The sequence below is a fragment of the Cydia splendana genome, chromosome 2 (genome assembly GCF_910591565.1).
Source record: "Cydia splendana chromosome 2, ilCydSple1.2, whole genome shotgun sequence".
In the NCBI taxonomy this organism is placed as follows: Eukaryota; Metazoa; Arthropoda; class Insecta; order Lepidoptera; family Tortricidae; genus Cydia; species Cydia splendana.
In genome coordinates, this window is record NC_085961.1 from 148,400 (window position 1) to 265,293 (window position 116,894).

At 38.0% G+C, this 116,894-nt stretch overlaps 1 protein-coding gene across 1 annotated transcript; it reads right to left on the reverse strand.

The window, feature by feature from the left end:
- Nucleotides 1-20,427: 20,427 nt before the first annotated feature.
- On the reverse strand, nucleotides 20,428-89,532 carry LOC134801744 (retinal homeobox protein Rx3-like). The gene is made up of 4 exons (XM_063774344.1): nucleotides 88,938-89,532; nucleotides 63,818-64,047; nucleotides 21,151-21,316; nucleotides 20,428-20,622 (listed from the first exon to the last, which is right to left on the reverse strand). The coding sequence occupies exons 1-4, from the start codon at nucleotides 89,428-89,430 to the stop codon at nucleotides 20,462-20,464; spliced, it is 1,050 nt and encodes a 349-aa protein (XP_063630414.1). The 5' UTR covers nucleotides 89,431-89,532; the 3' UTR covers nucleotides 20,428-20,461.
- Nucleotides 89,533-116,894: the final 27,362 nt, after the last annotated feature.

The window sequence follows — 116,894 nt, forward strand, 5'->3', positions numbered from 1 at the left end:
ACCCCGGTCTTGTGGTATAAGTATTTAAAATAACGAAACATACATTTTTATGGTAGTTATAAGCCCTTTTCATTACGGATCATCCGGATCCAAAGGTGGGTGGAGGTTTGTATGGGGAATCAATAACCGCTGAACCGATTTAGATGAAATTTGGTACGGTCTGCATCTTTGACTCGGTTAAAAATGGTACCGAAGGTGACATAGAACCTACACTTAAGCACTTATTATTTATTAACGTCAGACGTCACCAAAGCTGAAACAAACCTCCCATCAAAAATCTGGATGGCCTCACTTCTTAAATATATCTTAGGAACTACTGGCTGATGGGACAGATGGGAAAAAAAAATGATCCACCCAGTGAATACCTACGTGCGCGATGCGAGAGTAGTACCTATCATATATTGAATATCAAATCAATAACAGATTTATAATTTGAATGCTCCCCGTGAGTTAATTGATAACGTTACAAAATGATCAACTCTCTACAGAACTCTTCACGCATACCTAACAGTCATAAGAACCACTACAAAACTAGTTTGAATTTAGACTTTAAAACCTGAGAATACGGTTGACAATAAAATGAGTTTTCATTTGTTGTTATGGTTTTTATGCATGTCGGAGCAGAGGCCCTTCCGCGTGTGTGGTTCCTTTCACGGGGATTCAAACGAAACATGAAATGACACGATTTCAATACAAAAGTCATTGAATTTGTGAAGCTTTTGAGAAACGATGGAAATTATTTAATTTATTACATTACTATCGAGTAAGGCTTACTCGTGTGAGTGATGTCGACGACTTTTTTTAATAAATGACAGTCGAATATAATAATCTTGTAATATTATATAATATTATGTACAAGGCATTTATTAGTGTGCTTGTAACACATACTCGTATGTATGCTTGGGTTATGGATTGAGGGGCATAGAAAATATTGAACTGATAAATAGGTATCTATGTAGTGTGCATTATTTTCGATTAGTTCCCGTAGTACATACATTCAGCATCAAATTGATGTTGACGGCCAAAGCGGCCAAATGTATATTTTATGTTACGATATATTTGGCTGTCACTATACATTTAATGCTGACTGTACACAACACAGTTTGGTTAGTTTGGTTGGAGGTAGGTCGATCTGTGTGAATACGTCAAGGTATAATATTATAGCAAACCGGTAAACAAATGGCAAATTTTTTAAATGACTTGCCTAGCTGTTGCGAACTGTACTAGTGTTAATGAGCGTAATATGGTAAATGCAATCCGGACACATGCCAAGTCCGGCCGCAATCCGGACAAAGGGTCAAATATCCGGACATGTCCGGATAAATCCGGACGTATGGCAACCCTATGCCTAGATTAGCTGTTGCGAACTGTATTAGTGTTCATAGGCGTAATATGGTAAATGGGTCGGTATTGTAACAAGTATGTCATTAAGGGAACGAGTGCCGGCGATATTAGACAAGTTGCGACCGCCAAACTATATTAATAATCATTACCCCCGGGAGGCGCCACCGCCACCGCCACCGACCTCACCAATATGGACTCAGTTTTAATACATATACAACCAGTAACCACTGCCGCGAACAACAATGTTCAATGGACATGAGAATTTTCTGTTTCTCAACGATAACTTTATATTATCTTCGAGTTGGGGTATGCTTGTTTCTTGAAGGTTATTCGGAAATGCGACAGTTCATTCCACAGTTTAGCTGTGCGCGGCAGGAAGTTTCTGGAGAAGCATATATGTACCTATTTTTGTATCCCAATTGAGAGTCCATACACCGCGTGTCTGGGCCTCCCCGCTTCAGTAAATAGTTGCTCTCCTCGTGCTCTCGATAAATTGCTAAATCATATTAATTAACTCTAACGAATGGTATTTGCTGACGGAATTCAATATCATTCATATCATCGTAATTTCAATTGAGCTTCGGTCACGTTTGACGCGCAATTACGGCCAAATAAAATAATAATAAATGTATTGATTTTCATTAAGAGAATCAGACATTACTTTGCAGAATTCCATATTAATTACAACCAAAAATATTATTTTCCTAATATTTATTGTTTTAGTTTATTTATTTTATTAGTTCTTTGTACAGGGATTATTGGGGGAGGCTTTTGGTGAGTTGAGAGCAGTAAACGGAAATAAAACAGTTGAGAGTAATATTCGATTGTTTAATTGGACACATTGGATTTATAAAAGTCTTAAAAATACCACTGGATTTAGACAAAACCTCGGGGTAGCATGATTACGTTCTTTCTCAATCGGGGTTATTGACGGTTATTCGGGAAAACAGCGAATGTGATATTAAACTTATCATTCAGTTCAACTCGCGTATTTTAAGTCACTCGCCACCTAGCCAGGCTGTCCTAGATACGCCGTATAGCTAAAAATACGTGAGTGAAACTGTAAAATTAAATAAAATGTTACTATAACTCACGACAGTTTAAATTAGAGCAAATGTGATTCTTAAATATTCTATGAGTAACATAATATATCATATCACTACATGTAAAAATTACAAACAGCAGCTTTAAACATTTTGCACAAAAACACACCCTTACACATATTGCTACTACAATACCCGGTTGAAGGTTGCTACGCTGCTACGCTTCGATTTCGCTACGAAGGAAAAATGCTGCTACGAGCTACTGCGTGCTACGCGGCGTAGCGCTAAACCTCAAAACCTCAAGGATCTCAGACACTATAAGATACACTAAAGATATTTTAAAAAGAAGAGGAATGTAGTTACTTACTTTTTTTTTATCTTTAACGTTGTTAGGGTTCCGTAGCCAAATGGCAAAAAACGGAACCCTTATGGATTCGTCATGTCTGTCTGTCTGTCTGTGTGTCTCTCCTTCCGTATGTCACAGACACTTTTTTCCGAAACTATAAGAACTATACTCTTGGAATTTGGTAAGTGGATGTATTCTGTAAACCGCATTAAGATTTTCACACAAAAATAGAAAAAAAAACAATAAATTTTGGGGGTTCCCCATACTTATTAGAACTGAAACTCAATTTTTTTTTCATTACCTAAACCCATACGTGTGGGGTATCTATGGATAGGTCTTCAAAAATGATATTGAGGTTTTTATCAAATATCATTTTTTCTACACTGAATAGCTTGCGCGACAGACACTTCCAAAGTGGTAAAATGTGTCCCCCCCCCCCCCCGTAACTTCTAAAATAAGAGACTGATAAAACTAAAAAAAATATATTATGATGTACATTACCATGCAAACTTCCACCGAAAATTGGTTTGAACGAGATCTAGTATAAGTAGTTTTTTTTTAATACGTCATAAATCGTAAACCGCAATTTTATTATGTTACTTGCTGCTACGGAACCCTTCATGGGCGAGTCCGACTCGAACTTGGCCGCTTTTCATAGAATGTTGTTGAATTCTCATTTTAAGTTAAAACATTGCATTAGGAGGTTCTTTCACACACGATCTTTTACACAAAGTTTTAATTAAGCTAAAAATAAATAACACTACCAAAACGACTTATGACTAACAATAATTATAGTATTATACTTTGGCTGCTATATTGTATTCGAAGTAAAGTTCACAGTGAAACTGCTTTTGTTATCTCTAATTTTAAAATAACGTTTCAGTTATTTATTATTTATTACTACGTTAAAAAAACGTAACACTAATTTTAATTTTTATCAAGCAGAAACGTCTGCGAACGATGCTATCAAGCTTAGAATCAATTTAAAAGTGGAAAAATTACTGTCTTGGGTGAGACTTGAACTCACTACACTCACTAGTATGGGTAGCACATCGTAACTGGTGAATTTCCAATATGACTTGGAACTCCGGTAGCCGTTTAAGAAGTGTAACACTCTTGCGGTAGATGTCGCTTATGGTCCCCTTGACCTATAATATGGTGGAAAGATTTGATGGCTATGGATGAGGTCTTGGTGGCTCAGATGGCAGAGCACTGGAGTATCGATCCAGGGGTCGTGAGTTCAAGTCTCACCCACGACAGTAATTTTTCCACTTTTAAATTTACGTAACACTAATTGCCTAATGGAAAATTGAATTATGCAATTAATCTTAAGAAGGTCTCAATTATTTTCATTTGAGCGCATAAAAATCAAGGATAGAAGGCCTGTAACCTTTACCGAATGATTGAGATTGGTTTCGCCGACAGAAACTTTTACCTTCGGATGAAGGTGGTGCCAATTACGCGAGTCTTTTGATCTCGCCGTTGAATGCCGATGCCAACAGGCGACAATACCTTCCTGCTATCACTTCGACGTTATAAGCCGATCTTTTCTGTTCGAGTGTCGTATATTACATTTGAATTTGAGTTTTGGCGGCCACCCACAGGCCAATTCGGACGTACACTGACATCAGAATGATATATCATTTAGTAATCGCGCGTTCCGCGCCATAGGACAAATGCGCTCGTATGGACCGAGTACGAGTGAAATAGGTACACGAAAACTAAATGACATCATTTAGGTATCATTCTGGTGTCAGTGTACGTTCGAATTGGCCTGTTTATCAGATTTATTCATTCAAGTACAGCAAAAAAAAATACCTATCTGTAGTATACCTAAACCAAATTCACTATACGTGTTCTATTTTACGAGCATAATAAAATCACGTAATTTACTTATCAAAAGTAATTTCTTTTACGTAGGTATATAGTTTTCAGATACAAAAGTTATGGATATGATATGATTATTGTACATATTTAAATAGTATTGAGATTGAGGTAATAATGATATTTGTTTTTTTTTGTGAAATTGCAGTCATAATTATAATTATGTAAGTATATGAAACATTTATTGTTTAAATATTAAAAACACATGAAATCCTTTCGATAAGAAATCAAATCACCTAAGCAGGCTTATGGAATAGATCTTTCCGCATGGACAAACAGCAACCAAATTAACTTCCAATAAAATCGGCAGTTAACCCTTGCTATGAATGGCACAGGGGGGGGGGGGGGGAGCAATCTGGACTAATACTTGTATTTGTTATGAATGCGCCCCGGGTGCGGGGTGCGGGGTGCGCCCCGGGTGCGGGGTGCGGGGGCGCGGGGGCGCGGGCAATTCTGAACTAATACCCGATATCAGCCGCTAGTCATAAGCGCAAACTGTCGGCGCAAACACCCCGTAATTGATTCTGCGCAGGTACAGGCCGGGAGCCAAACGGGGATCACCAGCTTCATCGAACAATAGATATACAAAAAACTACTCAAAACAAACGGTGGCGGCTTGAAGCTTGAGAAACTATCTCTCGGAGGAGCTCTCGATTAAATTTACATTATCGATTTTGCATTTATTTTTTCAAGCAACAGGCACTTTTTAGGGTTCCGTATAGCCAAATGGCAAAAAACGGAACCCTTATGGATTCGTCATGTCTGTCTGTCTGTCTGTCCGTTTATGTCACAGCCACTTTTTTCCGAAACTATAAGAACTATACTGTTGAAACATGGTAAGTAGATGTATTCTGTGAACCGCGTTAAGATTTTCACACAAAAAAAAAATACAATGAATTTTGGGGGTTCCCCATACTTAGATCTCAAACTCAAATTTTTTTTTTTCATCAAACCCATACGTGTGGGGTATCTATGGATAGGTCTTCAAAAATGATATAGAGGTTTCTAATATAATTTTTTCTAAACTAAATAGTTTGCACGAGAGACACTTCCAAAGTGGTAAAATGTGTGCCCCCCCCCCCCTGTAACTTCTAAAATAAGAGAATGATAAAAGTAAAAAAAATATATGATGTACATTACCATGCAAACTTCAACCGAAAATTAGGTTGAACGAGATCTAGTAAATAGTTTTTTTTTAATACGTCATAAATCGTTACCGCAATTTTATTATGTTACTTGCTGCTACGGAACCCTTCATGGGCGAGTCCGACTCGCACTTGGCCGCTTTTATTGAATACTTTACTTACAATCCTGACCAAGTATACTTATGCTTAATAATTATTGTTGCTTCGTCTTTCTTTTAAATTATTAAAAATAACTTCTCATTTGTTTTTTTGTTATAACGTAATATTGTTATGACCTTATGACCACCTGCTGTACTACTGTATTCATATTATAAATCATCAAGGACATTTTGTCACTGTGTCACAATGTACGAACCGGCACAGATATAAAATTCTTTGACTGTACCTCACATCTCTGTATTACCAAGGTGCAAGTCGCAATAAACTAATATTGTAGGAGTATCTTGTGAGTTGGCGGGCGCGGGCGCGGGCGCTCGCACTAGCGGGCAGATTTAATATAGCGCGGGTTAAGGCGACGGCAAACAGCGGCAAGGGGAAGGTTATTGTCCACGATTCGATTGACTGAGTGTTGCTGATTTGGGAATTATGTCGGTCGCTTATTGTGCTCTGAGAAAGCACTGGGCATAACTAATTATTAACTTCGTGTTATTTTATTCGGTTTCGAATCCTATTTGCTCTGTGCATGAATAAGGCACTACCCTGGCGGGTATGGGACACGTTAGTTATCTGACAGTTGATATAAACAGCTATCAACGAAACGCAAGTGGATAAAAATATAATACTTAAAACACTCAAATTAACCATTTAAAAATACATTACTTGAGTAGTAGAGTAGTGATAGCTTGGTATGGTGCCCAGAAAGCTTGCCGCATTGCCCCTCTGGATAGCATAATGCGCTAAGCGAAATATTGGTTACCCGAAGTTTTTATAAGGCGCTTTGCTAACCCCTTAGGCCCCCACGGCCCCAGGGTTTCAACCCGAACCGCAAATAATGTAGCTACTATCAAGCGTGGCATACTTGCGACGCTTGAGGCTTCCGGCCGAGGATGCGCCAACTTTGGTGCTATCAACTGTAATACAAAGATGTCGTCTCATGAAAGTTTACATTTCTTCCACGACGCGCAATCGTGCGTCGTCGTCGCACATGGGCGATCCACCATGGCTTCTGAAGGCGGCGTACAGCGTAACGTCAGATGCGGCGTCAAAATGTTTGTCTCCGGTTGAACCTAGCGTCAGCGCGTGTGCGTGTGCGTTGTTTAAGTACTGCCTTCCATTAGTTATTATGGAACATTAAGAGTGAGCTACATTACCCTTAAATATTTTAAGCACCAAGACATTTTGTGACAGTAAAAATGCACGTAACAGACAGGAAGATAGTTAGACACCAAGGCCGCAAGTTTATGCTATAAGTGTTTTCGTTTACCAATATCGGTACCTACTTAAACCTTATATACCTTCAATGTATGAAATTTCAACTTTCCTTACTTCACCACACACAGTATTCGTCGGCAAGACTTCGCCTTAAGCATGTGTCTGCGGATATTTTTACAAACGTTATTAGTGTCTGGCGGGGCAATGGGGGCACAAGGGGGGCACAGCGAGCTCCATGAGGTATGGTGTTTGAGGTTGAGGTTAGAATATGATATATAGAGACCTTCTGATCCCGCTCTGATCTGAGAATACCGTTATTATTTGATGCATGGAGCTGATGGAGCAGCAGAAAACTGGAAGCTAAATTTGCTTCGGCTTTTCTGAGAATAGGTACTGATGCGTTTCTACTTTGCGTTTCTAAGCGCTGGAAAGGGGCGACAGTTTATTTTACCCTACCTAATTGAATTCAGCAGAAATGAGCACTCACCAAACACCAGCTCGGGAAACTGTTTACCCGCAGAAATGCCAAATTTATTAGACGAAAGCAAAGGTTTTTCTTGCCCTGATTTATTTGCAGAGCCGTAATGAAAGATTTGGCTGCGCCGTGGGGGGGTTAACAAACGGATAAACAAACAGAAGGCTCTCATCTGCGCATATGCGCGCAAAAAGACGTCGCAGACCGCGGTTAATAGGGCTGGGGAGCTGAAGAGTCTTAACTCATAAATTATCTCAATACTGCTAGAACATTTTAGAGTTTTAATGCGATGCGCGCGCAAATAGAAGTCGCAGACCGCGAATGATTGGGGTTCTGTCGAGCTTTACCTCATAAATAACCTCAGTACTAATGTACAGAACATGGCATCACATATAGACGCAAAAAAATGTGGCTTATAGGACTGGGTACTGTTGAGCATTACCTCATAAATTACCTCAATACTATACGAAAGGATGTTATCACAAATTCACAAACACACACAAAGTGTCAACACACAAAGTATGGGGTATTGTCGAGTTTTACCTCATGAATTACCACAAAACAGAAGGACGTTCGCGCATATGCAAGCATCAAATCTTACATCATGATTGACCTGTATGATTGATCAAAAATTCTAAATTTTATTATGGTAGTTTTCAAAATGACGAGCGTTTTTCCGAGCGTTGAAGCTTATTGACAAACGGCAGTAGAAAAGTAAAAAAGGTATCTTGATGATAGATCGAGCGTGACACGTGCTCAATGGTCATTTCTAGTATTATCTGGTTCAAAAGTTTAGTCAATATGTGAGATATGCGATAACTAACAATCTCAGTGAGGTTAGCCAGGTGTATTATGCTCGATTATATTTCTGAATATTTTCCTGCGATGTGAAGTAGGTACTCAGCAGGAACTATAATTTCAAATTGCCAGATAACCTCAAGATATGCATTGAAGAGTGTTGTATCAGCCTCACCCTTAGTCCCCGTCAGTCGATGATTTTACCAAGTGATCGGGAACCTTATAAAGGATTCGATAAGCTCACCTCAAAACTGAGCTAAGCCCCTCCCTAGTCTCGAAAAGCCGCTGAATTTAATAAGTTGCCTGTAAACGGCCCGCGGCCCACGCTGATTGTAACTCACACGCAAGTCGAGATCTCAGACGGACCAGTATACCTCGACCCCAAGGTCTGTAGCAACAGGGAGTTGAAACATGTTATGTTTAATTTTATCAAATAATCTGGTTCAATGGATAAGAAATGAGCTGTATGTCCGATAAAGCAGAAATTAGAAAAAAAAAATACTTACCTTATGATGCTTTTCAAAATGAACCAAATTAGTGCTATTCGATTTCTTACATTTTATCGAATAATACATTCATCATTCATTGGCCACAGCATCTTGACAGATGTTGTTGCAGCAACAGTCATAATCATAATAATCATAATATAATCTTTATTGCTTGTGAGAAATGGGTTACATTGCCAGTAATTACTATTGTAACAATATTTCACGGACTCACCAAGACTCTACCTTCTACAGTTTATTAAGTCTAGGTCTCGTTCGTCAAGTAGGTCTACGTCAGGTAGGTAGGTACGCCTGTCAGCCTTTGACTCTCATTCCTGACTCTTGGTCTCATATGAAATATTGATCTTCACACAAAACCGGATCGATCGAAATTAATAATAACATGCACTAGCTCATTATACAAATGTAAAGAAAACTAGTGTGTTCGCGCGAACTGTACATTTTTCTCTCCTGTGGGCAATAGTTAACAGCTTGTGGGCATGTAAGTAATGATTTTATCATAGTTCTGTAAATAAAAGGAGGACCTTTTCACGTGGATTAGGGTTTAAATAAGAAAATTAACCTTTATAGCCCTTAACTCTTGTGTATGTCTACAGGAAAGACATAACACAGTGATATTTTTGACCCATTTATGCGTGATTCCAAACCGTACTTTTTATACTAGACGTTGAACGTTTTATTCGCCAGGGTTATGTAAGCATGTGTAACGCGAGGCTGTTTTTAATGCGGTGGCAATTGCGGTGCACTCCTTCCACTGCCAACTCAAATATGCCGCTTACAATCAGGAGATATAAAAAGTCATTTGGCATTCGGTCGGGGTATTTAAGATTAGTTGGGGGAAGGATTTCTGTAATTATCAGGGTTTTTGAGGTAGATATGTAGATTATGTAGTTTAGTATTTACCTAGTAGGTACGTGTGTGCGGTGTGTGAATGATGTTTTAAAACCTAGCTAAGCCTGTACCTAAATCGCTTCAAACACTAAACCCAATTACCTACTTATCTCTTTGCTCTTTGGTTCAAAGTGAACCTATAACTTCTTAGAAATCGGAAAAAAAAACCGGGCAAGTGCGAGTCGGACTCGCGCACGAAGGGTTCCGTACCATAATGCAAAAAAAAAAAAACAAAAAAAAAGCAAAAAAAAAACGGTCACCCATCCAAGTACTGACCACTCCCGACGTTGCTTAACTTTGGTCAAAAATCACGTTTGTTGTATGGGAGCCCCATTTAAATCTTTATTTTATTCTGTTTTTAGTATTTGTTGTTATAGCGGCAACAGAAATACATCATCTGTGAAAATTTCAACTGTCTAGCTATCACGGTTCGTGAGATACAGCCTGGTGACAGACGGACGGACGGACGGACGGACGGACGGACAGCGAAGTCTTAGTAATAGGGTCCCGTTTTACCCTTTGGGTACGGAACCCTAATATAGTTTAAACGTCATCCGCACCATAGCGACGAATGATTAACGGCATTCCCGAGAATCGACTCCGTACTATAGTAATGCTAAGCAAAAATAAAACAACATCGTTTGCTATTTTAATTCCTTTATATGTATAAAACAGAGTAAATTAGAATAGCCCTTATCACTACTTATATATCTGATGGCCGTTGCGCTATAATAAAATGCTAAAACAATTGGTAAATGTCTATCCATACTAAAAATCCAAATAAATTCGTGAGAAATGTTAAAATCTCAATTAGATTAAGACAACAAATTGATGTTAATTGTGTCAATAGTTCTAGAGCCCGATAATGATTTTATGTCTTGTCCTAAAACCGTCACTATGGTGTATCATGTCACTACGAGTATTGACAGCTGACAGATCAAACCCATAAGGGCCACTTGCACCATTCACTATACCGGGGTTAACCGTATAAACCTGGAGTTACCATGGTTATCAATACAATTTGACACTGGCTTAACGGTTTAACCGGTTAACCCTAGGTTAGTGGGATGGTGCAAGTGGCGCTAAGAGTTTCTTGTCTGACTTGTCACCTCTGAACAGACTAGAGAATAGAATAGAGTTATTCGACCAATCAAAAAACATTATTTTGTTTTCGAATTCTAAATTCAAAAAGATGATAACGCCATATGTTTTTTTTTTTTATAATCGCGGGAGGTTTGTAAACGACACAACTTTAAACTCGTACATACTACATATTACATACTACGCATACTACATTAGCTATAGTATATTGTTATAACAACTCTAACTAGAGAAGTCTGAAATATAATACTAGTAAATTGAGCATGTCATTTCTCTAAACAACTTCTGTGTCGAGCTATAAGCTTGTAATAGCTGTGGTAAGCGAAGTGTGGTCCAGAGTAGAGTGGGTGGTACCAGGCCCCGAACAAATCCACCAACGTAATGGATGGGCAGGTCAAAGCTGCAGTGGATGGGGTAGCACACGAATGTGCCAGGAAGGCAGCCGATAGAGAGGACGTGCTGTAAAGCTCGTCACCAACCGCTAGAGTGACCACGACCACTCCGTCAAGAGTGAAACGACAAGGAAGAAGAATGTCGCTTAGTCTTGAAACTCACTTCAAGTAAAATATGAAAGAGTCATTAAATACAAATATTTATCTTGTAACCTAACTGCGGATAAAAACAATATAATTGTAATATTTCATCGCTTGCATTGTCACCGCCATCTGTGGTCGGCATTCGAAACTAACTAGCGATCTCACTAACAGGGACAAGCTCCCACAGGAACTACACCGACTATTTCGCTGTCAGGGAGTATTCGTGTTGATTCTGCTACTCAACGCTAGGTGGCGCTTAAGGTCTGAATAAACTGAAGTATCTGCACTCTAGTACGCCGAGATTTATCAATTAATCTGATTTTTTATTCTTATAAAACTGTTAAGTTGTGAAATATTTTGTGACATGTAAATAATGAATGTGTATTGACGATTTCATTAGCTTATTAAAACCTCAAAATTTATGTATCAAGCATAGGTACATGTTTTCCTTCGTATTTTCTCGGAAACGTTTGTATTTTGTCATGGGCCATGGCACTCCAGTCAACCTCAGTACTTTTTTTACCGAGACTGCCTGAAATAGCAAGTCACATTCGTGCGTTTCCGTGAAAATACGAAGGAAAATAACACTACATGTAATAATAATATGCACTACATCAGATATGTAAAATAAATGTTAAATCCTAAAAAACAAGAAATTTATTTTATATCGTATTTTTTTATGATTCACCTTAATAACCTTTAAAATGTAAGGCAAACGTGAGTTGGTAGCTACTTAAATGATATTAATAATATTTTTCTAAAATCTACTCTTGCAACTGCTCATAATTGCACTACACTTTATCAATGAAAAATGCTAAGTTATAAATTAATTCTCAAGCTTAGTCGGCATTGTAGACTAGGTAATAGGGGACTTGATTGACATAAACAAACATCTTCCCCACATTGAGCTCCGCGCAAAAACGAATGTAACTAAAGCAATAAAGGTACAAACCGGTTTCCACTCGACGGAACCGGTTAACCGGTTAAATAAAAGTGGCAATAAGGCGGCGGGGCGTGGCGGCGCGGGGAGGGGGGAGGCTCATATCTCCAGCAATTACCTCTAAACAAATGAGAGCTAACGAAATTCAGGAGATCGGCGCAGGGGTGGCGTGGAGTCGACGCACAGGGGAAATCAGTTTGTAAGGCTCGCTTAAGCATGGCGATTGCGCAAAAATTTACGAATGGTAGCAAAATTAAGATAGAGGTGCGCTGGGGGCCAATTTTTAATTTCGAGCGCTCGATTTCGTGTGGTTCCCTTCAATATATCTCCACTACTAGGCATTTAAATTCGATCAATAGTGCTCGTATTTAAAAAATATCAATTCGCCGTTTTCCTCAGATTTTCGAGTGACGAAATCGAGCGCTCGATATTTACCAGCCGCTTTTAGGCGAAGAAAAACATCGTGGGAAACCGGAATAATGTATACCTAAAGCCTACTCCTTTTCTAAGTTTAGTTTAGTTTAGTTTAGTTTATTGATCTCCCAATACAATTTTCATAGTTAATGTAGATGAATACAGAAGCAATTACTTATCGTATAGCGATCGTCAGGATACAAAACAAAGCAAATCATTAAATTACAACTGATGTTATAGTTGAAAAGTAGTTATATACAATGGTATATAAATATATCACAAAATATTAGTAATGTCAAAATATTCAAATAGCAAATTATACAATATCAAAGATAATAAATGATAATAATAAATTAAAAAACAATTTTAATATAGTACTACAGAGTACCTATCAATAAATAATTTAAATTTTTAAACAATGTCAGACATGTCAAATGAGAAATAACAAAATAACAATTCACATTAGATACACGATTATAATTGGTCTATTCTATGTATTTGATAAATATTCCTTTACAGAGTATAGGGATTTCTTAAGTAAAAAGATTTTTAGTTTGCGTCTGAATGTCATATCACTAAGGATCATAACAGTCATTGGCAACGGTTTCTGGGATCATGACTGGATCTTCGGTCCATCTGATTGGAGAATGGAGGCTTTTACACTTCTCCTGTGTCTTTTGCCAATTCCTAATGAAAAATTGTATTCTTTAAGGAAGCTGGCTTTAAAGAATATAATTTTGCATCGGTAGAAAAACCGGTGAAGTGCGAATCGGACTCGCATTCCAAGGGTTCCGTACAATACCTACCCAATTTTTAACAATATATTTTTCTATGTGGAAAATGAATGAAATGTCTTTAAAAGTCCGACTCACGCTTGACTGCACATTTCTAATAGGTATTCCTGTCATCTATAGGTAAAGAACTGTTAAGTATTTTTTTTTTATTTTAGACCCAGTAGTTTCGGAAATAAAAATCGAGGGGGGGGGGGGGGAATGGTCGAACTGACAGACAGACGCACGAGTAACCTTATAAGGGTTCCGCTTTTTCCTTTTGAGGTACAGAACCCTAAAAACCAAAAAAAGTAGACGCGAAGTCTCGTTCTCCCATACAAATTTTGAATTTCGTCGCGTTTTCTACGGACAAAGTTGGCTTAGCTATAATATTGGTTGGTTGGTTGGTATAGCTATGTCGACAACCATTGTCCTACTGATTTGCAGTAAACATTCCACGTAGGTACTGCACTATTCCATGCAGGTAACTAAAATCTCACTTCGCGCCGACACAACTAATCAAATACAGAGCTCCCTCGCCTCTCCACGGCACCGGCGCGGCGGTGTTAGGTTTTTTCAGCTTTGACTTGCAAATGCACGCCGCCCGCCGAGTAATTAAAAATTCGCCGACGACAGCGCCCCCGGCGGCGAGTAGCGGAACTTACTTAGAAGTTGTTCCACTGACCGAGTGCGACCGAGAGCTCGTAAGACCAGAATTATTGTGTGACCCAGTTGTAAGTACTTACTACGGATTCCGAGGTCATGTTACATCGGTTTTGAGACTTTGTTCGCTGTTTGGAGAATAGAAACAGCCAGTGTCGCATTGATTTACTGAACAAATTGTAATTTGCGTTTTGGTTATTTACGAGACTTAACAATTCGAGTCTAAATTGAAGGAGACTTTGAGTTAAGTATTTCAGTTTTTTTTATCCATGTTATTTTGGGAATTCAAAAGTTCTATATCGAAAACATTAATTGAGGCTATGTGGAGGCAAGTAGAGTGTAAGGTAGTTATTATCTTGTTTCGTTTGGAATTAGATTTGCAATCTTTTACAGCTATTATTTTCCTCGTATTGGTGCGAGCGTATCGGTATTGAATGAAACCCTCGTAACGCTCAAGATTCCACTTTTAGAATTTAGAATCTTTCTCTGCTAGAACTCGCATTTTCTCCACACCTTATACACAAATAACTATTAAACCGTCGTTTCAGCTTCTGTCGTTCCATTACAATATTTTATGAACTCCCTCTAATTGCTAAACCACTAATGATAATTGCTGCGGAGACCGTAATTCTCTTCCTCAACCTACAACGACGTAAAACACCAACCATCTAACACGAGTTACAATATTTCGGGCCGCGGGAGTAATGAGTGCATAAGATTACGATTAATCTGGTCGCGTGTGCGGCGCGATTTGTTCATGTTTAACTGTTGTGCTTATTGCGCAGGCGGTTAACGAGCTTACATGCCTGATGGCCGATAAACATTAAGCGGTTAATTTTTTAATTTAATGTTTAGGCATTAAGGAAATAAGACCGATAACGTGACCACGTCTCGTTTCATAAATACCGAGCTCACAAGTAGCTCCCTAACAAGCCCTCACATTTTGTCAACTTTTTAACACAGGTTAAAACATAGGGGGTAAGGTGGTCGGCTCTTTATCATTTGTCACCATGCCTGTCACGTTCTAACAAATATGTAAGTGCGAAAGTGATGCATGGCATGACAGGTGATAAAAATTCGACCATGATACCACTTCTGGTCTATCGCGAATTTATTTTGTCATCTCCCTTTCTTTCCGACGCTTCGACGCAGGCGCAGAGGTTTCACTGGTCGTGGTCGCGGATAACTTTTTCTTCTTTATACTACTTTAGAAACCTCAAAAAGGTAATTTTATCAATACGTTTATATTAAATTTGACATTTCCTACAGTAATTAATGCAGTCGGCAGCATTTACGCATTAGTAATGCAGCAGCAATGCTGGACCAGTGTCGTCTGAATCTGCACGGTAGGTATGTACATTACCTACTGGTGCGCGCTAAATATAGGATAATGTCAATGTCGTATGTATATGTTTAAAATTACAAATAAAGGTAATATTTTTTAACTTCTAATAGGTCTTCTACTTACAACAAGCTTACCCTTGCTTTCTGTTTATCGTCCCCTTTATCGTCGACGACCGTTATTGGAGCGGTGAGCGCGCCTCGCTCTCGCTCGCGAGCCGTCATCGTGCTCTAATTAACTCACCACACTCATTAACGACGCTGTCATTAAATGTGCTATTAACTATTCAATTGCACGGAATGTAGGCAGGCCATCTTGCTCAAATCTACACCCGATGAATAAAGCCTTATTTGAGCTAAAGTAGCAATGTTTTATGTTATTTTTTGTGCTAATAAACAATTCTTATTCATTTAACTGACAACAAACGTGTTAAAAAAAATACCTACCTAACTGTCATTCGAGTTTAAAACCTTATTTTGATTTGACATAACTTGTATTTTTTTTTAGTTTTTGCAGTGAAATTGGTTTGTTGTTCATATGATAGGAACTAGATGAGCATCTGCAAAACGAACTTTAAGATACGTCAATTAATAGATCTAGAAACGATATGGATTAGATGTGTCAGTACTCAGTGTCAAATGTGACGTTTCTTCAAACAAAAACGTCCATATCCATATCGCTTCTAGATCTATTAACTGACGTATCTTAAAGTTGGAATCGGGCAGTGAGTCTGAATATTATTTATTCAAGTAGGCCTTTTAAATAGGTAGCCGTTTAACCGACCATCAGTGAGAAGCACTGCAAGTCGTATCATATCAAAAACAATTCAAGTAAAAATCGTATACTTGGAATAGGCTCCACGCGCCTTCATTGCTACGGCGTAGGCGTGCTACGACCTTCGCATCTACGGTTCGTAGCAACTCCACCAAATTTAATTAAACATTTCCAATTACGCTTCTTTGATTACGTAAGCCTCTCATTGGATATCAATCTAATTAATTTTAAAGTTAATTTATAGCTCAAACGTACAAATTTTGATGAATTTACAGCGAAGATATTTATATATGAAGTTGTTAGATATGGTGTTGTGATTAATTCTGAAAGTGTGTTGAAAGGAATATAACCTTGATACGACTTGCAGGATGTACGTCTAGAGTCATGGATCAATTAAGAACGAGCGATCCTATCTTGTATGGTATCATCAACTTCAAAACTAACTAATTTTTAAAGATTATGTATACTTGTACTTAGGTAGTGAAGAAAGGGAATAATAAATATAGTCATAGTTATAAGAACACATTTATTTATTAATCTCTCGTACTATATTTGATATTTTTCTTACGTTATTATTATTGTATTTATTCCTACATACACCAATATATACACATAAATAGTGATCTAATATTACATTACTTACCCTTCGATATTTACAAGGAGCCGTGAAGTGAAGTGAGCAAATAGTTCTTACTAAATATATATAATTAAATGTATACAGGATAGAAAAAAACTACCTTATATTAAAGACTGAAAAGTAGTAAAAAGAAAAACTCTTTAATAGTAAGAAAACTTGCATTTGTAACTAAAAGGTTCCACATAAATCACACTTCTATGTAAATAAGTCCCAGACCATGAGCCCGGTTCAGTTTTAGCAATTGTTACGCTTTTGATGTTATTTTGATACGACCTTGTAGATCGCTCACGCTGGTTGGTGCGTGCGAAATGAAGGGAGAGTGGTGCGCGAGATGCGCCATCACCATCATCGTGGTATCAGAACAATAACAAAGTCTTCCATTAGAATTCGACCTTTATAACTGCTATAAAACCCGTTGGAAATTGCCTTTGCATTCAGCGACGGGCGCGATTCGGGAAATGAATTAGAGATTAACTAGATACGATATAGTAAAGATGTGACGTCCCACGGGTAAAAGGTACCTTATGGCGGTTGGTGCTTACGCTATTATTAACGCCGCTCCAATATTATTGCGGCGCTATGCGACGTAAGCGCCAGCCGCCATAAGGTACCTTTTGCCGTGGAACGTCACATAACTTTACTATTTCATATCTAGTGCATCTCTAATTCATTTCCCGAATCGAGCCGAAAGAACATTCAAATTTAAGGTGTATTCGAATTATTCGGAAATATGTACTATAGAACGTCGGGTAATTCCACATATGTACATACAAGACAAGCTTCTCTACATACAAGATTGCCTGTTAAAATATATCAAAAGTGTGACCAAAATTGGAATGATGTCAGTGGAAGTATTGAATTCAGAAATAATAATAATGATATTTGCTTAAATTATAACAGTGTTGTAACAGTGTAATCCAAGATAACATAAACACCCACCGTATCTTCTGAATACAGCTTTTCGTATTTAAAAATCCTCTAATCTCACATTTTGGTGTATTCAATTGGCCGCTATTAGGTTCAAAAATGGTCACGTTTTTTTTTCATTACTAGTGTGACTTTTTCGCATTCAGGCAATGTTCATATACGATACGATACGTGATGGCTACCCTCATTAAGTATCATCAACAATATGTTAGCGTAAGCATTCTAAATGTGTGGCTGATTCCGAAATTCACCCATTATTCTATTATGTTGTATTAATAATTATGTTTATTCGAAATCACATGACATTCTGGAATACATATTTATAATTATTCGAATACATCTTACTCTAGAACGAAAAAAGGTTTTATATTAATCATAATCACAATTAAACTTCTAGCTCAGTATATCTTAAATAATATTTATATGCAATTTAAATAGGTGCCTACTCTTACAATAAATGTACAGTTTAATACAAACATTATTTACAATACATTCTATGAACTGACCGATACTAACCTAAAACCGGCCACAACTCATACAAAATATTCTAGCTTGTTATATTAGAAAAAAAAAACAGCCTCTAATGAGAAATAAAAATTACACACATGTCATTCGAGCACAGTTTCAGCAAGTCACACATTGATCGCGAGCGCGCTGCCGCGTGCCGTGCCGATCGGAGTTACTAATGGAACAAAAACTTCTTCAATTTCTTAATAAAAATACTCGAAATGCAACACGTCCAGACACAGCCGATCTGTAAAACGTAGCATATTGTAGCCAATCAATGTGTGAAATGCCTTAACCTTGGTTATTAGAAAAATATGGTGTAAAAATATCACAAAAAGTTTGAAAAATCCTACAGTATCTAGTTAGTAGTCATGTTTAAGTTGTGAAGGTCTTACATACTTAAACATGAAATATACATTAACTAAGGGAATAATATGATCGCCTTTACACCGAAGCGGAGATAAGAGGAGAACTGTGAGAATCAACCAATACTTAGTATTGGTTGTAATCCAGCGGAGCGAGAACAGATGTTGACTACAACCAATGCTATTGGTTGATTCCTTCACGTCTCCTCACATCTCCGCCTCAGTGTGAAGGCAGCCTATTTGGTAGACTCGTCTATTATGTACAGTGTCGGAGTCTTAAACATATAAAATAGTATTGCTTTCATCACGCAAGTCTTACCATTAACGAATACTGATGAAGAGATCTAAAGGAAGTGTGGAAACAATTAGGACACATTCAAAATTACTACAGAAAAGATAACAATAAATAGGTTATTTAAGGTGCGGCAAACTCTTTTAGGTTTTGGTAGGCTGTGGAGTATTTTATTAAATACATTAATAGACTAAAAGAAAAAAAGAATATATTTAATTTCTGGAAACTCAAAATCTGTATAAAAAAAAGTTATATTGGCAATATCACAACTTGTTTTAAAAACATGAATTGAGTCCACTGAAACAAATCACTCTGTACCTAATTAGATTTAGTTAGTGTTATCAAAAGGAACTCTTGACCTCATTAATCTCATTATCAAATAATTTAATAATTAACCAATTTAACCATCCAATTTAACCATCCAATATTATATTATTGAAGTCTACATAATTATAGATGTCAAGACCAGCCTTAATGTAATCCAACAATATAAATTCTTCAAGGGATTTGAGTCTTAATTACACAAACACTCAAATAAATAGATGTGCAGAGTCGAAGAAGAAATGCCGTATTAAATGATTGCAATAAAGGTTACAATCTGAATGCAGCGGTACTGCTGCAAGGTTGCAGCACTTGCAGCAGCGGAAAACTGACGATGTTATCGCTGATCTCCTTGTTACACCGAGTGACAGATTAAGCGCTCCAATCGCAACACCAATGCGGTAACAACAGGAACGTAATTTATCACAGAAATAGCGACTCGGATCGGTTCTTCCGTTTTGTTCGATTCTTTGGGCCCGATTCGGATTTTGAATTAGACATCTATTAGACATATTTTAGACATTACCAAGATACGATAACGATATGTTTAAGACCTGTCAAATTTGACATTTGAGCGATTCTGGAGATACTGTTGAACGATTTCCACAGGATATGACTTAGAGATTCAATTCACATCTAATAGATATGTCTTACTCTATCTAACGTAAAAGTGACATTGGTTGCCCGAATTGCGCTGCAAAAGAGAACTATAACGTATCTAGAATGGATCTAGTACGTGTAGTCTCTTGTGAATATCTTGAAGTTCGAATACGGCAGTTAGACTTCCCACATCTATTAGTTGAGTTGAAGCTTATTTAGACGGTGCAAGAATTCGCATGCAGGTTTCGTTACATTTTGTCTGGACGTTTATGATCGTTTAATGTTATACCTCAGAGGCCAGCAATCTAACTATGGGCCACCATCTGAGTTACGTAGCTAGAGGAAGATTAGACCGTCTACAGGCATTTGCTGAGGGATTTCCATACTCCTTGGTAATCATACGGAGCGCAACCTAAACTTGGTTGGAGTTCTCGCACCGTCCATCTGTGTTACGTAACTAGTGATACGATTAGACCATCTGTAGGCCTTTGCTGAGGGATTCCACGTGTTCCTTGGCCTTCATGCGCAGCGCCGCGATGGAGGAGGAGCGCGGGTCGGGCGGCGGCGCGGGCGCCGGGGCCGGCGGCGTCAGGTAGCTCGGGTAGCCGGAGGGCGGGTGGCTCAGGAAACCTGCAGGAAAAAACGTGTCAGGTATCGTGTTCTAAATTAAAAAAAAAAAACAGTTTTTTTTATGTAATAGTCAGCAAACGAGCAGACGAGCCGGCTGATGGGAAGCGGTCATCGTCGCCCATGGACATAAGCAACTTCACAGGAGCCACTTAAGCATTGCCGACCCTTGAGAACCCTAAATACCGGCTTCTTGAAGAATCCCATGTCGTAGTGCAAAGGAAATACCTCAGGAGGCTTTTATTTAAAAAAATATTTTTTCTTAGCTTTTATAGGCAACTAATATAGAGAAAATTTTAACAAGCCCAAACACATGTAGATAGCGTTGATTTTTCACAGAGTTTCTATGGTCACCTCCTGTGTAGCTTGATGGTACTATAATATTGCATTGTCATCCAACTTTCATATGTATGCGAAGTTTCAGCTCAATCAAATAATGGGTGTGTAATTTACCTTGCAAGAACCCTCATTAAATAAATCCTCATGCACCCTCAGTCATGAGAAAACATGGATGAAGAATGATATACTCACCGGGTAGTGCCGTGAGTAGGGGAGGCGCTAGCCAGGGGTCCACAGGCAGGCCCAGTCCACCTAACCTGGGGACTCCTCCGCCGCATCCATAGTCTGACAGGCCGAGCCGAGCCGCTTCCATCTTCTCCTGTCGTCGCCATTTTGCGCGCCGGTTCTGGAACCACACCTGGAAGTAATTGAAAATAACGCTATATAATGATACATATATTACATGATGTTTATTCTATAAGTAGCTGGAATCTCTCCGAGCGATTAATATATACTTAAATCAAACCTGGCATGAAACCAAACTACTTTTCTATGGAACCAACAAACCAAAAAAGGATCAGCGTTGTGCCAACATATTGAACCTAATGAAATGGCTGACGCAGCTTATGAGAGCTAGTACCTTTTACCACACGTGATAATTGTAAATCTTATTTTTATATATTTTGTAACTCTCACCGTATATTTGTATGGCAAAAAATGGTTTCTCATTCTTAAAATCAACATCACAATCTCATACATAGTTAAACTTGGAACATATATTACCAACAATATGTTTTATTGTACAAAAGAAACGAATACAAACAGTCATAACAAATAAACTGAACGGATATATTTGTTATTTTTATGAAAGCGTGCACATTCTTGTCAAGTCTCTTACTCATCATAACAGATATCATGTTTCCACGTTTGCTTATTGGCTCCAACGTTGGTACATACTAATACCGACACAATGTACCTAATTTAAAGTAGCACATCTTCAGTTTGAAATGGTAGTGCTAGTACACAGTAAGGTTGGATCGGTCGGAGTCCTTGGGAACCGAGGGATAAGGGCGGCACAGGATCATTGTGGCGAACGATGTAGGTACTTATGTTCACTTGTTCAGTACTCAGGGTCGGTCGAATTATTCTGCATGGCCTTTGTAATGACAAAGTGTGATAATGCAATTTTTTATGAAAACATGACGTTTATAAAAAAATCGGGCAAGTGCGAGTCGGGCTCGCGCACGAAGGGTTCCGTACCATATAAAAAAAAAAAAAAAAAGAAAAGCAAAAAAAAAACGGTCACCCATCCAAGTACTGACCACTCCCGACGTTGCTTAACTTTGGTCAAAAATCACGTTTGTTGTATGGGAGCCCCATTTAAATCTTTATTTTATTCTGTTTTTAGTATTTGTTGTTATAGCGGCAACAGAAATACATCATCTGTGAAAATTTCAACTGTCTAGCTATCACGGTTCGTGAGATACAGCCTGGTGACAGACGGACGGACGGACGGACGGACGGACGGACGGACGGACGGACGGACGGACGGACGGACGGACGGACGGACGGACGGACAGCGAAGTCTTAGTAATAGGGTCCCGTTTTACCCTTTGGGTACGGAACCCTAATAACTCCCTTACTTCGTTATAGGTAGGTACTCAAGTCCGGGTAAATGTTACTCTAATGGACTCTTATGGCTCGTACATGTAAACTAGCTACCGAACATGTGAATGTTACTGTCTTTAGTAACACTGTGCCATGTCCCCACCAACGTTGGCTGAACCCCACATGGCACGATGGCACGGACCGACACCATCGCTCACCCGCAGGGTTACCAACTTGCCTCAGATTTATACCGTTTAACTTTTTAACCCAATTAGTTCCTAATTGGCCTTTTGGTTCCGAGTCCAACACTTGCGATTTTAACTAACACGAGTCTGAGGAAGTTTAGCTTGCTAGTTAAATACTGGGCTAGATACACAAACAAATATATTACGTAGAACAAATATATTACAAGTCGACAAGTGCTGGGCATACCTACACACTTACTTAGGTTTATTAAGATGTACTTATAAAAATTCTACAATAATTTTATTATCTGGAACATTATTTTACACACATTAACATATGCAAAACTTCTTAGCCAGATATATTTTTTTCTTATATGAAAATAGGTTTATTAACCTATATCCTATATAGTGATGTGCCGTTACCGGTAAAATACCCAAGGTGGTAAAATACCCAGTAATGTTACCGGTAATATTACCCAGAATCAGTAATTTACGGTAATATTCAAATTAAGTAAATGTCAACATAAGTTGTTTTACATTAAATCATTACTTATCAACAAATGCATCATACGAAGTGTAAAAAATCAACATAGGTTTACTTTTCTAGTAAATTCCCAAAACTACTGGTAATTTTCCCAATGTTACTCGGTATTTTACCAATATTACTAGGAAGTATTCCCCTTGTCTGGGCAAGTGGGCATAGTCAAAACCAGTTTCAGTCAAAACCACTCAATGAATAATACTAGAATTTTAGTTAAACTAAAACGAAAATGTAAAAATCACATTGATTTAATAATAATCATCACATTTTTATGAGTGTAGTACAATGCCATTGTTTTTATACGTTAAGTGGTAATTTTTTATAGCTTAATTGATATAATTATATTCTTATTTTGAGCGTGTATATTTGTTTTTTTTTTATATATTTATTTTATTTATTTTATTTATTTTATTTATTTTATTTATTTTATTTATTTTATTTATTTTATTTATTTTATTTATTTTATTTATTTTATTTATTTTATTTATTTTATTTATTTTATTTATTTTATTTATTTTATTTATTTTATTTATTTTATTTATTTTATTTATTTTATTTATTTTATTTATTTTATTTATTTTATTTATTTTATTTATTTTATTTATTTTATTTATTTTATTTATTTTATTTATTTTATTTATTTTATTTATTTTATTTATTTTATTTATTTTATTTATTTTATTTATTTTATTTATTTTATTTATTTTATTTATTTTATTTATTTTATTTATTTTATTTATTTTATTTATTTTATTTATTTTATTTATTTTATTTATTTTATTTATTTTATTTATTTTATTTATTTTATTTATTTTATTTATTTTATTTATTTTATTTATTTTATTTATTTTATTTATTTTATTTATTTTATTTATTTTATTTATTTTATTTATTTTATTTATTTTATTTATTTTATTTATTTTATTTATTTTATTTATTTTATTTATTTTATTTATTTTATTTATTTTATTTATTTTATTTATTTTATTTATTTTATTTATTTTATTTATTTTATTTATTTTATTTATTTTATTTATTTTATTTATTTTATTTATTTTATTTATTTTATTTATTTTATTTATTTTATTTATTTTATTTATTTTATTTATTTTATTTATTTTATTTATTTTATTTATTTTATTTATTTTATTTATTTTATTTATTTTATTTATTTTATTTATTTTATTTATTTTATTTATTTTATTTATTTTATTTATTTTATTTATTTTATTTATTTTATTTATTTTATTTATTTTATTTATTTTATTTATTTTATTTATTTTATTTATTTTATTTATTTTATTTATTTTATTTATTTTATTTATTTTGTGGACGACGCACCTTTTTATACGTTTACTTTTTATAATTTTATTGTAATTTTGAATTCCTTTGTGCTTTTAATTTTATGTTCCTTTTGACACCATATTTTTGTTCAGTCTTCTCTCAGGTTTCATGAAATAAATTACTATACTGAACCAGTGCGCCTTTTATCATTAGCATTGTGATCCTTCGTGGATTTAAAAGTGATAGTCTGATAGTGAATCATGAACCAACTTTAAGAAATAAAGAAGCTGTATTAAAATTTGGTAAATATGGTCGTCACACGATCGGTGAAAGCGGGTAAGGATGGTAACGAAGGTAAGACCATTGCGGAGAGTGAGGCTGGGCCGTCGACCGTGCCCTCAACCCCTCTTGTCGACCCGACAACCGCACCACAGGCGCCTTCACAATCCCGTCCCGTAAGTATGTCATCTCGCTCTTCATCCACGGTAGTGGCCAGGAGGTTAGCGGCTGAAGCGCAGCACGCGCGTCGCCTCGTCGAGCTAGAGACGCAACAAATACGCCGCCGCCGTGAGCGTGAGGCTGCTGAAGCGGCCGAGCTAGATGCACGCCGGCTGGCCGATCTGGAACGAGTGACCGCCGACCTAGAGTTAAAAGCGGAAATCGCCGCCATCGACGCAGACGCGAGTCGTCATAGCTCTAGGAGCAGCCATATTAATATAGACCAATGGCTCAATAAGTCTGAAGCTGCTTTTCCGAACATTAACGAACAATGATTTTTTCAGGGATCTGGAAGCTAAAGCCCCTCGCGCGCATGTCGTATCCCCTGTGCGGACAGTGACTGTGCGCCGCGACTGTGGTGCCGCGATAACGGCGGCTCCTCTCGAGCGCCGCGACTGTGGTGTCGCGATGTCAGCGGTCATTCCTGAACGCCGCGACTATGGTGCTGCGATGACTGCGGCCCATCCCGAGCGGCCCGAGAGCGGAGAAGTTCCACAGTTGGTTAAAAGTCTGGGTGTTTTAGTTGACAGTGTAAATAAAGGCATTGGCCACGCAATCAATCGTGTTCCTTTACCCCGTTTCGATGGCAGGTTGCATTTAGATTGGCTTAGCTTGAAAAAAGCCTTTGAAAACACACAAGGTTCCTACACAGCTGTGAATAATCTGTCAAGACTGAATACCGCGCTAACGGGCGCGGCACGCGAGGCAGTCGCCGCGCTGCTCGTGTCTGCGCGCGACCCCGGCGTCGTGGTGCGCGCGCTCGACGCGCGCTTCGGCCGCCCCGAGATGGTGGTGGCGCACGAAGTAGCTGCGGTGCGCGCATTGCCGCGCGTGAGCGCTGAAGGTAAGGATTTAGCTGTGTTTGCCAGTCGAGTTCGCAACTGCGTCGAAATAATACGCTTATTGGGTCATACGGAATATCTGGCCTCGCCTGAACTATTTCAGGCCTTAATTACTAAAATATCTCCACTGTTGCGAGCTAAATGGCTAGACTATGCCGTTCGTTATGAGGCTGCCGGTCTGTCAAAGCTAGAAAACCTAGCTGGTTTCCTCGCTAACGAAGTCGACCTGCAGTCTCGGTTCGGCATAATACCTGAGCCGACTACTGCGTCACAAGCGGTAGATAGTAGGCGGGCCAGGGATAATGTGCACGTTGCCGCTGAAAATCATTCTGTGAATTCAAATTCAACATCGCGAAATAACGCTAAATTGAATTCATCGGCGACTGCACCTAAAATTAAATCATGCGTCGTGTGTGAAAAATCGCATGATTTAATTCAATGTGACAAATTTAAGTCAATGTCAGTCGATGACAGATGGAATTTGATTAAAAAGAAAAGAGTCTGTCATCGATGTCTCAAAGTAGGTTGGCATAGGTTTAATTTTTGTAAGGCGAAGAAAGTTTGTGACGTTGACGGATGTACGTTCCGTCACCACGTATTACTGCACAACCCGACTTACGAGCGTTCCGCAGCTGCGCACTTTGAGGTGGAAGATGATGAGCCGGTAGCGGGAACTTCTGGCACTGCACCGCGAGCTCCTGCTGACAACGCCGCAGCATCTACTGTTGTGAGCGACTCCGCTTCATACGATGTCGAATCAAAGGAGATTCTGACCCACACATCGACATCGGTTGCCGCGGGATCTCCAGCTCAGACGTTGCCTGCTCGCCCGCTATTGAAGATCGTAGCCGTAACCGTGTCCGGCCCGTTAGGTTCCGTGAATACGTACGCCATGTTAGACGACGGGGCCACAGGTTCGTTTATTGAGCAAGATATCGCCGCGCAAATAGGTGCCTGTGGACCCGAGAGACGCATGAGGTTAGACTGTGTCGGCGGGTTAGGAAAGCATACGTCTGTGCAGTATGTCGATTTCCAAATGAAAGGTCGCCGTGGTAAGGATACGCACTATATTAGCAAAGCGCGGGCGATGAAAGGTTTAGGTCTTGCTACTCAAACTCCCGATAGGTCGAGCGTACTTAAATTTCCTCACCTTTCAGACATCGTGGATGAGTTTTGTTATGGAAACATACAGCCATCGATTATAGTCGGTCTCGATAACTGGCACCTCACTATTCCTAGGGCTGTACGCGAGGGCACTAGGACAGAACCAGTCGCGATTAATACCGCGTTAGGTTGGGTCCTATTCGCCTTTGGTTGCAGTAAAACCGCTCCTGCCGAAACTGTCAACCACGCTATAGTGAGCGAGCCCGCGGTCGCGGATGTCAGCGATCGCGCAGTTTTAGAGCAGTTGATTCGCGAGCAATATAGTTTAGACTCAATCGGCATTTCGAAACGCGAAGCGCGCAGCGTTGATGATGATCGTGCTATCCAAATTCTCGAACGTACTGCGCGTCGCCTGCCTAACGGGCATTTTGAAGTCGGTTTACTTTGGAAGTCGGACAATTTATCTGTGCCTGATAGTCGCAAGCTTGCCTTATCTAGGCTTCTTAGTCTCGAGAAAAAGATGGCCCGTGATTTTCAGTATGCAGAGCGTTACCGTGAAAACATACACGACATGTTTCGGAAAGGTTATGCTGAACTGTGCACCGAAGAGCCTAGCGCCAAGTCGCCCGTTTGGATTTTGCCACATTTCGGCGTAACCAATCCAAACAAACCGAACAAATTAAGAGTCGTGCACGATGCTGCTGCTAAAAGTCATGGTGTTTCGCTAAATTCACTTCTATTAACCGGCCCAGATTTGTTACAGCCCCTGCTCGGAATCTTATTGCGTTTTAGAGAGGGAAAAATTGCCCTGACTGGTGATATTCGCGAGATGTTTCCTCAAGTTAAGATCCGAGCAGAGGATCGCGACGCTCAGAGGTTTTTGTGGCGCGACTCGCCCAAAGACCCTATCATGACATACCGTATGTCGTCTATGATTTTCGGTGCCGCTTCCAGCCCTTTCACTGCCATTTATATAAAAAACAAGAACGCAGTGGAATGGCAGGAGCGCTTTCCAGACGCAGCTCAAGCCATCATAGCTGACCACTATATGGATGACTGTATAGTTAGTTTAAATTGTGTTGACAAGGCCGCAAAATTTGCCGCCGAGATCACCAACATCCACAAGCATGCTGGCTTCGAGATGCGTTCTTGGACCTCAAACAATCCCTCTGCGCTGCGTCTGCTGCCCAAAGAGAGCTTGGCTGAAGTCTCTGTAGCTAGAAATGACGTAGATGTTGACCTTGGACGCCTCACTGCCCCTGTGCGCACACTGGGACTTATTTGGCAACCCGTTTCAGATAAGATTGGGTTTAATATCGGAATAAAGGGAGAACGTTTGTTGCCAAATAGGCTCACTAAGCGCGAAGTGTTAGCTCACGTCATGCGGGTTTTCGATCCACTCGGTATCCTGGCGCCAGTTGTGATTACGGGTCGCATCATGTTCCAAAATGCGTGGCGTAAGGGGATCGATTGGGACGAGGAGCTGTCGCAAAGTGACAGTGCAGCATGGAGACTCTGGTTCGACGATTTAATTGCAATTTCTGGTTTACAGATTCCACGCTGCTACTTACTTAGCGAATTAAAAATTGATAAGTGTGAGCTTCATTTGTTTTGTGACGCGAGCGAGTCGGCTTTCGCTGCGGTTGCATATTGGCGGTTCGTCTTAGAAAATGGTGAAGTGAAGCTGGCTCTTATATGCAGCAAAGTCCGCGTAGCTCCTTTAAAACAAATCTCCATAAATCGCTTAGAGCTCCAAGGAGCGTTGATCGCAGCCCGTCTCGCTTCTACGATTTGCGAAACACACAGATTCAAGCCTATAAATCGCGTATTCTGGTGCGATTCTATGACCGTTTTGGGGTGGCTTCGAAGCGAGGCGCGCTTATTTAAACCATTTGTTTCTCACAGAGTAGCCGAGATTATGGAAATAACCGACGTTAAAGAATGGCGATGGGTGCCAAGTCAACTCAACGTAGCCGATGATGCTACACGCATCAAGCGAGTGTCGTTATCTCCAGAATCGCGCTGGATTTCGGGTCCTGAATTTTTGCTCTCTTCGGAGTGGCCCAGTGAGCCCAGTTCACCAGAATATCCAGGCATGGAAGAAGAGAGCAAACGTGCAGCGCGTCCTGATTTAGTTCATCTCATTAGTGACGTTGAAAGGCGCGAGCCAGTCTCAGCCGATCCTAAACGGTTCAGTTCTTGGGCGAGGCTGGTACGCGCAACAGCCATAGCTCACAAGTATTTGACGTTACTTAGAATCCGTTGCCTAGCTAGAAGGGGGCTAGGTGTAAACAATTTAGTCCGCTTAGAGGGGGGCTTGTGTAGTTTTGTGTTTCAGCCATCCAACCAATGGCAACAGTTCGCTGCCCCGCGCTCTGTGCGGGAAACTGCCGCGGGCCTGACCGCCACAGATCTTCGCCTAGCCGAACTCCACATCCTGCGCCAGTCCCAGGTGAACACATTTCCTGACGAGATGGCCAGCCTACATAGCCATCCCGCACAGCTTATGCCACGCACCAGCCGTTTATCCAAGCTATCGGTGACCATCGGAGATGACGAACTTATGCGTTTGTCTGGCCGTATAAGGGCAGCGTCGCAAGTACGGGATGAGATGAAAAACCCCATCGTGCTTGATGGCAAAGATCTAGCTGTGCGCCTGCTTGTCGAGCACCACCATCGCAGGGCTGCCCACGGCAACACGGAGACCGTGGTGAACGAGCTGCGACAAGATTACCACCTATTGTCGCTAAGAAGTACCGTCCGCAATATCACCTATAACTGCTTATTTTGCCGAATACGCCGGGCCAAGCAGTTTCAACCCGTGACGGGAGACTTACCGGAAGCACGCCTTGGACACCACAGACGGCCGTTTACATTCACAGGGCTGGACTACTTCGGCCCAATACAAGTTACCGTTGGCCGAAGACGCGAAAAAAGATACGTCGCCCTGTACACCTGCCTCGTGGTACGCGCAGTCCACTTAGAAATCGTAGACAGTCTCACAACCGATTCTGCGATTATGAGCCTCCGCAGATTCACCGCTCGAAGAGGTACCCCATCCGAGCTGTGGTCGGACAATGGAACTGCTTTCGTGGGTGCCAGCCGGGAGCTTCGACGCTTATACGACGACGCTACGTCCCAGTTCGCTGCTGCGCAGAGAATCAACTGGCGTTTCATCCCACCGGCGGCGCCGTTTATGGGTGGCTGCTGGGAGAGGCTTGTGAAGAGCGTGAAAACTGCACTCAAGGTGACTCTCACTGAGCGAGCTCCAACTGACGAAGTGCTACGTACGCTCTTGGCTGAGGCGGAGGCCTTGGTAAATTCGCGGCCACTAACTCATGTTTCCGTCGACCCTCAGAGTGAGGAATCACTAACGCCCATGCATTTTCTGTTGGGTTCGTCTTCGGGACGCCCACTTCCAGTCACATTATCAGAAACGGACGTCCTATCACGAACCAGCTGGCGTAAGGCTGTCGGATTATCAGAGCATTTTTGGCGCCGCTGGTTAAAAGAATATCTCCCGACGTTAACACCCAGACGTCGTCGAGGTGAGGTTCCCCAAATAGCAGTCGGAGACTTGGTGCTCATTGCGGACGGTAATTCTCCAAGGGGTTCCTGGCCCCGTGGACGCATTACTGCTGTCTTCCCAGGCCCTGATGGCATCATAAGAGTTGCGGATGTGCACAGCCTTGGAGGTGTTTTGCGGCGGCCCCTGCGGAAGCTGATCAAGTTCCCCCTTTAATGAAAAAGGGGGGAATGTGGACGACGCACCTTTTTATACGTTTACTTTTTATAATTTTATTGTAATTTTGAATTCCTTTGTGCTTTTAATTTTATGTTCCTTTTGACACCATATTTTTGTTCAGTCTTCTCTCAGGTTTCATGAAATAAATTACTATACTGAACCAGTGCGCCTTTTATCATTAGCATATTTTATTTATTTTATTTATTTTATTTATTTTATTTATTTTATTTATTTTATTTATTTTATTTATTTTATTTATTTTATTTATTTTATTTATTTTATTTATTTTATTTATTTTATTTATTTTATTTATTTTATTTATTTTATTTATTTTATTTATTTTATTTATTTTATTTATTTTATTTATTTTATTTATTTTATTTATTTTATTTATTTTATTTATTTTATTTATTTTATTTATTTTATTTATTTTATTTATTTTATTTATTTTATTTATTTTATTTATTTTATTTATTTTATTTATTTTATTTATTTTATTTATTTTATTTATTTTATTTATTTTATTTATGTTATTTATTTTATTAAGCCATTTCTACATGTTTTAAATTAAATTAATTCAGTTATAACGTAAGCGTTCAAGTACGAGTATATTACCCGCTTTTGGGAATATTACCGGGAAGAATGGTAATTTACTGGTAATATTCCCAAATGGTAAAATACCGGTAATGGTATTTTACTCTCGGCACATCACTAATCCTATATGAACCTATTTCTTATATAAAACATTTTCATATTGTAAAAACACAAGGGGCCAGGTCAGGCGTAGATATATCATATTCTGCGTTACGTTGACAAATAAATTAAAATTAGCTTTTATTTATTACGCCAGCCTAAACAAACCTACTCAAAGGTCAACAAATGTCACACACGTTTAAAATGACTATGAAATAATATCCCAAAACAAACACAATAATTTCTCCCGCGTGACAACCTTGCGAGCGTCGTAAATATGGCGACACGACACGACACGACACAGACACGACAGCGTCGCGCGACGCGCACGACCCGCGCCGTTTTATTGCTGTACGGCTTTGACTTCGTAGCTTCTAAGTGGTTAATGGCCATTGGCATTGCGAACTTTTGTTGATGACACTTAACTTGAATGTTTAAAGTTGTTTTGATTTGATTACCTACCTATGTATTTTGTTGATTTTTAACTTTTTGTAAGGATAGTAACTTTAATAAGAAGTGTATATTCTTTCCATTTTTTACTTTTTTGCGGTAAAGTACATATTTGATTAGTAGGTATATAATTACTAGTTGATGTACCTACAGTAACCTGCAGAGAACATACCCCCGCTGCCCTGCATAGAAGTTTGAATGCAAAGGTGCTAAGCGAATACTTAGTATTGCTGATTGTACATATATATATTTACCTAGGTAGGTATTGATCATACGCCTAAACCTTCCTCAAAAACCACTCTATTGATAAATGAAAACTGCATGAGAATCCGTTCAGTAGTTTGTGAGTTTATCGCGAACAAACATACAAACACACAAACAGACAGACGCAGCGGGGGACTTTGTTTTATAAGATGATGATATTTATTATTTATGTATTACTCAAATAAGTAGTAAGTAGTAGTAGTAAGTAGTATATATATCGTTATCGTTAGTTTCTAAATTGTACGAGTAATTACAAAAAAACACTGTAATTAGATTGTTTTAGTCATGCCTATTCGTTTTTGACTTCCTGAGTTCATTTTATCCCATCTTTAACAGTTCCTCATTTTTAATATTTTTATTTTTATTTCATTTTATTTATTTGGAAGCAAACAGAATTTAGTGAGCAGGAGATAAGTTTACAGAGACACACTAATGACATTCACTTATTTCCTTAACAGCTCTCACCTCTCACTAAAACATGTATAACAGAAATATTACCAAAGATATACTGGATTACTGGATTGGATAGATCATAGATGTTCGGATTAAGGTTCTAAAAGGTGTAATAATAACCGAGTCTTCAATAGTAGATATGTATTGCATGTGTAGCTGACATACGTTTATATACGTTACAGGAGAGACAGGTTGTTAATGTATCCAATACGATAGTTACAATAAAACACAAGTGAAGGTCTCGCCAGAAGTCATTGCCTCGATGGAGCTCTTGGAACTTGTTAACGTGTTCCAAACGACGCTCCAACTTTCCCAACTCGCCGTATATTACCCGAATTTAATACATTTGACAGCCGTGCATGTCGCTCGGAATCGAACCCGGCACGCGATGCCACCCCTGAATCATTTCACACTACAATTTGACACCACGAATGTATGGTAATGTTCGAAAATGTCCTTTAGATAGTGCTGTATAGAACAGTATGTCGCTTGGAGGAATCGATCCTGCTAAGGCGATGTTAGTTGTCTAGAATAGTCGTGATTGAGCTCGTACTGGTTCTTATAACTTATTACAAATGATCGGTGAGTCGAAAACTCAGGTGACCCGGTATAAGTAAATACACTTTGAGCCGACTTCAAAAAGGGATCACAATTCTCTTTCTGTACGTTCCTTGATTTCTTCCGTCTTTCGACTAAATGATTTATTTAACAAGGAGGCCAATATCATCGAGTGAGAGTTCGATGATGAAATCTTGGATAAAGCAAATCTTTTCAAATGTTATACCTACGAGTATATAGAGCGATCTAAGATGTTATTTTGATGGCATTTTAAACTGCTTAGTAGAATATTTTTTGTAAGCGTAGTAATTTGGATCTTGAGTGTAGGTTGCACATTACTCATGACTACTCCAATCAGTGACTAACTAAGGTAATCTATTAAGTGAGAAAGAACGCCTGATGTGTCTCCTGTGTAAGAGAGAGAACGTGATTCGCTGTCAATCATCGGTTTTGTAGGACAGTGAGAATTTGGTATTCTGTGCAAAGAGGTCAAGTTTCGCTGGCACTATAGAGAAATATGCCTCACTTATCAATGGGAATAAACAAGTTAGTTTTCGGGTAGTGTCGCCGAGTTATAGCCCGTAAAGCCGTTTAATGCATGGCGCATCAATTACCAAGGTTTGATCGTGTGATCGTGTGGTCGTTAGATCGTCAACGCTCTCGACTGCCAACGATCGACGACGGCACGGTGTAACGCGAGCTTTTGTCTGTCTGTCACGCGATGCTTTTTATTTTAACTACCATATATGAGGTAAGAATAGGTAAAGTGGCTGTTTTCATAGCTGATTTGCTAAACGAGAATGTCTATTTGAGATTATTTGAATAGGCTTGCTAAAGAATTTTCTCCGTTTACTCATTAAGTGGTGGTATTAAGACAGTTTTTAATGTAGAAAAAGTTTTTTTAACACAAAATCAACGAAAGTTTGCTCCGGCTTCAGTAAATATGTTTAAATATTATTTTTTGCTATCTTGTTTGAACGCATTTTAATTATTTGTTAAAATGGTATGAGAAATAATAGCAGCTAATTAACAAATCCGCATTGGACCCAACAATTATAGCATTAAGTACGAACATTAATTCCTGCGACTCGCCAATGAACAAAATTAACAAGAATTAACGTGGACATTTGTCGCGACCAGTTATGGGTATTAATAAGTGCCACTCACGCGATTTCCACCTGCAACCTCCACCACGTCTGTAAAACACACGCGTGCCAAACTAAAAATAAACTTTCAACCGTTATAGTTAAGTCTAGTTTTGAACGGCGAAACTCAATAAGAAGTGAGGTTTCGACAGTATACATACGTCAACTAATTTCTTATTATGATAATGTGTCATTAAAACCTTGTTTGCTTGTGTTAAGGGCTGTATCGGCGTGGCAGCGCGTCTAAGCGGTGTTCTGCGTGATATTAACACTTAGCGCTGGAACTTTCAGAATGAATGGCGCTGTAATTTTAATTTTCTCGTAGCGAGTTTAAAAGTTACACAAATGGCATTTATAAATTAGTGTTTTATTGTTGTGAGTCACTGTTTTTAGTTGGCCTTCATTTTAGGTCGGTTTATTCGTATTATAGAGACGCGGGAGACGATTTTCGAGTTATAAACAGGAAAACTTCGCTATTTTCTTAGCGTATACTAGGCAATAAAAAAAATCATTTATCTATTCTTCCATAAAGTCATATGATATTCGGGCTTTATAGTTTATTACCTATTTGTTTATTTTTGAGAGCTTGTATAAAGTATTATTACGTCAAAGATAACTAGACCTCCCACAATAGGTTTTAAAAATTGCTTATCTGCTTTAAATTATGATAAGTTTAGGTTCGCTGAGATTTGGTTCTTAATTGGCGTCACAAGAGTATTACGTATACGTTATGCTGGCTGTCATATTTCACGTGTACTTTCAATGTTTTATTCTCTATGTATATCCCATTCCTACCTGCCATTGGACTTGATAAAGACCGTTGTCATACCAGTGGTGAAAAACAAGACAGGAGACTTAACTAGTAAAACTAATTATAGGCCGATATCGCTCGCTACTGTTATGGCAAAGGTACTGGACGGTGTGCTTAATGCACAGTTGAATAAGAACCTTTCGTTGCATGACAACCAGTTCGGGTTTAGGCCCGGGCTGTCAACTGAAAGTGCGATCCTGTGCCTTAAGCACACCGCCGCGTATTATGTTGACAGGAATACGCCAGTTTATGCTTGTTACCTTGATTTATCAAAAGCGTTTGATCTGGTTTCCTACGATATACTTTGGAAGAAACTAGAGGAAATTAACTTAGCTCCCGATCTCATAGGTATATTTAGATATTGGTATGGAAACCAGATCAACAACGTGAGATGGGCAGGTACTTTGTCTGAGACATATAAGTTGGAATGTGGGGTGAGGCAGGGGGGGTTGAGCTCACCATCACTCTTCAACCTATATATAAACGAGCTGATTGTCGCGCTCAGCAGCATGCATGTGGGCTGTCACATAGACGGGGTTAATGTGAATAACTTGAGCTATGCCGATGACATGGTGCTGTTGAGTGCGTCAGTCTGTGGCATCAGAAGGTTGCTTAAAGTGTGTGAAGATTACGCACACACGCACGGACTCAAATATAACACAATCAAAAGTCAGTACATGGTCTTTGGGGTCGAGTCTAAAATACCATCTGTAATACCACCTATCAGACTCAACACGGTTGCCCTAGAAAGGGTATACCAGTACAAATATCTAGGTCATATAGTTACTACCGACCTCAAAGACGATGCTGACATAGAACGGGAACGTAGGGCCTTATCGATCAGAGCTAATATGATTGCACGCAGATTTGCTCGATGCTCAAAGGAAAGGAAAGTGACTTTGTTCAGAGCTTTTTGCACAACATTTTACACCTGCAGTCTATGGCGAAAGTTCACCTTGAAATCGTATAAGGCCCTACAAGTACAGTATAATAACGCGTTTAGGGCGCTGATGGGGCTGCCGCGATATTGCAGCGCGTCAGGGATGTTTGCGGAGGCGCATGTGTCGTGTTTTAAAGCTACCATGCGCCTGCGAGCCGCGTCCCTGGTGCGACGCGTGCGCGCCAGCTCCAACAGCGTCCTAGAAATGATTGCGGACAAGTATTGTCCGTATATCACATTTTGCTGCGGACTTCATACGCCCAGCAGCACTGTGGTAAACACATTGAGAAATAGATGATGGTTGTCAATGTGCTTACCACGGTTGCTGTAATGTTGTAAATTATAATATTAAGTATGTGTTTAGTGTTTGTTTAATGATAAATGATAATGCCTGTATTTTAATTATGTATTTATGAGTCACAGATACTTGAAATAAATGAATTTTAATTTTTTTTTTTTTTTTTTTAATTACTTTATCTTTATAAGACACGTCGAATTCTTTCCTTCGGAGATATAAAAGTAGTTATTTTTAAATACTTTTTACGATAGGTAAATCAAATACAGTTGTGACGCGTGGGTGTTAAAATAATTTTACTTTTATCATATTAGTGAAGATTATCGCGTCAAAAATGCTCCCTATTGTGTTTGTAAGTAATAGTCGCAAAGAGTGCCACTAGTGCCAGTAACTTGACACTCAACTAAACAAATTAATACAAACAACTCTCAAATACATTTGTTACACGTTCTGATTGAATAAAACGGCAATAATTGAAATAAAACAACATCCCCGCCCGCGCCAACTGTCGCTCAAAAAACAGCGATGGCGGCATGACAGCTGTCAGATTTGCGCGCCAAAACGCCGCGCGCTGATTGGTGGAATTTGAATATGATTGCGTTTGCAATTGGATTAGTCGTGCTTGTGTTGTGTTTTAGCTGTAATCGACCAGTAAATTGACTTGTGGAACGGACATATGGGTTTGAGAGGGAGAGGACAAAGAGCAATTGATTCTTTTCATTATTTTTTACACACTTGATTTTGTGCTTGATGAATGTTGATGTAATTTGATGCAGTTTTGATGGATGAATAAATGCAAAATGGTAACTAGGCAAATGATCGGTGATATGAGTTTATTGTTAAGTACCTACCCTACACTTCGTCATTTCAGATAATATTGAGTCTATTTTAAGGCTTAGGGTAAATTTTCTTAAATAAAAGATAAAGCATAATTAATATGCTCGAACTGAGCAAGTGTACGTACAGTCAACACTTTTATGACTACGACTTTTAAATCTAGTATATTGAATAATTAAAATTAGCATATTAGGGATAAGACTTAGGTATACCCTTACACAAGACTACACAAGCCCAACGGACGCGATAACTTGTGTCGAGGGACCAATAACCAGTACAAATAGCACCATTAGCAACGCCGCTGCACTTTACACTACACGATACGACACACGACACGGACTCTGGGCGTCGGGACAATACGACACTGCGTTGTAGGATTGGCTTGAACTATTATTTGTCATTCAACGAAACATATATACTTAAAATAATAATATAATCCGTTTACCGATAAAAGGTTGTACAAAATAAACTAAATACATACCTACGCTTAATATTGTCTTCGATTACAGCGTTAGTTATTCCCGAATTTTAAATATTTTATCGGATTATATCGCGTATAATTAATTGGCCACAAACGCGGTAAAGACCGAGTTCGAAACGTCCAAATGTTTTATTAAGTCTATTAGGATGCTCACAAATATAAACACTTGTTGCCGTGTCGTACGCGTGTCGCCACACTAATTTAGTTTTTATCGCCGCCCGCGCGGGCAGCGCCGCCGCAGATCAATTATCCAGCGCTTATAGACGGATATTAAACGGATTTCACTAATTGCTTTATTATTTCGTAAATACCTATCAAATAAATTACTAGAATAATTTATTAGAAAAAAGCGCTGGTGGCCTAGCGGTAAGAGCATGCGACTTTCAATCCGGACGTCGCGGGTTCAAACTTCAAACCCCGGCTCAAACCAATGAGTTTTTCGGAACTTATGTACGAATCTTTTTATCATTTGATATAAATTTGCCAGTCGCTTTCCGGTGAAGGAAAACATCGTGAGGAAACCGGACTAATCCCAATAAGGCCTAGTTTCCCCTCTGGGTTGGAAGATCAGATGACAGTCGCTTTCGTAAAAACTATAGTGCCTACATCAAATCATGGGATTAGTTGTCAAGCGGACCCCAGGCTCCCATGAGCCGAGCCAAAATGCCGGGATAACGCGAGGAAGAAGAAGAGAGAGGTCGATTCCGCTAATAGTTGTGATAAGAATGGTATTATTAGGCGACTGATGGCAACTTCTAAACTAACTCGCACTAACTTAAGTTGACTATAATAATAAACTTATTTAAAAAGGAGTTTTTGTAAACATACGACTTTTATAATCGTTAGATCCTAAATACCAGCTCAAACGACATCATGAAAAAACCCAGAACAATTTATATTACAGAACTGAGTAAATACCCACACACAAATGTCGGTAAAGAGTTTTATTGCATTTCATGACAGAAGGGTGTCACATAGCTCGCAGTGTTTGAGTTGCGGCGACACACACACACACACAACTTTACTGTTTTATTAAAAGTGTGACTGTATACGTGCACGTGAGGGTCACAGCGTCGAGAGGATTATTTAAACCTTTTCATCTGAATTAGAACAAAGGCTCATTTAGAGTTGCATTACATTGCGGTACTTATTTGAAAGGTCGGCTGAATTGGAAGTAACCTCAATAGTGTAACTAAGTTCGCATGCGAGTTTGCGCGCCGTCTAAGTATTATCTACAGGTTGTGGCAATACAATCATTTAACTAATTCAAATATTTTGCGAAAAAAATATGAAACTTTACGAAATCCTGTTACCAAAATAATGAAATGGAATGTAAGTAAAAGCCCTTGTTTTGAGGAATAAGTTAATTACAAAATTATATGAAGCTCTGACATATATTGGCAAAGAATACATATTTATCTTTCTTGTATTATACTAATTACTTACATCGCTCAACTTCAAACAATTCTAACACTTGATTTAGTTGTATCCTACCGACCGCGCCACTTAATTCTATTTCTGTTACTTGAAAAAACATCAAACTGTTGACTGATCTGTCTTGAATTTTTAAAAGAGACAAATTAATTGAATAGTTCACGCTCAGGTAAAAAAGGATTTAAGGGGCTACCCCACGCCAATGACCTTCGATCTGAATCCCTTAGTTATCTAAAGTTTTTTGTAGCTTATTATATTAACAGCAACGGTTTCAGGCAATATAGTATCCCATATTTACTTCAAAGTTCATTGTCTTCGAGATATTTGGCATCAAAGTTGAACAATTTTAGGCTAAATAACTGGTTTTCTGGCCATAACTTTTGTGGTAATTAGTTTAAAATTAAAACCCTAGACACATTTTTCGAGACGTCAAAGACGAACCCAAATATGTAGATTTCGTACATGTAAGATCCTGCACAGCAAACTAGATACGAAATAAGTGTTTTTTTTTGACAATGTTTAAAAAAATAAGTACCTATTCATTTCTTTCAAAATCCGGTAGGCCAACGGAGATAAAAGATTGAAGAACCGATAAACGTTTGTCTTATAGGTAATTCTATCTGTAGTGCAAAAAAAGGAGATACGATTCAAAACTTGTCAAAAATCGATGAAAACCTCGGGTAGCCCCTTAAAATATCGCTGACAATGTCACGTATTATCGTACACGATGTATTCTTACATTCAGTAAATGTCTACATACATAAGTATATGAACAAAGAGAAAATGTAATATGCCTTTGACTTGTAACTTATAAATTGTGACATATTTGTCAATAGACGAACAATTACATAATAATATGAAATAGCAAACTACCGTCTATTGGTCAAAGTATATTCCAATACATGTAAGTATAATACTTGACTCAACTGAATATCAACTAACACAAGCTCCCCTCTTGTTGCCGATGAGATTAGTGTGCGGAATAAATGGAATCTCCTCGTTTTGTAGCGATACAGCGCGGCCGGAAGACGAAGGCGTACTCCATGATGGGTGGCCTTATCCGCGTGATAAAATAACCGTCACCTTCTAACACCGCACGATTGAAGAGACATTTACTGTTATTATCATGCTGTCAAGTAGACAAGAGCGACCATCATATCGGTACTACTGCAACAAGTAAAATTAAGAAAACACCTGCTAAATAATAAGTGTGTTTTTATCAACAATAGTCCCAGTAGATGGCGCCCTACGCTACAGACAGCCCATAACGCATTCTCGGCGTACAATGTTGTCTCTCAAATGGTCCGGCCTGACAATGTCCCGAGTTTACAAAAGGAATAACTTGTATTCCGCCACTCGCCTTATTGCGTGTGTCTGACAGGTGACGACTGGTATTTTAAAACTCGATGGAAATACCCACACGTTTTCCTCGTGGGCGGGTTTTTCTAGCTGAGAAATAAATCAGGCGCCAGTGTTTAGACCGATTTAAATATAAAATTTTCGTGAGAGGATCAAGTATTTGGTTAGCAAATATGAATTCTGTAATTAAAAGTCAATTATTTAAATATTGTTACATTTTTTTCTCCATTTCACGGCCCTATAAATCCCGGTCTTTTGATAGGCTTGCGTAGAGATATAGATCCAACACGCAGAGGCCCCTTGGAGAGCTTTAATGTCAAGTCAACATTGTTATTATTAGAGTTATAATTTAAATGTGAGTAGGAAAGTGTCTTATAGCTCACAAGTATCTTATGGACATTTTATTTATATGATACCTAAATTTATTTTATTTATTTTTATTTATTACTCAAATAAGTGACACAGCATTACAGTAAAAACTAAGGCACTGTGAAACTACAAAATAAGAATACAAGAAAACAACAACAAAACTACAAATAAAAACCAAACACAAATTAAACATTAAACATAAATATAAAAGTCTGTAGGGCAATAAAGGGAATAATGTTGTAATGTATCCAATTTATTGTGTTTTACAGAAGTCAGGAAGTTTTAGTAAAACAGTTTCAAGTTTAAATGTTATATATTCACGAAGAACATTTTAATCAGTACTGTAAGTTACGTGTGTTCTGTCCACACGTTGCAACACTCAGTTACAATGTAGACTGAACAACAATGATATTTTTACGTATTATGAAATTGTTGTTATGTTACTTTTTATCTCAGTTTCTATTAGACCACATACAATACAAAATACAGGAAGTATTTGTAGTAGGTAGGTCCAGCAATTTTTCCGCGTGGCCCGCCAACAACGGGTTCTTTCCTCCTTTTTCCTGTCAGCTGCGGCCGCGAACTGTCGGGGCGGACGTTTTCGGCTGCAGCCGATTGATTGCTGTCTGTAGACCCCCCTTAATTGACGTGAAGCTCCCGAACAACACTGTTAACTATCATTTCGTAAAACTTTACTGGAAAGACTAGTAGTCTAGAGATGGCCAGCTAAGAGTGTTTCTGTAAAAGTTACTTGGAAACATGCAGACAGTAACGTGCAAAGGATAAAAGAGAAAACCTTATTTGGTAATTAATGACATAATCTCAAACGCAATATTGCATGTGCAATTGTGCATTGTACACAGAAATCTTGATCCAAATAAAAGTGTATTAAAAGAGTTAAAAACCTACCTAGTCTAAAATATTTCGAAACTTTGGGATACTCGTATATACCTAAATTTTACTATAAAGTTACGCCTTAAAAGTGTTAGGTACTATTAAGCTATTAAAAAAAAACAACGGGTTGCACTCCGGGAGGGCCGGCAGAAGTGAAAACTCAATGACATTGTAACAGTTTTTCGATCAGGTCACGTGTCCGTCTTACGAATCTTATGGTCACGTGACCTGTCGCGAGTTTAACATTTTTTTCCCATCACAAAAAGTGCACAGCGCCGCTGAAGAAGTTTTCACTTCAATATAGTAAAGTTACGATTTTCAAATTATTTTGTACTTTGACTTTAATTTCACATCAGTTTTCTATACAAACAGCAACACTCCTAACTGTACAACGGTGGACCTTATTACAAAAGGCATAAGTTACACCGATGTAAGTACAGTTAACATTGTGGGCGATGGTACAAACACAAAAGGGAAGCTTCGTGATTTTTCACTTATGTTAACTAAATTACTTTCTGCTTTGTGATGTAAACTTGTAAAGGTTACAAATAAGCAGCAATAACCGCCCCCGACCCGCCACGCGCACCAAACTTGTAATCGACTCTGAACTCCTTTTGATTTAAGAACTAACTATGGCTTGTCGCTGACAATATAATAAGCGGCCCGCCTCATCAGAGCCCTCTGACAAAACATTATTACTTCCCGTCAAACAAAAAACAACCTTGACTCTTTACAACAAAGTCTAATTCAGTTTAGCGCGGTATTGGTGCCCCGCAAGGCAGGTTATTGGGTCCGCTGGCTGCATCTAAAGTACCTTTCTCGCTCGCACCCGTTTTTCTTGTATAAGTGTTGTCTTTCTTTTGTTTGTGTTTGGGAGGGGTATCGGCGATCGATGGAGGAGGCCTGACTCCTTGGAGATTAGGTAACTGTTTCTTACGTAAGTATGTACATAGAGGGGAATGGAGGGTTTATTACTTTATTGTGAAAATGGCGTGAACGATATTGGTTCATAGATGTTATAAATTATTGTAATTAAGCGTAACGGAATATTCATTTAAAAGTTTGATTTATTGACAAGCAATTTTATCAAAAACAATGACTGACTTTCTTATAGTTATTAGGGAGGTGTACATTACTTATATGTATGTGTATGTGCAAAAATGTATGAATTTCAATCGGTCATAGCCTATCCCAACAATATATATCTATACTACTAGGTATAGGCCTTAGTTGTAGGCAAGTACTGAAAAAGTTTACAGTCCTAATTCCAATTTAAAAACAAACCTAGGTTCGAATCTTGACTCAAACACTTACGACTTTAAGAGACGGTCTCAAATAAGTAAGTAAGTACATATTTTGTGATTTTTATATCTTACTCTCAGTCGCCATCAGATATATCGGAGCGGCCAAGCTATTCACAAACATCTGAATAAAGCCTCTATTATCAAGCCGTTAAAGTGTATGTTCAGATATTTTTGAGCACCTTGGCCGCCCTAATATATCTGATAGTGACTGGATCTGAAATAAGCCTATGGACAGCAAGGGCTATAAAAAAACACAACATGTAAGAGTGTCCTGTCACTAACCAGTATAATTAGTGATATTATCCAAAAACTAAACATTTGCAAACAAGTATCCAAATTAGCTAATAGATTTAGTTGTTAAGGCACCAAACCCGTTTAAGCGCACCCTCACTATCGCCCAAAAACATCAATCACTCAAACCGAGTTCATCCACAACTAAATTAACTCTCGACAAACAGAGCGCCCCCTTAACTGCGCCGACTCGCGCAATAATTGACTTTGTTACCACTCAGCAGAGTTTAATTTCGAATAAACTATCAGCCGGCGGGTTTAATCTGGAATAAACTTAGTTACGGCACAGTAAGGTTCAATTTTCGGTGCAGCGCGCCCGTTCATCTCTTGATTTCATTCTATCTTCCCATCATTTAGCGGTGATTAATTCGAAAACATCATAAGCACCACTTACACTACACTTAAAATTCAACCTAATACAGCTTACTTTAAGGCTGAAAACCGTTTGTGGTTGGTAAGAGGGAGCTTGCGGGCAGAGGTCGGACGCTTTTATTCCATTCATTAGGGCGATATTTAAGCGCGATTAGGCGTAAGTAAGCGCTTTTTATGAGCGCCCGGCGCTGGAGGTGTTTAACGCTGGCTTTAGCGACGCTCTCATATTCAAATGATATTTAACGGGAGCCAGATTTGACATGTTTTAGTGACAACAAATGACATGAACCTAGAATCTGTCAAGTTTTGCTACTAAAATTGTATTAAAAGTAATATTAGAAACATCACAATAAGTAGGTATTTGTAGTGTGGCGGTCGTTTTGTTACAGTAAGGAATAAAGATTAAAGTTACACGATATATTCTAAAATGTAGCTTACATATAGTACTGACGAAAAAACAAATCGCATTTTTCAGAGAATAGGTAGGTTTGTTACTATTTAATATTTAAAAATTTGAGGGAAATATTATAATCAATGTTAAAAAACAGGTACCTACCATGAAATCGCGGCCTAGTTTGTCTTACCTTTGTCACGAAGATGATTAATAACACTAAATTACTAATAATGACAGTTTTCTTACCTCAATATGAGCTAAAAGATCTTTGCTGTTGATTAATTCATTTACAAATATTAACCTGACTGTAAAATGTAAACTTGAATAAAGTTTTCTCGCGTAATTTGCGAAATCGTCGAAGCAGTTATTATTAGTGTAACCGTTATTAGGTTTGGAACAAACCCAATAAGCGATCAAACGGCGCAATATCGCGCAAATTCAATAAAAACTCAAGCAAATAATATGTCTTCACGTTATTGCAAGGCGTTAAGGGAAGGGACACCGCGTATTCTTACTCGTACTCGTATCTAATGGCGCTATTCATAAACGTTAAGAGATGGGACACACCGTATTCTTACTCGTACTTGTGTCGAATGCCGCTATTCATAAACGTGCTTTATGCCTCAATTAGCTATTATAATTTATGTTTTTGTAAGGAAAGGTTTAAACATAAATTAACTAATTTAGGCTAGTAATGTTTTATTTAATAGGTACTTTTACTCATCACCGTCGTAAGGTACAGCTTCACAACTTTGTTGCTTCACAAGTACCTACCTACGACACCTACGTACAGTTCCATAAGTTTGTTTTGACGAAATCTTCGGCGAACATCTCGAAATAAATATTCAAACAACTTATACCAGTATTCATAAGTCATTTAAGCTTGCTGCTTAGGTAAATAAAAGTAAAAAATGCATCATTAGGTACTAAAGATCGCCAAACTAAATGGTTTGAATTTACATTAATGATTAGTTATAGTAACCAATGCATTCCTAAATTACGTAGTCAAAATCAAAAGTTCAAAAATCTTGCAAATGATAAAAAAATCTGTTATGGATAATAATAGGCACTTTCTTATTACTGTTCAATTAGCAATTGTCGATAAACAAGTGTCTCTTTGACTACGGGTCCAGTTCGAGTATGAATAAGAGTACCTACGCGTAGCTATGTCGTGTCACATTCCATATCCCTAGTTGCGCGACCCCAATGCAGTATTTACTCGTATTTCTTAGTTTTAACACTCTTAAATTGCAAGATTCGTAATTTATTTTCAGGGAGCATAGCAAAGTGTTAATAGTTTAAAGAAAAACGCTAATCGAAATTTATGGAAATAATCACTTGACTTTTCGTTCAGACGCGAACCCCGATAAATTTTTGTTTGTCAATAAACGATTGGTATCTTGAGTGCGCCTCCAGCTTAAGTACGAGTATGAGCATACTTGCATACTCGTACTCAAACTTGAATCTTGTGTTGTGTCCCATCCCTAGTGGCGCGACCCCTAATGGAGTGTTTATTTGCTGGGTCGTAATTGCGCCGCTCATGCGCGATCGCAAACATACTCTTATTGAAGAATGCCCCATTAGTACAGGCTGTAGAATTCGCTAAGCGGCTGAACGGTTCAAAATTATCTGAACACAAGTTTATTCTTAAAGGAGTACCTAGAAGAAGTGCGAATCATTATAGCTAGGGATTTATATACGGTCTACAGCTGTGTTTGTCAGATTTGTCTGACGGAAATGTCAATGTATGAAAGGAATTAGGTAGTACAGATGTGTCTGTTGGAGATCTCCACATTAGGAGGCAAATCATTCCACATTCTGCACGTTCTTGGAAATAATTCTGGGAAATGCTCGCTTATTCTTGGTGTGCCACATGTATCTAAGAAGTAGGAATGAGCTTTATTTATACTTTATTGCACATAATAAGTACAAATGGTGGACTTAATGCTTTGATGCATTCTCTACCAGTCAACCACTGGGCCAAAAAGAGACGTGAGCTTTGTTCCTTTGGCGGGAGTGGCGGTGACAAAAGCGAGACGATGGCACCGAATCAAAAAGTGCCCCTATACTAATTACTATTCCGTATTCTAGGTTTAAACATCAACCGCATAACTATTTGACTATAGGTATTTTTAGGTACCCGTTTTATTTAGGTACGCAGTACCTAATATTTCAGAGAAAAACAAAACCACGTGCGGATATTAGGTACCCGTTGATACTACATAGTTTTAATGAACTTTATCTAGGGGTATATTTAAATAAATGAATCAATTAGAATGAAAAAAAAGGTTTTGTAACTCTGTGTCTATACTTCTATAGAAATGTACATCCCTTTTAGTATCGGACGGCTCAAATGGAATATGCCTATAAATGGAGTTGTTACTCAATCAGTTGATTAACAAAACTAATATACTTTAAAAGCAAATCAAACGTTAAATCATCAAATCAACCCGTTAACGTAATATCATAATTAGAGCACGACTTTGAATAACCCAAATAAACCAATTCCGTGTAATATCAATTACATCGTGACGCGGCGATTTACAAACAATACAATGTAGAGGACAGTCGGCTAAGTCGGCTTGAAACGCATTCGAATCAATTTAGAGGCCCCCTAATAGAGTCGTTGCGGTACAAAGGTTTACGAACGAAAACAAATTACTTAGCGACTTTGTTGCGCGTAGGCTTTTTATATGTGAGTACAATCACTAATGAATTCATCGAACGTAACAGGTAAAGGTGTTTAAAAATATCGTAACCTTAAATCTAGAAATACACTCCAATGATCCCGTCAAATTTGTGAACATCTTTTTCGCATAATATAGTTAGGTAATAGGTACCTACGGATAACACGATATCCAAACGCTGAAAAGAAATACGCCTACAAACTGTTCCGCAGTTTGGCGAAATTTCAAATGTGTAAATTTGTTTATTGTGTATGTTAGAACTAAAAAAAAAAAGTCTTTTGTCAAAATTGAATTTTTTATACGAGCTTTTATCGCTGACTGTACTTTTCTTAACAGGCAACTGATACTGACCTAGACGATTCTAATAAATCCAAATTAGCTTGCGTTGTTTTACCACAGCGTTGCTATGTTGAAAACTATAAGAAAATAGGTAGAATGGATGTCACTTATAGTCGGATAATAATAGGATATCAGATTTCGCTATCAGAGTTTTTTATTTTATGATATTTTGTCGGAGATACGCTCAAGAGTAACGGTCTAATGGTGTAGGAATATTTGATAGCTGCTTTTAGCGATATTAAAGTATGTATTTTAAATTTTTGCGATTAAATTAAATTAAGAAAAAAGAGCTGTAAATATATTAGAATTTAAGTTGGATAATGTACCAGAGAAATGTTGCCATTAGTATGTTACCACAAAATGGAAGCTCTAAATTATGAACTAATGAGCCCCAGCGTGGGAGAGATGCCGAATGCAGCGTGACACGCGTTTAGCTTACTGTTACACGCAATTAGGGCACACTGTCGGTTTGTACGTCACGGGACGGAGGGAGGGCTTGTCGATGTATCCATATATATGACATTTGAGACTATGAAATTGCGAATATACAATATACGCTATCCATTCTATGCACACGTAGATTTCAAGTAAGTAAGTAGGTTAGGTTAGGAGTCCCATTTATTATGCCTTTTCCAAGAAAACACTTGTACTATACCTAGTATCAGAAACTTAATTAACTTATCAAAAATATCATAAGCAGTGAAATCCGACCATGTTATAATGTTATAAATTAAGCTATACTAGTGAATTTCAATTTGCGACCTTTTAAAACATTGCACAAAGAAAAAAGTAATTAACTTTATATTACGTTTACACAAAGAAACGCAGTCGCAACTAAAAGGCGGATAAACAAGGTACAGTCGGATCAATCGCAGCTAAGCCCAACATTCAACAGTCAAAAACAAATAGCTTATTACTGTTGCCAACTTAAATTGAACCTCCACTTTCCGCGATCCATCTACACGAAACTTTGATCTTCATTTTACTTAAGTCAATTTTGACCGATTTTTAAAATAAATTGTACATGTTATGGAAAATTTTATTACCTTTACATTGATATAAAAATCAATATGCTAGCAAGTGTTTTTCTTAACAAAATATCAGTTTAAAAGTGATTTGGTGTAAATGCGCCAGCACCCCACAGTCTAGTCAGGCTGGTCGCGGTCACGTGTCGGCACGTGGCGCTGATGAGGCTTGCGTCGGCGTTGCGTCTCCGGTTACTAATGAGAGGGCTTATTAACTTTATTTACAGTTGCTGCTGTTTTGATCATGTTTTGATGCTTAATTGTGTGAGGTTAAGGGTCATAATGGTTTAAATGGGGTAAGACATCTAAAATATTCGGTTAAAGATCAAGAGTAATTGTTCGGTTATTTTACTTAATTCATTCTTAATGTAATTCGCGATACTCACACATTTTACTCATAAATGTTTAAAAATGAAAAATCTATACGTAACAACAATTGTCACAAAAAAACGTTTGTAACATAACATTCAGGCTATTAAAATTTCGATCACTTTCAGTTTCCGGTCGATAATCTTCGTAGATCTAATAATTACAGGGCACATCAAGTTATTATATATTATGTTTAAAAAATTATGAATACTTTCATATAAGTAAGAGCCATTAAAACGGGTCACTTTGAATAAACATCTCAATAATTAAGTTGTAAGTATGCAGCATTAATTGTCAACTTGTGTTTAATAAAAATAAGACAGATACATACGTTACTTCTTAAAATGACTTCTTACAATTCTAGAACAGACATGAGCCCAACCGAACTGTAAACTTTCCAATCTTCAGAATTAAAGGGGGTGTTCAATAAAATTTCCGGAGCAATACATAGCTGTGGCAGTATATAACTGTATATATACATAACTACGAAAGCACAGACAGGCGGACGCTCTAATTAATTCAGTTGGTTAACGTGGAGACAGCTTCTAAGTGTGTATTTCCTTTTATAAACTAAAACAAATAAGCGATATTTTAAGTTTATTGGGCATTTACCAAATTCCATACCAGGGCACTGGAGACTCTGGAGAGTGATGGAGGCTAGATTCGAACCGGCGTCTTTTGCTATCGCGGCTAACGGCATGAACCCCCAGGCTCCTTCGCCACTCGAAGCAAGGCGAGCCAGGGTGTGGAGAGGTGGTCAAGGCATTCATGGCCCTTACTACTAAATTTCATTATTTTATTCACTGCCATAATGCAATTTACATAAAGCAGCAACTAAATTGTAAGTTAATTGAAACTAACATCTAGTAATAGTAGACTTCCCTTCGTCTGCCTTTGTTAAAACAGATAATATTATCTTAAGCTAACCTAACCCCAGTTTCTATCAGAATGTTTGTGTTATGTCTACACCGAGTACCTAAAGTCGCAAAAGTCTGCCTCCACTAATTCAATCCGAAGCCGCCGCCATACTTGCCGAGCTAAGAGCTTAATTAGTATTTGTCAGCTCAGTGACACACCACCCAAAACGACACAACTCACACCTTCAACTAACTTAAAACAGTCTCTATAGGAATGTTGTAAAGTTGTTTTTTGAATGGAGAAATATGAAAATGTGATTCTAAGTGTCAAGCTGTGCAGAATCTTTCATTTACTTGAGTATGATTAAGTCTTTAATAAAGCGCGAGAGGGCGCTCGAGACTAATTAGGCAATTATGTAATTAAGCGATTTGCTTTGCTGTTAATTCGTTATTACCGCAACGCAGCGTTTCTTTTGTTTTTGATCAAAATGGCTGCCAATTTAATGTATTGTTATTAAAATCTCCAAAGAATTAAATACTAAGTACTTACGTACATTAAGTTTATGGAATAATATTTTTTTTGTGATTTATAGCCAGTAAGGTTGAGCGCTACACGGTCGCTGGTGAGCACCCTAAAGTTATGAGAATGGTGTGCGTAAAACAACTTAGTTACACTTTTCCAAGGAATACGTTTACGAAAATGATATTTCGTCACGCAATGCCAGGCACTTCTTTGTCTATTTTTTACACCCACCTTGTCTAGTTATTCTACTAAAGTTACGTAGTAGGTATGAATAGTTGAAAACAATAAACACAAATTGTAGAACATTTGCAAAAATTCTGATAAGATCAGATCTTGACTAGGTATATTCGGATGCTTTCAAAGAATTTAAGGGACGCTTTCCATAGAAAAATTCATTATAATATTTAATATCCTTCATCTATCCTTCATAGTACAAAATTTTGCATCGGCGGACACTTCTCTTTGGTTCATTACTACGAAGATCTCCTCAATAGAGATTAGGCAAGCTAATTGAACAATGATTAGTGTTCCACCTATTCATCGGCTATCGAGTAACAGGCATTTAGCGCCGCCATTTTGGAACAACAATAGCGCAAGCGCAGCTTATCCGACCAATTTGAGCACAATCCATTCAGCTCTTACAAATCGGCACGACTGTACATCCAGCATAACTTGGACTCACAACAAACAAAATTAAACTTTGTACCTTTGATGATAAGGTTGTGTATTCGGTTGGTGGCGGTCTGGTTGTGATGGTGATATTTGAGATGGTCATGAGAGGGATGTCTTTCAAAGCGGCCGAAAGTTCTGGGAAGTGTGTGATACGCTGGGATTCAGGCGAGTAAAAGATTAGCCGACTGTGCAGAGTTTGGCCGGATTTGGACAAACTTTGTTGGATACTTTTACTTAGAAATGGACACAACTTCTTAAGTTATTCTGTGTGCTAGCGGATATTGGTACAGAAAGATCTAATATTTTTGGCTTATCATCAGAGTGACGTTATTATCTGATATATATTTAAGAAGTTAGTCAAAGATGTGCTTATGCGAATAAATATAGAGAATAGCTTAATTTTCATGAGCTCAGGAAAATATGAACCAACGAAACAGCACTTTCACTCAATCGTGCGAATACATGTGATTTAGAAAATCGTTAATTCGTTACATGTGATTGCTGATTCGAATTAGCAAGCAATAGTGAGGTCAATGTGGGAAAGACCTTCTATAAATACCATCTACTAAGCTCTTTCGTCACTTTAAACTATTGCATTTGTCGACATACTCCACTTATGGAAGGTCAGTGCAGCAGGAGTAAAGCTCATTCTTTCTGAATGTGACTGAGCGACGTATATACGAGAGTTCTTGACCTATGACAGTCTTCCCTGCAATAAATTTTATATGGCGGTCTTCGCCACCTTACGTAACTATAAAGTTGCACAACGCTCATGTCCATCTCAAACTACCCCAAGAAGTTTTCGGTGTCGATTTCGCGAACGCCCTTCAAAGACGCCGGAAATATCGAGTTCACAGTTCCGACGGTAGCTACGGAACCCGCCATTATACTCACAATCATCATTATTATAAACCATTGTTACTCACCAGCCTATCTTGAACGATTACCTATATCAATCTCCAGGCTGATCAGAGCCCAGGATATACTGGTACTTGTTAGTATGAGTAATTGAATTACCCTTACATATAGTTTCCTGTTTTTAGACAGGAAGGAGCCGTCAAATTTTAATCAAATTATAGTACAAAGCGAATTATGATTAGGTTCGTTTGAAATCAGGCTATTGATTAGCTGACAAAAGGGAGGAAAAAAATGATTTTTATTTTTCAACCTTTCCTTTGAATCGAATGCTTGTACAGTCGCCATCAGATATAATACCGGAGCGGCCAAGGCACTCACAAATATCTGAACACGCCTCTATTGTCAAGGCGTTAGAGCGAGTGTTCAGATATTGTGAACACCTTGGCCGCTCCGATATATCTGATGGCGACTGTACAAAACGTGTAAAATGAGTACGTTATATTATATTAAAATGGGTAACACCGTAGTAGTCTACATTATTTTTTTAACAACCAGAAACGTTGCGAACGATGCTATTAAACTTAGAATAAATTTAAAAGTGGAAAAATTACTGCCTTGGGTGAGAGTTGAAGTCACGGCCTCTGGATAGCCTAGACCCATATCACAGTACACTAAGAACAGTAGTGAATCTAAGGCCGCTCGGCAAGTTATTTGCCTACTCTTGCGTTGGCGCTTAGGGTTGTCACTTTTATTTTTAGTTAAATATTATTTGCGTATTATGAGTAGCACTAGGTTTCTATTTATATAATATAAAGAAATGTTCTATCAATTCATAAATACGGTATAAATAAAACGCTTTTTAAATATTTACATTAGGAAATGGCATTTATTAAAAAAAATATAAATTCTACATAGAAAAAAAAATCCTCCGGTTTCTGCATGTTCGGAACGCTTTATTGTTAGCGGTTAAAGTAAAGAGTAAATTCTCATCCTTACGTATAACTTTAGTAAAAAGGTTTTAGGGAAGCATGGGCAGGGCATCGTAAATTCTATGTCTTTTGATTGTTCGTAAATTGACGTGCCGATTTTAATGTTGATGTGGTCCTTTTCAAACGCTTTGCGAAACACCTGCTCCATTCATGAGTAAATTTAGAATAGAATAGAATAGAATAGAATAGAATAGAATAGAATAGAATAGTTTTTTATTCGTAAACACACAACAACAGACATACATAGAAAAAACATAGTGAAAAATAAAGTGTCACGAAATGGTCCCATCTCAGCATGTTGCTGGCGACTTCCAGCGCTGATCTTCCGATTAGACCATCAAGTGAGAAATAATCACGGAAGGTAACAGACAAAAAAATAACTAAATATAATTAATAATAATTTCTATCTGTACCACAATTTCTGTAATTACTTAATGTACCTAGTTTCTGCACTTAAATTGCAAGAACGTTGATTAACATCGACGTAAACTTTTGAAAATTCACAGTGCTTATGGTAATCAACACATTTTTTTAACAAAGCGCCACAAACATAATAAATAGGTAACGCGAGCGGGCGTGCAGCGTACTCGAATGCGCGTGATCACAGTCGCGGTCGCGGTAGGTACGGCCCACACTGCCGCCACCGTATTCCTCCGTATATTTTGCTAATGTGTGCGTGGCAGCGCGTACGTACACGGCGCCCGGCGCGCACGCACACATTCAAGCCGGCAGCGGCACATTTCTATGAAGATTCCCTACTGTTCTTGTACTGTGCCCATACGGTGTAAAGATTAGCTGGCTATGGATGAGATCTTGGTGGCTCAGTTGGCAGACCGTAGAATAGTTTGTAAATAATTTTGTTTTGTATGAGTATTATACATATATATCTGATGGTCTTACTAGACCAGTGGCCTAGCCAACGTAACAATCTTTGATGGAAAGTGCCAATGGAAACTTAATTAATGTATGAAAATAGTCACGTGACTTTTCGTAGCATCTGTCATCCTGATACATTGTTTTTTTCCTTTGGCGGTTGTCGATGTACGCTTGTCATCTTGGCTAGGCCCCTAAGCTGTGTAATTGTACCTAAAGATGCTTGGACACTTTGGAGGCCTGTCAGAAAGTAGTTGTAAGTGAACATACCCAATCCTACACAAAGTGACATGATTGCTGTTTTTTTTGTAGATTTAGAGTCTAACTCTACGTGGTTGGATTTTTTGCTGAATGGATAAAGGTTGATGTAAAGTATTTCTGATGCATTTTCACGGTTTATATCGCAATTTGCCACGGATGATGCCATCATCTCAGAAATAAGCGAATAATATCCCGTGAGGGGGATATCGCAATGGCAGCAATTTTCCGAGACTATAATAGTTGCAGCCGTCTGATCTCACGCATTTAAACACCCATTGACAATAACACCGACGCGTTCATACTAGTAGTGCAGCTGCTGTCAGAAATGGAATGTTACCCTAAAGGTGGCATTCAGATGGCGCCTGCAGTAGTAATGTTGCAGCGCTGATGTTGGACAACATCACCATCAAACTTGATAAATTGCTTTGATGTCGACATTGCGATTTGATTTGTTCAATCCGTCACTCATCTTATCAAGGAAATGGACGTAACATCACCCGTAGCAGTAACGTAATGTTGTTGCACTCTCTATCCAAATTTTATCTTTATTCATAATACCGTATTCACAAAATAAATGCTTGAATTTTGAATGATAGAATTATTATTGAGTAGGTTTATCTTCTTATCAAAATTATTCAGTTAACGCGAAAACTAGGCTCGACATCTTGACACAATCATAATTCACTTCTCCGCATGGTTACCAAGCTGACCGAGTCACACACATGCACACACACATACACACTCACACATGTAGTAACAAGTTAAGCTGACACCGCCAGTGGGCGGCTAACCGAGTTAGCGCCGCCCAAACTACGTTAGTTCACTGGAAGAGACTGGCGACTAATGTTGATTATTATTAACGAGTTAAATAAGTAAACATTGAATTCGAAAGCGCTCTGAATCCTCGCGACTCAAGCCTCAATTAGCCATTAATTGTTTGTCTTAATCTGTAATTTTTAATTTCTACTTATGTATTGAAAACAGATTGAAAATAAAGGCATAAAACATAAATCCGATTGACGCTTTTAAAATTTTTAAAGGGAGACTTTGACTAAGGGATGATTGAACCCTTACATAAATTCACCTCTGTACGAATGTTTTGTGTAAAAATATGTCTCTGCGTCGTTATTATGTACAATAAAGTTTTATTCTACTACTAGACGTATTTTGAGACGTATGTGCCAACATGTAGTACCTATCCATGGATGGAAGGAGAGATATGCAAGCTAATATAAGGCTTCCAAGCACGCACGCATCACGCACTTTCAAACGAACGAGCTGTGCACAGCTAGATATTAATGTAACAGCCAGAATTAGGTATATTTCTATATTATAAAGGATGACACGTTTGATCCGACACTCGTTTTCTATAGAAAGCATCACGTGATCACCCGTCACCTGTAATAGAAAACGAAAGATCGTTTGCTTCGGCCCGGGCCCGGGGCGTTTTAGCGTGAGTCGTCTTTAAGTCACTGAAACTACTAACACCAATTGTTTGTGGCTCTTTACGATTCTTGTAATTGCTCAATCTCAAAAGTTGGCCAAGCGCTGTTCCAAGTGATCGGAACCAATCAATAGCATCGGTTGTAATCCAGCGGAGTGGAGAAGAGACGTGGATTACTACCAATGCTTTTGGCTATTGCCGCACGTCTCATATCATCTTCGCTCATCTCCGCCTTGCTGGAAAGGCAGCTGAACTGACGATTCCAGTGGTTTACAACAGTGTGCAAATGATCGAGTTAGAGTAGTTTGTGATTGCGCGGTAAGTGCCGACGCAGGCTAATGCACTTAGCACCTCTGTATGTATCATATACACTCCAAGCAAGGCGTAAAAGTGTTTGAGGACGTAAGACAGAATATTCGTTTGAAATACAGAAAAAAAAGTACTGCCTAAAGCGAGACCTGAATTTGAGACTCTGCGAACCCGGGCAGTGAATTTTTCTTTGTGACCTGTTTAGTAGTCATATCAGCTTAGTACCTACAAAGTTATCTACAGAATAGTAGGTCGTTTGATGAAAGTAATAGTGGAAAAACGCAATTTTGCGAGGGACATTTATGTAAACACATTTCAAGCTTTGTTTTCTATGTATAAATATCGTTAAGAAATTTAACATATGACAGATGGGCTGACTGTGTGACACATACAACAATCAATTCACATTTTTCAATATAATTATTATCGATGGAAAAATAAATATAAGTTTTTGATTATGAATGATAATAACTGCACCTCTTAACAATAAATAGAGCCATTACACGCACAATAAGATAATAATTTGCTATAATATCGCAATTTTCGGGGATCAACTCCACGTAGGTAGAACGAGGGCCTATGTGCCTACAGTTACAACTGTGCCATATGGCGTTGTTGGTCCCGCGGCCTCGCTGTCATTACACCCTGTACGACCCGTGGCGAATGATACGGCGTGGGAGGTTGCAGCTGGGACTTAGGTATATTCGCATGCATTTTTATGATATAGGAGCCAAACAAGCAGACGGATTACCCGATTGTAAGCAATTACCGTCGCCCGTGGACACCTTCAAAGTTATTGTTTAACTCTTCGTGCTAATATTGATAGGACAGGTACCCGAGCAGCGAAATATTCCAAAATTGAACTGCTAACTGTAAAACATAACAAATGAAATCCGAATGAACGCTATAAAATATTTAGAATTCAAAATCATTACATAAAAGTAAATTCTAATACCAGCCAACATGAGGGAACAACACAAATTTTTGCATCTAATTACTTTGCTTCTCTTGTGGATAAAACCCAACTTTATCATCAGTTCACAATATATAGAGCTTTTAAGAGCTGGTTTGGTAAAAATAGTTGTGTATCGTAACTGGCAGCTTACATTCGGTGAGTCACGGAAGTGTCTCAGTTCTCAGTTAACTGTGGCCACAAACAAACTAAACCGACAGTGGAGCGGCTAATTAGTCATTACCAGACAGCTATTTAATGGACCAATGGTGTCGGAACGAGAAACTAGTAGGAAAACTATTCTTGATAGAGTCGGGCCAAGCTCTCTGCATGGAATTTGCAATGTCAAAGTGTGACAATATTATCATTAATATCAAATTTCTACAAAAATTTACTTTTATCAAGACACAACCTCACTTTGATCTATTAAAATCTATGCAAAATTAGCTTAGACGCTGTACAATTTCGTATATTCTCTTGACATAACTGTTAATCATTCTGGTTAATCACAATCGTTTTTGGCCGGAGTTGTTGAGTTTATGTCCGTCATCAGATCAACTCGATGGTACCGTAATATTACATTGTCAACCGACATAATCTATGTGAAGATTTAGTTCAACAGAATAATGTGAAATGCGTCTAGTTTAGTTTGCAAGATTTGACCCGAACATAGGTACGTACACATACATAAATACAAACAACGAAGATTAAATTGAGTCACGGTTTTATTAGCACACGCAGTGCAAGTGTTATTTTAAACGTCAAACTTCTATGAAATGATGACGTATATATAACACTTGCACTGCGTGTACTATCAAAATCGTTGCAGACTTACCTCGGTTTAACTCTAAGAGCTTGTAAAAAGAGCTCGAGGGATTCAGTGTTTCACAACACAAACTGGTACTAATAGACCACGGACCTCAGATCCCTGTTGGAAACGTCTGCGAACACTAATGCGATGTGGCACAGGAACAACAGTGGAAGGAAATTAATAGTCTTGTCTGTTAAAAGAGCCAATATTTACAACTAGACTAGACGTAGTAGCTGTATTGCAAGTAACCTATGTAGATATATTTTGACATTGGAAATGTCTTTTCGTTCGCTCCAGTATACGGTCCGATTTCACGAAAAAGTGCGATCCCCTTATATCTCGGAAAGTTGTGAAGATATGATATTAAAAATAGGCTCAAAAGACGCATAATCACGAGAGCTGTAAGGTGCAAAAATAATTATTCGAGAAAGTCAAAAACAAAAAAAGTTATGGTCGAAATAGTGAAAATAAAATTCAATTTTTTCCGAATTTTTGATTTTGGTGCTCGATAATTTGGAAACGAAGAATAATATCAAAAATTTGAGAAAAACGGCTCTGGACAATTTAGTCAGCTACAATTTGAGCCTAAAACAAAGACGATCGGGTTAAGGGTTTGCCCTGTACTCCCTGTAGCTTAACCTTAAAATAGTCAAAAAGTCAGAACGACATTTTTCACAGGACATTTATGACTTCATGTTTCGCAGAGTTCGTTATCGGTGTTTGTTGTGAATTATCGGGATTATGACGGCAGAATAACACTTGCACTGCGTGGGCTTTTAAAATCGCTGCAGATTTTTCTTGGTCTAACTCTATCTATCCTGTTTGAGACGGGCGTAGATAACGCACTGTTCGACAATCTATGCATTCTTGTGGTGGTGGAAATAGAGATAGAGGGAGAGGGAGAGGGAGAGGGAGAGGGAGAGGGAGAGGGAGAGGGAGAGGGGAGAGGGAGAGGGAGAGGGAGAGGGAGAGGGAGAGGGAGAGGGAGAGGGAGAGGGAGAGGGAGAGGGAGAGGGAGAGGGGAGAGGGAGAGGGAGAGGGAGAGGGAGAGGGAGAGGAGAGGGAGAGGGAGAGGGAGAGGGAGAGGGAGAGGGAGAGGGAGAGGGAGAGGGAGAGGGAGAGGGAGAGGGAGAGGGAGAGGGAGAGGGAGAGGGAGAGGGAGAGGGAGAGGGAGAGGGAGAGGGAGAGGGAGAGGGAGAGGGAGAGGGAGAGGGAGAGGGAGAGGGAGAGGGAGAGGGAGAGGGAGAGGGAGAGGGAGAGGGAGAGGGAGAGGGAGAGGGAGAGGGAGAGGGAGAGGGAGAGGGAGAGGGGAGAGGGAGAGGGAGAGGGAGAGGGAGAGGGAGAGGGAGAGGGAGAGGGAGAGGGAGAGGGAGAGGGAGAGGGAGAGGGAGAGGGAGAGGGAGAGGGAGAGGGAGAGGGAGAGGGAGAGGGAGAGGGAGAGGGAGAGGGAGAGGGAGAGGGAGAGGGAGAGGGAGAGGGAGAGGGAGAGGGAGAGGGAGAGGGAGAGGGAGAGGGAGAGGGAGAGGGAGAGGGAGAGGGAGAGGGAGAGGGAGAGGGAGAGGGAGAGGGAGAGGGAGAGGGAGAGGGAGAGGGAGAGGGAGAGGGAGAGGGAGAGGGAGAGGGAGAGGGAGAGGGAGGAGGGAGAGGGAGAGGGAGAGGGAGAGGGAGAGGGAGAGGGAGAGGGAGAGGGAGAGGGAGAAACACAAAACGAAAAACTTATACAGAGAAACATAAAAAAGAAAAAGTGCCACGAAATGGTCTCACCTCAGCATGTTGCTGGCGGCTGCTAGCAGATAGCTGATGCTGAACCCTGGCAGTACCTAGTGGAGCTCGGGTTTAATACAACATAAACACACGCTGTTTTGGTCATCGGACTCGTCTCGATGAGCACTTAGGAGAGTAGTACCCAAGATAGAGCTGATGCTGAACCCTGGCTGTACCTAAAGGAACTCAGGTTTGTTGCAACATAGGCACACGCTGTTTTGGTCATCCGACTCGTCTTGATGAGCACTTAGGAGAATAGTACCCAAGATAGAGCTGATGCTGAACCCTAGTTGTACCTAGCGGAACTCAGGTTTGGTGCAACATAGGCACACGCTGTTTTAGACACCCGATTCGTCATGATGAGCATTACCCAAGATAGCTGATGCTGAACCCTGGTAGTACCTATTGGAACTCAGGTTTGGTGCAACATAGACAAACGCTGTTATAGTCATCTCTCGTCGCGTCAAACTGCTGTCAAGAAAATTTCATATCTTGCAGCAAATGGGCCGCTGCCGATCACCACTTCTCGAGTTGACTACGGATTTGCCGTGTAATAATTTTCTTGTACTTTGAACATTAATATATCCTGCTTATTAATCGAAAAATGAAATATGTACCTATACTTATGCGCCACGGCGACAATTATTCAAACTTGGATACGCGTGTGGAAATTTTGCAATTTGTTTGTTCACATGCGTTATGTCCAGGATACTTGTGTTAGTCTAAGAATAAAATAATTATCATTCAACGTTGTAGTTTTATTTTGTAACTTTTTCCTTATCCAGACTTTCTCGTCGCTCAGCGACAATATTTTTTCGAATTCCGTAGATTCATTTCCAATGTGCTCGATAGTCGTGTGAGGCACGAAATCTGTGAATTTTTTTTTTAGGGATGTAATGTTAAAGCTTTTTTTAGTTGCGCGTGTTAAACTGGATTAACTACCGTTTTTCTGATGTACCTATTCGATTTTAATACGTTGTTTATCTAAATAATTTAAGTATCACAAAAATAGCCGCAGCACCGTCTATATACTTGTATGCGGGTAGGTACTTAAATGAATATTAGGTACCTCTAGGAACCTACTAGTAATGTACGTTGTTATTGCGCGTGACTGTTAACACCTTTAACCATTTAACTGGATTTATCTTACAACAAATTTCTGCCCGCAACTTTGTCTGCGTGGAATGATAATGATGTAATAGTGATAGACAGATAGACAGACAGAGTTACTTTCGGAATTAGGTATAATATTATGTAGGGATAGGGATTAAATGAGTTCAAACGTCAATTTTACCTGACATTACTTACAGTCATATACTGTAATCCTTACAACTCTTTGCAACATGTTTAATAAAAACTAATATGTTGCTACATTGTACTAATGGGAATTATACTGAGACACACTTAACCTTTAATCGAACTGTCACAAAAGCCGTTGCAACAATGTGCGAACATAATTGTTGCCTAAAAGGACAAAAAACATTATCCTTTTTACAGCACAACACATCATTGTCACTTAAAAGCATTTTGGACACTTACTCACTTCTCGAGAGCACTTCACACAGTTAACAAACTAAACTCAACCTTAACTTTACAGATATAAGGTTGTTTTTAGATCGCAGAGGGTGAGACTAGGGTTGTCGCAAAGGGTAGAAACGTTTATTAGCGCGTTGGGTGCAAGTCGAGCGTGCGGGATAACCATCAACCCTATTGAGTGTATTTTGTTGTCGATGGAGTTTCTGTTGCGAATAAAACGGTGTTTTCGTTGTTTTGTTTGGTGCAATTACACTGTTATCGAATAACGGTTAAATGAAATGTAGCAGTTTATTTGTAACCGCGTTCGAATTATATATAACTAGCTTCTGCCCGCGACTTCGTCTGCGTCACGTCACGAGTGCATTTATACAATTCAAAATTAATAAGTTAGGTACCTACCTATATAACTATGCGCAGAACCGAATCTAACAATAAAAATCACGCAGTCGATGTGGTGGAATATGTTTGCAAGAAGGCCCGTTTCGAGCTGAAAGAGTTCCAGCTGCGATCGCGCCATTACTATTACATTACGTGCTGTTCAGCTCGTTCGTGGTGCGCTGCGCGTGCCGTGCCGCGACCGCTGCTGGCTGGAAACCATCGCGAGCGCGGACTACCTACTGGCCGAAGGGAGTGATATTTCGGCAGTTCCGTGGGAGTCTACTAGTCCTATACCAGAACAGGTGACGCAGCAAACAACTGTTGTCACCTAAATAGTTTTTAGTTTTTTAAGATTTTAACTATTGTATGTAGGTATGTTATTAGTCTGTAAGGGCTGTATCTATATGAGTCTACGAGTATGTTGCTTAACAATAAATTATTTGAGATTTTTTTTAAATCTTGAATGCACACTATTTCTCATGAGTAAAATGACTCTAGCGACTCGATTACATATCAAGGGTCCATTTAAAGAACGGTATCGCTATCATCACAATAGTTTCTCGGCCGAATGCCCGCTAATAGGTGGAGATTGCAGATAGCCTGATACGTATCACCGAGTGATAAGGGTCGCCGCGCAGCGGTGCTAGTTTCGTGCGGGTATCACTGATTAAACTGCTTGCATTAAACTCGCTAAAAATGTGCAAAGTTTATTACTTTTTACTTCGAAAAACAACTACCGAGCCTACAAATCTACAATAACGCTTAATACGCCATGTGTGCGAAAGAGGCAGACTGCAAAAGAGAAAATGTGCCCACTTTTGAGCTTCATACTGGCCGCTAACGGCCGCTGGAATGTAATATACTAAAACGTAATGTTAGTGGACTGAAAAATACACTCACAAAATATACAAAAATACATAGGTACATTGTAAAATTGACCGTTTTGGGTTAGATACATTAGTTAAAATTGATATGAGTTACAGTAACAGTGTCCAAGGCAAATGTAATCATAAGTTATGTAGCCTGTCTAAAAGCTATAAGTTACATAACTTTCCAGAACATGTGAGCTCGTTATGATGTGTCGGTACCGGCGCGGTGTCAGTTACCGGCGCCGTTACCCTGTTACGTCCGTTTCCGCCACTACACCACCAGCGAGACGGATTCCCACTAGTGTCTGGGCGAAACCGGATTTTTCGCCGAAACTTGTGATTTATGTACAAAATATGATTTTTATGCTGAATCATGCCGATACCGAAACCGAGGCTTGTTTTCAACGAGGTCCAAGCATTTTATCGCTCAGTGACATTTCTGAATGATGTTTCTTAACAACGGCGTTAATCCTAGGTACATAGGTAATATAATATTAAATATAACTAAGATTGCTTCGATTACTTTCATTCAGTCATGTTTAATATATATTACCTATATACTTTCACAGTGGCTAAGAATGATTAATTTCGGGCAAGACCCGATCTTGTGATCTTTTGGAACACCAGACCAATCGTTCTTTTGGCTAAGAAGATATTTGTAACTAATTGTTTTCAAAAGTCCTAGCTTCGAGAAACATTTAACCCCTCAGTTAATTACAAAGGGTTCCGGCAGTCGGCAGTGTCGGCAGTGGCGGCAGTCGGCAAACACACTGCAATTAAACTACATTCGTCTTGCCCCGAGTGTTTGCTCTTATTCTCATGTCCACGTGGTGGCACTATTTTTGACAGTAATTGTTTACTAAAAAGGAAATATATTTATTAGGATATAGGAGGCAAACGCATGTGCTCGTTCGCCTGGTTGCAAGCAATTACCATCGCCATGGATACCTGTGTAACACTAGAGGTGTTGCAAGTGAGTTGTGACATTTAAGATGGGAGTGCGCTCTTTTCTTGAAGGTTTGGAGGTCGTATCGGTCTGGTCAGGTAGTATTAGATTTTTTATAGGTAGTAATTTTCTAGGTTTCCGTGGATGTCTTGAACTAGTGTTTTCGATCATATGAGCTTGATTATAATATAAACTACTGTGTTTACATAACTGAAATATACTTCTCACATGATTACCATTAAATTTCGCGTATTATCCCCAAACTTACCCAATCAAACATCAAACAAAAGACAAGCAGAATCCGCAACCCCCGCCAACTATCAAATTAAACCCCATTTAATATCAAATTGAAAACTGAGTGTATTAAGCTAAACGACACTCGGCAAACATCGAGGGCAATAACGGGGGCTCGTACCCTTCGAGACTAACATATGTCAAGCGTACTCCGAGAGCCAGCCAATAGAGACCCGTCCTACCCCTCTTTGAAAAGACTTGGAAAAGGGAAAGCGGGGGTTCGCGAACTAAACCGAAAGACCTTCCTAAATTGGCCACCAAGTAATTGCTTTCTTACGCCAAGATAAAAGTGCGTGCGTGCAAGCTAATTTCGTTTTTATTCCATAAAACATAAAACACAAAAGCTGCGAAGCCCCACCGTGGCGGCGGCGTTTGTTAAATAATGCGGTTGTCAGTAATCTCGTGCAAAGGGTCGCGGATAGAGTAAGCTCCAAGTTTTATAGAAATTGTTGGATTAGCATTGTGGGCCGGATGAATTACCTTTATACTGAGTTTGGGAGCTCATTCACGCTCCTTCGTCACGGACGGGGGCGCAAGTTGGAACATATTGTCACACGTTACACACTAACTTAGAGCGCTTCAGAAAGGCTTTTTCTCTTTGCCGTTCTCCCTTGCCGTCACATTCCTTTTATTTTAAGGAACTTATTGTTTATACTATAACTTTAATTTAATCATAAAACGGTGAACGTCAAGGTCTGCGACGACCGAGCACCACGTAGGGTCGGAACGTCCCAGATCAAAGTTAGTATGATATTAGAAATCAATTCAAAGGTTAGGTTAGGTTATACAACTCGCTGCTTCTTGAAGCTGATCCGATTCTGATGGTAAAGTTTTATGAATAAGGGGGTAGGTATATATATACCTGCACCTTAACCCCCCTCGAATACACATCAGAACTTTTCTCGAAGATCCGTTCTATCTCATGGAGCTAATGTGTTGTGTGGGTTGTCCGGTGCTCGGTGCTTCTTGCCCCAGGGTTTACTACTTATAGTGCGAAAGTAAATACACATACCTGCACTCTAACTTCAGGCAAGTTGACCTTCATCGCCAGTTCCTCTCTCGAATACACATCAGGGTAGTGGCTCTTCTCGAAGGCCCGTTCTAGCTCGTGGAGCTGGTATGTGGTGAAGGTTGTCCGGTTCCGCCGGTGCTTCTTCTTGCCGTCGGCCGCCGGGTCGTCGTCGGAGGCTGCGGGGGACTTGTCGGGGTGGAAGCCGTCGTTGCTGTTGCACGAGCCTTCACCTGGAACATAGAATTAGGGGGTATATATAAGAATAATAAAAATGTGAAGGCAGTTAGGCTGTAAGATAATTTAAGACACATAAAGAAGTCAAGTCAGTTTTTGATAATCTAAATAAATAGACATAAAAATGTATCAGTAATAGACACTATTTTTTTGGCGTAATGATTTTACATATATAAAAAAAGCAAACTTATTTATATTAGCTATGCCATAATTATACGGGATACCACTTAGCGTTAGTCGTTTGACGCCATGATTTTTGAAGTGATAACTTCTTTAGCGGCGCTGAGCACTTTTTGTGATGGGGAAAAAACTCGGGGAAAAAATGTTAAACTCGCGAGAGCGTAAGACGTGACGTCACGTGTGACGGACACTGTTACAATGTCATTGAGTTTTTCTTTTTTGATTTAAATGCGATCTAGTGAGTTTCCCTCAAACTGGTACTAATATAACTCTAGTACTCACAGTGATGTGCTGGGTTTCATGTAATGCGACGAAATAACGCTAAATGGCGTTAACCTCAATTATACATAGTGCTGCAGACATTTTGCACTAGATGGCGCTGTTATTAATATTTTGAGTTACAATGTCATTGAGTTTTCACTTCGGCCGGCACTCCCGGAGTGCAACCCGTTGTTTTTTTTTGCTAGCCTATTATGGTGTCCCACTGCTGGGCAAAGGCCTCTCCCCTAGTCTTCCACGAATCCCGACATAACGCCTGCTTTGGCCAGTTACTGAGAAAGGTGTCTAGGTCGTCCCGCCATCTCCGTCTGGGCCTGCCGCGTCCGCGCCCGTCTTCTGCCATCCACTTGGTATAAGTATGAATTATCTCAAATTAATTTTTCGGGCTCGGGTGCTAATCCCTTAAACAAAAGCCTTTGTTTCTTTTAAGAGCAGTGTACAGCACGTGCCAAAGCAACCATGTCGTTTAAAAAGCATCTATCGTGATAGTATTAAGGTTCTAATTCATATGACAGATCGTTCAGAGAACAATCAGGGTGGGTTTACTAACGAATGGGCCAAAAACGTTTCCCAAAGTATCACATCCAAACTATGTTTCCCAAATTATCATTTCCCAAAAAAATGTTTGGCAAAACAACTTATCGCAATTTTTCAGTCAGCAATAGACTTTTTTGGCAAGTTATTGTTTAGCAAATAATTACTTGGACAAGTTTCATTTTACCAAGTACCGTAGAGTTTCGTATCTTCGCCTGGATTTTGACACTTTTCCCAAAAAATCTCTCAAATTTGAAAGCATTTTAATCCGTTAAGACGAAAAAATGTTTTTTAGTACTCCCAAGTCCCAACTATCAGTATACACCACTAAAACTTAGAATTTCTTTGGTTAAGTTGGTAATAAAATGGCCCCAAAGGCATTAGGCGATGTTTGGGTATTTTTCCCAATCTTCGCCTATGGCATGCTTTGCCGCTAATACTTTTCTGTGACTTACACATGTTAAGTCGTATCTCCTTGGAATGTGCTAATATACTATGAACCTTAACCAGACTAGGCATAATTTAAAAAAAACGGGGTAGTAGGCGAAGTTTGGTAACAGTCTGAAATTGTTTTCATACATTTTCTATAATGAAGCTAGGGCTGCCAAAAATTAACCGACATGCCAAATAAAGGGGAGTAATGGTTTATAAGTAAAAAAAAATATTTTTAACAAAATTGTATAATTGTTGCAAAATTGTCGTTATTGTCGTAATTGACATCCAATCAACCTTATTTACACAAAGTGAGACATAGAAATGCCTATTTGGTACCTACTCAACATCGGTAAGAGTAGAAAAAAACATTTGCATATAGCGTAAACTAAAATAACCAAACATAAGAAAATATTTAAATTTGGAAACAAGTAATGTCATCCACCAATGAAAGTGGTACAAAAAATTTGTCAACCCTAGGGGTAGGCTAAATTTGGCAACAAGATGGACGCAAAGTACCCTCACCAATGTTTTATCCAATTGTGTCTTCTAAACGTAGGCTAGCCATTAAATAATAGTTTCACATGAAAAAGAAATAGTTATAGGATATAATCATGTAAAAAGTCTATCATTACCGGGTCCGTATCACCGTTTAAAACTGAAGTTAAAACACTGGTTCAAAAAAACGTGTAGTCGGTGTCACGAAAAAACCTCACTAAAGGTCAACTGTGTGAAGTTAGCCGCAGATTGTTCGAAGAATGTTGACAACCGTAAAAAATACTTTGTTTTTAGCAGTTTTATGTAAGGCTTACATTAGAAACATTTTGTTAATGGCAACTTATGTCAAACTAGGCGAAAATAGGTAGCGCAGGCAAAGATACGAAACTCTACGGTATTATTTAGTCAAATGTATCATTAAGCTTAACATATTGCATGGCATACAATTTACATACCAATAGATATTTTTATTTTTGCTTTTATTCGAAATACTTAATCCCGACCTTGTTTTTTTATCATTTTGGTTATGTTTTACGCATACGGATGTGATTAGTTGAACCATAAACATTATAATTAAAAAAAAAAACGATTTCTATGAGGGCCGGTGAAAGATTATTGTAGATGGTGCACTATGTAGAAAAGGAGGTAAAACCACCCACTTTTCTAGTAGCATATATTTCGTTTCTGTAAGGGTCGTAGTTCTAGCCTAACCTAACCCACTTCTCTGATAGCAGTTCGGTTCTGTGAGGATCGCAGTTCGAACCTAATCAAATCCACTTTTCTAGTAGCATTTCGTTTCTGTAAGGCTCGCAGTTCTAACCTAACCTAACCCACTTTTGTTCGGTTCTGTGAGGATCGCAGTTCAAACCTAACCTAACCCACTTAACGGCTTTTTTGGAATATAATATTAGCCAATAAAAAACGTTTGCTAAATATTTTTTTGTCCTAACAACATTTGACAAAGTAAAATCATGCCAAGTGATAATTTGACCAAATAAATTATATGCGAAGAGTAACGTTGCTAAAGGTTCCTTTGGGAAATGAAACTATTGCGATAAGTTTGTTGGGAAGTGAAATTTGGCGAAAGGTATTTGGCCCAAACGAAAGTACACCATCAGGGTGGTCTTTTTTTGGAGATAACAAAACGTGTTATCCCCAAATAGGCTGTTTCATGAATTTGAACCATATAATTATAATGGTAAATTTGCTTTTTAAACGGACTTGTTCCCGTTACTTATGTCTGAGCTATTAGCAGTAAGCATTGTAACCACTGCATAAAGGAAACAATACCTTTTGTTTAACAGGTTACGGTCCGAGCCCGAAAAATTCACCTGAGATAATTCATACTATAGCTGCACTAGCCCATCTGTCTGGATCCATGCGCTATGATATGACATGTCATAAATTATACTATTATTAATTTAGTAACTGTCCCGTAAAAATATGACAGTTATACACAATAGATATAAAGACAAATACAACGAGTCTACTTATCGACGATAAGTATCATCGTGCGTAACATGTGTAAAAAAATTAAGCCTAACCTAATCTAAGTCTACATACGTAGTACTTAATCCTTCCTAACTTAAACCTCATCAATCATTTGTTTTCATGGAAAAGCGCAATATAACAGTCGTAAACAACAAGTAAACGCTTGCTTACTTTATAATTACCATACCATGATCATATATCACCCGCCTGCATTACACTTGCAGTACAAGCACATGTGCGAGTTGCGATGCGAGTACATGCATGTAAGTACGAGTTACCAACTATAAGTTAGTAACGTGCGCGGTAAATCAACACACGTGTTCGAGTAGATGGATGTGTATCCTGGCCTGATGATGGGTGCTTCATGATTCAGAACGGGATTGTATTTAGGTGAACAAGTAGTAAAACCATTATAGTTATTTGAATTAACAGATCTCAGTTATATGCTTAGATGAATTTATTCGCTATGTGCTAAGTATGCAATGGAAGATCTAAAAGCGATGTTCACGCTCAATGTGACGTTAAAATAAAAATTTTCGTTGCTTCTTACTAGATACCTCTTTGACCCTTGCCCTGTATCAACTGTCTATCAAACGTTTCATATTAGGTATAAGTAAACTTCAAAGAACTACTATGATACACAGACGGTTGATGCAACTGGTCCTTACTTTGTCATTCCTGGTTCTATTTGTGCAAAACCTGAAAAATAAGATTTTAGTTTTTAGTGACTTGACAGCAAAAAGTACAGAATTAAAAATGCAATTAATTAATTTTAAAATAAGTGAGACCGTTTTCTGTACTAGAATAAAAGGCCAATTATGCAAATCTATCGAGCACTTCCACTACACTACGCACAGTGCACAGTGGTTCCCCCGCGCCACGCTATCATCACAAAACTTAAACAAACAGTGATACCATCAGGCGGAGTATCATTCGTCATCGCGTATCGCGCCATCGCCTTCCGTGCCCAACTTTAATTGTTATGAATGTTTTCGGTGAAAATTTAACTAGTTTGTATGAAATTATGGTAAGTAAGCTGGTTGTGAAGTGAAATACGCATGATTTCCCGTGGATTCATGACTGTAGTTATCTTTCCAAATGATAACCTAGCTTGTTGCTTAGAATATTTATTAAATTGTCTACGTCCGAGAAACTACTATTTAATACGGAAACATGTTTAATACAGATTACATTGACAGTCCCTGCCATTGAAGTTCCTGCAATCATCTTATGAGCGTACTATGTTATCCCAGTATAAATAATTATACCTCTATAGGGCTATCGTGATCCCCCTACTGATTCCAAAGTTTAGGAGTCACACGAACCTAAAATCACAAACATTAAAACTTTGCTAAGGGGTTGACAAATAGGGTTGATATTGTTTTGCAGAAGAATATTACAAAAACTTTAATAGAAATGAAAAAAATATTAAGTAGCACCTAATCACGCAAAGTTTATGTGTAAATCAGTTAGTCGTGGACGCGGGTGGTATTTATGAATTTTATCATTCAATTATTTTGTCTACGCTTGTGCTGCCCACAGTTACACAGAGGCATCCAGTGAGCAGACACGAGTTACAAAGTACATGTTTACTCTATTCCTATTTCTCAGAACAATCGAAGAACTCAATTTCCTTCTCATTTTGTACTTAATGAGGTACTAGCGACTTTCATATTGATTGTCACTGTGACAAGGTACGAAAAGGTATTAAATAGGTCGAAAATTAAATTATTTCACTGTACTATAGTTAAAACAGAAAAAATACAAAAGTGAAAATTCTCATATGCTGAACAAAATAAGATAGAGATTGTATGTAAACTTGAGTATGAAGATTGTATACCGAATATCAGTATTATTTTACAACACACCATTTATTTCAATGAAATTTCATTAATTGAGTACCCACGCATTAGCATTTTGAAGTAAGAGAAAGTAACAATTCAGACTGATACAAAATTGCTCTTGGCTAATTTTATGATAGAAAGATGTTTAATGACTTTTTTTAAACATCGAACCACAAAGTGCGCAGTAGTTTAATTGTATCTTGGGCACCTGTAACTATAATTTCATTTATTATCGCTAATCAAATCTCACTCCCACACTTGAGTGGCCGCAGCGTCGCGTCGGCAATTACAACAAACCAACAACAACACCGTGTTTCACAAACACATGTATTTATATGTCAACTGTCACTTACGAGCCCGATTAAGAAAAAGCGACAACTACTAACAAATTGAGCGATCAAACTTGATTATATTTTGTCCCACTCGCTCGTATAATCAAACCCACTGTGCGAGCAAGACAGCCTCACGCATTAAGATCGGCGCGATTACAACTGTTCGGCCGACAAAACAAATAAAAATATTATGGGCAACGCATTAAGACGTGCATTATCATGATAGGATCTATTTTTTGTAATAATTATCGGTAATCTGGCAACACTCGGCATAATGGCCGTTTTTACGGCCAACCCTAATCACGTGTCAGATTTGTCGTTTTGCTACATATTAAAGCTCTTCGGCTTTAATGATTATTCACATCAATCTTCCCATTCTAATTTAAACCATATCACATCGTCTTAAAGTGTATCTTAGCTTATGCTTATTGACAGATTAATGACTGGACATGTTAATCGTAATTTGATTGTCTGTCCGTCGGTTAATTGAGAGTACTGAATATAATTTTAATTAGTTTCACTTGGGTAATGATTTGGCGAACGACTGACAGCGTTAAGAAATTGACAATCAAATAATTTCGTAAGTAATATTAAGACTAGTTTTTGTTGTTTAAGTATTAAGCACTTAATTTTCTATTGACAGGGTGTAACACAATACTTAAATAATCATTATACAATTTGTTTTTCAACTATCACTGAATAAAAAAATAAGAGGGTTTTGAAAAACGTACCTACTTAAAAACCTGCTCCTTTTATGAAAGAGTTGAAAAGACTACAGTCGGTACATAGGTATCTATTTACATAGATGACCTCAGTCGTTTACAAGTAAGGTTCAGAAATTATACAGCGACATGTAAACAACTTTGATATTGTTGGTGTCTGCCTGTCCCCATAATTGAAACCACTGGGTAACCATTCGATTCCATCAAACCGAATTGGGATTGACTTCATTACAGACTTGATTCGAATGATGGCAGCCAATCATGATCGAAAACCGAGGCGAATGAGGAATCATCGGCTCCCGGACTATAATGGGGGCGCTCGGACTATAATAGAATGGGATAAGGCTGCGGCCGGTGTTGCGGCGGCGGGCGGCAGGAACTTTGATCGCACAACTTTGATGGTCTTCATGTAGCTTCAGGGAACTTGGAAATGTAATTGCACTGCACATTGTTAAGGTAGTTGTTGATAGCATATTGTATATATTCAAAATTTTATAGAGATACTATGACCATATTGCCTCGGTAACTATTACATGACTTCATTTATTCCAGGCAATAACATTTGCTTGCAAGTCATCGGATGTTTATGGTTTATATTGAATAAGCAAATCAGGAACTGTTTATTTTTGTTTAAACAGCTGAAACATTGTTTCTTTTAGATTGAGAATTTTGTTTTGTATCTGATTGAAACTTGCCGTGGCAATTGACAATACCTGAAGAGAGGGTTTTTGCCTTTTTTTAAATGTTTGTATAAAGTATTACAAAAAAAATTATATGTCAAGGCTGCTATTATAGAGATAAAATGATATAGATATAAATGTAGAGCTACCTATATAGACATTTCACAGCACAATATAACAAATTGTAAATACACAAAAAAAATCCTTATATATTACATTTACCTAACTCCAATGGCGATTTTTCTGCTTGCAAGAGCGTCAATTTATAATGTCAAACCAGTACGAATATTACCGGGGCCTAATTCCGCTTACCGCTCCCGCGCTCACCACATCCCTTACCCTGGCCGAAGCCTTACCGGACGTGGTCATACGTTGCAATCGAGTCATCGACGCAGCCTTAATCAACACACACATACGTGACATACGCATACACGAATACGTCTTACATGTCACAACATTGACAACCGATGCCCATAGGCTGTAAGCCGGAGGTATCACAGACCATATACGACCATATTTTGACAGTCATAATATGTATTCTTGTAAATTGACAAACTTTAACAATTTATAATGTAATGCTATTAATATTTATATGAAAATAAATCTAATATTATCTATACTGAACTAGACGAAGCAAATGCTCGTACTCTGAAGTAGTAGGATTGTGTGTCATTCTTACAGGTGATTGCAAAAAGTGCATTGGCACAAAAACCGATTAGTCACGGTCCTTTTTGTCACATATTTGTTGCTAAAATAGAATACGCTCAATGCGCCATAGTTCATTGTACAAATCCTGAAAGATAAATTTGTCTTTTAAAGTTAAAACTTGCATTCACATTTTTGATATGAATGAATGAATGAATGAATAATATTTATTTCAGGACTAGTCCCATATTATATTTACCAGTTCTAAATTAGAAGCGTAGAAAGTAATCAATCCTAAGCCAATACCTATCAATATGCTACACAACGGTAAGTTGAATAATGCCTTCCGACAGGTAAGTATATTAAAATACGTAAAAACAAATACTACATTACAAGAATGTGTGGAACCATAAAAAAATTCAGAGTAGGTACCGTGCTTGCTAGATCTATTCAATCTACGGTCTGTGCCCTAATACCTAGAACCTAACCTAATTTGATTGGGGATCGATTGGTGGGGCTGGGGGGGGGGGTCGAGTACTGGACAAATACTACTTGTGAGTGCTCTTGTGTATATCTGCGCTAGTCTTGGTTAAACAAGTTGCATATATTATATACTGAACACTGTTTATAAACTAATATAGGTGGTATATATCCATCCTGTATTGTATATAGGGTGGTGGGTAACAGAAGCAATATCTTTGTTTTTTTTATTGTTTCATACATTCCGGCTGATGTAATGACGCTGATTATTTCTATGGGACAGCCACTGCACTGTATAGAACCCAATCACCGTATATATCAAGCCACCCTGTATAGTATACAGGATGGCGTGTAACAGGAACAAATAATATGTATTTAAATTAACTTGTTCAAAGTAAGTCGGTAAAACAAATTTGGTAGTCTAACCTACTTACAATTACTTCGCGTTTACACATTACATTTTATAATATAAAAGTAACTGACATTAAAATACACGATATAAAAGTAGATGTTCACTTGCACCATCCCACTAACCCGGGGTTAACCCGTTAAACCGTTAACTCAGTGCACAGTGTCAAAATGTACCTACTGGTAACCATGGTAATTCCTGGTTTAACCGGTTAACCCCGGGTCAGTGGGATGGTGCAAGGGGCCCTAAGTCGCCACTTTGTAAGTATCATGCAGTGTTTAATCATCCTATTAAATCACAACAGCTAATTCGATATTGTATATTGTTTTTTTAAAATTATGTGATACTGTTTATAATGTAAGTGGAACGAATTATAATGGTTACCCAATTATACGTACACATTCGTGACACACGTCCACACTTATTCCGTTATAAGCATAACCTTTTCAGGTTATAGTTTCCCCCAATTAACTTCGTAACAAACAAATAAGCTTCGTAATCAGGAACGGGGAACTCAAAGACTGCCTCCCATAGACACTACGTTTTAAGACGATAGTGGGCGACCGCTTTGACTTTTTAATTTATTTTTATAATTATGAATGAATGAATAATATTTATTTCAGGACAAAACCCATATAATGCTTATATATTATAAGAGTTAAGAGAGGAAAACGAATTGCCTACAAATTTTGAAAAACTTCCAACTCTTATACCTAACTACAAAATTTTAAAAAAATACACGGAGGGGGATATACTGTGGTTAAAATACATCACTACATCCACCAAATTGTGAGTGTTGATTTGGACACTGCTTTTTTTAAATTGGTACATGCGGACTACTTAATGTATAACACCGGTACACAGTAGCCTTACCAATGTCAAATTGGGATATTCGCTCGCGTCTGCGTAACTTACTTTCTATACAATATCTCGCTCGCACTAATATACCAGTACAAAGCGAGATGCATAGAAAGTAAGTTACGCACATGTTATACCTAGTGAATATGTCAGTGTCAAACTGGCCCCTATTTCACCAAGCCGACATTTGTCAGTGACATATGTCGAGTGACAATTGTCAAGTGACAGGTGACAAGTGACATATAACTCTTTAAACTCTCGCGTTTTGTACACATATTTAATTACACAAACGGGTCTACCGCGATATAATTTCATTGTTTTTACCTTTAAGAAATTGCAGCTACCCGTTAAATAAACATTAAACTTTAACGGGTAGCTGCAATTTCTTTGTCTACCCCGAACATTTTTATAAACTAATTTCGGGTAGTTTAGTGGTGTTTTATTAATATCTCCCGTGACATTTGTTGGGACGTCAGTCTTTCCGTGACCACAGCTGGTGCAACTCAGCTGAAACGTCGGAATTAAAGGTAAAAACAATGAAATTATATCGCGGTAGACCCGTTTGTGTAATTAAATATGTGACAAGCAGTGGCGTAGCTAGGGGGGGGCGGCGGGGGCGGCCCGCCTTGGGTGTCACCCATTTGGGGGGTGACACCCGACCGTGAACATCAGTAGTGCCATCTATAAAAATTCGTAAAACTGTGGCAGATTGCACAACCGCCATTAAGGAAATAATATACAACATGCCCACGAGGAACCCGAGAGATTTTGACAGAATATTCCTGATCATATTTAAAGACTAAAATGTCCTATAAACTGTTTTGGAATTCGCCTAGTTTCATAGTCCAGTACCACCAGCATAGCAATGTACAAATTGCAGAACATTCCCAAAAAGCGGAAACGTTCTCGAGAATGTTCTCAGAACATGGAAATTATTGTTCCGCCATCTTGGATTTATTCCAAAATTTTTTTTTTGTCATAGGTATCTAGAGGCCTCTATCTCCTGCCATGCCAAATCTCAGCGCGCTCGCACAAACTTGAAAAAATTTAAATAAAAACTCGGCCATTTTGTTTTTATTTAATGCAGTTTGTTTTGTCTCGGGGCCCTCTATGACATTTGGTCGAGCACCCCCCACCTATCACACACCGTTTAAAAGTTGCCATACAAAATAAAAGTGGCCAGTTGTCCCGCAATTGTAGTATTTTTCCAAAAAACAATTTTTCATAGGTATTTAGGGGACCCCGAGATTCCGTGGCCAAAATTTCAGCGCACCTAGTGCAAACTTGAAAAAATTAAAAAAAAAAGTCGGCCATATTAAAAAAAAAACATGGCGGCGTCAAAAACTACCAGGGTCCCTCTATGACATTTGGTCGAGCACCCCCCACCTAGGTCTGACCGTTTGACCGGGCCGTCATACATTTTTCTGACCGGAAGCGGTAGACCAAAAGTCGGAATTTTCTGGGGGTAAGGATACTACACCTAAACTATCGTGAATATTCATGGTATAAACTACGATAAATAAATAAATTCTCGTTCTCGGCAACTTTGGAAAGTTTTTTTTAATTATGTGATTATTTCTGTAATTGACAAAAAAAAGTTAAAATTATTTTTGGGTGACAGTTTTACAAATTATAGCATTTACATTTTATGTACAAAAAATCGAAAAACGAGAAATTCTCATGTGGAAAGTTTCGCAATTTTTTTTTTTTTTTTTTTTTACGTAAATCTGCAATCGGCTGTTCTAGCCATAATCAGATGGTGTTTCTTTTTTTTTTTTTTTTTTTAAGTTGTTATGTAGGGTGGTGTTCCACTGAGCACCATCACCAGTTTACGTGGGGGCTTATTGTCTCAGGTCTAGCCCTAGGATGTGCCATCTTTTTAGCCTCGGTGTGTAGTCTTGTTCGTTTAACAGGTTTCTGGCTAATTCGTTGCAGTGGTTTTGAAGTCTTTCTTTGTACTTTTTGCAGTATTCGTTTACCTCTTGTTTTATAGTTGGTATTTCTGTGTATTCATGTATTTCACTATTTCTGACCGATAATGGTGCACACGTGATCATTCTTAGGGTTTTGTTCTGGAATCTTTGAAGTATTTCTAAGTTTGAGTTGCTGGCTGATCCCCATAGCTGTATTCCATAAGTCCATATCGGTTTTATTATACATTTGTATATGAGTAGTTTGTTGTTAAGTGTTAGAGTTGATTGTCTTCCAATTAGCCAGTATAAGTTCCTGCACTTGATATCTGCTTCTTTTCTTTTCGTCTTGATGTGGTTGGCCCAGGTAAGTCTTCTGTCGAGGTGGAGTCCTAGATATTTGACGCAGCTTTGGCTAGGAAGGCGTTCGCCTCACATAGTCACTGGTGGGCAGTCTCCCTTGCGTAGTGTGAAGGTTATTTGGACAGATTTTGTTACACTGGGTTTGAGCCTCCAGATCTCGAGCCAGTGTTCAATATTTTTCAAATGTGTTTGTAGTTTTTGTGATGCGATTTCAGGTTTTTTGTCACTTGCAAGACAAGCTGTGTCATCTGCATATGTTGCTGTGATCACTTCATCGGAGACCGGCAGGTCAGCAGTGTAGATTGAATATAATACTGGGCCGAGGACAGATCCTTGTGGGACTGATGCTTTAATGTCATATAGGTTTGATGTCTCTTCGCCAAATTTGACCTGGAATTTTCTTTCTAGTAGGTATGACTTAAGGACCATGTAGTATGAGTTGGGCAGCCTTGTTTTTAACTTGTATAACAGTCCTTCATGCCATACTTTATCGAAGGCTTGCTGGATATCAAGGAAGACGGCAGCACAATATTCCTTGCATTCCAGTGTGTTTCTTATCTTTGTTACAACTCTGTGAACCTGTTCGACTGTAGAGTGTTGTTCCCTGAAGCCAAATTGATGATTAGGGATGATATTTTCCACTTCTAGTATGGGTTTTAATCTTCTTAGGAAGATTTTTTCAAATACCTTGGATATCGTTGGGAGGAGACTTATTGGTCTGTATAAAGTAGGCTCTGTAGGTGGTTTCCCAGGCTTTGGCAGCATACAAATTTGAGATACTTTCCACAGTTTAGGGTAATAGTGCAGTCTAAGGATAGCATTGAAGAGCATGCATAAAAATACAACTGGTTTTCTTGGTATGCGTTTCAGTATTTCTGCAGTGATGAGGTCAAAGCCAGGTGCCTTTTTATTGCCCAAATGTCTGATGGTGTTATATACTTCATTTGGTGTCACTAGTTTTAGTGGTAATGACAGCTGTTGATCACTCGTTATGCATTCTTCCACTAATTTATCAGTGTCTGGGGACATAGAAGTGTTAGGTGTGAAAATATGACTTAAGTGCAAAGCAAAGGTTTCTGCTTTTTCTGCTTCTTTTCTGGCCCACGTTCCCGACTGTGTTTTTATAGGAGGGATTGGTTTTTGTGGTCTTTTAAACTGTTTTGTTATTTTCCATAGTGAATAGTCATTGCTTTTAGTCGCTGTTAGAGATGAAAGCTTCTGTTGCAGTGTGTAGTTTTCGTTTTCCTTGATCAATGCTCTTAGTTCTCTGGCTGACCTATTGAGTGCTTTTTTATCTTCTACATGCCTACTTTGGTGGGCATTTTCTTCGAAGTCTTCTTTTTTCCTGTATCTTGTCTCGGATTTGCGATGGAATATTTTTAACCTTACTGGATGTTTTGTTGTATGGGGTTGAACACCATGCAGCTTCTTGAATTTTGTTGGTAATATAGAATGTTGCATCATCTATGTCTTCCGCTGATTTTAATCTTATTCTGAGGTTTAACTCTGTGTTAAGGATGTCTGTAAATGTAGTCCAGTCAGTTTTGTGATTGCATAATGCCATGTTTTGTTCCTTGTAAAGTGCCGTGGAACTAAAAGTCCCTATCACTGGTGTGTGGTCTGAAGTAGAGTCGAGGCAGCTCTCCATTTCAAAATATATGTTTGAAAAACCCTTTACAATGAAAAAGTCAAGGAGATCAGGGCATTTCTTAGAATCTGTAGGCCAGTATGTTGGTTCACCTGATGATAATGTGGTCAATTTTAGTCTGTCTATGCACTTTTTTAGTTCTCTGCCGCGGGTTGTCACTAATCTTGATCCCCAGTGTGTGTGCTTGCTATTCCAGTCCCCGCCGCATATATATCTTGAGCCAAGTGATTTAAAGTATAACACTTTAAACTCTCGCGTTTTGTACACATATTTAATTACACAAACGGGTCTACCGCGAAATTATATCGCGGTAGACCCGTTTGTGTAATTAAATATGATTTAAAGTAGTTGTAGAACATTGCTTCATTGATATTGTGTTTAGGAGGACAATATACAGCGCTTACATTATACTCCCCGGATCTATCCTGAACAGTGATTGTAGGGGCTTGAAGGTAATTTTCCTTAAATTGACTGTGTGTGAAGTGCTTTATATTTTTTTTGATTAACACTGCAGTACCACCATGTGATGTACCATCAGGATGATTGGTGTTGTATACTTCATAGTTTTCTAGTTTAAAGTCTTTTTTATCATTTAGGTGTGTTTCTGATATTAAGATAATGTCAATTTTGTTTGTTTGTAGTAACATTTTAAGATCGTGTTGGGTTGGGGCCAAACCGTTTATGTTCCATGTTGCAATTCTTAATTGTGTCACTTGCGGCTTATAAGGGCGGTGATGAGGGACATTAGTGTACCCATTTGTTGTATTAGTAGCTCTATTTGCTTGGTTTGTTTGTTAATAGTTTGTATAAGTGTATATTGCCAGTCACTATTAATTTCATTTTTGTTCGAAGTAGATTCATGATATGTGGGTTGGCATTCTTGCCTTCTTACCCTGTAAGGTCTATTGATGTTTTGATTTATCACATTACTGTATGATGTATTGTCTGATGTTCCCTGTACCAAGTTCATTTTAACAGGTTGGTATGAAGGTTCAACTGATACGTATGAAGGTTCAACTGGTTGGTATGAGGGTTCAACTGGTTCGTATGAAGGTTCAACTGGTTTCACTATTTGGGTGTTAGTCTCATCCTGACTGGCCTTGTTTGTTTTGGGTGTTTTGTTCCTTCTTCGGGCTGCTATTTCCCGGTATACTTGGCAGCCTTTGTAACTCCCAGGGTGCTTACCTCCACACAGTGCACATGTGGCAGGTGTCTTTCTGTCCTTAGTGCATGTCTTACTGTCATGGGCCCCCGCACATTTGACACACCTATAGGGCCTTAGACAGTTGTTTTTAGTGTGTCCATATTGTTGACATCGGGTACACTGCACGATTGTTGTACTTTTATGTGGGTCTTCTATTTTCGCAATTAGTTTTGCAAATTTGGAAAGTTTTTTTTTAATTGTGTGATTATTTCTGTAATTGACAAAAAAAAGTAAAAATTATTTTTGGGTGTCAGTTTTACAAATTATAGCATTTACATTTTATGTACAAAAAATCGAAAAACAATTTTATTTTGGCGAAATTGACGTAAACTCTTTAGTATTTTTTCCTTATTTTGGCCTCAGAAATGCATGGTTAAAATCTCTCGGGGTTCCTGGTATCAAAAAGAATAGATAGTATAGAGGGGTCCTGTCATTGTAAATTTTGTAGTCACTGTAAATTTACTGCCATCTATCGACACACGACTAAAACTCAAAATGAAAACGTATAAAGTTATCAAAAAATGTATATATATGGATAAATGATTTTATTATTTTTATATCATTTTGATCCATGTTCATTCACTGATATCTATGTGTTAAAATTGCTAAATATGAAACGGTGTCGTCACGCCATCTAGCCGAAGATAGGCTAAAGGTGTGTGCGGCATCTATTCGAGAATGACTTTTACTTCCGAGAATTCCGAGGCACGTTTTTTCCTTAGACTTTATTCGTCTTATACGAAGTTACATATGTCTTTGCTGGTATGTAACAATAATATGTTGGTGCCTCGTAGGTTTTTTTATTCAGAAAGTTTTTTTTATTATGTGATTATTTCTGTAATTGAGAAGCTATGTCACTTTCTAATTGGGTGACACTGGACTATTTGAAATTCATTGTGAAATGGGATTTTACAGAATCTCTTTGAAATCGCGCACTTGGCAAAAAAAGTTTTTAATTTTTTTTTAACGTAAATTATTTGTATATCTTTCACGGGACAATGATGACTCGGACCTTTGGGAGGCGTGCGCGGAGCCTAGGCCAACATGTAGACCCTTATGACACTTATGAAATGTGGGTTACACCGAGCGGATGCTGTCCTTGCCCGTGTCATAGAACGCGCGCAGAGGCAACACCCGCCAGGGTGTGGACTATTGAGAGTTCATGGAATCTAAAATGAAAGCGATGGAATAAATTGTGAGCTATGGAATATTAAACGTAATTTTATAATTGTAAAATATTAAACATATTTTACAATTTTGATTGAATTTTGGGGTGACACCCACAATTTCCGCCCCGGGTGCCACCCATGCTAGCTACGCCACTGGTGACAAGTGACATTTTCGTAAACTGTTTTTGTATAGAAGTGCTTATAAACTTGACAGGCATTTAGTTACAATTGTCAATCTTTCATTTAATGACAATGATTTGGTGAAACAATAATAGTTTTTATAAGTCGACATGGTTGTCAATTTGTCGGTAATTCTTGAAATGAAATCGGAGCTGTGTCAGGCTTAGGTGACAATTGTAGTGTTTTCGTTGTTAGCAAACCCCGTTATTGGCAAACGTTGGCAAAACTATGTACCCTAAATTCGCCTTCAGGGTACAAATAAAAATCGCTTTAAATCGCTTTTAAATTCTTCTTAACAAGCATGAAATCATAATAACACTATAAATAGTAATTGTTGCCTACGAAGGCGTTTAGTACTTCAACATTTAGGATTTGAATTTGGAATAAGCTTCAGTAATAGTTTTGATTAAGTTGGGGACCGGTAGCGAAATTAGGTATGTTTAGGTAGGTATTTTTTTTTTAATAATTTACTTGGGCGAAGTTGGGCACTAACGATAAAGTTAGGGTTTTGGTTAGAAAATGAATCTCCACGAAAGCAACAGAGGTGATATTCTTATACAAGGGAATATATAAAGTAGGTACGAATAGATTTCTACTTTGACGCTTGAGAGCAGTGAGCACTTTGCATTTGGAGAAAAAATTACTTAAAAGTAACAAAAAAATAATGCTTTCACGCCTTGTCAACAAATAATGTAGGTATACGCTGCATTAGATGGGGTTGGGATCTCAATCAATATCATGTTAGTGATGACAACACGGCACATTGAAAGCAATTAACGATCTCTTGTCAAGAATTGACAAATATATCGACTAGTAAAAATTACCCTTGTTTCACAAAATAATTGTCATTAAATTTAAGATGGACAATTGTACCAAAATACCTGTCATGTTTATATGAAATTCTATACAAAACAATTTGTGAAATTGTCACCTGTCACCTGTCACTTGTCAATTGTCACTCGACACATGTCACTGACAAATGTCGGTGTGGTGAAACCGAGGGCTGTCATTTTTTGACAATTGTCGTACCTATCCTACTTGGTGAAATAGGGCCCTGGTGGTACAGATGTAGTGCATAATTGTTTTCCATCGTATTTTCTCGGATTTGTCATGCTACTTCAGTCAACCTCGGTATTTTTTGTACCGAGACTGACTGAAATAGTAAGACTCGTTCGTACGTTTCCGTGGAAATACGATGGAAAATAAATTTCATTATGCACTACATCTGTAGCCGTGCAGGTGTCGGTTTGTAACAACAAAATTATGTACTTTAGGATATTGATCAAAAATTATTCAGGTATTATATTCAAGGTCAGTTATTTTTTTAATTACCCAATGAGTTCAAGTGAATGAGTGAGTTAAGATATCGCTGGTGCGACATGGTGGAGGCGATCTACGCGAACTTCGAGTCAACAATTGGCGAGAGGTCGCACAGGACCGAGAAAAGTGGCGCAGTCTTGTGTCGGAGGCCAAGTCTCATTTTGGGTCACTGAGCCAACGGAGTAAGTGAGTAAGTAGGTAATGAGTTCGGCTAGTTTTTTTGCGCGAGTGCGCCATCTAGTAAATAGGTAATCTGTGTCGGAAATAAAAGAATAACAACCAGAATTAGCCGCGACCAGGTCGCGTGTCACCTTCACCTGACCACTCACAACTCCTATTCCCATGACATACGGTCTACATTCGCTCAGTCAACTGCGTGGTGGTTGTAGATCGGCGATAATATTGAATTAATGGGCTAATTAATAATTTCACACAAATTATACCGAGAGTGACCCCGTTTGGGCGATCCATGGTTTTGAGGTTAATTTTCTTATTGGTATTTAATTTTTAAGAAATGAAATACATGTCGACCTAATCCCATAATAAGTCATAGATATAGGCTATAGTTATTGTAATACCATTTCAGCCGAATAATTCAAGTTACTGTAGTAGACTTAGAGAAACCGGGAATCATAATTCAAAAAAGCTCCAACAGATAGAGAAGCTTCTCCTCATCGATATTGGTCAAAATAGGAATCTTGAAAGGATACCGATGGCTGTGTATTAATTACAAGATGGCGTCGATGGGACCCGATCTTGATATGGCGCACGGCTCCCGTGGCTACCAGTTTCCTTTGTTCAAAAACATCTTTGTTCAATGTGTAGTCAAAAGAGAACAAAAATCAAATAATAGTAGATTGTACAACAAGGGCATAAAGTGACCCATTTTTACCCGAGGCAATTTTTTGGTCTGAGCGAAGCGAAGACCAAAATAGTAGACGAGGGTAAAAATGGACATTTATGCCCTTGTTGTACACTCTGCTTTTCACTTCGATTGCGAGGAAAATAAATTATATTTTTCAGGGCAATTTACACCACGAAATTGTCGTAAAGCGAAAGAACATAATACGTATTTAATTACACAAACGGGTCTACCGCGATATAATTTCATTGTTTTTACCTTTAATTCCGACGTTTCAGCTGAGTTGCACCAGATACAAGATAGAATGCAGTTGTGGAAGTGCGTACATTGGCCAAACTAAGCGCAGCGTTCAAGAGAGGGTGAAGGAACACATAGCAGCTGTTAAAAATCGCCATGTAAACAAATCCGCAATAGCTGAGCACTTGCTGACAACAGGAACGAATCACTGGATTGAGCTACATAAACCCAAAGTCCTCTCCAACGAGCGACACTATTATCCGCGGATCGTGAGAGAGGCGATTGAAATTAAAAAACACCCTAAAAATTTCAATCGTGAGGACGGGTACAAATTATCGTCTACTTGGGGACCAGTGATTCAAATGTTGAAACCAGCGGATATATCTTCGGACCAGTGTACGGATACTGTGAGTGTTGCGTGTCGTGCCGTGGACAATAAACATTAAACTTTAACGGGTAGCTGCAATTTCTTTGTCTACCCCGAACATTTTTATAAACTAATTTCGGGTAGTTTAGTGGTGTTTTATTAATATCTCCGTTGACATTTGTTGGGACGTCAGTCTTTCCGTGACCACAGCTGGTGCAACTCAGCTGAAACGTCGGAATTAAAGGTAAAAACAATGAAATTATATCGCGGTAGACCCGTTTGTGTAATTAAATATGTGTACAAAACGCGAGAGTTTAAAGTGTTATAACATAATACGTAACCAATTCCCGCCAACTAACTTTTTAATATATTTTTTTTAATTTTCAACATGTGATCAGAGTTTCAGACGCTTGGTTTTCTGCCAAGTCAAACATTTCGGAGCATTTTTGAACGATAATCGACTCCTATTTTATGTGATTTACTAAATTTAATGACAGAAAAAAGGGATTTCTAATAAATTGTAGCAAAAATAAAACAATATAACAAGTTTTGTCATCTACACAATTTTATTGCTCAGTAAAATTTGCAATATTTTTTAACTGTTTGGCTGTTGAGACCGATTACCTTAGTCTTAGAAGAAAATTTTACTTTTATGCTCTAGAGCATAAACTGCGATTTTATGTCGTCTACGCACGACATAAAGGTGCACTTTTTGAGCATGAGAAGTGAAAACGTACATTTTGTACTTACAACAAGCTACGCTACACAAGCATGACTTTTGATTTGTGAAGAATTTATCAATTTGTAAGTATGTATGTAGAATAATTTAATATTAAAGTTGTCCGCTGTCTAAGCAAGTTGTTATGAAACTAATTATCAAAAAGATGACAAAGTTCTGTTTGTCAATTTGACTTTTTATTTCTCTGATTATTATCTCTTTATTCTAACAAGTTTACATTATTTTCGAAGCCTTATAAAATATTACATTAATGAAATGCTACTCTCGAAGTAAATTTAGAATGAAATCTATCGCAAAAAGTAAAAAACTTGTTTTAAGAAAGGTATTGGTTCATTCTATAAGTTTACACACAATTAAGCAAAAGAAAGACGAAAAGGCTTATCAAATCGAATGTATCTCAATTAACTTGAAACAAAACACATTCCTTTCGGTTTCAAAACCGCCTCATTACGATAACACCTTTAAAACGCAATATAAAACAATAAATGATACTTCGCAACCTAATGTAGCCAAAGTATCCAAACATGGGTGTGCGCAGGAAACGGCTGTCAGCGCCGGCGCCGCGCCCGCCGCCCCGCGCCGCCCGCGCCGGCCGTAATGGCGCAGTTGCAACATTATCGATCTCGGACGGATCCGGTGTTGCGACAGACGGAGGCTTCAGATTCTAATACGAGTGTACCACTGTAGAACTTTAGCCTCTGCCCGTGACTTTGTCTGTGTAGAAATCATTGAATGATTTTCACCACACCAGTTCGTTGCAATAGAAAAAGTTGCATTTTATCCACAAGACTGCATGGCTAAGTAAATTGATGCAAATTTTGAGTTTTTTCTTCAAGACTTTAAAATCTTTAAATGATGATTTTAATGATAAATAGTTAGTATCGTTTGTTTGGATTTAATAAGTATGTAATTTTTTACAGTTAGTGTTTTCCTCGGGTTGCTATCATATGGTGAATGTGTTTCACATCAAACATTTATTCAGCAAATAGGCCACACAAAAAAAAAACTATAAATAAAAAAACAAACAACACAATTACTTAAATTGTTTAGAGATGTAAAACTCTCTAAGTGTCAGAGAAATATATTTATTCTTAAGAGATGAATAGATGATCCAAGACTTGAATTCTTATATAAATAATTAAGACAAGTAATTCAAAGATAAACAGACAAGATCCGAATGAAACGTCTCACGTTAATGCCACTCAAAAGTATAGTTACATATATAACATGACATGTAGCCCATGTAGTTGTAGGTACGCTTAAACAGACCGTGGCTTAATTTCTGGAATGAGTGGAACACGAGGATTTCAACAAGAACTTTGCCTCCTTGTAAAACAAATAACTACATATTAATCCTTTCCCACCCCCTTAGGGGTTGAATTTCAATAAACTTTTTTAGTGGAGCTCTACAGCATTTGAAGAACATGTTTCCAATCAAGGTCCGTCAATGGGATAGGCCGTTTAGGCTGTTTATTATTGACTGATATTCTTATCCGCTATTGATGCCTGAAGGCCTTCGAAACCTCTGAAACCTGTGAAGGCCATTGAAACAACCCACAGACTGTAAATACATTATATTACAGCAGGTGTGACAGGAAATGTGCTATATTTCCATGGCGGTTTCCCGTTCTCCGAGCAGGCAGGCAAAGTGATTGCCGGCGGGAAGCGGCCGATCACCGCCGTAAGGATAGACATTACCAGCCCGTACAGGAAGTGTCATATTTACAGCCTAATTTTGGAGTGTTTCAGGGAAATTTTATTTGAAAACGCTACTCATTTGATGTTTTCTGAGAATGAAATGCGACATGCTTGCCTTTGGACGAGATTCGAGTCTTGTGTAGGTAAGTACTTATTACCCGCTTTAAATTTGGTAAATCAAGCGACGGATCATCAGAACAAAAATGAATAGATATATTAATAATTTGATTATGTTTTGATTTGAGGTTATAATATATTTTGCGGTTATACATATATAAATGCCGACAATGTTGAATGTTCGAATGAAACATCAAATTTTATGTATGAAATTTATGTCAGATTATCTAAATATTTAGATATGAATTATCACCTATATAAATATAGATACTAATTAATATACTAATAATAAATAATAGAAAAATCAGACTAATAATATCTTGCACATATTAAGTAGAAGCGCGCAAACATATAAAAAACGGTTCAAAGAAAATGCATTAATTAATAAAAAGTTAAAAGAGGTTGTGCAAAAGGCGTGAAAATGGAGTTGAAAGTTTTTTCCAACTTTTACGCAACCGACGTCGCAGAAGCTAGTATACCCAATACTCGCGTATACGCGTAGCGCTTGCTACGGCGTAACCACGTAGCGTAACCGTTGCTACACTTCCTACACACACACAAAAAATGTTAAATTGATGTTATTATAATATCATTAGCATCTGGCTTCAGCTTAGCTTAGCAGAGATAAAGAATGTGCCAAAAAAAACGCAATTTTAATATAATGGAAAACACTTTTTTTTCGTTATTAATATTATTTGTTTATAAGATCATGAAATACACTAAATAGGGTTATGTGTGTGGAATAACACGTCGGGCAAATGGATTTCACGGCTTTGCTAGCACATACGCACGCACTCTTGTCAAAAATTTCCGTGATTTTGCATAAATTCGGCTAAATTTCACCGATGCAGCGTCGAATTACCTCCTTCAAAGCATGGGTGGTTGTGGGCTTGTTGGCATAGATATAGACTTTTGACTTCGAATAACCCCATAAAAAGAAGTCTAAAGATGTTAAATCGCAAGATCTAGGGGGCCAATTCTGATAACCGAAACGAGAGAGTACACGACCAGGTATTGTCTCACAGTAACCGCATTGTCTCTCGGGCTGAAAACGAGTTGTTCTTTCGTATAACCCGCCACTTTTACAAACCCTAAACATTCAGCTGTCAAATAGTTTTTTTAGGGTTGCCAGCACTCAAATGCAAAAATGGCAGCAAATTCAAACCTTGCGTTCTTTTTGGGACAGTCGTTATGAGGGGTACCTCTGTCCTATGCTTAGCAGTGGGAGGCTAAAATGATGATGATAAATTCAGAACTTATAGTTAGAAAACCAACATTTAAAAACCCACAATAATGTGTAATATTTGTACATAGGTATAGGTATATACTCAGGTACAAAGGAGGAACGCAAAAAAGGGTTTCTGGATTACAGCACCTAAAGTAATTTCAAAAGGGTTCAGTTACTGGATTACAGCACCTAAAGTAATTTAAAAAAAGGGTTCAGTTACTGGATTACAGCACCTAAAGTAATTTCAAAAGGGTTCAGTTACTGGATTACAGCACCTAAAGTAATTTAAAAAAAGGGTTCAGTTACTGGATTACAGCACCTAAAGTAATTTCAAAAGGGTTCAGTTACTGGATTACAGCACCTAAAGTAATTTCAAAAGGGTTCAGTTACTGTATTACAGCACCTAAAGTAATTTAAAAAAAGGGTTCAGTTACTGGATTACAGCACCTAAAGTAATTTCAAAAGGGTTCAGTTACTGGACTACAGCACCTAAAGTAATTTCAAAAGGGTTTAGTTACTGGATTACAGCACCTAAAGTAATTTCAAAAGGGTTCAGTTACTGGATTACAGCACCTAAAGTAATTTCAAAAGCAGTAATTAAACTTTTTTTTTGCGTTCCTCTAAATTTGTCCATAAGTAAGTGTAAGTACATACACTGAAATTAGAATGCTATTTGAATCAAAAATATTATTTAGTTATCGTGCGTCTTGCCCGCGCCTATACAGTATACATGTACGGACAATTACGAGCGAAATGCACGATATTTGAATGACATCAGTTAGATATCAGGGCTATAACCGCGAAAATCGAAGTTCGCAAATTGCGGGCATTTTTCTCTGTCACTCTAATTGCGCCTTCATTGGAGTAAAACAGAAAGATCCCCGCAATTTGCGAATTTCGGTTTTCGCGGTAGCCCCTCTGACCAGTCAGAGTAAGTGTAAGTTCCAATTAGCCGGTATGTTTTCGTTGTGTTTTAATTTTAATATTTTAAAATTCCTTGTAAGTGTGTGGCTTTAGCTGTAATCTTACCCACGAAATAAATTTGTAAAATAAACAATATACAACAATTACAGTAATAGTTTTGTTATAAGTTTAGTGCAACAATTACAGTTTTGTCGTATGTTAGGTTAGGCTAGTTAGTTGGTGACTAATAATTTTAAAAATAAAATATTAAATTACGATACATGTTCGAAACATTGGTATTTTGGTGGTTCGAAACATTGGTACGTATGAATGACATTTGGTAATTCACTAAACAGTTGTGGTAATTGGGAAGTATTAAGTTTTGATAAAGTTTTAACCACTGTATAATACAATACAAACAATCATTAAATATAATTTCTTTTTTAATTGAATAACGTAATAAGATAATCGATGTATTTAATTTTACAGGAAATATATAAATTGACACCGTTTTAGATAAGCCGCGCCGTCGGCGTCGCATTCGCGAAAGACATCGACGCGCCTTCCATGCCGCACTTACACCAATAAATAAAATTAGCGGATTATTTTTATCTAGTAAATGTCTTAAAACAATATCTTCATAATGACTTAATTCATTGGTGACACCAAATATTCTTGGTTAGGTATCTAAGCGTTTTGATTGAAAAACGATTTGAACCCTAATTTAGTAGATAGGTACACTGGGAAATAATTTCCCACTTCATATCTTCATGTAGAAGCCTACTCATTTTTATAAAGGTTGTAACTAAACAAAAACAATGAAGTTTATTGAATTCTTAAATTAATATGTACCTCTACCTAATTATTTATTCGCTGCAAAAAGTTTTCGTTTGGTGAACTTTTAAAGTGTATATTAGGTAATTATAATGCACCTTACTATTATGAAAATAAATTATAATCTACATTGTATACATAGAGTGAGCAATCTTAGCTTACCTACTTATTTATTTATGCCATAGCTGATCGCACTGTTGGAAAGTGTCTTCGTAAACTAAAAGAATCTTGTTTTATAGGTAACTGCATAAACGCACGTGGAACGAGTTTAAATGTTTGAATAAATATACAGCTTGTGTTCGCGTGCGTGATGCCGTCACATTCGTTTCGACCTTTCTGCTAATCAGTGCCTATTTCCTCGACAATATACTCTTCATATGGACTTCTCATAGTTTCCTTTACGCCCAGATTTAACACGCACTTCAAGCGTATAGCGGTATACTGCAAATCGTAGGTCCGTAGGCTCCTACTGAACAACCACCAAAAAATACCTACCTATTTGTCCTGATTGCTCATCACAACACAAAGCACTCACCAGTGCTTTGATCATCCGGACACACCGGCACTGGTTCCCCACATGCGGCGTCCGTCCGTCCACTGAGCCCCAAGACAGCGTCTATGATGCGCCGCGGCGGCGGCAGCAGCCTGCTCTTCATCTCCAGCTGTCTCAAACCTACCTATTTGTCCTGACTACACACACGACACAACCCACAGATCACTCACCGGCACTCTGATCCGGATCCGGCGACACCGGCACTGGTTCCTCGTGCAGCGGCCGCCCACTCAGCCCTAAGATGGCGTCGATGGTGTGCCGCGGCCCCGGCGGCGTCAGCAGCCTGCTCTTCACCGCATCCAGCTGACTCAGCTGCATCTGCTGCGCGTGGAAGAACATCCCCATCCTATTTAAAGTCTCTAAGTTCTGTTGGTGTTGCGTTAAGCTCATAGGCTCTGTCACGTTTATAGAGGAGTTGGAACATGGTGTGCTGACGCGGGACGCGGGACTGCTCGTGTCACGTTCCTCGCTCCCGTAGCGGGGAGCGTCCATCTTCGCGCGCGGCGCAGCGAGCACTGAAGCACGGAGGCTCGGGGCGTGGCCTCGGGTGGGGGAAAGTGCGAATTTTGGGGTCGAGATTTGTTTGGCATTAGCCCCCTCGCCTGAATAGTTTTTTCCTCTGATTGGGTTGATTGTGCGAGGTGTCGCGGTGCAGCCTTTCATACCGATTTGTTAACTTACATTCTTGCTTATAGCGTTAAATATTACTTCTATTGTCAATATGATGTAAAATACATTTTCTTTGGAAGTTTTTACAGTAGGTAAGGTAATTGTTTGGTATACACCTTGGGAATTACATGTAAAAATTTAAAACTTGAAACTAACTTCGACCATCACTTTGTATGATTTTGTAAGTAGGTAAGTACCTAATAATTTACAAGTACGTTACATAAGTAATTGAAATAGGCAATTATTTAAATTAATTTCAAAATCGAAGCCTTAATTCATCAAGCAATCGTTCGCAGTAACTGTTTTTCAATGTAATTAGTCGGGCATAATGTTAATTAACTCAATTCAAACAATCATACTAATCAATACTCCACTAATTAGTTTGCTTGTCTCGCTCGCACCGCTCTCGGGAGAGCGAGACGCAGCACCGGACATCTGCTGTTAACACACAAATTTAACCAAATCGGTTAACCCGTAACCAAACAATAACAGCTTTTCCAACTGACCACATCCACTACCGCTTACAACTTAAAGCCAACCTCAAAACAATCCAAAATTTATCCTGTTACCACTCAAAAGAGTCTACTTTCAATTAACCGTAACAGTAATATATGCCGTTTGAATTTGGAATGTCTGGCATCAATATCTACCCATCCCTGTCACATGTAGGCAACGTCGTCTCGCTCTCATCTCAGGTGTGGAGACGGTTGCTAGGGGCGGGGCGCTGACGTCACGGGCGCGGGCCAATGGCGCGCGCGCGTTTTTTGCGCGATCTTCGTGCGTTTCTTTTGTGCCGGTAGCCGTAACACCGTAACAGCCGTAAGCGGATTACGCGCTAATGACTTATCGACGCACTGTTGTTGCCGCCATGTTTGTCTGTTTGTTAGTTAACTAGTTGACTTCACTGGAAGTTGGGAGTTGAACAAGTTTAAGTTTTTGATAACTTTTACGATTAGTTTATGTCGTGTTTTGGATTTGTTGTTTATGTAGTTATTTACATATGGGTTTTGAATCTAAGCTATACAAATATTCAAGTAAAGTTATAAGCAATTTTATTTTATTAATTAATTCTAACCCTTTCGTGTATCGTAATGTAGGTTACACAGCATACCTACCTAATATATTTCACTACTAGGTACTAGGTATATTATTAACATTATTTGGCTACATGATTTTGTGTTAATGTAATTTGGTTTGTGCATTATGCATTTAACCCTTGTTATTGTACGGGATAGGTACCAACGGGGTTTCCCGATTTATCTATTTTAATATAGAGTCATAATTTATTCTCGTGGGAATTAATTTCCCACCAAAATCATAGATTAACTTATCTACTTACTTAGTTCTATTTTAATTTAAGTTTTCAGATTTAATTATTCTTGTTCTATGTAAGATTTTTTAAATTAATTATATTGTAAAAATGAATACAATTTAATTACTTTCTCGTAGGATCTGGATAGGGTGCGTATCATAATGAATACGAACTTTTGGTATAATTTCAGTTTACAAACGTTCAGAACGTATACTAATCTTATGTATAATGCACTAAATCTATATTTTCAATAAGTATAACATACAAATAATATAACATACAATATATATACCGCTGTTTGGTATAACATACAAATAAACTAATTACATTTAATATAACATTCATTATGCATATAAATTAAAATAATGAATAACATCTCATATAAGTATCTGAACAAAATATTAGTAAAATTATTTGGATAGCTCAGTATTGGGTCCATATTGGGTTGCATACAAGTTTAGGTCATATCTTTGATGCGCATAACAACTTGTGTCATAATCATCATTGCGCATACAAATTAAAAGTCATATTATTATGTGTCATACATTTTTAGCCATAATATTTGATAACATACTCAGCAGTTGTCATATATTTTTTGTGCATATAGGTTTTGATTATAATGAATCAAATGTCATACCAGCTAAAAGCATAGTTATCGATACTTATAATGTTTCTACGTATAACGTTTTGTAGCATAATAATTTTCAACCATAATGGTTTACATAATTTTAGCCTCTCAACAACTCCTCGAAAAAAACCTTTTCCCTAATATCCGTCCAAACACTTAATTCGACGGAGCCCCGCTCACGCGGGGCTCCTATTTCTGCGTAGTTTGCCCTTCGGGCATCTAAAGAAACCTCACGAACCTAACCTACCTATTATGATTAGTTTCTTTTATAAAACCGTTTCTCCTACTGGAGGGGGCTCCTCTCCTTCGATCTCCTCTTTTATACGGTCTTTGTGTGGTTACGATTATGACATTTATGACTAAAGTAATATTTGCTTCATAGGTTGCTCACAACCATACATATTTATTATTCATGCTTTGGTTACAAACATTTTGAAACTTTTGAAACTTTATGAAAAAAACATATTATGACCACTATAAATATATGACTTAACTTTTTATGTCTATATTAATACTATGCACTGCAATACTTCGAACGAAAAACAATTATGGATATCAAGCATATGACTTAAAATTTTATGCGAATTAAATTAATGACTATAAAAATTATGACAACTCATTTATGACAAAAACCCAGTTATGCTCAGGAATAATTCTGACTGAAGATTTTTATGACTTACAATTTTATGCATAAAGTGTTATGACAATTTAAAATATGACAAAAGTTGTTATGCGACCAGAGGGAGTCCCCTCAGTATTTCATAGGTCATCGAAACTAATTACTGTCAGAAAAGTAGGTTAGGTTAGAACTGTGACTCCCCAGAAAAAAAACTGCTACCAGAAAAGTAGGTTAGGTTAGGTTAGAACTGTGACCCCTCAGAGAAAGAAACTGCTACCAGAAAAGTAGGTTAGGGTAGGTTAGAACTGTGACTCCCCAGAAAAAGAAACTGCTACCAGAAAAGTAGGTTAGGTTAGGTTAGAACTGTGACTCCCCAGAAAAAGAAACTGCTACCAGAAAGGTAGGTTAGGTTAGGTTAGAATTTAACTGTGACCCCTCAGAGAAAGAAACTGCTACCAGAAAAGTAGGTTAGGTTAGAACTGTGTTTCCCCAGAAAAAGAAACTGCTACCTGAAAAGTAGGTTAGGTTAGGTTATAACGGTGACCCCTCAGAGAAAGAACCTGCTACCAGAAAAGTAGGTTAGGTTAGGTTAGAACTGTGACCCCTCAGAGAAAGAAACTGCTACCAGAAAAGTAGGTTAGGTTAGGTTAGAACTGTTACCCCACAGAATAAGAAACTACTACCATAAAAATAGGTTAGGTTAGGTTAGAACTGTTACCCCACAGAAAAAGAAACTACTACCATCAAAATAGGTTAGGTTAGGTTAGAACTGTGACCCCCCACAGGAAAAACTGGTACCAGAAAAGTAGGTTAGGTTAGGTTAGAACTGTGACCCCTCAGAGAAAGAAACTGCTACCAGAAAAGTATTAGGTTAGGTTAGAACTGTTACCCCCCCGAAAAATAAAAGGTTAGGTTTATTGCGTGGTATTTGTTTTGTATATTATATTATTTCAACGTTATACCTTTTTATACTTATCATAAACGATATTATATGAAAAGTTCATTATACATTATAAAATTATAGAATTCATAGTTATACGTATCGCACGTTATACTTATTGCACGTTATGCCATTCAAAATTATACTAATTTAATTTATATATTCTGAGCAATATATTATAGGTTTGTATACGTTCTATTACTTACCCGGATAGCACAAATAAAATAAATGATTGTTTTTTTTTAGTTTCTTTTCCTCATTAATTTTTATACATATATAGGATACATAAAACAACTCATAATAACTAACCAACTAGCTTAATAGGGTGTTTATATACATGTGTATATAATTTGTATTATGGTATATTTTCTAAATACCTACCAGTAAAATTTTGGGCAATTTAGTGATGCATCGCCATACGTGATAGGCCCGTAAAGATTAGCGACCTTGATGGGCACTTCGGTGATTGGTCTGCATATTTCATGCGCTCGCGACTTGCACGGTGCAACGCGAGCTTTTAGCTGCGGGTTCAGTCTACTTAGGGCCACTTGCACCATTCAGTAAACTAGAGTTAACCGGTTAAACCTGGAGTTACCATGGTTACCAGTACAGTTTAACGGTTAACCTGAGGTTAGTGGGATGGTGCAAGTGGCGCTTAGACAAATATTTTTTTTCTACTGTACAGTCAACTTTAAAAATATGGGTGCACAAGTCATCTCAAAAATATGTCCCATAACTCTTATGTCAGCGAATTAAGAACTATGGGACATATTTTTGAATAAGATGGCTACACCCATATTTTTACAGTTGACTGTACCTACTTTTGATCTAGGTACTCGTACCTACTAAGCGAGGCGTAGACTAGCAAGAACTTGCATGCAATTTACGTTATATACGACTTCTAAGATATTACCTAAACTACATTCAAAAGTTTGATCAGATAGTCTAGTTTCCGTGTGATTTTTTTACATGGCATTTTGTCATTTTGCATTAAAATGTGTAAAAATTCAATATAAAGAAAGACTACCTACAACTTAGCGTTAGCTCCCTCTTAATAATTTTAGTGGCTAGGCTCTATCCCATACACCTCAATATGTATTTGAATTCAGTTTTCAGTCAAAAAGTTCCGTACCCGCGGAACCCTACATCGCGACAGTGAGCTAATACCACTGCATCGTTCATTATTGGCGGTCATTTAATTACTGCGCCATACAGGCGTTACGAGTAGATCCTATCAGTGATTGTCAGTGTGTGTACCTTATGAATTCATAAACTTTTTATATTTACGCTAGAGACTACAATCACTATCGAACAATTTGATTCACGATCCACTATGACATCTTTTCACATTTACTACCTCATTGGCATTAGGTAAGTACCTACATTGATTTAAAAGGTAAAATTATTATGACAAGTAGGATAACATGATATTTTTTTCTAAAAATGTGTAATACTATTTTTGATCGAACTCATCGATTACTTTTATTTGTTATAGAAATAACAATGATATCCGCAATCCCGTGCATGCACGTCCGTCCGCTCAGTGCTCAGCGAGCTGCGTTCGGAGGACCTGAACTTGCCTGAACTCACTGCGCCTGAAAGACCCCATTTGAAGTATTAGAAGCACATTGGAAGAAAGATATTTTGACCGGTTCTAGTTATTTTGGTCACCCATCGCATGTACGTACATATTTATGAATACAAGCTATGTATATGTGTGGCACTTTTAATTTAATTGTGTGCAGGTAGCTTAATTATTCCACAATTCCATTAGTTAAAACTAATTGATGTTTTGTATCACGGCGATTTGCTAGTCATTAACGATTATTTTGCATGTTCATTGATTACTTTTCTATAATTATATTAAATATACTTATTTCATATAGGGTTATTGAACAGAGATTATAAGAAAATAATATTTTTTCTCTCGTTGCGGAGGCCAAGATTCTCCTTGGATCGCTGAGCCAAATTAGTTAGTTAGTTAATATTTTTTATTTATTGTTCAACAGAATTGTTTGAAATTGATTGCAAATCAGGATACCTGCGGATTTTAAGCTATTTCTTACCAAGGTACGTAAATGTATGTAAATGTCTCTATCTCATTTTTAAAACTCACGAAATCCCTTAAAAAACTTTCTTCCTTTCCAAAAGGTAAGGTATTTACGGTCTAATATCTTATATATTAATCCCATCACAAAAAACCCTCTAAATCAATTACGGTGTGCCACCAGCAGCCCCAATCTGGCGACAATAACGTTCAAAGCAACTCTTTTGCCGGCAATCATAATTAACGGCCCGCTGCGGCGAATGATCAAAGCTGACAAGGTCAGACATGCTCATAATTGGCCGCGTAGGGCTACCTAATAAAGTTCTGACAAAATACCTGATTCTTGTACTAAAGTCCTGATACTCGCCGATTTTCGCCACGTAGTACTTTCGTATAAATTTCGTCCACGGTGGGACATTCGGATTTTTAAAATAAGTATAAAGGTAATTGCCGGGAATATAACCTCCTTTCACTTGAGGCTAGGCGCAAATTAGCTGATATGAGTCTACTTTTCGATATAACTAGAAATCGTTTAGACTGCCCTGAATTATTATCTGGCCTATCGTTTCGAGTTCCAAGAAGTCGAACTCGGCACACAACTCTGTTTCATGTTCCCTTCCACTCCACTAACTATAGTTCTAACGCCGTGTTATCACGGATCCCTCACTTGTATAACACTGAATTTTGCACTGCTGATCCTTTTGTAAGGTCTAAAAATAAATTAAAAATATATATATATTTGTCGGAGAATGGCTGAAATGTGCCATCTGTCGCCTTCAAGAGGCGTCATGCAAACCTTGACAAATAGAGCAAACTAGGGTGTTACGTACACCTGAGTGGCGTTCGACGCAGTTCCGCCAAGACGTCATAGAGTGCGCTGTTAAAACAATTGAAGTCCAGAACAATTGAAGTTATGCTGTCAATCAATCTTCAGAAGGAGCACGATGAGAACGAACGGGAGAGGATGACGTCTGTGGCCGTTCCTGGGTCAAATCCACTGGTATGCTTAAGATAAGAAACGTATCGCGTGCTGTGATTTGTAATGAGTCTTGTGCAGTAAAGATTGTGAGCTGAACATCGTATTTCATTGAAGGCCCTCGTCATCCACGATTGAAGGTTCTGATATGCTGCCGATAGTATGATACGCCCACAATTCCCGACATATTCCATTTTGTTCCAAGAAAATTAATATAAAATCAGTTTCTGTTTTAATTTCAGTACTGGTAATAATTGCTCCTTAAACAAGTACGTCTTATTACAATATCTCTTTATATCATAACTTTTCCAAGCTATGTGTTCCTGGGTGCCAGGGAAATGCAGTTAGTTGTACCTTTTTAAATTCCAACTCCTAATAATTCTACTAACAATAAACCTTCAGTTTGAATACTACATTATGGTGTTTATCTTGATATTTTTTGTGAATATCTGCTGGTGTCTGATTTACAACTAATGTAATGTCATGGTTTTGTTTTGTATCAGAAGTAGGTATTTTTAACTAGATTACTTATACATTTTACAACCGGTTTATAGTATTTCTAGCGTATCGAGCATTTGTGTGTATTGTACATTCTCGTTGTTTTCTTATCTTTGTTATTTTTAATCGTTATATAATGTAACTCAATGGATGACTGTTATTGGCCTTATTTTTATGTAAGCATTAATATGTCTTAGTTATATTTACGGCTGTTGTTATCCTGAATACCAATAAAAAAAAATACCAAGTAGACATTGGCGACCACTATAAATACAAACTGATAAATTATCGATTTATTTCTGTTGCTGAAAGTATTACAAAGATATTTGCTTTCAATCATCCATTAAATTCCATGATAGGTCAAACACATTTCAGAAAAGTTATCTTCTGTAGACAATACAATAAAAGTTAACGACTCAGGCATATTTATATCGCGATTTTATTTGAGTCTCAAGTACTGAAAAGTAGGATCCTAATACCCTAATAGAAGCCAAAAGTTCTGATTTAAGGCTGCCTTTCCGTTGAGGAGGAGATGAGATGAGCCGTGCGGGAATCAACCAGTAGCATTGAGCAATTGAGCATTGGTCCACATCCACATCTATTCTCCTCTCCGCTGGATTACAATCAATACTAGGTATTTGATTGATAGCCGCACGTCGCCTCTCATCTCCGTTCATATCCGACTTAGTGAAGTGGCAGTGGCAGCCGAGTCTCGCTCATAACTACCATTACATAGTTTGTGCGGTCACGTATCGCGTATGGCGGAGGAGAGAGTGGCAAAGCGCATCTTTTTTCTGAACTAGAGGAAGGTAAGCGGAAACTTGGCGGACAACTCCTCCGATACAATGATGTTCACAAACGACACATGAAAAGATGCGACATCGAGCACTCTCAGTGGGAAGGTTTGGCAGCACAACGTCCTGAGTGGCGCAGGCTGGTCCATGACAAAGTGCACGGTTTCGAGGAGCAACGTAAAGTTGACCTCGACGCTCAACGCGATGACCTGAAAGCGCGCCAGCCTGCTTCCATTCACTACCAATATGTGGCTGGTGTTCTCACGTGCCCTCAATGTGCGCGGAGGTTCACCTCCAAGATCGGCTATGTCAGCCATATTCGGGCGCACGAGCGCCGAGCTAACTAGGAGTCGAAGTGGTCGCCATGGTCGAAATCGGCCGGAAGGATCAGTAAAATAAAAACACTTAATTTAAAGTAATACGTTTCGGCAACCCATCCATGATGATTGTAAATCCATGATGATTGTCGAGTTATTAACTAAATTACTAAAACCAATTTACACTGTCCCGTCCCTGTCACTTGCAAAGAAAGCACACCGCTCTCTGTCGGTTCTACAGTGAGCTAAGGATGGCAAATTCCGATATACATATTTGTCCACTTTGGCTGCCATGTGTACACAAGTACCTTGTGCGTGTATGTGGGCCTGTCCAATCAAGTGCGGGCTTTAATGCGCCTATTCAGCAATTATGGGACGTCAACTGCCGGCGGTGAGTGGGCCGAGATGGATATAACTAATTAAAATTTATAAAATTCATAAATTCATAAATTATTTATTTGCGTGAATAGGGTCAGATTACAGTTGGTATATATACATAAAGTTCCTCCTAATTCAACCGTCCACAAACAGCATGCAAATATTTGTTGTATTTCTTAAGCTAAGTATATTTATGACAATTTGTACAATTACTTAGGATAAGAATGAAATAAGAGCGATATCGATAGTAATGCCCACACCTTCTCTGCTTTGTCTTAAAATCGACGTGTGGAGAATACCTCTCAGTAGGTATTCAATCGTCTTTTGAACTAAGGATTATTTTGTTCAATTAAAATTTCAGTCTCAGTGCTTTATACTTAACTAAGGAAAAATACCTATGGACAATAAGTAAAATGACGAGGGGTTTATGCAAGTCTTTATAGTGAACCTGTGTGCCGGTTTAAGTAACAAGTAACTACTATCTTCTTTCTACTTATTTTTTTTAATTGAATTCCGAATTATCTGGGTTTGGTACTATTGGCTTAAACTCCGTTAGAATCAAAACCCAAAACAAATCTGCATCGATGCGCCACGTCCCACCACTGCCCGCAAATTGTTGGTCGGCGCGGATTAGAGCGCGCGCTCCTCGCCGCGCCGCGCCGCGCCGCGCCGAGCGCGAGGACAATTCAAACTTACATCAAAATCTGAGTCATGGGAGATTTTTATGTACATATTTTAGTAGGTATTTGTATGTATTTTATATACTTACTTACTTACTCCGTTGGCTCAGCGACCCAAAATGAGACTTGGCCTCCGACACAAGACAGCGCCACTTTTCTCGGTCCTGTGCGACCTCTCGCCAATTGCTGACTCGAAGTTCGCGCAGGTCCGCCTCCACCATTTCTTTTTATACTTGTATACTAAAATGTTTCACGAGGTTTTTCCATTTTTACTGAGAGTAAAAATGTCCCCAATTTTTTGGTCCATTTTGTTACGTTTTCAATACAACCTTCTATGACCGTAACAAAACGGACAAAAAAATATGAAATTTGGGAACACTTTTATTCTCGCATTATTAGCATCGAAAGTATTCGTGATTCTGAGTGGAAAACATAAAAAAATGTAAGTAAGTAAACATTTTAAATGCAAGTTGGGGTACCATTTTAAATATCTAGAAAATTTCCTCGTACTTGTCCGTACAAGTATTGGCGCGAGCATAACACGGACGGCTGATTTTATTTAGATATCGTTTTGGTGTCACAACATAAGTTTGAATTGGCCCCCTGATCCCAATCGGGAACTCGTTAACGTTCATTTGCCGATCAATGGGTAATTAACGAGCCGTTAATTCGGGCTTAACCGGTTGGTTATTCGATCAACTGGATTGAGTTTTTTAATTAAGTAAGTTGAATGCGAGCGTCAATTATTTTTAATTGATACGCGAAGCGATTACTTTTCTGGTGTTTTTAATCAGAATAGGGTAAGTATTTGATTACTAGTTTAAAAAATATATTATTCAAATACAACATACTCGTACATTAGGAAATCAGTGTGCATCTTCTTTACCGACCTGAGACAAGTGGTAGATCTAGATGTTTTGATCTTTAATCACTGTAGAGTAAACACAGATAGGACACATAATAACCAATCCTACGGACGACCAGTAGTTACAGTAGTTAGAGCGCTTGTGGTGTCTTGTGATGACCACACAACACAAGCGATGCAGTAAGGCAGACTTCGTGCACCTTGGAAGCGAAATAAACACTCGGTTGGTACTCAATTCCTTGGACACAGCACAGGCGAAATACCTCAGATACCAAATACTAGATAGCCTGACCAAGTTAAGAAGGCCACCTCGGGCACACAAGCGGTGAGAGCTACGGGAAATCGAGACCGATGGCAACATGTCGAGTACTATAGGAGCACAGTATACTTGCTCGAAATTGTCTGTCGAGCCAAATACGAATTGCCGGGCTTCAAAAAATTATGAATATCTGCCAAGCAGTTGTCTAAATCGAACTGATTGTAATATAATGCTCTCCTAGACAATACTTAGCCGTATGCAAAATGTTGATAAAGTTTTAGTACTTCAGCAGATCGACTAATCAAGCCTTCTATATTGAGTCCACTAAACATAATAACTAATAAGCGCCTTTGTTATTTTTTTTATTCAGTTTGAATATTTTTAGATGCTGTACTGTTTTATCTGTACTGCGATCACTTACCTGTACCAAGTTAAGACTTGCTTGGTTCACAGAGTACGCGATGGACACAGATGCATCTTCAGTGGCCACGACAATCATTTATCACATGATGCCACATTGTATGGATAATGGATATAAATGTCGCTCATGACAAGCCGCTTAGTCCGTCTCTGCATTTACTTTATGCGTAATAAATATTATGATTTTTTTACAAAAATGATAACGGTATCTTCATGATGTCGGTTACCTAGTTATCATTCACGTCGTTGGTAGATGTATTGTACGTTATATTTTATTTATTCCCTCTGTGTCTGGACGTCTGGACCTGCCGGTCTTAGTTTTTAAGATTTCTCTAGTAACAACGTCAATGATCTGAAATTAACGATTTTATTATATTTTTTATTTTTTTTATTTTTTTATAGAAGTGACCAGTGGTAACTGTATTCCTGACTGGTGTAATTGTCGTGGACTAGCCAGTCATTACGGCGGCGCCGCTGTCGGCGACACTGCTGTGACGTTGTGGCGATAGTTTGTTAAATCGATAAGTTAGGATTAGGGGCAAATGCCTAATACATACAAAGATCCTTGGCTGCAATATATTTATTTGTATCCTCTGTGTCTGCTTCTTCCATTCATTACTCTGTGTGAGTGACCAGTGGTAACTATATTCCGGACCGGTGTAATTGCGCCATTGTGTCGTCGACTCGTCGCGGACTCGCCAGTCATTACGGCGTCGTTACGGCGACTTGTCGGCGACACGGCTGCGACATTGCGGTGCTTATTGGTCCGAAGGGTGAGGTATTTCGACGGTTCCGTGGGAATCTGCCGAATCCTATAGGTACCGCAACAGAAAACTGTGTCGCCAACATAGTTTTCGATTTGTAAGGTATCTATGGGCCTTAGTTGCCTGAAAATAAACATTTGAGTACAGCTATGCTATACTCAACAGTTATCACCTGTTTTATATTAGCTACTTGAATATAAACAGTTGAGTTGAATCCAAATACACCGTTTCAATTTATAACTACAATATTTAATTAATACGCGTATTTTATGTATGCCAAAACTGATGAAAACTAAAATACCTAAGTTACATTAAATTAAAGTCTCTCTTTGACAAACATAAAAACTACTTTAAGTTTAAAACTAGTTTCATTGTTAATTTGTAGATAACATCGATATTTTAGCAAAGTCACTAAATGGCTCTTAAAAGGGCTCGTGCTCTTAAAATGACAAAAAAAAACGATAACCTCTAATTTGACAACACCGCGAATTGGGCAAGATAACATACCATCAGTAATTTATTTTATCTACACACATATCAATCATAAAGCCTCTATGATGCGTTTAAGAGCCAACGGGAGTGGTCATTTCTCCATACAAACGTACTCCTCGTTTTCCTCCTTGGTTTTTAAAGCTAGAGCAATGATTTTTTCAACACAGATTAATATTGTCAATATCTGTGTCGGACCGTTTTGATTTTTTTGATATTTTTGTTTTTTAAGGCGCTAGAGCCCTTCAAAAATGAGTGGCGTGGCATTCAAAACTGATATCAATTAACACAGATAATTTCATAATCATTTAGATTTCCAAATTTGGTTACGATTGGTTAAGTTTTGGAGGAGGAAACAGAGGAGTACGAAACCTCAATTTTTGAGATTTTTACGCAGGATTTTTCGCCTTGTCCTTATCGCACTACTTTTAGGTGCCGCTTCCGTTAGCGAGACGGGTATATTTACCTAAAATATTTAAAACTCAGCTCCTGTTTCGTCTTAAAATCCGCAAATTACGACCAGCATAAAGATAAATGGCGGTCTGTGGACGCCCTCTGTCTCACCTAGGGGACATAGGACTTTAAGTCGAGTAAAAGGATTACTCACGTTAGAGCGGGCCGTGTCCGGGCCGGAGCTTCCGGCGCTTACTTTTCTATGACATGACAGTCGATCACGTGATGCTTTCTATAGAAAACGATGCGCCGGAAGCTCCGGCCCGGACGCGGCCCGGTCTAACGTGAGTAATCATTAAGTCATAAAGATACCGTTTTGTTAGAGTATCTTACAATTATGTAAAAATGTTATTGTTGCATAATAATCAGTGATCGTACATTTTCCAGCGTTTTTGGTCCACGAAGTGTTGTTAACGGAATTGGTATAAATAGTTTCAACCCTAATGATTAATTAACGTTTATTACGTTGATATTAACCTTAATTTACTATTTCAGTTGAAATTATCTATACCAATTCCGTTAACACCACGCGAATCGATTTGGTGCAGCGGAGTGGTGTTAACGGAATTGGTATAAATAATTTCAACCCTAATGATTAATTAGCGTTTATTACGTTGATATTAACCTTAATTTACCATTTCAGTTGAGATTATCTATACCAATTCCGTTAACACCACGCGAATCGATTTGGTGCAGCGGAGTGGTGTTAACGAAATTGGTATAAATAATTTCAACCCTAATGATTAATTAGCGTTAATTACCATTTCAGTTGAAATTATCTATACCAATTCCGTTAACACCACTCTGCTGCACCAAAAACGCTGCAAAATGTACGATCCCTGTACGGTTACCATCAGTTTGTCACTGACATAAACGCCGTCGAGAACGTAATTTACTTTCTATACATCCCGTTTGCACTAATATGCGAGTGCGAGCGAGATGTATAGAAAGTAAATTACGTTCTCGTCGGCGTTTATGTCAGTGACAAACTGATGGTAACCGCACTGGTAATAATAACGTCGATATCGACTGTTTAGCTGTGCAAGACAGGAAATTTCATCGAGTCATTTTATTAAGCGCCATGCTGCTTATTGGTACGACGTTCCATAACAATAAACATTTGACATCCAAGAACTCTCCAAGGAATCAAACCCGTGCTCAGTAGCCTCGTTAAAGTGCATCAATTTACCACTCTACCAAATTAGCGCCTATCAGCGTAATCGCCAAACCTTACGACGACGGTCTAAAAGCGCCAATACTGCTGACTCACCCAATCCATCACGGGGATCATTATAACTCAACTCCAAATTAATACCTGCCTCCATATGACCGATTTGAAAGAAACACAAACAGTTTTTAAAGACCTTTGTCTTACTGACTAATATAAGAGTTGGGAGTTCAAGGTATTCTGGAGGGTTCTAATATGGACTTATTACCAATGTTAATTTTTAAGTTATTTTGGAAAAAAATAAGTACAAATGGTATTTAGAGTGCTGTGGTATCGATATATTTACGGGCAAACTCTTGGTTTTAGTAAGGAGGTGTAATTATTGTAATTCGGTGGGATGTCGGCGATTTGCTGCTGTTTTTAAAATGGCGTCTTGTTGGAATGCTTTTAAAGAGTTTTAGAACCAAATAGATGTAGATGATATGGATATAGGTAAATATTATTTGAGTCACTGCTGTGCCTCTAAAAGCGGTTAGTAAGTTCACCGTTCCGACGTTAGTTGAAAATATATGTTATAATGTGACTAGAAAAAATAAATGAAAATATTTTCTGAGTGAGTCAATGTGTCAGTCTCTTGGCTATCAGTTTCAGAATAAAACTGATTTATATTTCTTATGTTAAAATTATTCTATATTAAACATTGTAAAATACGAAAGGTGATTAGATAACCAAATAGTAAATTAATGTTGTAAAATTGACACCAACATTATTGCAAAAAAGAAATTAGGTATTAGTTATTGTATAAAAAAAACTAGGCGTGCTTTATGATAGAAAGCGACTCTACAATAAACCAGGTTATAATACCAAATAATATCGCTATTACCATTCAAACATTCACTGAATGACTATTCGTGGAACGAAAGGATTATTCTTCATTCACTCACTTTCCATACAATAAAGCTTCTTCTAATATCTTATACGGCTACGAGTATGAACCGATTTCAAAAAGGATTACATCTGACAAGTTTGGGGCCATTTCACGTTTATTATATTGATACAGATGAATCTGTGTTCCGAAAAAAAAAACCTTAGGAAAAAATACACTGCAGTCGCAAACTACATTATTTTATGTTGTTACTTTATTTTTCACGGTAGGTATTTTACTTTCGTATAAAATAGAGACATAAACATGTAAAACATGGTGAAGGAATTTAATTTCAGGGGGCCGATTTTTGAATTTCGACCACTCGATTTCGTGTATTTCATTAAATAATATCTCCACTACTAGGCATTTAAATTCTACTAATAGAATTGAAATCGAGTGGTCAATACCAATAGATTCCAAATTTCGATCGCTCTTATTTCAAAAATTAGCATTTCGCCGTTTTCACCGATTTTCGAGTGACGAAATCGAGCGTTCGAAATTCATAAATCGGCCCCCTGTACTATTCCGTATCTTGTCACAGTGACAATCAGTATGAAAGTCGCTAGAGACCTCGTACTATTGTCACTGTGTCAAGATACGAAATGGTACTGAAATTAAATTCACTTTGGTTCTCTATGCGCCCGTTTCTGATCATAAAAGTAAAACGCCAATGCAATAGGTACATTTTGTTTTCAGTATTATAATTGATAAGGTACTATAGCGACCCGCCCCGGCGCCTACGCATGGGTTGACCAATTAATCCAATTATACACCTAAACCTTCCTCAAGAATCACTCTACTGATAGGTGAAAACCGCATGAAAATCCGTTCAGTAGTTTTTGAGTTTATCGCGAACAAACATACAACACACAAACAGGCAGACGCGGCGGAGGACTTTGTTTTATGTATAAGGTGTAGTGATATTATATCATAATTATGGTATATTGAACACACAGTCTTATGTGTAAATAATAGTCGCTGTATGGATTAGGATAGTAATTGAAATTGTGTCAATGGGATATTTGACTGTATTTAAAATAAAAATTTTCACGCCATGCATGAAATACATAAAGCATCATCAGAACATTAATAAAGAAACGTAGACAGCAGTTATTTTAAGACACAATTTCTATTTTATAAATCGTATAGAAGCATAAAGAGTAGGTAACTTGACCGTGACGTCATTCTGTAATGTTTCATATAAATTCCATAGTGGCAAATCGTAGTGGCATAGTTGACAGTTCGAAAACAGAAACTGATTTGTCTAATAGTCAAATACCCTATTCTTACATCTTTCTGTATGCTGGCTGCAGCCTTAATAAAACACCGTATAATTTTCACTTTTCTCTATTAATTAGAAGTCCGAGTCATTATTACGTGCGCAGGTGTCGCGAAACCCCTCTTTTCTCCTTTGGCCCTCCACACAGTGAGTCTATTGCAACTATATAAATGAACAAAAACCTAAATTAAACTATTTGTTTTATTATAGGTATTGTATTGTTAGTTGTGAATTTAATTTTGTTTTTTATTATAATGTTTAAAATGTGTTGATTTAGACATTAAAGATTTTGAATTGAATTGTGCACCAAATCAACAGCGGAACGTAAATTGTCGTTACATAGACGGGTCTGAAAAACGATTAGCCAATCTGACTAGAGGACTAAAATACCTGCATATGTATCTCTAAAATATTTCTGTCCAATCGTTGTCCTATTTAAAACACCATACAGTGTCCAGCAACATGCAAATTGTCCATAAATAGACGGGTTTTTCGAAACCGTTTCCCATTGTGGCTATATGACCAATATAACCTTAAAAAATAATTTTGTCCGATTCTGTAACCCACTGTGGTGTGTCCAGCGCCACGCAAATTGCGTTAAGTTCGCCTCTTGGTTCATCTCGGCGCTCATTATCGCGGCGCTGAATAAATAACGTTATCATCATTACATTTACTTTCTTCGTTATTATAAACTAATGGAACGAAGTCAGCCGTTAATCGTTACCGGTTTTCATTATAACTAGGAAACTAAACATTTTTTATTGACCGAGCGTTCGTGAAGTTCTCCGTTTCAGCTTAGGCAAAAATGCTTTCGTACCTATATGTCCGGATGTTCTGCTCTACAGATCACAATTCTCAACTGATTCTAGTGAAATTATGTGTGCAGGTTCGATGATTCAATGGATTTTTTTTGTTTTAATTTTTCAAAATATTTAAGCCATGCATTTCAAATTTACTTTTAACTTATGCTCGCAATGTCTGCAGCATACAGAGTCACTAGTACATAGATATATGTTCCTAATGGTTATGGCCTATCACGAACGCAGAGGGCACTGGTTCGATCCTGGCCCTGGGCACCGGGACCATTGGTCACTTCTGGGTTCTTTCAAATATAAACATATTTTAGGCTGCTTTGATTATATTGAATTAATGGAACGATTTTACACAATTAAATCTAGTTCCACATTAACAATTAATAAAGCTAGTATTCTGGGTGCTAGACGACACTACGATATAGTAAAATGATAAAACACATCCATTACGCGGGAAGAAATCCTTGAATCGGAACTTTAGAGGAAATTATCGAGTTCCGAAAAAATTACGAGTATTATAGTTGCAATATTTGTACACCTGCATGCAGGTTGAATACGCATGTACTATTATTAATTAGAAATATTATGACAAATAAAATATTGATTGATTGATTGATTGATATAATCAAACAACGTTTTATATCAAAAATGTAGCTATTTTATCAAACTACACAACGGGACTTAATCGCGTATTCAATGTTGTTATTTGACATAGATATCAACTGAGTCAAAGTTGATGCTACAATCAATTCCAGACGTCATGGTAACAACCCTTGACAAGTCAATACAACAACAATTGCGCTCACAGCCGAAAAGAAACAAAAACAACACCGCCCCCATCCCGCTCTGCCCTATATCACCGTCCCGTTCCCCCTAAATGCATTAAGCATCCATTTTTGTAAGCGCTCCGAGCCAGATCCAATTTCAAACTCATTTGTTAGAGCATAAAACAATTATTAAAAAACGGCGGTGATTTGGCGCGCAATTTTTCCGTTTTACATCAGTTAGCGGGCCATTAGAGTGCTGTGTTGGTTGCGTTGACGATGACGTGGCGGCGACACTAATGTGATATTTATTTTTGACATATAGATAGGTAGGTAAGTTAAATAAGGGTACTACGCTGCTCTCGTAAATTGTGATTTAAATAACAATTCGGAATAATGTGAATCTCCTTTATCACAGTTTGTTAATACGATGGTCTTAACCTCCTGACGACGGCGAAATTTAATAAAATAAAATAATTTTATTTCGGATATAAATCCATAGTTGTTAGTTACATCTACATTTAACTCATAACTAATTTTACATTTAACTTTTAATTTGCTGGCTTACATTTAACTCTGCAAATGTACAAAAAGTCAAAACTTGATTGGGACCTGATGTAGGTAAGTACATACTATTAGAGGATGAGCTACCTTATACATGATGATACAAGTCACATGATATGCCATAAATTTACGTATTAAAAATAGTCAGACTTTCCAAACTTCAACCAACACACTCAAATTTACAACATGGTAGTAAAGAATAATACACAGGATTGATTAGCGCATTGATTTTATTAACTTCTGCAACTTACTTTACGTACGTAAAAAAATCAAAGTTAGAAGGTTAACAATAAAATCAAAGTTTCAATGAAAGCGGCGCTTTGATCGCAAACTCTCGATCATATCAACCATGATCGCAGTGATTACGGGGCAGGCGGCGCGCGCGCAGCGGGGGGCGCGGGCGGGGCGGGGAGGGCTTCAGCGCTCGGTGTCCTGTTGCTAATTATTAATGTAACCTAGCTACATTATATACCTTCATAATATATTAATATATTTACTAAAATAAACTTTAATTTGTATTTTTTTACAAAATTTTATAATACTTAAATCGTTTAGCAAACCAATTTTGTCGCTATATAGAAAATGGCATAGAATTAAAACGTTGTATGGGTGTTACAATGGAGCCTACATTTTTGAAATTGCTGCCATTTTCTACCGATGGCGGGATCTACTCTAATAAGCCAATACATGTAATTACTTATGTTGAAAATTGTGACTTTACATTACCTACAGTACACTAACAGTACCTATTACCTACTCAACACCGGTACGGTGACTCACTATATTTAAAGTCGAACCACTGGTTGTAGGAATATAAATTGCAAGATTTACTTACATTCTTAATTTTGACAGCTAAACCAAATTTATGATATTCGATCATTTCTAATTCGATGCACGGTGGTCGTGAATGCACTATAAGTTGGACGCAAAAAATGTTTTTATTTGGTTTGTAATATGTATTGTGTTTTTTTTACATAATTGTTACTTTTCAAGGATAGGTACTCACACTCATAATTTTCATAAAATTGTGAATCTTTAATGTACGAAATCAATCAATCACAAAACTAGGTCAGATATGTAGGTACAGTTAGGTACATATAGTACTTTTATCCATGTGACATGCAATTAATAATACTCACCAAGTCGCACATATTTATGGTATCTATGGTTTAGTTCATATGCCAAATTAGATATATTAAATGGAATAAAACGGAAACCTATATTTAAAAACGCAGTTTGTAGTATCCTTGTTTCGCTCGCTGCGGGTGGCGGTTCGAACCCGGCCCTAACTGTTATTGTGATCGTGTCCTCCGGCCATGTCGCGACTTTCAACTCGAATGTAGGGGGCCGTTGCGAATTTAAATTACTCCTAACGCATTATACTCTCAATAAACTAGTTATGCCCGCTGAGAACTTATGCCATCAAAAATTTAAATTAAGTTTTTGTAACAAATGGAGAATTTGCGATACAATTTTAACTATAAATAAGTAATTGAATATTACTTAATTTAAATATGACTTTACAATAAGACTTTTTCATCCACCAACTTACTTATACCTACGTCTCTATTTGGCCCCATAGCCCCAATAGGAAATTGATTCCTTAGCTTTGTGCGATGTTTAAATATAATATGATGAATAATTTAAAAAATGGGCAAATAATTCATTAGCAGTTTGTAAGTTGTATACCTACTGACAATCTACAGTAGATAATGTCATTTTTCTGAAAAATAATTCATCTACACACATATCATAAACCTTCTATGATTCGTAAGACAAAAGTCACAAATATTACGACCAGCATAAATATTAACTGTTTTGTTACAACAAATTTATTGTCTGTAAAAGAATGTTATTATTGCATAGTTATTACATCAAATTCTTATTTCACTCCGTGTAGTTTTGAACTAAAGCTGAATTATGCACCAAACCTGTAACATTATTAGTATTATTACTTACACCAAACACCGCTCAATCGGCAAATTAAATACACATTGAACTAGGGGCGACTTTCCCGATGTTTATCGCGTTGGCAAATTGCCGAACAACCGACAGATAACGACCTAATACGGTTAACACTGATGCGGATCCGTGTGTGAAAGAGACGACGCCATGCACTTATATTGCGATGTCCCGCTCGCACACCGTAGCGGCGTGCGGATCGGCATCTAAATGTGAAGACCGTTTAATAGAATCCGGCGTGCTAGGGACGCTATTGAAGGGCATTTATGCGTAAAACGAGCATTTTCAATCAAGATAGATTTCTATATTGTTACGTTTTTGTTTAATTTAAAAAGTTCTTTAACTTATTTATACGATATCTCACGCATCAGCCGCTGTAATTTGACTGTAAGTTGAGTAACTGATATAAAATTATAAAAACTCTTTCCCCTCTTTTCTAAGATGGATTTAGACTTAACCTAACTAACTAAGCCGTATCTATTTAAAAATTAACTGTGTTTCATCTCAACCCAGAAACTGATTTGACGCTGATAAATTCATATCGTATGGTCCAAAAAAATAGACAGCAACCATAATATATGTATGTTTTAGTGTGAATAATGATTCAAATCGTATTTAAACAATGTTAACCCTTTTTGGCGATGATTCAAATGTTTATGGAGCTAACACGTTAAAAGATGTAATAGGTTATGTGGGAGTTTTTCTTGAATATCATTATTCAATTCCGTAAGTAACAAGAGCCCTTTTCACGTTCACCCGGATAGCAATACATAGAAAGTACTTCGAAAATCTCGTCAACAAACAGTCGAGCACATCAGCCATTATTATCGTAATAATACACTTACCGATAATACATGCACAGTAAGTCGGCACTGAATATGCTGCACAAAAAATGTCATTCAACGCAAACCACAAACGTAACAAAACAAATCATATTGTGGCGCTGTCCTGCTCTTACACCGCCTCTCGCTCGCACGGCTCCCTGCAGACTCGTTAGCGGCGAATAAACGCTGTAACACAATAAAAACACAATACAAAAAACACACAATGACATTGTTACCATCATAAACGTGCGTATCAACTAAACTTCTCTCATTGACTTAAAGCTCAAAATTGTCTGTTCTGTTAGAAATGTAGTTGGCAGGATTATGTGACATTTGTTTGAGGCGTTCACCCAATATGTTGCTTCAGCGACGAATGAAATTGTAATTTTCTTTTTTTAATTGCGCCTAATTCCCTTCGAGGGGACAATGGAACGAGTTTTAACGAGATGACAATTATATTTGGGCATTATTTAAAACTGTAACAAGTATTTTGTAACTCGATTGAATGCTTGTTTTCGTTAAAAGCTTTAGGGCATATAAAATTTTATTTATTTTGGCATGGACATGGCAAATGCATATTTTTACAGGTAAATTGAGTGAATATTTTTTACATTCTACATATTTTAGTACCGTAAATCATTTTAGAGATATTCACAGGCCACGAAACATTACAAACGTAATTTTCTTTGACATTTAAGTGATACATTTAGAAAATTTGGGATCATAAAATTTTACGTTTGTGATACTTACATGGTGCGCTGTCATAGCTTTTCTTGGGAGTGTGTGCTGGGTCACATGTGTTACATTAGCAATACATAATTATGTAATGTTAACTACATACATATCCCAAGATAAAATTCAGGTCACCAAAGTCCACCTGGCCAGCTAAAAGCTTCATTACCCAACCTGAAAACATATTAAATTACAGATACACTTTATTTCACAGTCGATAAGTTTCTTAAGGTGTCGTGTTACCATTGAATCGGCGCGCACAAAGCGGCGTCTCAAAGCTTGCGCAAGCAACAAAGATCTATTGACAATATGTCTGTATCCGATACTTAGTTTGCCGAAAGTAATGATTATGAGATATCCGCGGTTACCACAAAGGTTTGTTTGACGTAGTTTTGATTTGGAGAAATAGATTAGAATGTGTAGGTTACATTTTGTCTGTATTCAGTGAGTATTACAATAGAATTCGGTAAATACTGTAGTCCAGTAAATGTGTTATACTTAGTAATAATATTATGTTTTCGGTACTCACGTTACTGTGACTATCTAATCTAATAACACTAAGCAGGTAAGTATGCCCACGTTATGTTTGTCTTCACTAATATGAGCTCGGTAGTTAATTTCTCGTTTTTTTCTAGTAACATATAATATTTGACTGGCTAGAATTATGATACTCGTAATCAATATAATTTTAAACAGGCATTTTAATTGGCTTAAACTTAATATGTGTTCAAAAAGCGAAAGTTTTAAATGTTATTCTTAGTGAATCGAAATTGAAAATGTATTTAAAACTACTACCTAGTATGAAATCACGTCTGTGCTCCCGAACTACATTCACCATAATCTCAAATAAGTTTAGCAACGCAAAAAGCTTTAGACGTTAACAATAGGTTTTACCATTATTAGCACCTCGGCACTCGGCTTCATTACCTCTCAAGGGCCCTAAGGGCTTACCGCGAACGCCTCCAAATAATGCGCTTTCTACTCAAGCATTTAATCCCTACACAAAAACCAAAAAAAAATGCAACATTTTTTTTTTGTCCAAGACTACCGAGTGACCACTGGGCGGGTTTGTGTCGGATTTCAAGCGTCTTAAGTTGCAAACTCGAAGTGACCATTACGTTTTTGTCCGCATTGTGAATGAAATGCCCATTGTGCACGGCCGTGTTTGGATAAACACTTGAAATACAAGTTTTTCTGGTGATGCGTAGATTTTTGTAAATACAATACGTTAGTGTATCTTCCTAATATTGTCAATAGAATATTGTATGTTTATTTCGAAATATGGATATTAGGTAATAACAGACGTTATGGGCATAATGTTTGTATATTTTATTACTGTGTGCCTTATAACGTTTTAATTATATGATATTGCGCGCAAAACGCTTGCAACTCAAAAATTGTAAGCGTTCATAGACTACGACAACCGCTTACCAGACGGGCTGTTTACTTGTTTTCCACCAACGTCATATAAAAACTACTACAATAACTAAGAGAATATGTTCCTTCCGTACACAAATCAAATTACCCACAAAAAGTAACCATTAAACATCAGTGACGTCACAACATCCCTAATAAAAGCCCTATAAAGCAATAACGTACGTATAACAGCCTTTTTAGAACAATAACTGATCAACACACATCGCAGGTGCGACCCCCCCCCCCCCTCACCTCAGGCCCCGGGTAGGTGGGGAGGGGGGAATTCGATTCTGGGCTATTGAAAAGTTTCAAGGGGCGAAAAGCTTCGACAAACGAAGCTAAGTGAATTTCGTGCCCTCGGATGGCGCAGGGACGGATTGGGTGGTGCTGCACAAACGGTTACCGGCTTGGTTGTTGAATTGAGGAGTCTAAATTTAAAATTGAATTGAAGAGTCTAAATTGCAAAGTAAGCTTTAAATTTTAAAACGTGGCATGTAAAATAAAATATGCTCTTAATTTCAGTTTATTTGTCTATTCAAACCAAAATATTTATGTCAGGAAATCTGCAATCCATATAATATACATTAAAATATTAAATCAAAATTTAAAAGTAAGGAATTATTTTATCTCATCCTGTTTCTCCCAATAGCCTAGTTCATTTTAGATTACATCAAATCTTAATAGTCCTTACACCCTGGCGGGTGCTGCCTCTGCGTGCGTCCCATAATGACACGGCCAAAGGTAGCATCCGTTCGGTATACCCCTTACATCTCATTCAAGTGTCAAAAAGGGGCTCTACGTGTTGGCTTCGGCTCCGCGCATGCCTCCTTAATTTAAAGAAGACCATCACTACTATCATGATGTAACACTCAAATGAAATTGTGATATACATAGTTTTGATGTATTTAAACTGTTGGCGCACAATTACCCAGAGGGGAGCAAAGTAAAGCACATTTTACGGAATACTTCATTCTATCTGGATTTTTGTGTGAATATTCATAGCGTGCCGAGTGCGGCCCTGCCGCGGCTTGGTTCCAATTTTTATCAATCCCATTTCATTTCCCCTTACGAAAGTTTTCCTCCAATTTCGCTCCCCCGCCGCGCCCCGCGACGCGACACCAACTATCGATAAACTGTCGATAAAATATTTTACACTTTTCGTGCAATATGTTTTTACATCTGTAGGCATTGCGAAAATCGAACATATTCATCACAATATATCATCGAATCATTGGCCTTTTTGTCTTTTGCGGACGATTTATGGCGTAGGTAAAGAACACCGTTTTCGGTGGCTGAATACAGCGACGCAAGAACGACATGGTCTATTCACGGATCTAGACGACGCTTACGTCGATAATTAAAGTGTACAAAAGGGAAGCCATCACGTATATGAACATTGCACGAGTGTGAAAGAGGCAGACTTCAATAGTAAAAAAGTGACCACTTTTGAGCTCCATAGCGGAATGTACAAAACGGAAGGTTAGCGGAATCACAGGCTTGCAGGCAATCTTGTATATTCTAATAGATCTGTGGTTGCAATTGAATCGTTCACATAACTGGTTTTGACAGTGAAATCACCCGGTTCTTGCACATGTTTCGCATTGGAATGTTAACTTGCTTATCCCTTTAGTTCGTAGTGGCAACATATGTACTTGCCATCATACTACAAAAACGCATGTCTACTATAATAATTACGGTTCGAAATCGAATGACTAGAAAGGAATGTCAAATGGTTAAAGGGTTACCTTAAATTCACGCTGTCTTGTAATTTAAGATCGAACTGTTATCGAAAGATCTGATGTCGAGCTATCGATAGTAGCGGGCATCCCTAGCGGGAAACATTAAGGTGTATCCCGTCCGTGTCAGCGGTGAATTGGCGCGACCCGAGCCTTATTAGCCTTAACTAGCTAACAGTTAGCAGGCAACACCTCGCCTTAACTGGCTGCCAGTTAGCGGCTGTATAGCACCAGCTTCAGTCAAGGTTGTGGTTGTCGATAGTAGGTAGGCTAACAAACAGCATTTACTAGTTGTTAGCGGCTATAGGCCTCACCTACCAATGATTTCCAATGCTTAGCGGACAACACCTTTCAGATCCCATCCCAAATACCCCTGGCCTAGCCAAAAGTATGAAAAATATACTACGTGTCGCTGGTTTAAAATGATTTGTTGACTTTCTGCAAAAGAAAACCTTTTTTTAGCGTACTTTTTTATTGCTAGCTAAAAGTTCTTTTTATATGGTTTGCCAGTTTATTGTATTTTCATCTTTATTGCAAGAGAATTTAGCTTAAATGTGTTAAAAACCGTTTACATCGTCCTTAAAATGATAATAAATATTTATTGACCTATTGACAAAGAGAACCCTGGAAAATATATTAAGCAACTATCACCAAAATTTCATATTTAATAATTAAATTATTATTCCGTAATTTAATTAGACTTGTTTCTAGTTTTGGCCCGGAATATAAATTAAATATATATACCTATGTGTGTATCACATAATGATGTCACATCAAAACCTTATAATTACCTACTAATTATAATAACAAATGAAGTCCAAACTGTCGTTCAAACGCACGCTGACCCAAAGGGTCAGCCACAAGACCCCGCTCGCTCCCTTAACGAGCTATCTAATGAAAGTAATGAAAAATCCTCTCAAAGACAAATTTCATTTCCACAAAAACTCTTTTCGTTTTCCAATTTCACGAGCAATTACAAAGTTCCCGAATATTTTTGGCAATTAATCTTAATAGGTATGTAATTCGGTTAAGGTTATTTTTAAGGCGAAATTGTGTCGTAGATTACATTTAAACGACGCCGTTTTAATATAAAGTGATTTTTGTTTGACACGGCAACGTAATTTAAAGACAATTCCTATTTACTTAGGCACATTATTACTTAAAATTAATTTTAGGGAAAAAAGTAAGGGGCGCCTATTATTGCTATGTTTGTAATAATAGGTTACTTATTAATTTGATCTGGATTTGTTATGGACATGATCAACCAGTGTCAAAAGTGACGTTTCTGATCCAAATTTGTAACCTGTTATTACCATCAGAATACGCCTTTATCTCTTTGAGCACCTTGACCGCTCAGATGTACTTATATCTGGTAGCGACTGATGTATATAAAAACCGGCCAAGTGCGAGTCGGACTCGCAAACGAAGGGTTCCGTACCGTACGGTCACCCATCCAAGTACTGACCCCGCCCGACGTTGCTTAACTTCGGTCAAAAATCGCGTTTGTTGTATGGGAGCCCCACTTAAATCTTTATTTTATTCTGTTTTTAGTATTTGTTATTATAGCGGCAACAGAAATACATCATCTGTGAAAATTTCAACTGTCTAGCTATCACGGTTCGTGAGATACAGCCTGGTGACAGACAGACGGACGGACGGACGGACAGCGGAGTCTTAGTAATAGGGTCCCGTTTTACCCTTTGGGTACGGAACCCTAAAAAGTAGCGCTCCATAAATATGCATAGGTGTAATTGTCGTTTTTATTTTGATTTTCAACAATATGTAGGTACCGTGACACTCAAGAGCAATCATCAAAAAGAATTCAGTTCATATATATGGAAACTCCGTTCCAAACTGACCTGTTTCCATTGGTTTTGCAATGCGTAAAAAAGGATTTAAAAAATGAATGAATTTATCTACAATGCGTGCGCCCATAGGTGGCGTAGATACCAAACAAAACCACCTAGGGCGTCAAAGCCCGACGACGCCAGTTCACACATATTGTGCGAGTATTATAGCTACCTTATTATGATTATGCGAATTATGGCATTAATAATCGCCGCCATAATGCGTGCGCGAGAGCATAATCCGATAAATATTGTGCGCGCGCAACAGCGCGGGAGCATCCCGGAGTGAACCAGGGTTACAAGCTTAAAACGAAAGAAAAAATGGAATAAAACCCCTGCTACACGGTCGCCGACAAGCCTTCAGACCGCGTGGTCTTGGTCCGTCCAGGACCGTGTAGACAGTTGTTACCAACAAAATTTGACCAAAACTGATCAAGGACAGACCAAGGTCAGACGGTTAGAAGGCTTGTCGGCGACCGTGTAGCAAGGGCTTAATGCACTAACTAGAGCAGATTGCTTCTGAAATAAGCTAAGTTTTATAAATTAAGGGGACAGTGAACGACAGCGCGCGAACGCTTCTCCATACAAACGTAGTCCCTTTTCCTCGTCGTCATCAATGTTTTTTTTTTCAGTTTCATTTTCTTAGGTCATCGCTAAAAGCACTGTACAATTTCTCCATACAAATTGTTTACGCTCTCACTAACGAGTAACGAGTTGGTCATCTCATTGTAATGGTAATCAGGATCACAGGGAACTGGGTGAAGGCAGCGCAATCTGATGTGCAATGCCCAGCACTGGACGTGTTTAGACTGATATGATGATGATGACACTCTCGTAGACTCGGCTGGAATAATCGGATGCTTTCCCAACGATAATTGCGACGCAGACAAACGCTAAATGACAGGAACGAACGAGTGCAGCCTGCTTCCTCGAGGCACGAGTCACGAGCGACGAGCGGCTTCTCCGTTCTTTTTTGTTTTGCCATTTTTT

Bases quoted from the DNA above. Each gene is read 5' to 3' on its own strand.
- LOC134801744 (XM_063774344.1), bottom strand. From the start codon at position 89,430: ATGAAAGGCTGCACCGCGACACCTCGCACAATCAACCCAATCAGAGGA. The intron at 64,048-88,937 runs GTGAGTGATCTG...TCTATGTTCCAG, and splicing joins GGATCCGGATCAGAGTGCCG to GTGAAGGCTCGTGCAACAGC. The intron at 20,623-21,150 runs GTGAGTATATCA...TTTTTCCTGCAG, and splicing joins CCTACTCACGGCACTACCCG to GTTTCCTGAGCCACCCGCCC.